The 144,179-nt window shown below is 47.0% G+C and overlaps 1 protein-coding gene across 1 annotated transcript; it reads left to right on the top strand.

Annotated features, from left to right (window-relative positions):
• Positions 1-57,481: 57,481 nt before the first annotated feature.
• TBC1D21 (TBC1 domain family member 21) lies at positions 57,482-134,641 on the top strand. Its single transcript, XM_077828830.1, has 11 exons — positions 57,482-57,520; positions 106,728-106,835; positions 109,906-110,009; positions 112,794-112,888; positions 119,723-119,833; positions 121,231-121,331; positions 122,465-122,561; positions 123,614-123,711; positions 126,853-126,969; positions 134,421-134,510; positions 134,597-134,641. The coding sequence occupies exons 1-11, from the start codon at positions 57,482-57,484 to the stop codon at positions 134,639-134,641; spliced, it is 1,005 nt and encodes a 334-aa protein (XP_077684956.1).
• Positions 134,642-144,179: the final 9,538 nt, after the last annotated feature.

Raw genomic sequence — 144,179 nt, 5'->3', positions numbered from 1 at the left:
TAAAACTTATTGAATGCCAGCCTTCTGTTGCTTGAGCAATCTTCTGGGGCGGAGTGGTTGGGTGGCCGGAGGCCCCACCCCCAGCGCATTCTTGGGCATCTGGGTGAGGAGGCTATGGAACTTGGGGAGGAGGATGGTTGGTTACACAGGGCCTGTAGCGGCGGTCTGTGCTCCTGCTGCCTTTCCTGCAGCTCAGCCGTAAGTTGGAGAATATTAGTTTGATCCTCTAGCAGCCTCAGCATTGAATCCTGCCTCCTCTCATCACGCTGCCACCACTTTTAGCTTCAACCCTCTCTTCAACCCGCCACTTACTCTCTTCAGCCCGCCACCTCTCCTCCCTGTCATTTTGTGCTTTCCTGCACTCTGACATTGTCTGCCTCCATGCATTCGTCTGTGCTCTGTCAATGTGGGAGGACAGCATGAGGTCAGAGAACTTTTCATTGCAAGTGCGTTTTTTTCGCTTTCTAATCTTCGCTAGCCTCTGGGAAGGAGAAGATCCTGTGATCCTTGAAACACATGCAGCTGGTGGAGAAAAAAAAAAGACACATTTTATAGAACAATGGGTACATTCTTTCAGGTAAACCTTGCTGTTAACATTACATACATAGCACATGTGCTTTTGTTACAAAGTCACATTTTGCCTCCCCCCACCACATGGCTAGCCCCTCCCCCCCTCCCCCTTGGCTAACAGCAGGGAACACAAACAGCCCAGCAGGAACGGGCACCTCTGAATGTCTCCTTAAGAAAAGCACCCTATTTCAACCAGGTGACCATGAATGATATCACTCTCCTGAGGATAACACAGAGAGCTAAAGAACAGATGTTGTTTGAATGCCAGCAAACATACACTGCAATGCTTTGTTCTACAATGATTCCCGACTACGTGCTAGTGGCCTGGAGTGGTAAAATGTCCTACCATGGCGGACAGAATAAGGCTGCCCTCCCCAGAAACCTTTTGCAAAGGCTTTGGGAGTACATCCAGGATTTCCACTCCATCTCCAGACACGTTAACAGAATTTTCCAGTAGCTGTACTGACTGTGAATGCCAGGGCAAATTAATCATTAAACATGCTTGCTTTTAAACCATGTATACTATTTAAAAAGATACACTCATCAGAGGTTCTTCTCCTCCTGGCGCGTCCAGGAGGCAGCCTTGGGTGGGTTCGGGGGGTACTAGCTCCAGGTCCAGGGTGAGAAACAGTTCCTGGCTGTTGGGAAAACCGGTTTCTCCGCTTGCTTGCTGTGAGCTATCTACAACCTCATCATCATCATCAATTTCCTCGTCCCCAAAACCTGCTTTCGTGTTGCCTCCATCTCCATTGAAGGAGTCAAACAACACGGTTGGGGTAGTGGTGGCTGAACTAAAATGGCATGCAGCTCTTCATAGAAGCGCATGTGTGGGGCTCTGACTCAGAGCAGCCATTTGCCTCTCTGGTTTTCTGGCAGGCTTGCCTCAGCTCCTTAAGTTTCAAGCGGCACTGCTTCAGATCCCTGTTATGGCCTCTGTCCTTCATGCCCTGGGAGATTTTGACAAATGTTTTGGCATTTCGAAAACTGGAATGGAGTTCTGATAGCACGGATACCTCTCCCCATACAGCGATCAGATCCCATACCTCCCATTCAGACCATGCTGGAGCACTTTTGCGATTCATAGATACTAAGGTCAGAAGGGACCATTATGATCATCTAGTCTGACCTCCTGTACAACTCAGACCACAGAATGTCACCCACCCACTCCTGCAAAAAACCTCTCACCTATGTCTGAGCTACTGAAGTCCTCAAATCGTGGTTTAAAGACTTCAAGGAGCAGAGAATCCTCCAGCAAGTGACCCGTGCCCCATGCTACAGAGGAAGGTGAAAAACCTCCGGGCCTCTTCCAATCTGTCCTGGAGGAAAATTCCTTCCCGACCCCAAATATGGCGATCAGCTAAACCCTGATCATATGGGCAAGATTCAGCAGCCAGATACCCAGGAAAGAATTTTCTGTAGTAACTCAGATCCCACCCCATTAACATCCCATCACAGGCCATTGGGCCTATTTACCGTGAAGATTTAAAGATCAATTAATTGCCAAAATCATATTATCCCATCATACCATCTCCTCCATAAACTTATTGAATTTAATCTTAAAGCCAGATAGGTCTTTTGCCCCCACTGCTTCACTTGGAAGGCTATTCCAGAACTTCACTCCTTTGATGGTTAGAAACCTTCATCTAATTTCATGTCTAAACTTCCTGATGGCCAGTTTATATCATAGAATCATAGAAGCATAGAATATCAGGGTTGGAAGGGACCCCTGAAGGTCATCTAGTCCAACCCCCTGCTCGAAGCAGGACCAATTCCCAGTTAAATCATCCCAGCCAGGGCTTTGTCAAGCCTGACCTTATAAACTTCCAAGGAAGGAGATTCCACCACCTCCCTAGGCAACGCATTCCAGTGTTTCACCACCCTCTTAGTGAAAAAGTTTTTCCTAATATCCAATCTAAACCTCCCCCACTGCAACTTGAGACCATTACTCCTCGTTCTGTCATCTGCTACCATTGAGAACAGTCTAGAGCCATCCTCTTTGGAACCCCCTTTCAGGTAGTTGAAAGCAGCTATCAAATCCCCCCTCATTCTTCTCTTCTGCAGGCTAAACAATCCCAGCTCCCTCAGCCTCTCCTCATAAGTCATGTGTTCTAGACCCCTAATCATTTTTGTTGCCCTTCGCTGGACTCTTTCCAATTTATCCACATCCTTCTTGTAGTGTGGGGCCCAAAACTGGACATAGTACTCCAGATGAGGCCTCACCAATGTCGAATAGAGGGGGACGATCACGTCCCTCGATCTGCTCGCTATGCCCCTACTTATACATCCCAAAATGCCATTGGCCTTCTTGGCAACAAGGGCACACTGCTGACTCATATCCAGCTTCTCGTCCACTGTCACCCCTAGGTCCTTTTCCGCAGAACTGCTGCCTAGCCATTCGGTCCCTAGTCTGTAGCGGTGCATTGGATTCTTCCGTCCTAAGTGCAGGACCCTGCACTTATCCTTATTGAACCTCATCAGATTTCTTTTGGCCCAATCCTCCAATTTGTCTAGGTCCTTCTGTATCCTATCCCTCCCCTCCAGCGTATCTACCACTCCTCCCAGTTTAGTATCGTCCGCAAATTTGCTGAGAGTGCAATCCACACCATCCTCCAGATCATTTATGAAGATATTGAACAAAACCGGCCCCAGGACCGACCCCTGGGGCACTCCACTTGACACCGGCTGCCAACTAGACATGGAGCCATTGATCACTACCCATTGAACCCGACAATCTAGCCAGCTTTCTACCCACCTTATAGTGCATTCATCCAGCCCATACTTCCTTAACTTGCTGACAAGAATACTGTGGGAGACCGTGTCAAAAGCTTTGCTAAAGTCAAGAAACAATACATCCACTGCTTTCCCTTCATCCACAGAACCAGTAATCTCATGATAAAAGGCGATTAGATTAGTCAGGCATGACCTTCCCTTGGTGAATCCATATCCATTTGTTCTTGTGTCCACATTGGTACTGAGCTTAAATAATTCCTCTCCCTCTCTGGTATTTATCCCTCTGATAGAGAGCAATCATATCTCCCCTCAACTTTCTTTTAGTTAGGCTAAACAGGCCAAGCTCCTTGAGTCTCCTTTCATAAGACAGGTTTTCCATTCCTGGGATCATCATAGTAGCCCTTCTCTGTACCTGTTCCAGTTTGAATTCATCCTTCTTAAACATGGAAGACCAGAACTGCACATAGTATTCCAGATGAGGTCTCACAGTGCCTTGTATAACGGTACTAACACCTCCTTATCTCTACTGGAAATACCTCGCCTGATGCATCCCAAGACCGCATTAGCTTTTTTCATGGCCATAGTACATTGGCGGCTCATAGTTATCCTGTGGTCAACCAATGCTACGAGGTCCTTCTCTTCCTCAGTTACTTCTAATTGATGCGTCCCCATCTTCTGACTAAAATTCTTGTTATTAATCCCTAAATGCATGACCTTACACTTCTCACTATTACATTTCATCCTATTACTATTACTCCAGTTTACAAGGTCATCCAGATCCTCCTCTATGATATCCCAGTCCTTCCCTAAATTGGCAATACCTCCCAGCTTTGTATCATTCGCAAACTTTATTAGCACATTCCTGCTTTTTGTGCTGAGGTCAGTAATAGAAAGATTAAATAAAATTGGTCCCAAAACCAATCCCTGAGGAACTCCACTGGTAACCTCCCTCCAGCCTGACAGTTCACCTTTCAGCATGACCCGCTGTAATCTCCCCTTTAACCAGTTCCTTATCCATCTTTCAATTTTCATATTGATCCCTATCTTTCCCAATTTAACTAATAATTCCCCATGTGGCACCATATCAAACACCTAACTGAAATCTAGGTAAATTAGATCCACTGCATTTCCTTTGTCTAAAAAATCTGTTACTTTCTCAAAGAAGGAGATCAGCTTGGTTTGGCATGATCTACCTTTTGTAAAACCATGTTGTATTTTGTCCCATTTACCATTGACCTCAATATCCTTAACTACTTTCTCCTTCAAAATTTTTTCCAAGACCTTGCGTACTACAGGTGTCAAACTAACAGGCCTGTAGTTACCCGGATCACTTTTTTTTCCTTTCTTAAAAATAGGAACTATGTTAGCAATTCTCCAATCATACGGTACAACCCCTGAGTTTACAGATTCATTAAAAATTCTTGCTAATGAGCTTGCAATTTCATGTGCCAATTCCTTTAATAGTCTTGGATGAAGATTATCTGGGGCCCCCGATTTAGTCCCATTAAGCTGTTCGAGTTTCGCTTCTACCTCATATATGGTAATATCTACCTCCATATCCTCATTCCCATTTGTCATGCTACTATTATCCCTAAGATCCTCTTTAGCCTCATTACACACTGAGGCAAAGTATTTGTTTAGATATTGGGCCATGCCTAGATTATCCTTAACCTCCACTCAATCCTCAGTGTTTAGTGATCCCACTTCTTTCTTTGTTTTCTTCTTATTTATATGGCTATAGAACCTTTTACTATTGGTTTTAATTCCCTTTGCAAGGTCCAACTCTACTTGACTTTTAGCCTCTCTCACTTTATCCCTACATGTTCTAACCTCAATAAGGTAGCTTTCCTTGCTGATCCCTCCCATCTTCCACTCCCTGTACGCTTTCTGCTTTTTCTTAATCACCTCTCTGAGATGCTTGCTCATCCAGCTTGATCTACAACTCCTGCCTATGAATTTTTCCCCCTTTCTTGGGTTGCAAGCTTCCTATAGCTTCTGCAGCTTTGATTTAAAGTAATCCCAGGCCTCCTCTGCCTTTAGATCCGTAAGTTCTTCAGTCCAATCCACTTCCCTAACTAATTTCCTTAATTTTTGAAAGTCAGCCCTTTTGAAATCAAAAACCCTAGTTGCAGATTTATTTTTGTTAATCCTTCCGTTCAGTTTGAACTGAATTAGCTCATGATCACTTGAACCAAGATTGTCCTCTACAACCGTTTCTTCTATGAGGTCCTCACTACTTACCAAAACCAAATCTAAAATGGCATCCCCTTTAGTCAGTTCAGCAACTACTTGATGAAGGAATCCATCAACTATCACATCTAGGAAAATCTGAGCCCTATTATTACTACTAGCACTCGTCCTCCAGTCTATATCTGGGAAGTTAAAGTCTCCCATGATCACACAGTTTCCATTAGTATTTACTTCATTAAAAACATTAAAGAGGGCTCTGTCCATATCCAAATTAGATCCCGGTGGTCTATAGCACACCCCAAGCACTATCCCAGGGGAGGCTCTCGTAGTTTTCTTCCCCAGTGTAATTTTGCCCAGACAGTCTCTGTCTTATCCATTCTATCGCTTCTTATTTCTTTACTGTCTACCTCATCATTGATATACGATGCTACTCCACCACCTTTATTTTTATTTCTGTCTTTCCTAAACAGCACATACCCTTCAATACCTGTACTCCCGTCATGACTACTATTCCACCATATTTCTGTTATTCTTACAATATCTGGTTTCACTTCCTGCACCAGTAGCTCTAGTTCCTCCATTTTGTTACCTAGGCTCCTCGCATTGGTGTACAAACATCTTAATTTTTGCTGTTTGGCCTCACTCACATTCTGTACCCTATTAGGCACGGTCATTCTACAGCCAGTATAACCTATTAGACTGGTATCCACACTGCCCTTTCTCCTTATGTCCATTCTCCTACCCACAGCTGTACCCTTTCTTACTTCGTTTTCTTCCCTCTCAATGCTAAAATCCAGCTTGGAGATTACCTGGACATCTCCCAACCATCTCCCCCAGATTCCTAGTTTAAAGCTCTCTTAATCAGTTGTGCCAGCCTCCATCGCAGAAGTCTATTTCCTTCCCTACTCAGATGAAGTCCATCCCTAGAGAACTGTCCTCTGTCCATGAATGCCTCCCAGTGGCCATACATCCCAAAGCCCTCCTTATAGCACCACTGCCTAAGCCATCTGTTTATAGTCATAATCTTGTCACACCTTTGTTGCCTTTCTCTAGGAACAGGCAGAACCCCACTAAAGATCACCTGAGCCTCAATTTCCTTAAGCGTCTTCCCCAGCCTAGCATAGTGTCCCTTAATACTTTCCAGCGAGAATCTAGCTGTATCATTTGTTCCCACATGATGGATAATTAGGGGATTCTTCCCTGCTCCCTTTAGGATCCTTTTCATCATTTCAAGGGGCATTGCTGGCACATGATGGCATATATCACATTGGTGGATGTGCAGGTGAACGAGCAATGCCCCTCTGCCATGTATATTGGTCAAACTGGACAGTCTCTACGTAAAAGAATAAATGGACACAAATCAGATGTCAAGAATTATAACATTCATAAACCAGTCGGAGAACACTTCAATCTCTCTGGTCACACAATCACAGACATGAAGGTCGCTATCTTAAAACAAAAAAACTTCAAATCCAGACTCCAGCGAGAAACTGCTGAATTGGAATTCATTTGCAAATTGGATACTATTAATTTAGGCTTAAATAGAGACTGGCAGTGGCTAAGTCATTATGCAAGGTAGCCTATTTCCTCTTGTTTTTTCCTACCCCCCCCCCAGATGTTCTGGTTTAACTTGGATTTAAACTTGGAGAGTGGTCAGTTTGGATGAGCTATTACCAGCAGGAGAGTGAGTTTGTGTGTGTATGGGGGTGGGTTTTTGGAGGGCGGTGAGGGAGTGAGAGAACCTGGATTTGTGCAGGAAATGGCCCAACTTGATTATCATGCACATTGTGTAAAGAGTTGTCACTTTGGATGGGCTATCACCAGCAGGAGAGTGAATTTGTGTGGGGGGGTGGAGGGTGAGAAAACCTGGATTTGTGCTGGAAATGGCCTAACCTGATGATCACTTTAGATAAGCTATTACCAGCAGGACAGTGGGGTGGGAGGAGGTATTGTTTCATATTCTCTGTGTATATATAAAGTCTGCTGCAGTTTCCACGGTATGCATCCGATGAAGTGAGCTGTAGCTCATGAAAGCTCATGCTCAAATAAATTGGTTAGTCTCTAAGGTGCCACAAGTACTCCTTTTCTCTTTCCTCACCCAGTCTCCCCTCAGAATTCCTCAGTCTTGCTTCCATCTGCAAGTCTGAGATTTTCAGATACCTCATGTCTTTGCTCCATCATCTGCTTGAACCCCTTTCTAAACTCAACCAGATTTTCCACCTGCATCTCCAGACCTTGGATCTTTTCCTCCATCAGCTCTATCAGATGGCATTTCAGGTAGACAAAACTCTTACCAGGTACCCCCTCCAGGATCATGTACATACCGCAGCTTCCACATCCAGTCATCTTCATTGTGTCTTCCACTACATGAGTCACTCCCACTGCTGCCCCTGTATCTGTCATAGCCTTCCCACCTAAATCCTGTTAATCTGGGAAACCCAAACCACACCAAACCACCACCACCCACAGCAAAAACAAACCCCAAACAAGTACCACAAGACAAACTTCCCTTACGAACGCCCACTGAAACTCCTCTGTTTACAGCTCTGTTTGCTAGCTCCTGTGCCGCTACAGCTGTCTGTGCCCCTGCCTGACTGGCTGGCTACCTTTATAGGACCCCTAGTCAGAGAAGCCCCGCCCCCTAATCAGGGCTCAGCTTCTCTCCCAGCACAAAGCCCCTACAAGCCTCTACACATACAAATAATACAAATACAAAACCAAATACAAATACCTTCTCCTCCAAGAGAACTCCCACTGAAACTCCCCTGTAAACAGGGGATTCTGGGACTCCATCATGGTCACCTCTGCTGATGAGCGCTGCACTCACCTGCAGCTTGTCACGCTGGTCAAACAGGAAATGAAATTCAAAAGTTCGGGGGCCTTTTCCTGTCTACCTGGCCAGTGCATCTGAGTTGAGAGTGCTCTCCAGAGCGATCACAATGGAGCACTCTGGGATAGCTCCTGGAGGCCAATACCATCTAATTGCATCCACAGTACCCCAAATTTGACCCAGCAAGGCCGATTTCAGCACTGATCCCCTTGTCGGGGGTGGAGTAAAGAAATCGATTTTAAAATCCCTTTAAGTAGAAAAAAGAGCTTCATCGTGTGGACAGGTGCAGGGTTAAATCGATTTAACTCTGCTAAATTCGACCAACTCCTAGTGTAGACCAGAGCTTAGAAAGATCACCGCTGTAACATTGTGAATAATCACCAGGTGGTGCTACTGCAGATGAAAATTTAGTTCTATTTATCTGAATGCATGGGAGTTAGATCTTGGAAAAATGCTTATTGCCAGTTCCAGGCACTTTGAGTAGATTAACTCTGCTTTACACTTCCTCTCTTTCTCTGTCTCTCTGATTTTTTTTTAAGGTGTAGACGTTGCCTCAGGCCTATAATTGCACAAACAAGCAAGAAAAAAAAAATCAAAACCCCAATATATTATATCCTCTGTATTCTGGGCCTCTGGGAACAATGGAAGTACAGGCTGTTTTCACTCAAGGAATCCAACCCAGGTTTTGCATCAGACCCAGGTCATAGTGCTGGGAGATGTGTGGTGAGGTTTAATCAGTTCAAGACAGGCCACTGTCTAACCTGAATGAATTTCTATTTTATCTTAATCGATTCTTCATGTTAGTCTTAAACTCCTGATGATCTGGGACATGGCAATGAATGACTTGTTCTTCTGATTCCCAGAGAATGCTGTCTTGAGTGCACAGGGAATAACTCATGGCAGGCTTGGAAGAGAGAATGGCTAGAATTTGTGATGGGGTAGATAAGAATCCATATGAGGCCTCACAAGACCCCTGTGACCCCTTAGAACATGGCTTCCCTGTCACTTCAAGTTGAAGCCTAAATAGCTTTGAGCCATAATGGCATATGTGTTGGAACTTCAGTTAGCCAATCAGATTGCTTCATCAGTCCTGCCTGTTCATTAGAATTTATTTTGATTGGCTTCTGCAGCCAACCCATATCACACCAGCCCTGCCATGATCTGCTGCAGCAGAAGAAGAAAGATAAAGCCTTGTGTTCTTTTAGTTGTCAAGAAAATGGGTTAGAAGAGCAGTAAAAATGGGGGTACTGGAACTGGCCAGCTAAAATTAATGCCTCTCAACTATGTGTCAAGCCATCAGGTCTCCTAGGCACTGACAAAATGCCCTGAGTTTGGCTCATTACTGCTTAAAACAGTAAAAAAAAATTACAGATCAAAGGGGGATTCTATCTGCACCTGATTTTTATTTTGAGTACTGATGAAAGTTGTTGGATGGACAGTCCTGGGGAGCACATCCACTGACCAGAGATGGATCATAACATGCTCCCTCCGTACACTACCCCACCAGCCCACCTCAGCATCCTCCTGAAGTGGTCACCTCCTTGGGGAGAGGACAACTCAGCCTCCATGGCCCTATTGGCCACTGGCCTCCCGGCTGAGACATTCAACCGTAATGCTAGTTATGTGTTTATGATGGCTAATGGCACTGAAAAGAGGTCCTGCTGCAGCTCCTACTCTAAGTACCTTCACTGTTGTTTGGAGAACAACACAATCAAACTGGAACCACGTGCCAAACCCAGCAAGACAGCTCCCCTAAACAACTTGGGGAGTAAAATATTCCTCACCCAAATTCCCTAGCCCTCAGAACCACCATCACCAGGCTCCACCCTCTTCTGCTGCCTTGCAGCTTGCCCTGATGATCAACAGGCTCAGGCTAGATCAACCCAAATGCGGACTGTTTTTCCACAGCTGAGGGCACCTTATGGAGAATGTTCTCCCACCAGGCTCTTCTCTGTTAAATCAACCATCTCTCCTGGTCACAGCTGTGACAGCATCACATGGGGAGAGAGATGAATCTCAGGTAGGTAGTGTGACATTTTACTCCATATGTTTATGGAAATATGCTTATGAGTATAAATATTATGTAACTGGAATACGCTTTATGCAAAAGGTCTCCTGTAAGCTGTCATTACAAAGCTTATAATGTACTGAGTGTGTTCATCCTATTTGCATACATATATCATTCTTGTATCTGAAGCTAGAAATATGAAGTATTACTCTGAAGTACTATTGTAACTAATCAAAATGTGGGCCATTAATGGTGGCTTGGAATCTTGATGTCTCCCATTAACTAGGAAAATTGGTTGTAAATGGCTCTGTTTACTTGTAAGCCTTCCTGTATACATGTGTGTGCCAGCCAGTGGGTAATGAAGTCTCACAGGACATGTGAACATGTCACATGATTCTGGAATCCGTCTTAAACCTGGTGCTTTTCCATTTAGAAGGAAGGCTGGGAATGCAGAAAGAAACAAAAGATTCCTGCCTTGTGCCAAAGATATAAAAGGGGGTGGAACAGAACAAAGGGCACTGCCAGTCATGAGAAATCCCCTAGTTACCACCTGAGCTGGAACTAACAAGAACTGTACCAGGGGAAAGGATTGGGCCCAGACTAGGAGGGAGTCTAGTCTGTGAAAGAAGTTTATTGGAACATCTCCAAGGGTAAGATTTACTTGTATTCATTTTCTTAAGGTATTAGGCTTAGACTTGCGTGTTTTTTTTATTTTGCTTGGTAACATTTCTTTGTTATGTCTGTTATTATTTGAAACCACTTAAATCCTACTTTCTATACTTAATAAAATCACTTTTGTTTATTAGTAAACCCAGAGTAAGTGATTAATACCTGGGGGAGCAAACAGCTGTGCATATCTCTCTATCAGTGTTATAGAGGGTGGACAATTCATGCGCTTACCCTGCATAAGCTTTATACAGAATAAAACGGATTTATTTGGGGTTTGGATCCCATTGGAAGCTGGGTGTCTGGGTGCTGGAGATAGGTGACTTGCTAAAAAGTTTTTGGTTAAATTCTGCAGCTTTGGGGGCATGGACCAGACCTTGGTCTGTGTTGCAGCAGACTAGCATGTCTGGCTCAACAAGGAAGGGTTCTGGAGTCCCAAGCTGGCAGTGAAAAATGGGCTCAGAGGTCATTCCAGCATGTCAGGTGACAGCCTCAAAGGGGGGTCTCTGTGACCGAACCCGTCACAGGTACGTCCTAGGTTATTTAGGACGGTGTAGTCTGAGTCAACAGTGTGCCCTTGTTGCCAAGAAGGCCAATGGCATTTTGGGATATAAGTAGGGGCATTGCCAGCAGATCGAGGGACGTGATCGTTCCCCTCTATTTGACATTGGTGAGGGCTCATCTGGAGTACTGTGTCCAGTTTGGGGCCCCACACTACAAGAAGGATGTGGAGAAATTGGAGAGAGTCCAGCGAAGGGTAACAAAAATGATTAGGGGACTGGAACACATGAGTTATGAGGAGAGGCTGAGGGAAATAGGATTGTTTAGTCTACGGAAGAGAAAATGAGGGGGGATTTGATAGCTGCTTTTAACTAACTGAAAGGTGGATCCAAAGAGGATGGATCTAGACTATTCTCAGTGATAGCAGATGACAGGACAAGGAGTAATGGTCTCAAGTTGCAGTGGGGGAGGTTTAGGTTGGATATTAGGAAAAACTTTTTCACTAGGAGGGTGGTGAAACACTGGAATGGGTTACCTAGGGAGGTGGTGGAATCCCCTTCCTTAGAAGTTTTTAAGGTCAGGCTTGACAAAGCCCTGGCTGGGATGATTTAGTTGGGATTGGTCCTGCTCTGGGCAGGGGGTTGGACTAGATGGCCTCCAGAGGTCCCTTCCAACTCTGTTATTCTATGATTCTATGATTCTATGAAACCCAGGACTTTAAATTCCATCTAGGAAACCAACTGTGCAGCTCATGGAGATCCAGCATCACATGCTCCTAGTAGAACACACACTGACCACGTGGACTGCCACCTTCCCCATCAGCTCAGGTCTCCAAGTTAATCTGAGGTGTGGCCCCATGCCTGGTGGTGGTTTGGATGACACTAACACCTGCCTGTCAAGCACTGCACTGGGATCTGCAATTCTTTTCACACATACCACTGCAGAGCCAGCAGATGATAATGCTGCCATCCTAGGCAACATTCAGATGCAGGCCCAAAGTGTTAAAAGGCCTAGCAACATACTGCCAATCCCCCCAAGCTTCCTGCTCCTCAAACTAGGACCTGAAATAGGGATTTGAGGAGTGGAAAATGAGCCTCAATGTCTTTGTTGTCGATGAAACTGTGGAAGGGTCACATGACTGTGCTGAGGCACTGAAAGTTGGAGGAATGATGGTCTTATGGTTAAGGCACTGGAGTGGGACTCAGGAGATTTGCATTCAATTCAGGCCAGTGCTATAGGTTCCCTGGGTAAATCTCTGGATCTTTCTAGGCCTGACTTCCCCTTCTTTAAAATGGAGAAGATGATACCTCCTTTGTCTGTCTCATCTGTTTGGATTGTAAGCTCTTTGTAGGGGGACTGGATTCTGTTCTCTTTGCACAGCACCTAGCACAAAGGGGCTGTCATCTTGGTTGCAGTCTGCAGGCTCGACTGCAATAGAAATCATAATAACAGAGACCAGCTAAAGTACCTGGTGCAGTGCTATGCATGATATTGCTGCAGCCGTCAGTTGTTGCAGTGAAAGACGGTCCCATAAAGATAAGCTACTAGGTAAAGCCATGCATGAGCTACTAGGTAAAGCCATGCGTTGCTCATAGTTTTTTAAAAATACAAAACTCTTCCAAACCCTAAAAGCAATTTAATTTGGGGTGTTGGACAAGAGGCTGGGGTTGGTCCAAAGGGATGAAACATCCCCTGCTTTTTATCCAAAGGATCTGGTCAGAGAGAGTGGAGTACAATGAGGAAATTAATGGGCTTGCTTCAGAACGACCTATGAGAGAGATGGGGGAGGGCTAAAGAGCTTCTTCTGCACATGGAAAGGGAGAGGAGAGGATGCACAGGCCTCGGACAATTTTGGAAGCAAGATTATTATTTGTTTTGAGCTAATCTCCAGGAACCCTGGGCATGGCCCCAGAGCCCATTGTGCCCAGTGCTAGGAGCTGAGTGAATAACTGTTTTTTTTGGCTCATGGCCAAACCACAAAAAAACAAACAAACAAAAAAAACAACTATTTGTTTCAAACTGGAAGTGAATGTTTTTGGTTTTTCTGACTGAAACTAACCAACAAACAACCCCCCACTGACATTTCCAAATGAGGTGGTTCAACTTTTTCAAACGTTTTCCTAATTTTTTATTCTGCTAAAACTATTTGCCAAATTTACTAATAGTTTCAGTTGCCCCCGAACCGTTTTCCAGCAAATTTACTGGCTGTACCCCTTAAGAGATCATTGCAGCCAGGGTTTGCTAGAAGTGTTACCAGGTCTGTATGTGTAGCTCTCACATAACCCTTTCCCTGGGTTATTGCCTTTGCTACGGACCTTGCTCACCAGGAAGCTAGAGCTGGATAAGTTTAACTTGCGCAGGTGAAAAGGTTTAATAGTGAGGGCAGCTGACCATTGGACTAGCTCACTGAGGGGCAGGGAGGATTCTCCGTCACTTGCAGTCTTCACATCGGATAGGATGGCTTTTTGAAAAGTATGCTAGAGCAGCTACCATCAAGTATGAGCTGGATGCTGGACTCACTGCAGGAGATTCTCTGGCCTTTGTTATGCAGATTAGATTATTACAATAATCCCTTCTGGCCTTAAGTCTTAGGAATCAGACATCCTCTTTCTCTTGTATGCCAGCCCAGTGATCTCACTCGGATCTGGCTCACGGAGTATCAAGATCATGCCTGGCCTATGAATAGTTCCCATGTGTGTAGACACTAATGTCTTTACCCCAAACTTTAACCTCTCCCAGCATGCCACAGGTCCTGTCTGTTCACTTCCCCAGCACCCAAATTCTGCTCTGGAGTCATTCGGGTAGGGTGTGTCTTGGACTGTACAATGGCACAAGGAAGTGAGAACTCCCTTACACCCTGGCATGGGCTCTCCCAATCTTTGGTCCATATTCTTCCCTGGGGGCTCTGCCCTCAGTGCATTGGCCAGTGCAGCTGAGCCGGCATGGGAGGTATCATACTTAGCGACTGGGATAGGCCAACTGCAAGTTACTATCCTGCCACTTTCCAATAAGGAGGCAGTGGGGAGGGGATTGTGTCTCCCAGGGGTTTTCACCAAGAGATGCCCCATAGGCTTCTCCTGGGGTGGTGCAGTGCATGCACCACCCTTCACTCAGAGTAGTGCCTCAAGGTGCGATCTCACCTCCTCTATGGTGTATCTAAAATGAGATTATTGTCTCTGAATTTGTTCCCCAACATGAAATCCATGCTCTGGCTTCTGCTGGGCATGAGCCAGGCTCACCGTACAGGCCGTCAGTCACAGGTGGACAGATGAGTAATTCCAGGGGACGCTTGGCTAGTGTTCGCCAAGGGATACAATTTGGCATGGTGTACTCTTGGAGAAGAAGCAACATTTTATATTCAGTGCTGCTAGGCAAGGATGATAGCTTACCCCTTCTTATCTTGGAAGCTAGATCTTATCTATCTGTAATAGGGTGAGGCGCTGGAGGGCTGATTATTAAAGAGGCACACCTGGGTTGCATCAGGGGATTTCTTATAAAAAGCAGCAGGAAGCTAGAGGCTGTGATTGACAGAAGCCAGGGTAGAAGAGCTCCAGCCAGAGGGGACTGGGACAGGCAGCTCTGGGTGGAGCAGCCTGGGAGAAAAAAAGGAAGGAAGGAAGGAAGGAGAGAGTGAGCTCCATGTATGGCAGAAGACCCAGGTTAGGGACTAGATTTGGGGGGACTCTGTGGATTATTTGAACCTCTTCCATTTGTAAAGCAGCCCCGGCTGGGGGTGCTGTTAGCCACAAGGATAGTGCGTGTAATTCTTAAGGGGCCTACTGAGGCAGAGTGCCTGCAAAATGACCCTTGGCCACAAGGGGGTGCTCAGTGAGCACCCGCCCTGCCACACTATTTATCTCTCGGTCAGGCAATGCGCTGAATGATCCCCAGTGGGTCTGAGTCCCTTATAGAGATTACATGATGGAGCATATTTGATCCCTGGGTGCAGATCTCTTCCCCTGCAGCTCACTGTTACCAGGTTGTCTAAGCGGGTGAGTGGTGTGTCACAATCTGTTTGCTGAAGACTTTTCTCTGTAGCAATGTGTGAGGCAGTGCCCAGAGATTCTCCCAGGCACACACTCATTGAGCATGTGCAGACACCCACACACTGTCAGCTGTGCACAGGCTACGTGTGCACACACACAGAGGCTCTCCCGGGCACACACTCATCGCCAGGGGGCGAGAGTTAGCACATGGCAAACCCTCCAGTCACATTGGGGGAGCCCCCTGGAATGGTCCTGCACACACTGTCCAGCAAACATCTTGGCCTGGGTTCCCAACCTGAGCAAGGGATGGGTAGAGCAGCTCCAAATAGCCTGGATGTGGAGCGGGGAGGCTCCAGCCCTGCTGCTTCAGCTGGTGTTCTGGAAGGCCTGGTACAGTGGGAGAGGCCTGAGAGCCCTGCCAGGAGGGGTGAGTAGGTATGGTCTAGTCTGGCTCACTCTCTTCTCGCCTCCCATGCTGGGCTGCAGCACCAGAGACTAGTATCAAAGCAGATCTGTTATCGTGTCATCTGTTATCGTGTCATCCCCATTAGTGCTTTCAGCTGTGCCAGCACTCAGCCTGGCTTGGCATATGCTGGCTGCCGCAGGCAGAGGCAGTGCATCATGGGCACGTCCTGACTTCTAACAGCGCACGTGCCACACTCACACCAGAGCTCACACACAGAGGTTCTCCCAGGTGCACACTCATTGGGCACACACACGCACACACACTGCCGACTGCATGCAGTCTAAACACACAGAGACAGACTCTTCCAGGCACACACTCATCACACGAACACACACAATGCCGGCTGCACACAGGGTACATGTGCACACACACAGAGGTTCTCCCAGGTGCACACTCATTGGGCACACACACGCACACACACTGCCGACTGCATGCAGTCTAAACACACAGAGACAGACTCTTCCAGGCACACACTCATCACACGAACACACACAATGCCGGCTGCACACAGGGTACATGTGCACACACACAGAGGTTCTCCCAGGCAGGCATACACTCATTGGGCATGCACGCACACATATGCACACACTGCCGGCTTCACCCAGGCTGCACACTCACAGGGCTCTCCCAGGTACACATTCATCCTACACACACACACAGCCGGCTGCACACAGGTTACGTGTGCACACACACAGAGGTTCTCCCAGGCACACACGCATTGGGCATGCATGCATGCACACATTGCCGGCTGTGCGCAGGCTACATGTGCAGATACACAGGGGCTCTCGCAGGCACACACTTATTGTGCACACACACACCCCCACACACAGACACTGCCCGCTGCACACAGGCTACGTGTGCACACACACAGAGGCTCTCCCAGGCACAGACTCATTGGGCAAGCACGCACACACTGCCAGCGGTGCACAGGTTACGTGTGCACAAACACAGAGGTTCTCCCAGGCACACATGCATCGCACATATTCTGCCTCCCATCCAGTCCCATAGAAACACACCCACACAAGTTACATGCTTAATCTTCACCTACTTTTCTCAGGAGATGAAAATTCCAGCTTTCTTAGCTTCTGCCTGCTCTCCTCACATCCAGTGTGCAATTTACCAGCTCAGTGTGACACCAGCTAGAGCTACTGAGAAGGACACAGCTCCCCAAGTTTGTTCTGAACTCTCAGACTCTCCTATACTCCCCTTCCCCCCGCCACCTTTCTGAACTGCCCAAAGGCACCTGGGACTGACAACATCAGCAGCTGACTGAGGTCAGGAATTCCCTGATGCTTGTCACTCACTTCTGTCCTGCTGGCTGTCTCAGTTAGAGTTCTGTGGCATGTGTTAGATCTCTACTGAAAATCCAAGCTTCGGTGTGAGGGGCATATATTTAGACTAGATCACCTGCGGGTAAAAAATGTTCAAACCAGATTTCATTTTTCATTGTGGCTTATACAACATGAAACATGAATATAAAACTTCTTTCCTCACTTGCAAACAGTCTTTTCCTTCAATGACTGTGGTCTAGTGGCTAAAGTAGGGAGATGGGCTGCTGGGTTCTGTTATCACTCTGTGACCTTGGGCATAGGAACATATGGATTGCTCAACTGGATTAGCCACAAAGTCAATCTAGTCTAGGATCCTGTCTCTCATAGGGACCAGTGCCGGATTCTTCAGAGGAAGGTGTAGGAACAGATGTGGAATAATCAGCAGTAGCAGATGTGGAATAATCAGCTCCACTCAGTAGGTCTTATCCTGCTCTCTAATAGTAAGAGATGGGCTTAAGCCCTGAAGCGTGAGGTTTAATATCCCTTCCAACATTTATGTTGTCATTAATTATGGTAATGATGGCTATCAAGAATAGCCAGATAAATACCCAACCCCAGTTTGAGTCATAGAATCATAGACTATTAGGGTTGGAAGAGACCTCAGGAGGTTATCTAGTCCAATCCCCTGCTCAAAGCAGGACCAACACCCACACAATCATCCCAGCCAGGGCTTTGTCAAGCCAGGCCTTAAAAACCTCTAAGGATGGAGATTCCACCACCTCCCAAGGTAACTCATTCCAGTGCTTCACCACCCTCCTAGTGAAATAGTATTTCCTAATATCCAACCTAGACCTCCCACACTGCAACTTGAGACCATTGCTTCTTGTTCTGTCATCTGCCACCACTGAGAACAGCTGAGCTCCATCCTCTTTGGAATCCCCCTTCAGGTAATTGAAGGCTGCTATGAAATTCCCCCCTGCCCCCCACTCTTCTCTTCTGCAGACTAAATAAGCCCAGTTCTCTCAGCTTCTCCTTGTAAGTCATTTGCCCCAGCCTCATGATCATTTTCGTTGCCCTTCGCTGGACTCTCTCCAATTTGTCCACATCCCATCTGTAGTGGGGAGACCAAAAGTGGGTGCAATACTCCAGGTGTGGCCTCACCAGTGCTGAATAGAGGGGAATAATCACTGCACTCAATCTGCTGGCAATGCTCCTACTAATACAGTCCAATATGCCATTGGCCTTCTTGGCAACAAAGGCACACTGTTGACTCATATCCAGCTTCTCGTCCACCGTAATCCCCAGGTCCTTTTCTGCAGAACTGCTGCTTGGCCATTCGGTCCCTAGTCTGTAGCGGTGCATGGGATTCTTCCTTCCTAAGTGCAGAACTCTGCACTTGTCCTTGTTGAACCTCATCAGATTTCTTTTGGCTCAGTCCTCCAATTAGTCTAGGTCACTCTGGACCCTATCCCTACCCTCCATTGTATCTACCTCTCCCTCCAGTTTAGTGTCATCTGTGAACTTGCTGAGGGTGCAATTAATCCCATCATCCAGATCATTAATAAAGATGTGGAACAAAACTGGCCCCAGGACTGACCCCTGGGGCACTCTGCTTGATACCAGCTGCCAACTAGATCTTATTAAGCTCTTGGTCTTAACAACTTCCAGTGGCAGTGAGTTCCACAATCTGGTTACACTTTGTATGAAAAAGTATTTCCTTGTATCATGGGAACAGTTCACTTAGCCTCTGCAGACCTGAGGCAGTGTGGTCTAGTAGATGGAACATGGGCCTATGAGTCAGGAGACCTGAGTTCTATTCCCAGGTCTGCCCCAAGCCTGTTGGCTGGTCTTGGGCAAGTCACATTCCTGCTCCATGCCTCAGTTTCCTCATCTGTTAAGTGGGGATAGTGAGACTGACCTGCTCTGTAAAGCACTTTGAGATCTACTGATGAAAACTGCTATGTAATAAACACATGATTAATTGTGTGCTCCTCCTAAACTCTAGGCATATGCTTAAATCCATCTCCAGACTTGACTTCTGTGGCACATACGTACAAAGGTGCTTTGCTGACTTGGGGAAATCAGGTAATGTGCAGTATGGTACAATGACGAACAAATAAAGAGTAGTGAACAATTGCTATTGCCAAAATCCTGTGCTCCTTGGAACAGCTAGCTCTTTAGGAGTGTTCCTCAATGCAATATTTCTCAAACCTTTCCTCAAGGCACTGTTACTGAAATCAGGTCATCTGCAGTCGAGAGCAGCCATAATCTCAAAGGTATTTTGGGCTCTCATGTCCAAGTGCAGCATCAGTCGCACATCCATATGCCCTCTCCTTCTTAAGAGCCTGTGGAATGCCATTAAGGGAGCATTGCAGTTCACCTTCAAACACTGCAATAAGTAGGGTATGTTTTCAAAGTAATGGTTAGCAGGAGTTGATTTACTGCTTGCCTGGGAACTCAGAACCTGAATGAGCCCTGCATCGCAGCACAGAGCTTTTGTGCCTATAGGTCAGGCTATGACAGAGGGGCTATCTCAGAAGAGCAACTGATTCTCACAGCTTGCTGTAATAACCCTCAACATGGGTCATTGCTTGAACATGGGACCTTTAGTACACAGGCATTTACTAACGTAAACTAATGGAATAACTCTGTTAGTTAGCAGTAGTAGTAAGGCTGTTATCTTCTATGTGGCCCTGCCGCTAGAGTAGGATGCAACACTTCCTTTACAAACATGCTTGTATTGGGGTGCCTGCCCCAGACTGTGCTCTAAGGGGTTAACAGAGCCCTTGAGAGGCTGCAGAGGAAGCAGCCAATCAGAGATTGGCCATGAGGAGCAGTCAATCAGGGCCGGGCATGCCCCTACAGAGCAGCTTCAGTCATTCCCTGGAGTGTGAGGAAGGAGGAGGACTGGCTGCCTTGCAGGCTGAAGACAGCAAGCACTTCAGACAGAGCAGTACTGCAGGCAGAGACCCAGGGAGCTAACGGCAGCTCCTGGCAAACTGCAGGGATCTGCAGGCTAGAGCAAAGAGGGTTCTGGGGAACACGGAGAAGTGACCCAGGGAAAGGTACTCAAAGAGGTTGGAGGGGATGCAGTGCGTGGCTGCCATCTACAGTATCTCTGGGCCAGGATCCAGAGCAGGCCGGTTCCACGTTCCCTCCCCCCCCCCCCGCCTTGCCATTGAGGAAGTGGCCAGACAATTGGCTACAGAAGCCACTGAGGGAAGTGGCTGGACAGTGGACTGTGATACTGTCCCTTGAAGTGGGGAGCACAGAGTGCAGCACAGACAGAGGGCTGTGTCACGAAGAGGACGCCGGGGTCCTGGGAGAGACCTGGGTGCAGAAGTGATGGTGGCGAGACACCACCAGAAGAGGGCACACTGGCTAGCAGAGCTGATCCTCATGACATCCAGCAGGGGATGCCGCAGTGGTGAGTCGCACCCTGTCACAATGCTATACTTATATGATAGATATAGTACTGTCATCACCATACATACACCTCCTGCCGTATCATCACCATACGTACACCTTTTTCCCTCCCTATCTATCTGGATAGCTATGAGGGGCAGACACAACACACACTTCACAAATATGTTGCACTTGTATCTCATGCACCCATTTAGAGCTGTGCAGAGTGAGTTTAAAATGTTCCTAGAATCTTCCCTCACTTGCACAAGCAATGGCCTTTCGCACCCATTTTGCCCACAGGTGTAAATGATCACCCGGACTGGCCTGGAGGAGGAGGCCCATGAATGCCAGCTACCCAAGCCATGTGCACAACTGGCTGTTTTCCCTTTGTTTCATTCAAGTGTGCACTGGAGTCAGCTGCATACACAGCACTCACAGGATGCAAACTAATGTAAGTTGTGTTCACAGCTGCTCATACTTCATTTGCCACTAAAGGTCATTACCAGCTATAGGTAAAGGCTATTACCAGCAGGAGAGTGAGTTTGTGGGGGGGGGGGAGAGGGGAGGGTGAGAAAACCTGGATTTGTGCTGGAAATGGCCCAACTTGATGATCACTTTAGATAAGCTATTACCAGCAGGAGAGTGGGGTGGGAGGAGGTATTGTTTCATGGTCTCTGTGTATATAATGTCTTCTGCAGTTTCCACAGTATGCATCCGATGAAGTGAGCTGTAGCTCACGAAAGCTCATGCTCAAATAAATTGGTTAGTCTCTAAGGTGCCACAAGTACTCCTTTTCTTTTTGCGAATACAGACTAACACGGCTGTTACTCTGAAACCTGTTTATAAAGGTCATTAATATTCCTTCCGAAAGTGGGGCATCAAACCCACAGCCTGCTACTGAAAGTGATCCATGTCTCTGCACTTTAACAGAGTGCAGAGACATTAAATGTTGCTTTTATTCCAACAAGCTTGTCTTACACTAAAATTCTTAAATGCATAAGACACTAATTTTGCATGTGTGATGGGAAGATATTGCCATTCTAGAGCCTAAACACATATACATGCTATGGATCCTTCTAGTCACACTTCAGCTCTGGCTATCGATTTCAACTGCCTCCAAGTTCAAGGGAGTTCGGTTCTGGTTCCAATCCATTTTATAGAGATGGGCCCTCACAGTGACATCTGGAACTCAGAAGCATGAGTTAGATCAACGATGATGTTCTGTCTTCCATCCACTGTGCCAGAACCACAGGTACGCTCTGGATACAACTTACCTGTGGGCTGGAAGCTCACATTACTGCAATAGAGACTCTCACTGGGACCCTTATGGAGATCAGGCAGCCACTGCTACACCTGCTGAGCCAAGACGAAATCTTCCGCCAGCCCTGCCAGTTTGAGCTGAGCTTGTCCCTGGTGGGCATTGCCCATGATGTGGTGACAACAGGACAGCTCCACTGACAGAACAGGTGGACGAAACACAGACAACATTGTTTTTCTGTAGGTCCTACCAGATGCCCTTTCACTCTGGGTTGGAGCCCTGTCAGCTCTCCCAGTTCGGAAGCAGGCTTGCCTCATTTGAAACATTGTCCTCTGGCATCAAGCTCCACCTCGGAATCAAGGTGGTGCAGCGCTGTACCACCCCAGAGGCAGCCCCCTCATCGTCACCTACCTTAGCTCCCCCTGTCCCCAGGAACAAAGCCAGCATCCACCAATACTGCAGAGATCGAAAAGCCTCTGAACATTGAAAGAGATGTCAGTCCCAATCCAGCTGAGCATCTGTCCCCATCCATTCTCCAAGGGAGCGATAAACACGATGGATGGAATGAATCACGGAGAAAATAGAGGGATAAATCATGGTGACAAACAGGGTTTTTGTATTCATTTAGAGTATCTACCTTATACAAAGCAATGCCTTTTTTTGAGGGGGAAGACCAGAAATAAAATTGTAATCACTGATGCGCCTCATCCTTGGCATTATCAGTGTTTAGCATTTATGCTGCAGTATGGCCACACACACACAACACCATGTGGTTCCTTGCCCAAGTATTGTGGAAGATGCAAAAATCCATCCCCTCTGACCTTGCACAGCCTATACAAGAGCCATGATCACCATAACTGCACCCTGGGCATGCCCTGAAAGTGGCTGGATGGCAGGCAAAGCCGTGGCCCTGCGCTCTTCCACAACAGCCTGTGGATTGGCCCGGTGCTTCAGAGAGGGAGTACGCTGCAGCATCCCAGGTGATAGCATGCACACACCATCTGCCCTCCCTGGAGATTGGAGGGCAGTGGGGGCGGAGGGTGGGGGGGAGAGATTATGGCTCCTGATATACAATCATCCTTCTCAGACCTCCCCGTGGGCTGTGCGTGAATGCCACAATCCAAATTTTTAGTGTGCTTATTATGTACGGGTGGGTGGGTGTGGCTGCATGCACAGGTGTGTAATAGCTATACACAAGTGTATGACTAGATCAGATGAGAGATGATTGGAAAATGGATTATTTTCCCCACTGAATAGTTCAATTTTTCAGGAAAAATTCCAAAACGGAAATATTTCGGAGCAAAACTGAAGTCATTTGAGGCTGAAATGTTGCCACAGTGCCTCATGGGAGTTGTAGTTCATGTAACTCATCCTTGCTTCCTTCTCTGTTGACTGGGCTCCCTGCTCAGATTACATGTCCCATGATGCAGCACCATCTTCTATATTGGTGAAGGAAGGCAGTGCATCATGGCAGTCCCTGGCCATGGTGCCTCATGGGATCTGCCATGTGGGTCTCTCATGCTCCTGTTCTCCTGTATGGAGTGTGTTCCCTAGCTGGAGAACAGGAGCATTAGAGACCCAAGTGGCAGCTCCCAGGAGGCACCATGGAGCATTTCTGAGTAGAAATGTTTTGATTTTGGGGTGGTCAGTTTTTCGACAAAAAACCTGAAATTTTCTGAGGAAAGCAAATGCTTTCGAGAAAGTTGAGGAAAAACATTCAATGAGCCCTAGTAGAGATATATGTGTTACATATAGATATCAATCAGCATAAAAAACAGGACATCAATCCCACTGAATCCTTAATTCTCTCTCTCCTTCCTTGCCAGGAGTGTGGTAATGAAGATGGGTTGGTCTTGCCCTTCTCACCCTACATCCTTTATCTCCGGACATGTCTAAGTTATAGATACTGAACATATCGTTGGTAGCATTGTTATTGGAAAAGAGGTGAACAACTTTCTATTATTCCTGGGGCCCATCTGTCAAAGAAGGAACAAAACATGTTTGGAAACCAAAGACTAAAATGCAAGATCAGGATTTATTTAGAAAATAAAACCCATAATTCATTCTGTTTTTTCCTCCCCTCCTATGGTCTGTTTATCTAATGCGTTGATATCTATTCATCTATCTGTCTTCTGTTTATATGTCTGTCTGTATTAGCTCTTTATGTATTGGGCTAATACAAAAAGGAAAAGACAGACATATAAACAGAAGACAGATAGATGAATAGATATCAGTGCATTAGATAAACAGACCATAGGAGGGGAGGAAAAAACAGAATGAATTATGAGTTTTATTTCCTTAATAAATCCTGATCTTACATTTCAGTCTTTGGTTTGCACAGACGTGATTTATTTTCTTTTTCTTTCACCTTGCCCTCTGTCCCCTGAATATACTCTTTTATATAATGCACCATTAGCCAGTGGAACTCACTGTCACAGGATGAGATGGGGGGGAAGAGTATAGGGACTTTAAAAGGATTTATAGAGATGTTTAAATATATTACTTACACACAAGTCAAGCTCTCAAAAGTTAGGAAGTGCCAGTATTAAGGTTGCTTGCTTAACCTTAATTTGGCCCCCCTTGTGTGTATGTATTATGATATGGTCTTTAATTACACAATCACATGGGTTTTTTTTCCCATGGGACTCCTGCCTCATTCAGTGTGAGTAGCGTATCGTCTTGGAGAAATGTTGCATTTCTGTTAGTTTTGTGCTATTGTTTCTCTAGGGGAGCTGTGGCAAACATCAAACCAGTTTTCTCTCTGCTTGAATCTCTCTAAAGAGAGCCAATTAGAATCATAGAATCATAGAATATCAGGGTTGGAAGGGACCTCAGGAGGTCATCTAGTCCAACCCCCTGCTCAAAGCAGGACCAATCCCCAATTTTTGGCCCAGATCCCTAAATGGCCCCCTCAAGGATTGAACTCACAACCCTGGGTTTAGCAGGCCAATGCTCAAACCACTGAGCTATCCCTCCCCCCAATTCTTGAGGCAGAGTTGCTTCTTGGGAACTGGTATTTAGTGTCAGAAAAAGGTTTGCTGTTTGTGACCCCCTCAGTTCCAGGTCTGGTGAATGTAGTGTAAATAAAACGAATGGGACTAAAAAAATACCAAGCTTCCATGTCACTTATTTCTCCTCCCACTAAAGCTGGCCTGCAAGGCTGTGACATTTGTTACCTCTTGGTAGAGGGGTGATGTTAGAAAACAGTAAACGAAAACTAAAAACCAATGAAAAACAACAAACATTTTTGCTGAAAAATGCAAAATGTTGAGAAAATCAAAATGTTTTTGCAAACCTTTCTGTTTTTGACAAATGGTCCCATGCAAATCTGTTTGGCTTCCAGTGTTGCCCCTCTCAGCCTCAGCAAGTGAGTTCTGCTACCGCTAAGCTGCGTGCCAGCTCCCTGACATACCAGCCTGTCTGCCTTGCCAGCAAACTCTTCTGGATTCTGCCAGTCCAGACCTTGCCTTGCAGTGAACCCCAACTCCTGAGTTCCCCAGAGATATCTCCAATGCAGGGTCCAGCCCTCTCCTGGAACACTCCCAGACGTTATTCAGTTTGTCGTGCCTTTAAAGAGCCAATACACTGCAGCCCGTTAGTGTAAGTAGGGCTAATGCACTCTTCCCTTCCATCAGTGCACTGAATTGGTTAATAAAAATAAAACCTAGGATTCAGTGATATCAAGTGGAAGGAATAAAATAGAAAGGGTTACAAGAAAATAAAAGTACATATGTGCTTCTAAGACTATAACCTGATTTAGCAAATTAGAAGTTGTTGTTTCAATGGTTAATTAGACTCATTGTTAAACATTTGTGCCATGCATCTAGTCTGAATTTGTGTATTTTCTAATTCCAGACATTGGATCTTGTTGCTCCTTTGCTAGGCTGAGGAGCCCACTATTATGAAATTTCTAGTCCCCAAGTAAATATGTAGGCCCTTAGTCACCTATCTCCCATCAAAATCAAATCCTAAGCCATAGGTGACTTTTGAGGATTTGGGCTGTATAGACTGTGATTAAGTCACCCCTTAACCATCTCTTTGTTAACTTAAATAGACTGAGCTCCTTGTCACTGTCACTATCACTATAAGGCAGGTTTTCTAATCATTTAATCATTGTTGACAGGTTTCAGAGTAGCAGCCGTGTTCGTCTGTATCCACAAAAAGAAAAGGAGTACTTGTGGCACCTTAGAGACTAACAAATTTATTTAAGCATAAGCTTTCATGAGCTACAGCTCACTTCATCTGATGCATTCAGTGGAAAATACAGCGGGAGATTTATATACATAGAGAACATGAAACAATGGGTGTTACCATACACACTGTAACCAGAGTGATCACTTAAGGTGAGCTATTACCAGCAGGAGAGCGGGGGGGCAGGGGGGAAACCTTTTGTGTGATAATCAAGGTGGGCCATTTCCAGCAGTTGACAAGAACGACTGAGGAACAGTGGGGGGTGGGATAGACATGGGGAAATAGTTTTACTTTGTGTAATGACCCATCCACTCCCAGTCTCTATTCAAGCCTAAGTTAATTGTATCCAGTTTGCAAATTAATTCCAATTCAGCAGTCTCTCATTGGAGTCTGTTTTCGAAGTTTTTGTGTTAAAGTATTGCCACTTTTAGGTCTGTAATCAAGTTACCAGAGAGATTGAAGTGTTCTCCAACTGGTTTTTGAATGTTATAATTCTTGATGTCTGATTTGTGTCCATTTATTCTTTTACGTAGAGACTGTCCAGTTTGACCAATGTACATGGCAGAGGGGCATTGCTGGCACATGATGGCATATATCACATTGGTAGATGTGCAGGTGAACGAGGCTCTGATGGTGTGGCTAATGTGAATAGGCCCTATGATGGTGTCCCCTGAATAGATATGTGGACACAGTTGGCAACGGGCTTTGTTGCAAGGATAGGTTCCTGGGTTAGTGGTTCTGTTGTGTGGTGTGTGGTTGCTGGTGAGTATTCACTTCAGGTTGGGGGGTGTCTGTAAGCAAGGACTGGCCTGTCTCCCAAGATTTGTGAGAGTGAAGGGTCGTCCTTCAGGATAGGTTGTAGATCCTTGATGATGCGTTGGAGAGGTTTTAGTTAGGGGCTGAAGGTGATGGCTAGTGGCGTTCTGTTATTTTCTTTGTTGGGCCTGTCCTGTAGTAGGTGACTTCTGGGTACTCTGCTGGCTCTGTCAATCTGTTTTTTCACTTCAGCAGGTGGGTATTGTAGTTGTAAGAATGCTTAATAGAAATCTTGTAGGTGTCTGTCTCTGTCTGAGGGGTTGGAGCAAATGCGATTGTATCGTAGAGCTTGGCTGTAGACAATGGATCGTGTGGTGTGGTCTGGATGAAAGCTGGAGGCATGTAGGTAGGAATAGCGGTCAGTAGGTTTCCGGTATAGGGTGGTGTTTATGTGACCATTGCTTATGAGCATTGTAGTGTCCAGGAAGTGGATCTCTTGTGTGGACTGGTCCAGGCTGAGGTTGATGGTGGGATGGAAATTGTTGAAATCATGGTGGAATTCCTCAAGGACTTCTTTTCCATGGGTCCAGATGATGAAGATGTCATCAATGTAGCGCAAGTAGAGTAGGGGCATTAACGAGAGCTGAGGAAGCGTTGTTCTAAGTCAGCCATAAAAATGTTGGCATACTGTGGGGCCATGCGGATACCCATAGCAGTGCCACTGATTTGAAGGTATACATTGTCCCCAAATGTAAAATAGTTATGGGTGAGGACAAAGTCACAAAGTTCAGCCACCAGGTTTGCTGTGACATTATCGGGGATACTGTTCCTGACGGCTTGTAGTCCATCTTTGTGTAAAATGTTGGTGTAGAGGGCTTCTACATCCATAGTGGCCAGGATGGTGTTTTCAGGAAGATCACCTATGGATTGTAGTTTCTTCAGGAAGTCAGTGGTGTCTCGAAGATAGCTGGGAGTGCTGGTAGCGTAGGGCCTGAGGAGGGAGTTTACATAGCCAGACAATGCCTGAGATGATGCGGTGTCCAGGATTTCCAGGTTTATGGATCTTGGGTAGCAGAATACCCCAGGTCTGGGTTCCAGGGGTGTGTCTGTGCGGATTCGTTCTTGTGCTTTTTCAGGGAGTTTCTTGAGCAAATGCTGTAGTTTCTTTTGGTAACCCGCAGTGCGTTCAGAGGGTAATGGCTTGTAGAAAGTGGTGTTGGAGAGCTGCCTACCAGCCTCTTGTTCATATTCCGACCTATTCATGATGACGACAGCACCTCCTTTGTCAGCCTTTTTGATTATGATGTCAGAGTTTTTTCTGAGGCTTTGGATGGCATTGTGTTCTGCACGGCTGAGGTTATGGGGCAAGTGATGCTGCTTTTCCACAATTTCAGCCCGTGCACGTTGGCGGAAGCACTCTATGTAGACGTCCAGTCTGTTGTTTCGACCTTCAGGAGCAGTCCACCCAGAATTCTTCTTTTTGTAGCCTTGATAGGAAGGTCTCTGTGGGTTAGTATGTTGTTCAGAGGTGTGTTGGAAATATTCCTTGAGTCGGAGGCATCGAAAATAGGATTCTAGGTCACCACAGAACTGTATCATGTTCGTGGGGGCGGAGGGGCAGAAGGAGAGACCCCGAGATAGGACAGATTCTTCTTCTGGGCTAAGAGTATAGTTGGATAGATTAACAATATTGCTGGGTGGGTTAAGGGAACCACTGATGTGGCCCCTTGTGGCATGTAGTAGTTTAGATAGTTTAGTGTCCTTTTTCTTTTGTAGAGAAGCAAAGTGTGTGTTGTAAATGGCTTGTCTAGTTTTTGTAAACTCCAGCCACCAGGAAGTTTGTGTGGAAGGTAGTTTTTTTTATGAGAGTATCCAGTTCTGAGAGCTCATTCTTAATCTTTCCCTGTTTTCTGTAGAGGATGTTGACCAGGTGGTTCTGCAGTTTCTTTGAGAGCGTGTGGCACAAGCTATCAGCATAGTCTGTGTGATCTGTAGATTGTAATGGATTTTTTACGTTCAGTCCTTTTGGTATGATGTCCATCTGTTTGCATTTGGAAAGGAAGATGATGTCTGTCTGTATCTATATTAGTTTTTTCATGAAGTTGATAGATTTCCACTCCATACGGCTAAATTCAGTGCCTTGCATAATGACAGGTTTCAGAGTAGCAGCCGTGTTAGTCTGTATTCTCAAAAAGAAAAAGAGTACTTGTGGCACCTTAGAGACTAACAAATTTATTTGAGCATAAGCTTTCGTGAGCTACAGCTCACTTCATCAGATGCATTCAGTGGAAAATACAGCGGGGAGATATATATACGTAGAGAACATGAAACAATGGGTGTTACCATACACACTGTAACCAGAGTGATCACTTAAGGTAAGCTATTACCAGCAGAGAGCCGGCGGGGGGGGGGGTGCGGGGGCGGGGGGAACCTTTTGTAGTTTTTTTACCTCAGTGGCTGCCTGAGGTAAGTGCCGCCCCCTTCAATGGGCAGGTTCTGAATGGCTCTGCGGGTTCTCTGCAGAGAAGGACCTAGGGGTGACAGTGGATGAGAAGCTGGATATGAGTCAACAGTGTGCCCTTGTTTCCAAGAAGGCCAATGGCATTTTGGGGTGTATAAGTAGGGGCATTGCCAGCAGATCGAGGGACGTGATCGTTCCCCTCTATTCGACATTGGTGAGGCCTCATCTGGAGTACTGTGTCCAGTTTTGGGCCCCACACTACAAGAAGGATGTGGAAAAATTGGAGAGAGTCCAGCGGAGGGCAACAAAAATGATTAGGGTTCTGGAACACATGTCGTATGAGGAGAAGCTACGGGAACTGGGACTGTTTAGTCTACGGAAGAGAAGAATGAGGGGGGATTTGATAGCTGCTTTTAACTACCTGAAAGGGGGTTCCAAAGAGGATGGATCTAGACTATTCTCAGTGATAGCAGATGACAGGACAAGGAGTAATGGTCTCAAGTTGCAGTGGGGGAGGTTTAGGTTGGATATTAGGAAAAACTTTTTCACTAGGAGGGTGGTGATACACTGGAATGCGTTAGCTAGGGAGGTGGTGGAATCCCCTTCCTTAGAAGTTTTTAAGGTCAGGCTTGACAAAGCCCTGGCTGGGATGATTTAGTTGGGGATTGGTGTTAGGATATAGATATTCAGGCCTGTCTGTAAAGGCCTATACTCTAAGAATTTAGGTGTATTCTTATCACTTGGCTAGTGATAGAGGTATAAAAGAAAGAATCAAAACCACTGTCTGCCAGTGTAAGGGCCTTCTCTTACTGTGACAGTTTGTGGCCCTGTGCTTAGGCTCAGGCCTTTGGCTAAGCAGCGGAGGCAGCCATAAGCTGGGAAGCGAACGGTCACATCCTCACATTCCAAACTAGTCACATTGAAATAAGGTGCTATTGGGCTGTTAGGCACTATCAGGACAGGATTGTATTCCTATCACCTCCAGAGAAAGGGAAGTGCCTAGAAAATGTAAAAGGAAACTTAGTTTGATAGCATCCTGTCTGACAAGAACTCACTTATCAATAGCTGGGATGTGAAATCCTCACTTCTGTATTGTCTTGTCATTATAGTTCCCACTTTGCTGTTGTTTGTCTGTATAATCTCTGTCTGGTTCTGTGATTGTTCCTGTCTGCTGTATAATTAATTTTGCTGGGTGTAAACTAATTAAGGTGGTGGGATATAATTGGTTACATAATCATGTTACAATATGTTAGGATTGGTTAGTTAAATTTCAGGAAAATGATTGGTTAAGGTATAGCTAAGCAGAACTCAAGTTTTACTATATAATCTGTAGTCAATGAGGAAGTGACTGGATGTGGGTGGGGGTGGGCATGTGGGTGTGTGAGATGGGAACAGGGAATGGGGATAAGAAAATTGGAATCATGTTTTGCTAAAGGGGGAGATGGGAACAGGGAATGGGGGTAAGAAAATTGGAATCATGTTTTGCTAAAGGGGGAAATGGGAACAGGGAATGGGAGTAAGGAAGTTGGAATCATGTTTAGCTAAGGGTAGGAATGGGAACAGGGACACAGGTGTAAGGCTCTGTGGTGTCAGAGCTGGGAAGGAGGATACTAAGGAAGGAAACTGGAATCATGCTTGCTGGAAGTTCACCCCAATAAACATCGAATTGTTTGCACCTTTGGACTTCGGGTATTGTTGCTCTCTGTTCATGCGAGAAGGACCAGGGAAGTAAGTGGGTGAAGGAATAAACCCTCTAACAATTGGTCCTGCTCTGGGCAGGGGGTTGGACTAGGTGACCTCCAGAGGTCCCTTCCAACCCTGATATTCTATGATTCTATGAAATGAGGGAGAGATTGGAGCACTGCCACCAGTGAAAATAAATCCCCAGAGCAAAGCAGCTCACCCCTAAATTATTTTTAAATAGCCACTTGCATCTCATTTATGCACAACATTTGGACTGAATTAGCGTGTGCAACAGCTAGGCAATAAAGAGGGAAGGTGGCGGCTGCTGCTGTGGTGTAGTATCATGGCAGTGGCACCAAAGGTCATGAGGATTTAGGCTACGTAGGTTCAAGTTTCGCTCTGCCACACACTCTCTGTGTGACCTTGAGCCCATCACCATCTCTCTGTGCCTCAGGGTATGTCTACACTGCAATGTAAGCCCAAGATTGGTGGGATTTGAGTCAGCTGACCCATGTTAGGGAATGCTGGACTTGCGTGTGTATGTTGCATTTTAACCCTAGGTTAAGACTTTCCCAACTTCTGCTCGAATCTAGGTGTCCACGCTGAAGTGTGCAGACCTGAGTCAAAGGAACCATATCCCAGACTCCCTAGCTCCCTCCCAACACCTCAAAAATGTGTCCACTCGAGCCCTAGGACCATGGTACACTGTGGGAAAACTTTACCACTCACCCTGCACAGTACCAGGAAGCAGCTCACTTTGCAAAAGGCTTGATAGGTTCGCTCTCCACTGCAAACCCAAGCAGCTCTCTGATTGTTGGGAAAGGGAGGACTAAGGAAGTTGTCCCATAGAATTGTGGGATACTTCCAGCTGACACCCTGGAACCCAAGCCAAATGCGGCTGCAACTACACTGTAAAGCAAATGAGCCCAAAGCCTGCCTGAGCAGTGAGCTCGGGCCCTCCATCCCTGCAGGGTCCTGGGGCCTTGTGTCCAAGCCCTGGGTTAGCGCAATTGCAGCATAGACACAAGGTGGGAAGGGGATAGGCTTGAGTCAGGGCTCAAGAATGGGTTTACACTGCAAGGTGGACATCCCCTCAGTTCCCCAGCTGGGGGATAATACATCCAGTGTCTTAAGAACAGAACCTTCCTCTCAAATTATCCTGGGGACCATCAGCTGCACAGGAAACGAGGAACTACAACCTGAATGAATTATCCTTCTCAGAACACAGTCCATAAATATCTCGTACCAAGACATAACCTTACCTCTCTCCCTAAACATACATAATTCACTCTCTTCTTTTCTAACCTTTCTCCATCTTTCTTTCCCTTCCTCTGCTCATGTTTCTTCTCTCCCTTGCTTTCTACTCTTCTGCATTAGAAATTTTGGTACCCATGTGGCTACACTGATACAATGGCCCAGTTTAGATGGACGTTAATGGTGTGATACGCCCTGCTTTCAGCCTTCATGTACCCATCTCAGTTCTGTCTAGACGTCAGAATCACATTGACTGAGCTTAACCTGAGTTACTAAGCTTGAAGCATGCCAGCATGAAGTAGAGAATCCATACTCGCTCACAGGTTTGGCCAATATGCCCCACACGCCGTATTAGCTGCAATGACTTCTGGGCACACCTCCCATAGTTCCTGGCATTGCTCCAAACTACAGCACAATGTGTAGGATTCCACGCAGCCTTTTGGGAAAACTTTCCAGCCTTAAAGAGATTATAGCAGGAGGGGTAAAATGGTCATCCGCAAATGAGCAATAAGGGAGACGATTGGGTACACCTCACCTAAGGTCAATTACCTTTTGTCTGTGGACATAGCATTCTTTCTGCTTCCAGTAGGGTGAGAGATTATGTTTGTTTGTTTGAAGATACAATCCTGATGTAAGCAGAGTCAGGATGAGCTCCACCCTGACATCTGGTGGTGAGGTGTGGCACGTTGTGGAAAAGAACTTCAGGGGCCAATCTCATTTGCATAGGCACACCCACCCCGCCTAGAATGAGGCCATAACTGCCCAAATTGTCACTTTGGCTGCTGTGGGATCCCCAGTGTCTCTGTTATTGGGGCAGGAAGAATAAATTGTTATTACCCTGATTATGGGAACTGTGCTTGGAACTGTACTTGGCCTTTTGTTATGATGGAGGGACTCACCATCAACTAAGTAGCACTCGCTAGGCAAGGGACATGGGTTCCAAAACTCTGTGAATTGAGAGAGGCTTGAGGCAGGTATTAGTATCTGGTGGTGTGGGCCCCTTTGTGAGAGCCTGAAACACCAGTTGCACCTCTGTCTCTCTCCACTGTGGAATGTCAGAGCTAATTTTGGGTCTATTGAGAGTCTTGCTACAGGTACTGTGCTGCATTCACTTTGGCCTTATGGTGCACCAGCACTACGGCTCCCACTACTATGAGCTGAAATCACTGAGCACTGTGTCAAGTAGCGGGGAGCTGGAAGATCTAGAGTGCAGTGGTTTGTGGATCGGCTGGTGGAGCGGAGCCGTTTGTGAGATGGTGAGGCGAGCTGTGCAGAGCGGAGCTGTTTGTCAGATGGCGAGCTGTACAGAGCGGAGCCCTGTGGGGCAGTCAGCTTCAGGACACGTAAGGTGCCCCTTACCTCTTTCCCCCACACACAGGCACATTTTAGCCAGACTGGGGAGTAACACTCTGCAGATGAAATTTTGAACTCTGGGCTGGACTTTTTGGACTTTGGGTGATTTGTGGATTGCTGGACTCAAGAGACGTTAAGGTTCTGGGAAAGAACCCGAGGGAAAGGATGTGGCCCAATTTGCTGGGGTGGGTCTTTGCTCATGGTTTGGTTAATGAACACTAGTTGTGGTGTTTCCCCAATTTAATGCTGATGTCGTTTACCTCATGTTATTAAAGATTCTCTGCTACTCCGAGACTCTGTGCTTGCGAGAGGGGAAGTATTGCCTCTTTGAGGTGCCCAGGGAGTGTGTAAGATTTTCCCCAGGTCACTGGATGGGGGCTTGAGCCACTTTTGCATTTGCTTTGATGAGAGGGAACCCCTGTGTACTGAACCCGGCCCTCGCTGCTATCAACTTAGCCTGGCAGAAGGGTTACAGCTTGGTTGCCTTGCCCTATTTGGGGTATAAGCAACAGCTGTGCTGCATTTGCTGACACAGTTGTTGCACTCTCCATCTCTAATTCATTTCTTTCTCCAGCACTCTGGGATACCATGAGTATGAAAGATGCAACAACAAAGTTCTGTTCTATTCCAAATCCCTTTTGCTTCTCCAGCAGAATATACCTCCTAAAAACCAACCAGGATTTTCATTGGCAGGTGATTCTGCCTCTTGAAAATGCCTGTATCTTCTCTGTATTGAAGTATTCCAGAGGCCCTCCTACTGCTTCTGTGATAGTCTGCATTTTATTACTTTATTTTTTCATTTTTTTTTTAATACAAGAGACAGGCACGTTCAGAACCAAAAAAAATCAGCAGCTGGCAGAAAATGGAGAGAGAAACTGTGGGGGAGGGGAAGAAATGAAGGAAACAATAAAGGAAAAGAAGAGGTTGCATTATTCAAGAAGGAGAGATTCAGACAGGATCTGCAGAACAGCCACATCAGATCAGCACAGAGAGTGACCAGCATGGAAAATAACATCACAGGAGAATAATCAGAGATGGTTAGTAATTCCCCTGGCTCATGTGGAGTCAGTTGAACACCTGTCCGTAGTGATTGATGCTACACAATAAGCAAGCTGGCTATTTTGCCATAATAATATTTTGCATCTTTCACCCAAAGAGCTCAAAGAACTTTACCAACATCAGGGGATTTATTTTTCCATCTCCACGGTGATGCAACTAAAACCCTGTTTTATAGATTGGAAAATTGGGGCACAGAGCAGTTAATAGACTTGCCCAAGGTCAAAAACTGACACTGTGACAAGGCCCGGAACAGAATCAAAGTCTTTGGGCTCGCATGTTTGTGCTTTAGCCCCACAAGAACATCCTTACTTCGTATCTTTAGTAACACCCCCAAGCACTAGCTATGCTAGTAAAACATCATGTGAGTTCTTGAGCTCCTGCAGATTGAGGTTAATATTAATTGCAGATACTGAGTAGAAACAGAGAAGCAATGGAGAAAAATGTAGGTGAGATGATATTATTTGTATTCCAGAGGCCTCAGCTGAGATCAGGGCCAGTTGTGTTAGGTGCTGCACAAGCACACAGTGAGAGTCAGCCCCTGCCCCAGTGATCTTACAGGCTAAATATGCAAGACAGATAATGGAAGGGAGGAGAAACCAAGACAGAGGTAAGTGAAATGTCCAGCTGCCATTCACACAGCCAGTTAGTGGGAAAGCCAAGCTAGAACCTGGCCTCCAGAGCCTTAGACCCGTAGTTCTGCATACTGGGCCCTACTGGATAATTTAGGAGACACCTTCCTGGTGACTCATGTAACTGAAATGGTTATAGAGCGACTTCCTTCTAACAGTCAGATGATCCTAAACTGTCACCTGACTTGGGTGGCAAAACCCCCAAGATAAAAGTGGAAGGTCAGGTTCCATCCGCAGTAGCCTGCTCCAGATAAAGTACTGGCTGGAAAATTGGGCTTGAACACTGGGATTAATACTGTAACAAGTGCAATTCATGGCTGCTCCCAGGAATTGCACTATGGCAACCAGAAACTTCACAGCAACAGAACTTCAGTCCTTCTTCTCCAAACAACACAGGCTCACTTGAGCTAGAGGAGAAGCTCTAGCAGCTGCTAGTAGAATTAAGCCTTGGATATGTTGCTGAGCTGTTCTGATAATACCCACTGAAAGGCAGAGGTACATGTGCACACGCATACGACAGTCCAGGTCAATACTAACATGAATAAGGTAGGGCAGGGAGTGCAATGGTGACTCTCATTTTGATGGCCATCTTGATTTCACTGGACCATCTTGCACCCTGGAGCAGGAGATGGGCTCGCTATCGCCTAGCCTGATGTGGCTAGAGAATTGGAGGGTTCCAGAAAATGAGGCAGAAATGGGTTCAGCACTGTAGGGAAACAATCAGAGTCTTGAAATGGGGGTACAACTTCTACATGTGGAAATCAAAATGGAAGGAAATATGAGAAACAGTTATTATCAAATTACTATATCACAATTAATAATACATCAATAATTATTAATAGGCTGGCAGGAGAACTTGTGATGCTCTCAATGTAACTAGAATATAGCAATCCCTTTGGATGTAGAGCTGTCAGTGTTCCTGGAGAGACTAAGTTCCCCCTATGGAGAGGATTATACTGTTCTTATTAAGATAGAGTGCCTCCTGCAGGAGGTTTCCATAAGTCCCGGGGGCCTCGGAAACACTAGCGTCGAGGTCCCATGGGCCAGAGAGTTGTAGCTGTGGGTTTTCTCTGATCAAGTGTGAGCTGAAGGCTGATGGGCATATTCAGCGAACTCCTTCTCAGGGAGTCCACAATCCCAGCAATGCCACAATTATGGAAGGACACAAAGCAGGAGCCAGAAGAGGTTGGGGAATTTGAAACTCAGTTTCTCCATGAGTCATGCTCCAGATCAGATGTTTTTAGGCTGGAGGTGACCACTTGTCTGACTGTGTCTCAACATGGATGGTAGGGATCAGTGCTTGTACAATGGGGGTCCAGCCTTATCTTCCCAGCTGAAACACAGGCATTGGCATGAAGACATTGGGATAGAAGTGCTGCTTGGGGTGCAATGACATCTCTCTACCCAGGTAAAACTCTCCCTGACTTCAATGGGAGCAGTCCAGCCAAGTCCTGTCTGTGACCTTCCCTCTGTCCTGTTGGAGTATGTGTAGAAACTACACATTAGTTCCATAACCCACCTCCAGCAATGACCAGCAGTACCTCATGTCTCAGGGAAAGGCAAAGAACAGACCATATTGTGCTTATCTAAGCATGCCAGGGGCTGGGTGGAGAATGCCTAAAGGGGGAAGATTTCCTTCCTGACCTGCTTAGGCAGGCCATCAGCGTACACCCCAAAGCATGAGAATTGAAATACTTCTTTATCACCCTGCTGCTTAAATTGGTCTTTAATTGTCTTAGAAGTAAGAAATCAGCCACCTGTTAAATGCCACAGATAAGGTTCAGTCATAATAAAGCTGCACAGCAGAATTAGGGCCTTCCATTGTGCTGTCTCCTGGGCAGATCCCAGCCCAGGTAATTACTCTACTTTACTCTGCCTGTCTTGGTGTTTCCCCAGGAGTTTCAATCAAAGAAATTGTTCTTCACTTCCCCTCCTAACATCACTATTGTCTAGGTGACACAGAGGGGAGAATAGGTGCTATTCAATCCGTGCCCTCCCACCCCCAAAGACTTAAAACCAGGCGCTTTCCACTTGTCATCTGGTCATAGGTTGAAGAGTCACCAGGGATGACTCAGAGATTCAGAGGAAGAGAACAAGGCCCGTTTTATATCCAGCCAGTATCTGTTCTTCTGAACGGGTCAGAGTGTCTCTGTTGTTACTGTGGCCCTGGCAGGCAATCATTAATGGCTGTGTAAAAGTTCAGACTCACGCCTGCAGTACCTCCTGCTGGTAGTCATCACGAATTATCTCGTCCAGCCACCGGAGCACCTTCTGCAGGCCAGTGATCCGCCTTACCGTCGGCCCCCCCGTGTCCCTCCCAGGACCCGATGCCCCTTTCTCTGGGGTGCTGCCCCCCGGGCAGTATCCCCACACTCTCAGGTTCTGGGTCTCCCCACCCAGGAGAACCCCCACCCAGGAGAACCCCCACCCTCTAACCCCACCTTACCTCAGTCTGGGCTACTGCCAGTCCCCACTTAGCCCCTTATATCGGGGGCAGACTGCAGTGTATATGCCACTCATCGCAGGCAAGGGGGTTTTGGACCTGCTGCCTCCGTCTACTCACGGGCTGCCCCTAAAATCATAGAATATCAGGGTTGGAAGGGACCTCAGGAGGTCATTGAGTCCAACCCCCTGCCCAGAGCAGGACCAATCCCCAACTAAATCATCCCAGCCAGGGCTTTATCAAGCCTGACCTTAAAAACTTCAAAGGAAGGAGATTCCACCACCTCCCTAGGTAACCCATTCCAGTGTTTCACCACCCTCCTAGTGAAAAAGTTTTTCCTAATATCGAACCTAAACCTCCCCCACTGCAATTTGAGACCATTACTCCTTGTTCTGTCATCTGCTACCACTGAGAACAGTCTAGATTCATCCTCTTTGGAACCCCCTTTCAGGTAGTTGAAAGCAACTATCAAATCCCCCCTCATTCTTCTCTTCCGCAGACTAAACAATCCCAGTTCCCTCAGCCTCTCCTCATAAGTCATGTGTTCCAGTCCCCTAATCATTTTTGTTGCCCTCCGCTGGACTCTCTCCAAGTTTTCCACATCCTTCTTGTAGTGTGGGGCCCAAAACTGGACACAGTACTCCAGATGAGGCCTCACCAATGTCAAATAGAGGGGAACGATCACGTCCCTCAGTCTGCTGGCAATGCCCCTACTTATACATCCCAAAATGCCATTGGCCTTCTTGGCAAGAACGGCACACTGTTGACTCATATCCAGCTTCTCGTTCACTGTAACCCCTAGGTCCTTTTCTGCAGAACTGCTGCCTAGCCATTAGGTCCCTAGTCTGTAGTGGTGCATGGGATTCTTCCATTCTAAGTGCAGGAATCTGCACTTGTCCTTGTTGAACCTCATCAGATTCCTTTTGGCCCAATCCTACAATTTGTCTAGGTCCCTCTGTATCCTATCCCTACCCTCCAGCATATCTACCTCTCCTCCCAGTTTAGTGTCATCTGCAAGCTTGCTGAGTGTGCAATCCACACCATCCTCCAGATCATTTATGAAGATATCGAACAAAACCGGCCCCAGGACCGACCCTTGGGGCACTCCACTTGATACCAGCTACCAACTAGACATGGAGCCATTGATCACTACCCGTTGAGCCCAACAATCTAGCCAACTTTCTATCTACCTTATCGTCCATTCATCCAGCCCATACGTCTTTAACTTGCTGACAAGAATACTGTGGGATACTGTGTCAAAAACTTTGCTAAAGTCAAGGAACAACACGTCCACTGCTTTCCCGTCATCCACAGAGCCAGTTATCTCATCATAGAAGGCGATTAGTCAGGCATGACTTGCCCTTGGTGAATCCATGCTGACTGTTCCTGATCACTTTCTTCTCCTCGAAGTGCTTCAGAATTGATTCCTTGAGGACCTGCTCCATGATTTTTCCAGGGACTGAGGTGAGGCTGACTGGCCCATAGTTCTCTGGATCCTCCTTCTTCCCTTTTTTGAAGATAGGCACTACATTAGCCTTTTTCCAGTTATCCGGGACTTCCCCCAATTGCCATGAGTTTTCAAAGATAATGGCCAGTGGCTCTGCAATCACATCCGCCAACTCCTTTAGCACTCTCGGATGCAGTGCATCCGGCACCATGGACTTGTGCTCCTCCAGCTTTTCTAAATAGTCCCCTACACTTTCCAAAAACTTCCTGGATTGTCTGTGCACCGCTGTATTGCTCTCCCAGCAGATATCAGGGTGATTGAAGTCTCCCATGAGAACCAGGGCCTACTATCTAGTAACTTCCTCAGGAGTTGTAGTAACTACTCAGAGAAGCCAGCAAGATGTAAGCCTCAGTGGGCTTTCCCCAGGTGAACTCCCAGGGGAGCTCCCTCTGTGCGCTGCTCAGCTGGTTCACAGCTGACTGGCTTTTTAAAACAGTCAGGCCCACTCAAGGCTCACCTGGAGCAAAGCACTCCCAATTCACACTTTTCAAACAAAAAACCAATCAAGTACACGGTCAAACTGTCCCCACAACAGACACTCAGATACTCCCCAACACAGCCTCCTTAATGCAGCCCTTAGCATACCTCCTCTCAGGCAGATCCCAGGCAAACTCCCTCCGTTAGCCTCTGTGCTGTTGGCTGCTCAGCTGGTTAGCAGCTGACTCTGCAACCAGCACCTGTTCAGCCTGTAGTCAGGCCTGCAGCCTGAGGTTTTTCAGGCCGGAGCTCCCAGCTCCTCTGGCCCTTCCTCAGCCCTACTCCAATCCAGGTGTCCTGTTCAGCACCTTGCAGCCATGCTCTTCTCCCTCTCTAGGCAGAGGAAGACTGACTGGGCTCCTGGCTCAAATCTGGCCACAGCTGTGGCTGCTCCCTTCATCAGCCTGGGCTTTTCCCCACAGCCCCAGCCCTCTCCTAGGATTGCCCTCTGCCTTTCAGGACAAGAGCTGGTGACTATGCCACTCCAGGAGGGAAAGATCAGTCTGCTTGGGCTGCCCTGCTGGCTGGAGCCCTCCCTCTTCCTCTCTGGCTGCTCTGCTGGCTGGAGGTCCTTCTCCCTCCCTTGGGCCGTTGCTGGTTGGAGGGCTCCTTCCCTGGATTGCTGCTGACACTGCTGTTGAGTTGGGGGGGCCTTGCCGGCCTGCCCCTCTCCCCACCTCTGGAGGGAGAAGCCAGGACCCCACTACTGCCACCTGTGAGGGGTCCTTCCTGCCTGGCCACCAGGGTTGCTAGAGCTGCTGCGGCTGCCTCATTTGTCCTGGGGAGCTGCTGGAGCCTGAAGCAGAATAGGACTGAGAGGACCATCGGCTGCTGGGGGAGCATACGGAGACTCTAGAGACCACATTAAGGACTGAGTGATTATCGAACTGTGCTTTTGTGGTGGAGGTCCTGACTGTGTTTGTGGGGATGTAGGGGGTGTGGTGTGGAGCCTACCCTCATCCATCTGTGTGTCCCCCTCCCCCACCATTGCTCCCTCCACCGGCCACATACCATCTGCTCAAGCTCCTGCCTCTAGGACTGTGCTGCTTGCCTGGCCTGCCATGCCCATTTCCACCATTTGGGCCTGCAGCAACAGCCAACCATACAGTGACTTTTTCGCAAGCACACCTTGGTGCACGTGCCCCCCCTTTTTTTGGACTGCCCCCCCTCCGATTACAGCCCTTTGCCCCCCCAGCTTCTTTGCCTAAGCCCCTTGCGAGCCTAGTTTGTTTGCCTGCCCCACCCTTTCCCCTCTGCGGTTTGATTTGCTTGTCCCGCCCCAGCCCTACAGCTAGCCCCTTGGTTCCCCTGCCCCACCCCTAGCTTGGTTGCTCCCATGCGCTTGTGCCCCCCCGTCTTGGTTGATCACTGCACCCCCTTGATGTTATTGTAACCTTCCCTCCCCTAGTGTAGCTAGAGGAGCCAGACTTCCATCTTCTGTTGGTGACTGACTACCACCCCCAAGTCCTTGATAGCCCCCCTATCTGCCCCCCCATTTTGGCACCCTCCTCCCCTGCCTGCAGCCTAGCGGGGAGGAGTGGTTGACCTGACTCCCCTTTCCCCTGCTTTCTCAGGTGTTTTCTCCCTCCCTCACTGCTCGTCATGGTGGGAGACACAGCGGGTGGGATCCCTAGGGCAGACGCCTGTCTCCCCTCCACCGCTTGCCCCTCCCACCCCCGACAGCCCTCCAGCCTCTACTTCAGCCGCTGCCAAACCACCTGCTATCACTCCCGCTGGGGCGCCGGCAGCGGCAGGCAATGGGGTGACCTCCACTGTTGCCACGTCCCTTGCCCCCTCTGATTCTAGAGGACCCACCGCAGCAGGCAGGAAGGGCCGGGGAAAAAAGAAGGGAAAGAGCCCCGCTACAAAGACTAGGCCCTCCATGGCAGGGGCTGCCCGCACTGCCGTGGCTCTGCAACCAGCTGCGACATCCCTCCCCACTGTTCCCTCCACCAGCACTGCGGGTGCCCTCCCTCCGGCCCCCAGAGCATATGCCCAGGTGACGGCAGCCCCCGCCCGCCAACTACTATGTCATCTCTCCCAGCCACCATCGCTGTTACCATCCCTAGCGGCCGGGGCCCCTTCCCCACCTTGACCAGGAAGCATGGCATCTCCTGGTGCCTGCATTGCCCCACGTGGAGACATACTTGTGGGCGTTGGCGAGGGTGATGGGGCCCACGGCCATCGTGGCGGCCTCCAAAATGTATGGCAAGGTCATCTTCTTCCTTGCCGCGGAAGCCGCCGCCCAGGAGGCAGTGGAGAATGGCCTGGCAGTGGGGGAGTGTGTTTGTCTCCCTGGAACCGCTGGAGGACTTGGGTGCCAATGTAGTCCTGAGCTGCTGCCCACCCTCTCTACCCTGGGGAAACCAATCTCCATTATCAGCCCTCTCTCGCTGGGCAGCAAAGACCCCACCCTCCATCACATCCTCTCATTCGGCGGGCAGGTGCAGCTTCAATTGCCGCCAGTGGCGGAGAGGCACTCGAGGGGTCTTTCCTGGTCCCCTACCAGGGGGCCCAATACTGGGTGCATTATTCCATGGGGGTGGCCCAGTGTTACCTCTGCCAGGCGATGGGGCACGTCCGGAGGGACTGCCCCTTGGCCCAGGACCCTCGAGCCCTGGCAGGGCACCGGCCCCGTCATCGCCGGTGCCCAGAGTCGCCCCTCCTCTTTCCCAGCCCCCCACTGCTCCTGCTCAGGCCCTAGGGGTACCTTCCCCAGTACACCGAGATGCGCGGGAGAGCCCCACCTCTGCTGCATGCACTGTGGCGGGGCCCGTAGAGGAGGGTGCAGTGGGGGTATTGCCGGGTGTGGGAGAGGGCCCGCCCCAGGGGGAATCTGCCCCTCCTTGTGCTGCCCCACCATTGCCTTCCCGGGTCCCTGAGTCATCCTCCCTGCCCCCAGACCCTACCCCTGTTACTCAGCCTGCAGACGATGCCATGGAGGGCTGGACCCTAGGTACAGGGAAAGTGGGGCAAGAGGAAGGCTCGAGCTCTGCTCCTGCCATCCGATGTGGAGGTCCCCCAGAAAACCAGGAAGGGGGGCACCGCTGCCGAGCCTTCCGCCCTGCCCACGGCAGCATTCCATCTAGCGGTGCCGGCTGGGGAAGACATGGCAGCACTAGAGAGGAGTGCAGCCTCTCCATCGGGGTCCCTCCCCACGGAGGCCTCCAATAGAGCCCCTCCTGCGCCCTTAACATCTGAAACCCCTGTGAGCCCCGAAGCGAGTGTCACACTGGCGGGGAGGGCCCCAGGGTGGTGGGAGGCGATCTCCCCTCCATCTATGAGTGATCGAGGCCCGGGGTCTGACACCCTGGTCACCCAGGGGGAGGATGACCCTCTGCCAGCGGGCCTCACCCTGGCGCCCACTTCTCCGTGCCCCCTCCCCATAACCACTGCTTCTGCTCCTGCCTCCGAGGGTCCCCTGGACTCTTCGACCTGCCCAGTCGCAGGTGACACTCCGCTGACGGCCGCCGAACCTGCTGAGGCGACGGCCAGTGCCTCACGGCTGAGATCCAAGTTACCAGGGGTATCTCCCGTTGGCGTGGGGCAACCAACTTCCTTCCTGGGCGGGGGCCCCACTGAAAATTTCTCACCTCGTGATACTGTGGCTGTCACACCTGTCATTGAGCCTGAGACCGGCATCACTGGGGACCCCCTCCCTGTCCCTCAGACCCCTGAGCCAGACCGAGGGGAGCCACCTCCCGGTGGCCCAGTTACTGGGGCCCAGTATCCTGCCTCTGCCCCTCTCCCTGACCCTACTCTTGACCCCTGACCTGTCCACCTCCCATGATGCCATTGCCACCCCTGGGGCCATCTCCTTCCCTTTCCTGGAGGATGACCCTCAGGGAGTGGCCTTTGTGTTTCCCTGTCCCGACCCGCTAGGGGCTGCTGTCTTCCCTCTGCCGCCCCCCATTGAGCCAGGGTCTGAGGAGGGCCATGTGGCGCTGGCCCGTCGGGCGCCACGTCGAGGGTCCGCCCCTTGCCTGCCCGTCTTGGTCGGCCACGGGGCTGTGCCGGGGCCCCATCGGAGGATGACTGGGGGACAGTGACCCCGCCCCCCCATCAGCTGCAAGAGGAGCTGCAGGAGTTTCTAGAAGACATCCATGGCTCCCGCAATAAGATGCAGCTCGCTCTCCAGCAATGGGGGGATTTTCATCAAATCCTCCAGGCCGTGAGGGCCCTCATTGGGGAGGGTAAGAGGACTGGGAAGCAGGGCACGATGGCTTACCATCAGGCCTGTGGCTTCTGTGATTCCTTGCTCACCTTCAGGGTAGGTCACAGTTTGCTGCGAGGCCCACTGGAGGCCGTGAGTGTCCCTGCCGGTGAGGATCACCCACAGCCTTCCTCATGGCATCTATCACCTTTGCAACATTGAACACCCGGGGCCGTAGGATCAGTCTCTGCAGGTGCTCTCCTTCCTTCGGGAGGGGGGGTACTCTGTGGTTTTTCTGCAGGAGACCCATATGGATCTGGCCACTGAAGACAGCTGGCAGCTGGACTCGGGGAACAGGGTCTACTTTAGCCATCTCACAGTTCATATGGCTGGAGTGGCAACCCTGTTCTCCCCGATCTACGGCCCGAGGTGCTGGGGGTCGCCGAGGTTGTGCCGGGTCGCCTGCTGCACCTCCGAGTCCACGTGGAGGGGCTTGTAGTCAACCTCATTATCGTCTATGCCCCGACATCGGGCCCAGAGCAGCTGCGTTTTCATCAGCAGGCGTCCGCCTTCCTTGGCTCCTTGGATCCTCGTGAGTGCCTGGTCCTGGACAGGGACTTTAATGCCACCCTCAAGAAGCGGGACCACTCGGGGACCAAGCAGAGCTTGGCTGCCGCGGATGTCCTCCGGGAGATTGTTGAACATCACTCCCTGGTGGACGTGTGGCGTGACCGCCACCCGGACAATGTCTCGACGTTTACCTATGTCCGGGTGGAGGCCCATCGGTCGTGCCTCTCCCGGTTGGACTGCATCTATTTGTCATGCTTCCATCTTTCGCGGGCCCACTCCTCCACCATTCGGCCGGCCCCTTTTTCAGATCACCACTCCTCCACCATGACGGCCTCTCTCCATGCGGAAAGGCTGGGGCCGGCCTATTGGCATTTTAACAACAGCTTGCTGGAGGATGTGGGCTTCGTGGCATCCTTCCGGGAGTTCTGGCTGGCCTGGCTAGGGCAGTGGTGTGCCTTTTCCTTGGCGCAGCAGTGGTGGGACATGGGGAAGGTGCGCGCCCAGTTCTTCTGCCGTGACTACACCCGGGGCGCAAGCCGATGGAGGGATGCGGCAATAGAGCAGATGGAATGGGAGGTCTTAGAGCTAGAGAGGCATCTGGGCACTAGCCCAGAGGATCCATCCCTTTGCGGAGCGTGCTGGGAGAAGCGGGAGGAGCTCCGGGCCCTCAACGACCATCGGGCCTGTGGTGCTTTTGTTCGATCCTGCATCCGCCTCCTTCAGGAGATGGATCGCAGCTCCCGCTTCTTCTACGCCCTGGAGAAAAAGCGGGGGGGGCAAGAAGCACATCACCTGCCTTCTAGCGGAGGACGGCACCCCCCCTTCACGGATCCAGAGGAGATGTGCGAGAGGGCCAGGACCTTCTACGCACACCTTTTCTCCCCGGATCCGACCCATCCTACCGCTTGCAGAGTGCTCTGGGGTGGAGTCCTGACGGTCAGCGCAGGCAACCGGGACCTGCTAAAGCTGCCTCTCCCTCTGGCCGAGTTCTTGGAAGCCCTCCACTGCAAGCCCACCAACAAATCTCTGGGCATGGATGGGCTGACCGTGGAGTTCTACCGCATGTTCTGGGATGGTGACTAGGTCTGGGCCGAGTTATTACAAAGCAGGGTCCTCCCTCTTTTGTGCAGGCGAGCCATGCTCGCCTTATTCCAAAGAAGGGGGACCTCCGTGACTTAATGAATTGGCATCCCGTCTCGCTCCTCAGCATGGACTACAAAATTGTAGTGAAGGCCATCTTGCTGTGGCTGGGGTTGAAGCTGGAGGATGTGATCCACCCAGACCATCCCGAGCCGTACCACCTTTGATAACCTGTATCTGGTCTGGGATCTCTTGGAGCTTGGGTGTAGGGATGGTCTGTCGTTCGCCCTCCTCTCCCTGGATCAGGAGAAGGTGTTTGACAGGGTGGACCACGGGTATCTCCTGGGCATTCTGCGAGCTTTAGACTTCAGATCCCAGTTTGTGGGTTTTCTCCAGGTGCTGTACGCTTCCGCAGAGTGTCTGGTCAGGCTCAACTGGACCCTGACCGAGCCAGTCAGCTTCGGGTGGGGAGTAGGGCAGGGGTGCTCCCTCTCAGGCCAGCTGTACACTCTGGCAACTGAGACCTTCCTCTGTCTCCTCTGCCAGAGGTTGACGGGGTTGGTGCCTTGAGAGCCGGAGCTGTGGCTGGTCCTGTCGGCGTACACTGACGATGTGCTCCTCGTGGTCCAGGACCTGGGTGACTTGGCATGGGTGGAGGCTTGCCAGACCTTGTACTCGGCGGCCTCCTCCGCCTGGGTCAAATGGGTCAAGAGCTCTGGCCTGGTGGTCAGGGACAAGTGGCAGGTGAGCTCCCTCCCATCCGCGCTTCAGGCCATCTGGTGGAGTGCAGGTCCACTGCTCTATCTCGGCGTTTACCTTTCTGCCACGCATCCATCTCCGCCGGAGGACTGGCACGGTTTACAGGGCAGAGTGACGGAGCAGCTCCGAAAATGGACAGGACTACTCACGTGCCTCTCCCTTCGAGGGAGGGCACTGGTACTCAATCAACTAGTCCTGTACATGCTCTGGTACTGGCTCAACACCCTGGTCCCGGCCCTGGGCTTCCTGGCCGACCTCCAGATGACCATTCTGCAGTTTTTTTGGCCAGGACTGCACTGGGTCTCTGCAGGGGTTCTCCATCTGCCCCGGAGGAGCCAGGGCAAGGTCTGAAGTGCCTACGCACCCAGTCCATGTCTTCCCACCTCCAGGCACTGCAGAGGCTCCTTTATGGTGCAGGTAGTCTGGCGTGGAGAGTACTAGCGCACGCCTTCCTGTGCCGCTTCCAAGGGCTCTGATATGACTGGCAGCTCCTTTATCACGATCCTAGAGGTCTTCTGCGAGACCTCTCTGGACTGCCAGTCTTCTATCAGGACCTCCTCCGGACCTGGAAACTGTTCTCGGTGAGTTATTGATTCCCAGAGACTTTTTTTGGATTGTCACACTACCTAATTAGTCATGTGCTCATCGCACTCTTAAGATTGAGCTGAGTTTTTCACTTAAAGCAGTGATTCAACTGTTTGGTTTATAATAGTAACAAGGGGCAAGAGCTTCAGCTAGTGTGATCGGCATAGCTCCATCAACGCCAGTGCAGCCATGAGAATTTAAGCCAGCTGAGGCTCTGGCCCAGGATGTTATATCTATATATATAAAATCCACATATATACAAGGATCACTCCACTTCCAACTGAAATGCAGCCAGTTCTGGGGCAGAACAAAGAAGCAGCTGTTTAATAGCACAAAGGAACACTACACCAAAAGGTTAGGGCAAGAAAAATGTGGTACCTAGTGAAGAGACCACCAAAGAATTTAGGTCGGGAGAATGTAATTATCCAGACTGGAACAAACTGAAGTTGGACACTTGTTTTATGACGGTCTTAGGCAAGCAGACCTAATATAAAAAGAAAAGGAGTACTTGTGGCACCTTAGAGACTAACCAATTTATTTGAGCATGAGCTTTCGTGAGCTACAGCTCTGCATCTGATGAAGTGAGCTGTAGCTCACGAAAGCTCATGCTCAAATAAATTGGTTAGTCTCTAAGGTGCCACAAGTACTCCTTTTCTTTTTGCGAATACAGACTAACATGGCTGTTACTCTGAGACCTAATATAGTACAGCTCACAGAAGAACTCTAAAATAACCCTGTCTGATTTTTCTTTCACCTCATGCAGCCTTGTTTCTTTGGTCTGCTCTTTGCTCACTCCCAAGTTGTGCATCCCCATTTATATATTTGTTCTTTTGGCTCCTTCCTTGCAACCAGGCTTAATAGAAGAAAATATAGCTCATCATTTTGATGTAATAGGAGCTATTTGGAAGCTTCTATTTTTCTTCCTTCTCTGCGTGTATCAATAATGTTGATTCAGAAGAAAATTATAAACACAGTAAGTAACATTTTTTAACAGAGGAAGAAAAACAGCAGCACATTTTGCTGTAGGACAAGGATACCTGAATTTCCAGTGCAATGGTTCTTCACGCACCCCCACACACTCCGACCCCACTTTCATCTAGCTGGAATCTCCCTCTCATTTAGTGCAGAAGTGATGGATTCAAAGCAAGAATTCTCTGGCTTGTGTTGTGCAGGAGATCAGACTACATGACCATATTGATCCCTTACAGTCTTAAAACCTATGGATGCACATTGAATCTATAGATGTTATCAATAAGAGCAGGGTAGGGTGGTTGCGACCCTATAATACCTGTCCTACTTAGTGCATTTCTACTTGAACTAGAGGATAAGAGCCAAGCACTCAGCTATGATAATACTAATAGTACCTAGCTTTTCTCTTGTGTTTTTCACCAGTAGATCTCAAAGGGTTTTCCAAAGAAGGTCAATATCATTGTTACCATTCTTTTTACAGCTAGTGTGTGATTGGGTGCTCACCCACATAAGCCCTGAGTGAGAGAGGCTGGGGGCAAGTATTGATACTTGGTGGTACGGGCCTCTTGGTGAGGGCCTTACATGCTAATTGCACTTCCTCCTCTCTCCACTGTGGAATATCAGAGCTAATTTTGATTCCATTAGGAGTCTAGTTACAGGCTGCTGAGCTCACTTTGGGCTAATGGTGCACCAGCACTGAGGCTCCCCTACTACAAACTGAATTCACCTAAGAGCTGAAATCACTGAGCGTTGTGTTAAGTAGTGGGGGAGCCTGAAGATATATCGTGGAGAAGTTTGCAAGGAGTGCTGGAGTGCCTTGTGGACAGGCTGGTGGAGCAGTTCAGAGGACAGCGGGAGCCGCTTGTGGGACGCGGAGCGGAGCAGTTCATGGGATGGCGGGAGCTGCTTGTGGGCCGCGGAGCAGAGCCGAGCCGAGCGAAGCAGTTAGTGGGGCGGCTGGCAGAACGGGGTGGGGCGGAGCGAAGCGAAGGCCTATGGAGCTGTGGGGCGGACAGCTTCAGATCATGTAAGGTGCCCTTTACCTCTGCCCCCCTCCCCCCCCCACCCACATCTCCACCCAGGTTGGGAGGTAAAGCTCTGCAGATAAACTTTCGAACTCTGGAGCTGCCCTGACCAGGGACAGAGACTTTTGGGCCACTGGACTTTTGGGACTTTGGGTGATTTGGGGTTGCTGGACTCAAGAACCAAAGGGAAAGGGCATGCCCCAATTTTTGTTGGGGGGAGGGATAGCTCAGTGGTTTGAGCATTGGCCTGCTAAACCCAGGGTTGTGAGTTCAATCTTTGAGGGGGCCATTTAGGGATCTGGGGCAAAAATTTGGGGATTGGTCCTGCTTTGAGCAGGGGGTTGGATTAGATGACCTCCTGAGGTTCCCTCCAATCCTGATAGTCTATGATTCTATGAATCAGGGAGCCAATTAACTGTATATGTTGCACCTTGAGGGGAGCCAAGGCTTGATCAGGCTTACGGGCAGAGGAAGCCCAGCTGGGAGGAGCTGGGCTAGGATTATAAAGCCAGGCAGTAAGAGCAGCAGGAAGTGCAAGGAAGGCCCTGCAGTCACTCTCTAGGGAGATAGGATGCTAGGTAGGAATAAAGAGAGGATCCAATGTCTAATGAGCCCTGGGGTCCTGCCCAGTCTAGGGAGTCTTACAAGAGGCCTACAGGGGTGGAGTAGCCATGGTGAATGGAGGAAGCTCTGGTGGCAAACTTAGAGATAAGGGAGGAGATAGAGGCTGAGTAGGAAGAAACTGTTGTTGTGGAAAAATTAACCACGTGTTGTGTTTGGATCAGAACAAACCTGAGGTCCCTTTATTCAAGCATGCAAATACAGGGAGAGTCAGCCAGAGCAGCTCTGCCGTAAGAAGAAATACAGGAGCTTATCTTGCTGAAAACCACAATTTGTCAAACCCACTTTCTTCAACAGCATTTTCCTTATTTGGCATATAATGCAAGCTTCAACAGTAGCTCTGCCTTATTTGGAGTTTAGCAAAAACAAGCTTTTTCTGTTATTGACAGGTGTTTTCCATGCAATTAATGTTTTTTTCCAACTTCTAGCGTTTCTTAAGCTGTGCTGTTTGCAATTGCTTTTCAATGGAATTTTCCACACTCTTTCTTCTTAAGCTTCATATACACAGTTAGCTTGACCAAAGTTTTAGGCCTACTTGATCCACTGAATTTTTCCTCCACATTCCCCCCTTTTGGTGCCTTTTTTGGCTCCACTAATTAGGCCTAAACTTTTATAGCCATTAGCTTGTTAATTTTTTTTTCCTTTTTTTCTGTCCTTTTGCCCAAACTGTGCTACACGTTTCATTTACAGTTATTAGTGCCACCTGCTTCCTTGTGCCGAGATTGGCAGGTCTAGGGCTGGCTAGGCAATGATAAATACATTTCTTACAGCAACAATAACATAACCCTATTCTAGACAGCAGTAAAAGCAATAACATTTCCATGGTAATAATATGATGTGGTTGGGACTGGTGTATAGCTTTAGTTACAAAACACAATACATTAGTCTGGGTACACAAAGTAGACCTTTTATAGGCAGTATAAAAGGCATTCTTTTTGGCTTTTGGAGCATGTAAATCTGAACTACAGAAACAAAATTTTTTTTAACCTTTGGTAGGATTGAAAGCAAATTTTGGAATTGGTCAGGTACTAAAGCAGTCCAGTTAAAGGGTATCTGGAACCTAAGGGCTAATTGTAGAGTTTTATTCGCAGGCCAATAAATGATATGATTGCCTGCAGCTGTGGTGAGATTAAAATGTATGTCATTTAAGGTAGTGGTCTTAACATGCACACAGCTGCTATTAGCTTGGAAAAGTAGATGTCCTGTCATGGGAGTCCCATGTCCCATACCCTTTCAACAAATGTTGTCATGAACAGTGACAATCTTTCCTGGTTTTAGTTTATGTACACACTGAAGTTGAGGGGGTTCTAATGGTCAGAATGTCCATTGGCTTCCAATGCCTACCCGAATGTCGGGCGTTACTCCAGGAGCACTGACTATGAATCGGTTGGGCATACCAGGTAGTTTTAGTTTTCAAATGTCTTGGTGAATTATCCAATCCCACATGCATTCTTCCCATGGACCCGGCAGGATTCGGTAGGTGGGAGCCCATACTCCTCCGACCGACTCATATGCTTGGAAGGAGCACTGTGAATGTCTGCATCTCCATTTAGAAAATCTCCAAGCCTGTCTCCACGGCCACAGATTAGATGGAAGTCCTGAGGTATTTGTAAGGGCAGTAGGCCACACCTGATGTTCATGATCCCTCTGAATGGCCGTGAGCTGGTCATTCAGAAATCCTGAACCTCTGAACAAGCCTGATCCCACTGCAATGACTTTTCAGTATTGGTGATACCTAGTACCATCTTTGTTAACAGCTTTTGGGTCATTGAACTAAGGGCGGAGATAACGTATAATTCACCAACACTAGCCTGAACCTGTGCTAGTTGTGCTCCAGTAATAAGGCCTGTGGCTTTTTTTAACTGTTTCAATTTTTCCTTATGTTGCTGACCTTTATAAATATTTCAGATTGCAGCTACGCTATTTGCCCCATCCCACAGGTGTCCAGCCAAGTCCCTTTTCTTTCTAGCGGAAACCCAGGTCCGTTGCTGTGCCAACCGAATTGCAGCTCCTTTTGAACAATTAGGATATATAGAGGTAATCTGAAAACTAGATAAGGGTAGTGTAAATTTTACAGTCCGTAGTGTAGCATTAATTACAGTTTATTGAAACTTTAGCCCATCTTTTTTTTTAATGAAGTATTATACCACATTTGATGACTGAACACCCTTATATACTCTTGAGAGGCCTCAACATTAATATTATTGGACGGGGTGTACTGCAATATGGTGCAGTTTAAATTATTAGTTATTGGAACATTTTTAGTACAGGTAATTTTTTTAGCAGCAGAACAAACTTTTTGGGTATTTGTTTGATAGTTCACCAGTTGGGTGACCAAATAACAATAAGGGCCTTTTTTTATCTATCATGCTACAAACTTTGGGAATCGCCATCATATCTGTTCCGCTATGGACCCCATTAATTTTAATTTCTGACTTTTGGGGCTCAGTTGCAGTGATATCATATATTTTTATTTTTACCAACCCATCTGTTTTTTTATAAAATTATTTGCTTATATGAACTATTTGAACTTTAAAAAAAATTTTTAACAAAATTTTAGTAAATCACTAAGATGTGAAGGCCTGGGCCATTGGATTTCATTAGAATATACAGTATTATTTGTATTTGGGTAAATTTTAGGGGTGGTGACCAAGGTGGAGGGAATGGTGGGAGTAATGTCTGTGGCAGCAAGGTGTTTTGATATTCATTTTCCTGAAGCCAATTAGGGAGGGCAGTGCATTTTGATGGTAGGCACAGAGCCCAGCCCCTGGAAAAAAAACAAAAACCTACTCCACATTTCCAAGCGTGGTCCCCACAATTCCCTCCCTGCCAATTAACAATACTTTTGTCTTTTCCACCAGGACCCATTCTTAATGTCTTTTGTAGTCAGGAAATTCCTGGACTTTGGTGGTTTCAGCAGAGCGAGTGTTCCTTCTTCTTTCTTGGAACAGCCGTGGTTTAGCATTATGCAGGGGAGAGGTTACTAGCACATCACCCTGTAATGATTTGTTTTTTTCTAGCAAAGTCCAAATGCACATTAGTTCTGTCAGTGGATAAGGGAGAGGTTACCAGTTTTTCACCTTGTCCTTTACTCCTGCTGTCCAGAAGGAGCAACAATGCCAGAAGGAAAGATAGACCAATCATCAGTCGGAGAGCCATTACAGTGAGAAACATGGGCAGGTAGTCAATTCTTGGCACTTCACAGCAGTGTTGCTAATTAACAGGACTTGATAAGGGTCTTTCAGCATGGGGCCAGGGTTGTTCCTCGCTGATGGACCTCTATGTAGATCCAATCTCCTGGTTTCAGCGAGTGGCAGGGCTGCTGTATATAAAAAGACCTAACACATTTTGTTAGTGCCTGACAATAATTATGCATTGTCATCCATTAAATGACTGTCCATCTGAGCCAGGGTCAGTGGGGGCGCAGCCAGTAGTCGCATCAGGTGCCCTGTTAGAATTTCATGAGGGCCACTCCCAATCTGTCGATTGGGAGTGGCCCTCATATTCATTAATGCTCATGGGAGGGCATTTGGCCACTGTACATTTGTTTTAGCACAGATCTTGGCCAGTTTATTTTTCAAAATCCCATTTTGACGTTTTACTGTCCTGGCGGACTGTGGGTGGTGGAGATTGTGTTGGATCTGTAAAGCTGCACATAACTTTTTATAATTTGTCCAATAAAATTGGGTCCACTATCATTGTTGCTACTCACAGGTATGCTAAATTGTGGTACAAAATTCTTAAAGAAAGTTTTACAACAGCTTTGGCATCTGCCTTTTTACAGGGAAAGGCCTCAACCCAGTTGGAAAATACATCAACTAAAACTAACACACTTATAATTACAACATTTAGACATTTAAATAAAATCAATTTGAATATTTACAAAAGGTCCCCAGGAAGGGGGATGTGCTGCCTGCCTAACGTTGACAGCTTTACCAACACTATGTTGCTGGCAGATTACACGCTGTTGGCAGTATTGCTTAAGATATTTTTTATTTTATTTTTTTTATTTTTTACAAATACCCTTGCTGATTGAAGGCAATACTGAGGAATTACTCCCCATATTTTCCTGTATTTGTTTTATAGGCAGGTTAGGTTTCAATGGCTTCTATTTTTATTATTTAGGTGATTTGCATTAACACAGACATTCTTAACTTTAAAAAAAGAAAAGGAGTACTTGTGGCACCTTAGAGACTAACCAATTCTTAACTTTGAATCCAAAAGCAAGCCATCAGCCGCTTAGAGGCTTTGTCTTAAAAGGACACAATTAACTTCTAACTTTTAACTTTTGCTTTTAAACACACATTGATTTGAAAAGGAAAACACAACCCAGTTTTGGCTTTTCTTTGGCAAAGTGACAGTTGATTACACAGAGCCACCTTAAGACTTAGTGTTCGGCACTGACTACAGCTTTTATTTGCTATTTGTTACCAAAACCGATTTAAAATCTTTTTTCATTTTCCTGGCTTTGACTGCCCTGCTGCAGCCACAACTTTGGTCTTTATTTAAAAACATTTTAAATCTTGTAAAGTATTAAGTCACCTTAAAGGATTAAATGCTAAATACCAAAATTAAACGACACTAGTTTATTTTGTTTGGCAAAAGTATTTTTTTGATTTTACAATTTTAAAACAACACTAATTTATTTTAAACTTATAAAACAAAGATTGTACACACCAGGAGTGTTTTTTAGCTAATTTGCCTAACTTGTTCATAGTTAAATGATTTTACTTAAATAACCTTTTGCCTGGATTATTTACAGAAATTCTTACAGAGAAATGTCCTTTCTCCAAAGGAATGACTGCAAAGAAACCAAGAATTTTCTTTTTATAACACTTTCTTTTAACATTTGTACAAAGTTTCACTGCTTAATTTCCTCCAGTAACTACAGAGTTAACCTTACTTTTTTTCTTTTAACTTTTTCAGACTGCTGTTGCCTGCTTGTCTGGGCCCAATCCTTTTTTTGTTGTTGTTGCATTATTTCTTTCCATGGGCACAGGCATTGTTTCACTACCAATTTAGCAAGGAGGGTGGGCTTTTTTGACTAACCCCCCTTTTATTTATTTATACACACCTATTTACATACACACACATTTATTCCTTATATTTAGATGCATTTTACTTAACAAAAACCTTAATCCTCTGTGTCCAGACTTAATACAACCTTTCCCTTATTTGAGGCGGTAACAACCCCTCAGCACTGGTGCTTTGCAGGAAAGGATGGTGGCGGGGCTAGGGACAACAGGAAAGGTAGGGAGAACAGTAGCATGAACAGCATGGTAAAATGGGTGAGTTACACTCACTGACCATACGAAAAATGACTCCTTGCTGAATGCAGGAGGTAAGAACAGGTTGGATTTTCCTTGGCCTGTTTTGATAGAGGGTACTGCTGCACCTCAGGAAGGGGTCTTGCTGGGTTTAGGTGAATTGTAATGGGTTGGGCAGACCCAATGCACCCAACCTGGTTGGCATGATCGGCTCACAAGGCTTACAAGGAGGGAGAGACCTTAGCCAGCAGTTCCTGATGCAGTGAGGAAGGGCAGGGGTTGGTCTTCCCCTGTAAACTGCCAGGACCTCATTGTGAGCGGGATCAGGCACGTCCAGATACACACTATTTGGGGTACAGCAGATTATACAATTTAATTTACACAGCAAGTCTTTTCCCAAAAGGTTAGCAGGTGAAAAAGGGCTTAGGAGGAAAGCATGACAGTCGAACAAAGGACCGATGGAAACGGACAGAGGTGAAGAGACGGGGTGGGGAATAAGAGTGTTGCCCACCACTACTGCTTTTGGATCGACCAGGGAGGTAGGGACATTTACTGTATCCAATGGCCCATTTGCTTGTAATAGTAACATGCGCCATCACTGGGTCCCTAGGAGAGGTGGATGGTGGGGACCTTGGTTTGGCCTTCCCCTTCTTCACCTGCAGTGGGCAGCTATTACGGGGTTCCTGTATGTTCTGGAACTGGAAGGTCATTAACATAGTTTTAATGTGGCGGTGAGAGTATTTGGGTTTTATTTAAATTCTTATTTTTACTTTGTTTACAGGTGTTAATTTTTGCTCCAGACAGCTTTCTTTGGGCAGACTGTGAGAATTTTATTTAACAGCTTCTTTCTGATTTTATTTAACTTTCTCTGGTTATGGCCTGGATTTTGCTTGGGCCACTGAGCTTCTTCACAAAGGCAACTCAGTGTTTCCCTAGGCATGACCCCTCATAGAAGCTGGTTTAAATCTGCCCATGTAGGGTTATAATAGTTTATAACCATTTGAATTTAACAGGGTCCTCTCTTATTTTTGGAAAATTTTTAGGTAAATTATACAATTTTGTAGGAGACCAAGGTGCATGTGCATACACAAAGGTCTCATGACCTGAAGCACCAATGCCCAGGAATTGGTGCAAGGGGAACGTTTTCTCAGTATGGGGAGTCACTGTCTGAGGGGTGAATGTAAGGGGCTTCTGTTGCTTCATATTTCTCGCCGGCTTAGTTGGATTTAAATTCTTTGCCAATTTTCTTTTTATCTCTTTTAATTGTGTTGAAAGTTTCTCCTGGGAGTCCTTGAGACTCCTTATATGAGATTCACAGAGCCATTTTTTTTCTTCTGTTTCTTCATGCCAATAGAAATATGCCTCACACTGTCATTGACCAGAAGCGCACTTCTGAGGTGCACAATCTTGTCAAGGTCAAAACTTTCCCTCTAAGGGAAACCATAACTTTAAATTATCCCTATCCCTGGTATACCAATTCCAATTTTCCAGAAACTTGCAAGAGAACTAGTGTGTGCCTTTTGGCAGGACGGTGATCCTTTTCGACTCACCGGCCCCCATTTTAGCTGGTGAGTGCAGGAATCCCTTTTGGACCCCCGGCTCCTAGAATCCCTACGGATCTTTCACTCATCCCACTCACACAGGGAAGGTTTGTTTAGGGCCTCCACAACTGTCTTACAGCCCCCCTTTAGCAAAGAGTGTTGGCTGACACCACGTACACTGTCGCTTTGGGTGAGGTGATCAGACCAGTCAGTGGCTTTTCAAACCGCCTTCAGGCGGGAACCAGAGACAGGGGAGGAAAGAGGGTATGGAAACAGACCGTCCAAGGACGGAAGGGATGGGATCACACACTCCTAGACCCAGACAGGCCCCTCACTGGTCATGAGCTTCACAGGGCACTCTGGGTGTCTTCCTGTGACTCTCACTCACACAGGTCTACCGGCCTTCACTTTCACACTGGCACACAGAACCAGGTCTATCCACGACCTGCCCAGCCACCCTTAGTAGCTCTTCCCTGGGAACCCAAACCTGGATGGGACTCTGACCCATCCCAAAGGTGTCAGGCATGTCCGGCAGCAGAAGTCTGAATAGAGCATGCAACTCACCCAAACCCAGAGCCTCTGGGTGGTCCTCCACCAGAAACCCAATATAGAGATTTCAAAAGGTCTTTCACCTTTTCAGATGGGCCAAGGGTCTCGTGGGGAACAGCTCGCAGTCCTCCAGCTCTCAGGGGTCACTGAGTCACGGCACCAAGATTGTCGTGGAAAAATTAACCACACATTGTGTTTGGATCAGAACAAACCTGAGGTCCCTTTATTCAAGCATGCAAATACAGGGAGAGTCAGCTGGAGCTGCTCTGCCATAAAAAGAAATACAGGAGCTTATCTTGCTGAAAACCAGAGTTTGTCAAACCCACTTTCTTCAACAGCATTTTCCTTATTTGACATATAGTGCAAGCTTCAACAGTAGCTCTGCCTTATTTGGAGTTTAGCAAAAACAAGCTTTTCCTGTTATTGACAAGTGTTTTCCTTGCAGTTAATGGTTTTTTCTAACTTCTAGAGGTTATGGTTACATTTCTTAAGCTGTGCTGTTTGCAATTGTTCTTCAATGAATTTTCCACACTCTTCTTATGCTTCATATACACAGTTAGCTTGACCAAAGTTTTAGGCCTACTTGGGTCCACTGAATTTTTCCTCCACGCTGTCCCTGCCCCAAAGAGCTTATAGTCTAGATAAACTGTGGGAGGGGAAACTGAGTCATGGAGAGGAAAGGTGACTTGCTGAAGATCACACAGCAGGTAAGTGGCAGAACTGGGACTGTAACCCAGGGGGCCTGACTCTCAGTTCTGTTTGGATCCACATTAAAACTGCAGTCATTGATATTTTGCAGAACTCTACATTCTCAATGAAAAATACTTTAAAAAACCCCACCACAACAATAATGCTATTCTGTTCTATAACAGTTTGCCTGAGGATCTCAAAGCACTTTACAAACATTAGCCAATTAAGCCTCACAATAAAGCTCTGTGAGGTGAAAAAGGGATTAGAAGGAATAGTGTCACCCAACACTGAAATGGAGCTACTTCTGAGGTGGAGCAATGCAGCTGTTTAGCAGAACACATAACATATAACAGTTTGGGGGTTTTTTAGGGGGTGGTTCGGAGAGGAGGTGAAGAATACTGCAACCAACTGAAGCCTCAGGTGAGAACGCTGGGAGACAGAATGTCATTAATTGCACCAGCTGGGGGTTAGCCATGATACTTGGGCTATCCAACTTTTGCAAAAAGCGTCATGGGCTTTTTTAATAACTGCAAATGGCAAGGAGCTTGCTTGGTATGAAAGACCAATGCCACACGATAGGCATGTATTTCAGAGATGGCTGTTGCATTTCTTTGTTGGGTAAGTGACTTGGCTCTAAACTATTATCCTCCCTGCCTAATCCCTACCCTCGTTTTTTTTTTCTGATGGGGCATCAGGCCAGGGTTGCAAAGGTCCCATTCATTCCAGCTTCTATGCTGTAAATCAAGTCAAGTTAATTTTGCGCTCCCTTCATCTCAGGCTGCTTTAATGTAAATTAAATATCATGCTGATCCACCCAAATGGTTAATGTGCAACATAGAAATCAAGAATTTGGGCTAATGGTTGTAGAAATACAGCCTCCCTATTTGTGCAATTTCATAACAGTTTATCCCTGCCATTTGTACCAGTTCTATGGTATTCAGAGTGTGAGAGTCAGTCTGGGTTTAGCTACTGGAGCATAGTGGGCTAAATGGATTCCTGTAGCAAACCCATTAATACCAGTGATAGTGAATTTGGCCTTACTGAGTTTCTCATACACGACTTCCTTGTCATTTAATTCTTGTTCCACATTAAATCATACCTGTGGAACAGAGTCTGTGGCTCAGATGGCTCAGTGTGCTGAATATGTTCTCTTCAATGTATAGAAACTGCTGAATTCAGCCCTCAATTAAAGGGACATCGCAGGATGCTTTGCTTGCACAGCAGCTGCTATTTTTGTCCCACAATTATCTCTCTGCTCCCCTCCTCCCTGCAACCTTCCCCCTAGAGCTCAGATAATAGCGAGTTAGCAATAACGCAGTCTGGAAATGAAGAATTAAGAAGGCAGTGACCCTCCTCCCCCATCGCCACCTTCTCATAGTATCTTCTTTCAATGAGATGGGAGTAGGCTGACTTTTTTACAATGTCCCTGGAGCCTCCTTGCTCCACAGAACGTTGGGAAAGGAGAGAGAGAAGAATTTATCTCCCATCATGGTCCTGCAGGAAGGACTGAAGGAGACAAAGTTCTCAGTTTGAATCCAGTCCTTCTCTGATATAGAATCATTCTGGAACATTCAAGAGAATTAATCAAGAGAATCATGTCTCATCTGTGGAAGAATTTCCACCTGAACTACTGGGATGGGAGCTGAGTGCAACATTTCTCATGGTTGCTGGGAAGGTGTATTGGTCTTAAACAAATTCTTTCCCTCCTTCCCCATCGGTATATTTTTACCTTTTGTTTCCTCCCTATTTTGGTCAGCTCTGCCCCTTTTCTTCATTAATCCATATTCCATGGAGCCTCAGGATTGCAGACAGGAAAAAAACAAAACAAAACAGAGCTGCTCAGACATATGCAATGTGGATTTTTGCCCACAAATTTAGAACTGGGCAGGAAACAATTTTCCCATCCCAACAGAATTTTTGAGATTTTAACATTTTTTTCCCATCCTGATTTGGGACAAAGTGAAACACTTGAAAATTTGTCTCAAAAAAAAAATTGGGTCAATTGAAAATCTTGTTTTGATCATTTTAAAGTATTACATTTTGATTTTGGCTAATATTTGTACTGTTTTTTAACTAACATAAATATCAAATACATATCAAATAACATAAATATAAAAATGAAAACAGGTTTTGAACTGAAAAATGAAACAGTTTAAAAAATATTTCTTATTTTTCTAAATTTTTTTTTTAAACAGGCAGTTCAGTGAAACCAACACCAATTTCAGTTTTGATGAATTAGCATTTTTCCAACAAAAAAGAGGTTAGTTATAAAGTTCCCCACAACACAATCCCTTATGCTTCAGCATCCCAGCCCTGAAAATAACCCCAGGCCTAAATCCATTGCAGCTAAAAAGAAAACATTCCTGAGCATTTGTCCTGTCTAGGTGTAAGCAGAGTCAAGATGAGCTCTACCCTGACATCTGGTGGTGAGTTGTGGCAAGTTGTGGAAAAGAACTTCAGGGACTGATCTCATTTGCATAGGTAGACCCACCCCACCTAGCATGAGCTCATAGCTGCCCAAATGGTCACTTTGGCTGCTGTGGGATCCTCAGTGTCTCTGTTATTGGGGCAGGAAGAATAAGTTGTTGTTATCCTGATTATGTGAATCAAGCACAGTGGAACTGTTCTTGGCCTTTTGTTATGATGGAGGGACTCACCATTAACTAAGTAGCACTTGCTAGGCAAGGAACATGGGTTCCAAAACTCAGTGAATTGAGAGAGGATGGGAACAGGTATTAATATCTGGTGGTATGGGCCCCTCTGGTGAGGGTCTTACATGCCAATTGCTCCTCTCCCTTGTAAGATAGCAGAGCTAATTTTGATTCTAGTAGGAGTCTAGTTACTGCCTGCTGAGCTGAAGTCACTTTGGGGCAATGGTGTGCCAGCACTGAGGATCTCCTATTACAAGCTGAAATCACAAGAGAGCTAAAATCACTGAGTGATGTGTTAAGGGGGGGGCTGAAGATATATTGTGGAGCAGTTCATGGGATGAGTGGGGTGGCTGGCAGAGTGGAGTGGCGCAGGATGGGTGGAGGAGCTCATGGGGAGGATGGCAGAGCAGAGCGATTCGTAGGACAGAGTGGAGCGGAGCCCCATGGAGAGGTGGGGCAATTGGCTTTAGATCATGTAAGGTGCCCTTTAACCCTCCCATTTCCACCCAGATTGGGAGGTAAAACTCTGCAGATAAACTTTCGAACTCTGGGGGTGCACTGACCAGGGACAGAGACTTTTGGGTTGTTGGACTTTTGGGACTTTACGTGACTTTTGGGTTGCTAGATTCAAGAACCAAAGGGAAAGAACACGGCCCAATTTGCTTGGGATGGGTTTTGCTCATGGGTTGTGTTATGAATCCTGTTGGTGGTGTTTCCTCAACATAATGCCACATTGTTTCTCTCTGTGTTTCTCATTGTTTCTCTCAGAAAGGCTTTTGCTACACTCAGACTCTGTGCTTGCGAGAGGGGAAGTATTGCCTCTTAGAGGTGCCCAGAGGGGGTGATATATATTTGTCCCAGGTCACTGGGTGGGGGATCAAGCTGGTTTTGCATTGTGTTATTAGAATGGAACCCTTAGATACTGAACCCTGCCCTTGTTGCTGCCAACTCTGACGGGCAGAAGGGATAAGGTCATATCATAGGCGCCGACTCCAGCCCTGGAGCACGCATGAGGGAAAAATGGTAGGTGTGGAGCACCCACCGGCAGCCCCCCATCAGCTCCCCCTCACCCCCACAGTGCCTCCCACCCTCTGGCAGTCCCTGCAGATCAGCACCTCCCCGTCCCTCCCAGCGCCTCTCACAAAACAGCTGTTTCCTGGCATATAGGAGGCTGGGAGGGACTGGGGAGGAGCAAGGATGTGGTGTGCTTGGGGGAGAGGGTGGAGCGGGGACAGGAAGAGGCAGGGTGGGGCCTTTGGGGAAGGGGTGGAGTGGCAGCAGGGCCTGGGGAGGAGCAGGGGGGTCAAGCACCACCCAGCACTTTGAAAAGTCAGCAACTGTGGGTTATATCCCTTTTTGATCCCTCTTGCAGTGTTTTAGAAGCCACCAAAGACTAATCAGAGCAGTCAGTGAGTATATGGAGCTAGGCCTTACATAGAATCATAGAAGATTATGGTTGGACGAGACCTCAGGAGGTCATCTAGTCCAACCCCCTGCTCACAGCAGGACAAACACCAACTAAATCATCCCAGCCAGGGCTTTGTCAAGCCAGGCCTTAAAAACCTCTAAGGCTTGAGATCCCACTGCCTCCCTAGGTAACTCATTCCAGTGCTTCATCACCCTTCATGCTTATTGGGACCCCATTATACCTGTGTTTGCATAAGAGCACAGGACATACCAGCACTGTAATGCTTAGTGAATTTCTTTCATTTTTAACTGCATGAGCTCTCAGATAAGAATGAGTCAGCTTAGCCGCATGGAAGCTAGGTTACACAGGGCATGGTACACCCACCCTTCATGGTGGGATCTGATTCTAGCCTGAGGAGACATCTGTATGTTAGCAGCTGTGATCTAGCTAACACACTAAAAATATGGTGTAGTGGTGGTAGCACAAAGACGCCGCCCTTAGTACATGCCCATCCGAGACACTAGGCATGTACTCAGCAGCCAGCCCTCTTGCATTGCTGTGGCTAATCGCTGTTTTAGCAATCAGAGCCAGCACAGCTAGGTCGCCTTCGGCTGGGCATCAACCCCAGCTAGAAGTCTAGATGTAGCTTCAGTTATTAGCACAGTTCCACACATCTTCAGCAACTCATTCACACACTCACTCCAATGCTAATAGTAACTCAAATTTCATTTTTACCCACTTTAATTCCTCTAAGACAACAGTCTGAACTTTGTCCTAGAACTGGACACTTTGGGATAGATGTTCAAGGGCTCAGCATCCACAAATGAGCCAAGATGTTCAGCCTCCATTTAGGTACCTAGGTAAGAGGCAGGTTTTCAAAAGGGCTCAGCTAAGCACATGCTAAGAACTCTGGAAAATCCAGGCAATTATTTAGCTATTTTTTGAAGGTCAATTCATTAGTCAGTTCTAGTTTGATCCAACGAGAGAACTGAACCAGCTGACTCTCTGGGAGAGAGAGAGAACCTGCGTGAGGGGAAACTGAGGCAGAAAGTGCCTGAGTGGCATACATATCCAGCAGGGGGTGATGCAGGGCAGGCACATTCTCTGACAGAAACATTTGATGGGAGCACACTGACTTTGATTAATTTCCCTGTATAAAAATGTTGGAATGAAGCATTTCATAGATAAGACCAGAAGTTCAGTTAGTCTGATCTCCTGGGTAAGACGGGCCATAGGACTTCCCTGAGTTACTTCCCGTTTGAACTACAGCAGATCTTTTTAGACAAACATCCAGTCCTGATTTAAAAATTGTCAGTGCTTGAGAATCCACTACTGCCCTTGGTCAGTTGTTTCAATAGTTAATTACCCTCATGGTTTAAAATGTACACCTTATATCTCGTCTGAATTTTATAGCTTCAACTTTCTGTCTTTGGATCTCACTATACCTTTCTTTGCTAGATTGAAGAGCCCTCTTATATCAAATTGCTGTTCAATAAAGTTGAATAGAATGTTTACATTTTTTTGTTTCAAAATTACGTTTGGTTTCTGTAACGATGCAGACTCTGGTGGGACACAACTGAGAGTATCAATTCAGGACAAATTGCTTAGACCAGGGCAGTCACAGCCCAAAGCTAGGTGTGTCCTTTGTTATTAAGGCACACCAAACCAGCCAAACAGAGAGGACTTCAGTTTTACCCCACTGGCTAACCAGAAGTCATACAAGCAATTCCCTCAGACATTCCAGTTTCTCAGTATCACCACCAGGGCCACTCCTTATGGGGATGAATGGTTATGAAAAACAATACCCCAGTAATACCCCAGTAAAAGAAAAAACGTTCTTCTGATCCCAAAGGACCAAGCCCTAGACCCAGGTCAATATACAAGTCAGATCTTACCCACAAATCACACCGTTGCCAATCCTTTAGAATCTAAAATCTAAAGATTTATTCATAAAAAGAAAGAAATATAGATGAGAGTTAGAATGGGTGAAAGTAATCCATTACATAAAGCAATGGCAAAGTCCTTTGTTCATTCTTGTAGCAGTGATGGAATAAACTGCAGGCTCAAGTCTCTGGAGTACACCCACAACTTGGATGGGTCATTCAGTCCTTTATTCAGAGCTTCAGTTTGTAGCAAAGTTCCTCCTGGCGTAAGAAGCAGGATTGAAGACAAAAAGGAGGAGATGCAGCTCCCTTTTATAGTCTCTTGCCATGCAGTCTGTGTTTCCTTTGTTCAAAAAACAAGCTACCCAGCACATTGCATGGAAAAATCTTAGAGTTCTGTCCACAGGCATGTCCCTGCATGCCTTGCTGAGTCACAAGGTGTATCTGCCTTCTCTCAGTGGGTCAACTGTATAGCTGATGGTCCTTAATGGCCCATCAAGCAGGCTAGGCAGTGCTGACACAAACTTTCTAGGGTGTCACCCAGAAGCATAGCACAAATTTGAAATACAAACAGTATACAGCCAATACTTATATCTTTAAATACAAAACTGATCCATGCTTACAGATAGCATAATTATAACCAGGAAATCATAACCTTTTCATGAACAACTTACGTGACCTCCTTTTACAAGATTTGGTGCCACTAGAGGCCTTTCGTTGCAACAATGATTTATATGGTCACAGTTCATATTAATAACAGTTTCAAAATTATTTTTATTTATAACTATAATTATAAAATAAAGGCTGCATCTGAATGAAATATTTTGACTTTTATAAAAGCAGGACATTTTGATTGTCCCATTTTTTAAAACATTTCTGCTTTGTGGGAAAATTGTATTGGTTTTGTTCTGATTTGGAACAAAATCAAATTTTGAAATGTTGTAATTTCCTGCAGCTCTATTTCATCTTCTCTTCAAAGACATTTGGAAATCTGAGAATTTCTTCCTGCATGCTGTCTGTGACTTATAGATGTTGTGTTAAATTCAGTGGAATAAATGAGTCCAGAGTCAGAGGTTTAAGATAACCCTGTGCTAGTCCAAGATTAAACAGTGAACAGAGTATGAGGTTTAGAGAGCTCAGCCTGCTTATTTTCATGGCAATAAACACCATTAAAATATAGCCTTTCATTAAAGAAACCAGAAAAGGAATGAAAAACAGTTAAAGTATGTAAATGTACAGTGTTAAGTACTGCTTTCATTTTAACAAAAGAATGGCCATACTGGGTCAGACCAGTCATCAAGCTTCTAGTAGTTAAAGGTTTAGAGATACTCCGAGCCTGGGGTTGCATCCCTGACCATCATGATTAATAGTCATTGATGGACCTATTCTGCAGAAACTTATCTAATTCTTTCCTGAAACATTGCATAATTTTGGCCTTCACAACATCCCCTGGCAACAAATTACACAGCTTGACTGTGTGTTGTGTGAAGAAGTACTTCTTTATGTTTGTGTTACACCTGCTGCCTATTAATTTCATTGGGTGACTCTTGTTTCTTGTGTTATGTGAAGGGGTAGGTAACAATCACTTTCTCCACACCATTCATGATTTTATAGACCTCTACCATATCTCCCTACAGTCATCTTTTCCAAGCTGAACAGTTGTCAATCTTTTGAATTTTTCCTCATATGGAAGCTGTTCCATACCCTTAATCATTTTGGTTGCCCTTCTCTGTACCTTTTCCAGTTCTAATAGATCTTTTTTGAGATGGGGTGATCAGAACTGCAAGCACTATTCAAGTTGTGGGCATACCATGGCTTTATATAGTGGCATTATGATGTTTCCTGTTTTAGCTATCCCTTTCCTAATGGTTCCTAACATTCCATTAGCTTTTTTTGACTGCTGCTGTACATTGAATGGATGTTTTCAGAGAACTATCTACAATGACTCCAAACACAACAAGGAGTGCTTGTGGTACCTTAGAGACTAACACATTTATTTGGGCATAAGCTTTCGTGGGCTAGAACCCACTTCATCAGGTGCATTGAGTGGAAAATACAGGAGCAGATATAAATACATGAAAAGATGGGAGTTGCCTTACCAAGTGTGAGCTCAGTCTAACGAGACAATTCAATTAACTGTAGGCTACCAAGGGAAGAAAAATAACTTTTGTAGTGGTAATGAGCCCATTTCAAACAGTTGACAAGAAGGAGGAGTGGTAGTTACGCTAGAGAGTAGGATTGGATACAGAGAGACCTAGACAAATTAGAGGATTGGGCAAAAAGAAACCTGATGAGGTTCAACAAGGACAAGTGCAGAGTCCATGAAGAATCCCATGCACCGCTACAGACTAGGGACAGAATGGCTCAGCAGCAGTCCTGCAGAAAAGGACCTAGGGATTACAGTGGACAAGAAGCTGGATATGAGTCAACAGTGTGCCCTTGTTGCCAAAAAGGCTAACAGCATTTTGGACTGTATCAGTAGGAGCAATGCCAGCAGATCGACGGACATGATCATTCCCCTCTATTCAGCATTGGTGAGGCCTCATCTGGAGTATTGTGTCCAGTTTTGGGCCCCACACTACAAGAAGGATGTGGAAAAATTGGAAAGAGTCCAGCAGAGGGCAACAAAAATGATTAGGAGATGGAGCACATGACTTATGAGGAGAGGCTGAGGGAACTGGGATTATTTAGTCTGCAGAAGAGAAGATGAGGGGGGATTTGATAGCTGCTTTCAACTACCTGAAAGGGAGTTCCAAAGAGGATGGATCTAGACTGTTCTCAGTGGTAGCAGATGACAGAACAAGGAGTAATGGTCTCAAGTTGCAGTGGGGGAGGTTTAGGTTGGATATTAGGAAACACTATTTCACTAGGAGGGTGGTGAAGCACTGGAATGCGTTGCCAAGGAAGGTGGTGGAATCTCCTTCCTTAGAAGTGTTTAAGGTCAGGCTTGATAAAGCCCAGGCTGGGATGATATAACTGGGGTTGGTCCTGCCTTGAGCAGCGGGTTGGACTAGATGACCTCCTGAGGTCCCTTCCAACCCTGATATTCTATGATTCTAAGTTGTGAGTAACAGTAGGGGGAAATTAGTAGGAGGCAAATTAGGTTTAGGTTTTTTATTGACCCACCTGCTTCCAGTCTTTATTCAAGCCTAATGTGATAGTGTCCAGTTTGCAAATTAATTCCAGTTCTGCAGTATCACGTTGGAGTCTGTTTTTGAAGTTTTTTTGTTGAAGAATTGCCACTTTTAGGTCTGCTATTGAGTGACCAGGGAGATTGAAGTGTTCTCCTATTGGTTTTTGAATATTATAATTCCTGATGTCAGATTTGTGTCCATTTAATCTTTTGCATACAGCCTGTCTGGTTTGGCCAATAGACATGGCACGGGGGCATTGCTGGCAGATGAAGGAAGATATCACATTGGTAGATGTGCAGGTGAAGGAGCCCCAAATGGTATGGCTGATGTGGTTAGATCCTATGATGGTATCCCTTGAATAGATATGTGATCTTGAATAGATATGTGATCCGGGTAACTACAGGCCTGTTAGTTTGACATCAGTTGCATGCAAGGAAAAAAATTTGGAAAAAAATTTGAAGGAGAAAGAAGTTAAGGACATTGGGGGTCAATGGTAATTGGTACAAAATACAACATGGTTTTACAAAAGGTAGATCATGCCAAACCAAGCTGATCTCCTTCTTTGAAAAGGGAACAGATTTTTTAGACAAAGGAAACGCAGTGGATCTAGTTTACCTCGATTTCAGTAAGGCATTTGATACAGTTCCACATGGGGAATTATTAGTTAAATTGGAAAAGATGGGGATCAATATGAAAATTGAAAGGTGGATAATGACCTGTTTAAAGGGGAGACTACAACGGGTCATACTGAAAGGTGAACTGTCAGGCTGGAGGGAGGTTACTGGTGGAGTTCTTCAGAGATCAATTTTGGGACCAATCTTATTTAATCTTTTTATTACTGACCTTAGCACAAAAAGTGGGAGTATGCTAATAAAGTTTGTGGATGACACAAAGCTGGGAGGTATTGCCAATTTAGGGAAGGACCGGGATATCATAGAGGAGGATCTGGATGACCTTGTAAACTGGAGTAATAGTAATAGGATGAAATGTAATAGTGAGAAGTGTAAGGTCATGCATTTAGGGATTAATAACAAGAATTTTAGTCAGAAGATGGGGACGCATCAATTAGAAGTAACTGAGGAAGAGAAGGACCTCGTAGTATTGGTTGACCACAGGATGACTAGGAGCCGCCAATGTGATATGGCCATGAAAAAAGCTAATGTAGTCTTGGGATGCATCAGGCGAGGTATTTCCAGTAGAGATAAGAAGGTGTTAGTACCGTTATATAAGGCAGTGGTGAGACCTCATCTGGAAGATTGTCTGCAGTCTTGATTTCCCATGTTTAAGAAGGATGAAAAAAACTGGAACAGGTACAGCGAAGGGCTACTAGGATGATCCGAGGAATGGAAAAACCTGTCCTATGAAAGGAGACTCAAGGAGCTTAGCTTGTTTAGAAGAATACCAGAGAGGGAGAGGAATTATTTAAGTTCAGTACCAATGTGGACACAAGAACAAATGCATAGAAACTGGCCATCAGGAAGTTTAGACTGGAAATTAGACAAAGGTTTCTAACCATCAGAGGAGTGAAGTTCTGGAACAGCCTTTCAAGGGGAGCAGTGGGGGAAAAGACATATCTGGCTTCAAGACTAATCTTGGTAAGTTTATGGCAGGGATGGTATGATGGGAAAGTCTAATTTTTGGCAATTAATTGACCTTTGACTATTAGCAGTAAATATGCCCAATGGCTTGTGATGGGATGTTAGAATGGGTGGGATCTGAGTTACTGTAGAGAATTCTTTCCTGGGTGTCTGGCTGGTGAGTCTTGCCCACATGCTCAGGGTTTAGCTGATCACCATATTTGGGGTCGGGAAAGAATTTTCCTCTAGGGCAGATTGGCAGAGGCCCTGGGGGTTTTTCGCCTTCATCTGCAGCGTGGGGCACGAGTCACTTGCTGGAGGATTCTCTGCACCTTGAGGACTTTAAACCATGATTTGAGGACTACAGTAGCTCAGACATAGGTTAGGGGTTTATTACTGGAGTAGGTGGGTGAGATTCTGTGGCTTTTGTTGTGCAGGAGGTCATAATAGATGATCATAATGGCCCCTTCTGATCTTAAACTCTATGACTCTCTGACAGAGTTGGCACCAGGGTTTGTTTCAGGGTTTAGTTCCTGGGTTTGTGTTTTGGTTTTTGGTGTGTAGTTGCTGGTGAGTATTTGCTTTAGGTTGGGGGCTGTCTGTAAGCAAGGACTGGCCTGTCTCCTGCCTATGGGAGTGAGGGATCATCCTTCAGGATAGGTTGTAGCTCCTTGATGATGCATTGGAGAGGTTTTAGTTGGGGGCTGTAGGTGACGGCTAGTTGCATTCTTTTACTTTCTTTGTAGGGCCTGTCTTGTAGTAAGTGACTTCTGGGTACCTTTCTGGCTCTGTCAGTCCGTTTCTTCACTTCACCAGGTGGGTATTGTAGTTTTAAGAATGCTTTATAGAGTTCCTGTAGGTGTTTGTCTCTGTCTGAGGGATCGGAGCAAATGCGGTTGTATCTTAGAGCTTGGCTGTAGAAGCGTGTGATGTGGTCTGGATAAAAGCTGGAGGCATGTAAGTAAGTATAGCGGTGTCATAAATAAAAAGAGAAGAGTAACAATTTTATGTATGCAGTAACATAAAATCCCTCTTGTGTAGCTGTACTGAATCTTTACCTGTAAGGGGTTAAGAAGCTCAAGTAACCTGGTTGGCACCTGACAAAAAGGAGCAATAATGAAAGATGATACTTTCAAATCTGGGGGGAAGTGGGAAGAGGTTTTGTTTGTGCTCTTTTTGTTTGTTCCCTCTCTGGACAGAGAGAGAGAGAGCGAGCCCAAGCAGGTAAACCATCTTCTGAAAATATACCTGAAATGACACCTCTAAAATTGCAGAAATTTTAAGTAAAGGCAAGGAAATATGTTTTCATAGAATTATAGAATATTAGGGTTGGAAGGGACATCAGGAGGTCATCTAGTCCAACCCCCTACTCAAAGCAGGACCAATCCCCAATTAAATCATCCCAGCCAGGGCTTTGTCAAGCCTGACCTTAAAAACCGCTGAGGAAGGAGATTCCAACACCTCCCTAGGTAACGCATTCCAGTGTTTCACCACCCTCCTAGTGAAAAAGTTTTTCCTAATATCCAACATAAACCTCCCCCACTGCAACTTGTTAGTTTATCTTTTGTTTTAGCTTGTGAATTTTCCCGATGCTAAGAGGGAGTTTTATTTCTGTTTGTAACTTTGAAGTTGAGCCTAGAGGGGAACTCTCTGTGTTTTAAATCTTTTTATTTACCCTGTAAAGTTACCTTGCATCCTCATTTTGAAGGTGTGATTCTTTTACTTTTTTAAAAAATAAAATTCTTCTTTTAAGAACCTGATTGATTTTTCAGTATCCTAAAAACCCAGGGGTTTGGTCTGTGCTCACTTTGTAGCCAAATGGTTAGTATATCATGCTCAAGCCTCTCCAGGAAAGGAGATGAAGGGTCTTGGGGGAATATTTGGTGGAAACAGGGACTCCAACTGGTCCTTTTTCCTGGATTTTTGTCTAAATCACTTGGTTTTGTTAGCAGTACCGTCCAAGGACAAGAAAAGGATTTATGCCTTGGGGAACTTTTAACCTAAGCTGGTAGAAATAAGCTTAGGGGGTCCTTCATGCGGGTCCCCACATCTGTACCCCAGAGTTCAGAGTGGGGAGGGAACCCTGGCAAGCAGTCAGTAGGTTTCCAGAATAAGGGGGTGGTTATGTGACCATCGCTTATTAGCACTGTAGTGTCTAGGAAGTGGACCTGTTTTGTGGAACCAGACAATCTCTACACAAAAAATAAATGGACACAAATCTGACATCAGGAATTATAACATTCAAAAACCAGTAGAACACTTCAATCTCCCTGGTCACTCAATAACAGACCTATAAGTGGAAATTCTTCAACAAAAAAAACTTCAAAAACAGATTCCAACTTGAAACTGCAGAAGTGGAATTAATTTGCAAAATGGACACCATCACATTAGGCTTGAATAAAGTCTGGGAGTGGTTGGGTCATTACAAAAGCTAAACCTAATTTTCCCCATACTAATTTCCCCCTACTGTTACTCACACCTTTTTGTCAACTGTTTGAAATGGGCCACTCTCATTACCACTACAACAGTTTTTTCCCCTCCCTTGGTATCCTACTGTTAATTGAATTGTCTCATTAGACTGACCTCATACTTGGTAAGGCAACTCCCATCTTTTCATGTATTTATACCTGCTCCTGTATTTTCCACTCCATGCATCTGATGAAGTGGATTCTAGCCCATGAAAGCTTATGTCCAAATAAATTGGTTACTCTCTAAGGTGCCACAAGGACTTCTCGTTGTTTTTGCTGATACAACCGCTCTGAAACCTGTAACAATGACTCCAAGATCTTTCTTGAGTGGAACCAGTTAATTTAGTCCCCACATTTTGTCTGTAGTGTTAGGATTATTTTTTCCAATGTACTTTACTTTGCATTTATCAACACTGAATGTCATCTGCCATTTTGTTGCCCAGTCACCCAGTTTTGTGAGATTCATTTGTAACTCTTCACAGACAACTTTGGACTTAACTGTCTTGACAATTTTGTATCGTCAGCAAACATTGCCACTTCACTATTTAACCCACTTGTCCATATCGTTCTTGAATAAGCTGAACAGCACTAGTCCCAGAGCATATTCTTGGGAGACCCCACTGTTTACCATTTCCATTGTAGAAACTGTCAATTTATTCCTACCCTTTGTTTCCTCTCTTTTAACCAGTTACTGATCCATGAGAGGACCTTCCCTCTTATCCCATGACTGCTTACTTTGCTTAAGAGCATTTGGTGAAGGACCTTTCAAGGCTTTCTGAAACTCCAAGCACACTATGTCAACTAGATCACTTGTTTACATGCTCACTGACACCCTCAAAAAATTCTAATAGATTGGTGAGGCATGACTTTCCTTTACAGAAGCCACGTTGACTCTTCCCAGGTAAATCAATTTAATCTATCTGTCTGATAATTCAATTATTTACTTTAGTTTCAAGCAATTTGCCAGGTAATGAAGTTTGTCTTACTGGCCTGTAATTGCCAGGATTGCCTCTGGAGCCTTTTATTAAAAATAGGTGTTACATTAGCTACTCCCTGGTACAGAGGCTGATTTAAGTGATAGGTTACATACCACAGTTAATAGTTCTCCAATTTCATATTTGAGTTCCTTCAGAACTTTTGAGTGAATACCAGCTGGTCCTGATGACTTATTACTGTTTAATTTAACAATTTGTTCCAAAACTTCCTCTCACTGCAATCTGGGACAGTTTCTCAGATTGAGCACCTAAAAAGAATGGCTCAGGTGTGGGAATCTCCCTCACAACCTCTGTAGTGAAGTAAAATAATCGATTTAGCTTCAGGTTTTGCAGGCGCAGGTAATGACCCCCCCCACTCTCCTTTCAAAGCCATGATAAAAACCAGGGGTGCGGGTTCCCAACCCCTGCAGCCACACTCCTTGCTTATGGCTAAAAATATAACCTTCTTTGTCAAATATTTTTGCATACTGGTTAAGTTTTCCTTTATATCCTTTCTCAGTTTGCTAAACTTGCTGTTGCTGCTTATACTTTAAGACACCTTGATAGAGTTAACCTCTCTTGGCTCAGATCTCTGTACCTTCCTAAAAAGAAAAGGAGTACTTGTGGCACCTTAAAGACTTACACATTTATTTGAGAATAAGGTTTCGTGAGCTACAGCTCACTTCATCGGATGCATGCAGTAAAAAATACAACGGGGAGATTTTATATATACAGAGAACATGAAACACGGGTTACCATACACACTGTAACAAGAGTGATCAGATAAGGTGAGCTATTACCAGCGGGGGAACCTTTTGTAGTGATAATCAAGGTGGGCCATTTCCAGCAGTTCACAAGAACGTGTGAGGAACAGTGTGTGTGTGGTGGGTGGGGAATAAACATGGGGAAATAGTTTTACTTTGTGTAATGACACATCCACTCCCAGTCTTTATTCAATATTAAGTTAATTGTGTTAATTGGAATTAATTTGCAAACTGCCAACAAGGAAGGGGTATGAATTTGAGTTAGACACCTGGCTCCTAGGCAGTAGGCTGAGACCCCCCCGCCAAGTTCATTTCACACTAATCCATCATCATTGTTAATGGGGCTGGATTTAACTCTCTGCTGAGTGCGCTCCTTTGCCAGCCTCCCACATCCCAATGCAATACAGGGAGAGATTTCATTTCCTTCACATACCCTTCCCCTGAGCATTTTGTCCATAGAACTCGTAAAGCACATTATACTCCTGTGTGAGAGGGGAAGCTGAGCCACATAGCGAGGTGGAGTGACTCACTCAGGTGCCCACAGTGAGTCTGTATCTGAGCCACAAACAGAACCCATCTCTTTTGATCTCCAGTGCTGCCAGCTAGACCAGCGAGCTAAGTAGCAAACACAACAGAGCAGCAGGTGACTAGTGGGCACCGAACGAGAGACTGCGAGGTAGGGCTTAAGATGGGGAGATTGAAAAGGTAGGGTATGGGCCTGATAAGAGTGTGAGGTTCCATAATGCTCTATGGAAATATGCTTATGAATGTAACATATCTCTGCAAAGATTATGATCTACTGAATATATTCATCTTATTTCTATGCATGTATTATTTTTGTATTCAAAGTTATGAATATTGGCTGTGTAGTTGTTTGATTTTAAGTAGCCTTAGTAAGGCATTTGGTCAGCTTCTTTAGAAAGGAATTTGCAAGTTCCCAATCAAGAAACACTTAACGGACAATGGATCTTGGAAGACTCCAATCCACATAAGAAGTCTACCTGAGGACATTCAAGGTAGCATGTGAACAATGCCTGCTACCTGTAAGTTCTGAATCATATGTGGACATGTGACTTGCCCATGTGACTCTAAAAGTCCATTTTGTAGCTGGATTCTACACAGGAGGAGGGAGGGGTGTCCGCCCACAAGACAAGGTCCCCTCCATTTTGTCTTCAGCTGGCTCAAGAGATAGCCTCTCCACCCCCAAAGGATACCTGGAAAGAAACTAGAACAAAGGACAGTAACCACGAGGGTGTGAGTGATTGCTGGACCAAGACTAGAAGAAGACTAGTCTATAAAAGAAGCTTACTGGAACATCTCTGAGGATGAGATTTCATCTGTAATCACTTTCTTACTGTATTAGGTTTAGACTCATGTGTTTCATTTTATTTTATTTGATACTTTACTTTGTTCTGTCTGTTATTACTTGGAACCACTTAAATCCTACTTTTTGTATTTAATAAAATCACTTTTTACTTATTAATCAACCCAGAGTATGTATTAATACCTGGGGGGGCGGGGTGCCAAACAGCTGTGCATATCTCTCTATCAGTATTATAGAGTGCGAACAATTTATGAATTTATCCTTTATAAAGGTTTAGGTTGGACATTAGGGAGAAAACTTCCTGTCAGGGTAGTTAAGCAATGGAACTAATTGCCTAGGAAAGTCATGGGATCTCTGTCATTGCAGGTTTTTAAGAAAAACCATCATCTGTCAGAGATGGGCTAGGTAATACTTAGTCCTGCCCTGAGTGAAGGGGACTGGATTAGAAGACCTCTCGAGGTCCCATCCAGTTCTACACTTCTGTGGTTGTGGTACAGAACACTGCAGTGCATCTCCTCAGCATGGGATACTGTGAACCCATCACACCTGTCCTCTGTTCCCCAAACTGGCTTTCTATATAATATGGAGTCAAAGTGAAAGTGTAGGTCCTTATTTTCATGGCACTTAATGGCCTGCACTCAGGATATCTCCCGGGATGGAGACTGGTTGACAATACCAGTCCTCTGGCACAATGGAACTTTCTACCATCCGGGCAAAGCTTGTCTATACAGGAGCCAGAGCTTTCTTGGGGGCTGGTATGAGACTGTGGAAAAAATGCCCCACCCCAAGAACTAAGGACCAACCCAAACCTTCCCCCCACCCTTCCACTGCAAGTGCCAGGCACACTTCTCCTTCTCTAATATAGACATAGAGTGGCATGGCCATATATAAAACCTACCAAAACATGGCATTCCACTACAGACACTTCTCCCCTGGGGGAGAAGACTGGAGTGAGAGAACAAACCACACGTGACAGATATGCATCATGTTGCTTAATGCTTTCTTATCTGAGGGTGACCTGAGGGTAGCCAAGACCCTGTATGGAACTGCATTGATTGATGCTGTGCTCGGACCAAGGAGCGCCACTGAGCAAGTCCCATGCACAGAACGTGTCCACAACCAGTGAGACTCTCAACCTAGTTCTGTCAAATGGGACCTTGTTAGTGACATAGTCCACATCTGCTGCTTCCACTTGCTCCTGAATAGGAGCCAAGAGGGTTGCAATACAAAGAGTCCAACTATGTTCACTCCTCACACAGCCAAAGCACCAGGCAATTCCAGACTCTCTCTTTGCTGAGACAAAATAGTCACTTTGGTCCTTGGGTCTGAGTGTATCCAGTGGAAATGAAATATGATCAAACTCCTCAACTTCAGGAGGGGGAGCTGTCTGAAAGTCATTTGAGGAAGCAGAAACAAAGGAATAGTATTTTAATAAGCATCATACCAATTAATTGGCAATATTTTCCTCCGAGCACCAGTCATTCCAGAAACTTGAGGCACTTTACCAGCATGAATGAGCACAACCTCCTGGTGTTTAGTTATATGATGTCATCCCCTTATTTTACAGATAGATACAGCCCTCAGTTAGTTACCTTACCCATGATCATTCAGGAAATGAGTAGCATTGCTGGGAACAGAACCCAGGAGTCCTGGTGCCCAGATAACAGCTCTCCCTAGCCAGTCAGGGAAGTCTCTGCTCACATCTGTTGAAACTTACTGGAAGGCTTCTTCTGTTTCAAATCATCTAGCAGCAGGCCATTGCCTATTAGTCTCACTCACACACACACACACACACACACACACACACACACACACACACACACACAAAACTATACCAACCGATACCTTTGGCTTACTAGCTGCCTCCCCACCATGTTAGCCTCTCAATACCATGAATGATTTCCCATCCTTCAGCATGTGGGGCCCAGCAGATCTGCTAGCACAGAGTGTGAGTAATTTCACCAGCGAAGGGGCAGTAAATGAATGTACACATTTGCTCTGGCTTATCAGTGTTATCCAATTTCCTGTCCTAGGTATTTCTGAATGGCAGCCAATTGCATTGATTAAACATTCATCTGCTGGGGCTTCGTGAATGCCCTTGACACTGATGCACAGGAACTCCCTGGAAGCACTGGTCTCAACAGCCCTCCATGGTATAGTGAAGACCCTGTGGCCTCAAGGGTGACTCTAGGAATGGAGTTGATGCCACAAGGCATCATTGCACACAGAATATGAGAAGGGATCAGCTTTTGCTTACCATTTACTGGAGTTGGTAATAGAGGTAAATGGCTCTGGGTCTCATTAGTAAGCCTGGGAAGCCACCAGTGCCTTATGGTTAAACTGGGTTGTTTAGGCACATTTTACATACAGTGAAATAGCTGTAGGGCTGGAGTCAGGACTACTGGGTTTTATTCCCAGAGCTGAAAGTGACTTATTAATACTATTATTTGTGGTACAGTAGTGGCCAGAGTCTGAACTCATATTGGAACCACATTGTGCTAGGCGCTGTACGTACAGATGGTGTGAGACTGTCCCTGGCCCAAAGAGCTCCCAGTCTACCTTGGAAAAGGGTATGGGAGGGGAGCAGAACTGAAGCTATAGCAGGTCATGGCGGAGCTTGCTCCCAGCTGTATCCACTGGGCCACACTGCCTCTCTGACTAGCTCCTTGTGTGACCTTGGGCAAGTCAGTTACCCCTCCTGAGCCTCAGTTTATTGCACCTGTAACATTATTACCACCAGAAACAAGGGATCCTCTCCGCACTGGGGAGAAGAGGAAGAGGCCATAGCTGCAGCGTGGCCCAGAAAGACAGGAGCACTCTTCAGCAGTGGCTAAGCTGCTATTAGCCAGCTGAGTTTAACGTCTGATGGTACAATAATATACTAAATCCAATCACCATTGCAGGGTCTTCCTATCTTGGGGCCCTAGTCCTTGCCCTATTTCCCTGTGGTGAGTTTTACTGTGTCTAGATCTGCTGATGAGCCTGCAACTGCACACACATATAAAGGCAGTCTAGTCCAGCTGCCAAGTGCAGCCCGGAAGCCTAGAGGCCACATGAACCAAACCCTTCACAAATGGCCACTTAGTTGCATCCTCTACATTTCTTCCCAACTTCAAGGTGCCCAACTTCAGAGGTCTAGGGCCAGATATTCAGGGGCACTGAGGCCTCACAAATTCTGCTGGACTCAACAGGAGTTGAAAATCCTCAGCAGCTCTGAAAATCAGGACCTAGATATCTCATGTTGGACCCCAAATCACAAGCCATTTGAGAAAATGTTGGCCAGCCTCTTTGTAATAGGGTAGCCTGTTCCTATAAGGGCTGGCATCCAAAGCTGGCCAGCCCTGTACCATTAGCCCTGGCTGCCACATCTAGTGGAACCAGCTGAGTCTGGAGGAGTTGATTTTCCTATAAAGAGTTGCAGGAAGCTGTGGGGGGGATGGTTAGGGAGACAGATTGCAGAATTGGTTGAGCAGATTCCAGCAGGGAACCCTGAGATCTCAAGCAAAGACTCCAGGCAGGAAGGCCTGGGAGACCCCCAGCAGAAGGCTGGGAGCAGGGATTCGATGAGGATCTGAGAACCTTTTGTTTGGAATATTTTGTTACTTTGATACATCCAGCCCCGGGGAGCAGTGCTGCTGAACTTGAGAAGAGTTGAACTTGAGATGTTTTTGATTGAGAAAAGTGTGGATATTGAGGCAGAGCTGCTATACAGTCTCTTAAGGCCATGAGGGGGCGCTTGGCCCATCTCCACCCTGGTATTGACATTCCCATTGGCGATTGGTGTGAGAAAAGCTCGGCTCCTGAGGCTGACTCCTCAAACAGGCCCTGTTTCAGCACAGCATTTAAGCAAATCTTAACTTTAAGCATTGGCATAACCCTGCTCATACGTAGTGAAGGATTAACGTGTATTTGTGACCCCTTGGCCTTTAAGATTCCCTATTGCCCCACCCCTCATGTAGTTCATTTATAGCAGTGCAAAGCAGGTATTGGTAGTATTTCATGCCCACTTGGCACTGAGGTAAATGACTGCACAGGTGCAGTGTGCTAGTGAATTGTGCCCATTAACTTCAAAGGAACATAAACAGGTGCTTAGAATTGAGCCTGTTCTTAAGCCCCGTGCTGCGGAGGGATGAGATTCCTTGCACACCTAAAGGTAAGCATGTGTTTAAGTACTTTGCTGGATCAAGGCCAAAAATTAAAACTCCAAGATACTCTAGCCCGTGTGCAATACAATTTGAAATTGCAAAGAGGTTCTATGGAAGCAGTTTGAATGTTCTCTGAGTGCTTTTGTGTGTCCCTGCTCCGAGGACAGGGAGGGCACTGTTACAGGAGTCCCTTACTTTGTAGCCAGCTGGAACAGAGACTGATCATAGAATATCAGGGTTGGAAGGGACCTCAGGAGGTCATCTAGTCCAACCCCCTACTCAAAGCAGGACCAATCCCCAAACAAATCATCCCAGCCAGGGCTTTGTCAAGCCTGATCTTAAAAACTTCAAAGGAAGGCGATTCCACCACCTTCCTAGCTAACGCATTCCAGTGTTTCATCACCCTCCTAGTGAAAATGTTTTTCCTAATATCCAAACTAAACCTCCCACACTGCAATTTGAGACCATTACTCCTTGTTCTGTCATCAGCTACCACTGAGAACAGTCTAGATCCATCCTCTTGGGAACCCTCTTTCAGGTAGCTGAAAGCAGCTATCCAATCCCCCCTCATTCTTCTCTTCCGCAGACTAAACAATCCCAGTTCCCTCAGCCTCTCCTCATAAATCATGTGTTCCAGCCTCCTAATCATTTTTGTTGCCCTCCGCTGGACATTTTCCAATTTTTCCACTTCCTTCTTGTAGTGTGGGGCCCAAAACTGGACACAGTACTCCGGATGAGGCCTCACCAATGTCGAAGAGAGGGGAATGATCATGTCCCTGGATCTGCTGGCAATGCTCCTACTTATACATCCCAAAACGCCATTGGCCTTCTTGGCAACAAGGGCACACTGTTGACTCATATCCAGCTTCTCGTCCACTGTAACCCCGAGGTCCTTTTCTGCAGAACTGCTGCCAAGCCATTCAGTACCTAGTCTGTAGCGGTGCATGGGATTCTTCCATCCTAAGTGCAGGACTCTGCACTTGTCCTTGTTGAACCTCATCAGATTTCTTTTGGCCCAATCCTCTAATTTGTCTAGGGCCCTCTGTATCCTATCCCTACCCTCCAGCATATCTACCACTCCTCCCAGTTTAGTGTCATCTGCAAACTTGCTGAGGGTGCAGTCCACACCATCCTCCAGATCATTAATGAGCCGCGGTGTGTTGGGTTTCCTTTGAGGATCAAATGATCCCTCTGAACTGTGGGGAAGGTTTCAATGAGGCTTTCCACATGGCTTTCAGATGTCAGTTTCACACCCCTACCTGCACTGAAGAAGTTCTGCCCCATGCAGTGGAGGTGGCAGCCAGGCGTGTGAGACCTTGCAAATTGCAAGGGAAGAGGGAAGGAGCTCTGCAACAATTGGCTGCAGAGCCACTACAGTGAGCCAGCAGTAGAGACCAATATGCTTCCTATGGGAGCTGTGAGACATACATTCACACAGCAGACAAGGGCAAGGGGGAGGAGGCAGTGAATTTCAGACAGCTGTGCTCATATGGTCTATGCAGACAAAGTTAATTAATGGATGAGTGCTTTGCCTGAGTTCAAATCTGGCTGTCATACTGACCAGCATCCTACCGCCCCACATTTCAACATCATTTGTAGTTCCTTGGAAGAAACGCGGTCCTGGAATAGTGGGGAGGCTGCATGGCCGATGAAGGCGCATTGCCAGATCTGTGTGTGGGGAGCTCAGCACTTAAATAGCAGGGAGCTCTGGGGCTGGATTCAGTTGCATTGCCAGAGCTTTGGGATCTGAGCAGAGTTGGGATCTGAGCAGTGGAGTAGCAAGGGGCATCGGGGCTGGACTGAGGTGCATCAGCAGAACTGTGCCGTGGCAGGTTGCCCGGTACCTGGTTGTGTCGTTGGCTTTCCCTTTCCTTTACCTTAGAATGTATTTCGCTCTAAGTGCCCAATTGCCCCACTATGAGAACACTCCTGGGGCACCTTGTGGAGTTGTTTTCACTTTCTTCCATCACGGCTGATGTTTGCTCTCATGCTTCCCCCCACCCCCAACAGGGCCCAAATCCCTACACAAGAACACCCTGAGATCTTGGACAGGATTCAAAGGGTCATCGTGTGCCTCTGGGCCTCCATGGTTACTCTCTAGGTCCCTGGCTAACATGGGCCTTGGGGTGGATTTCACCTGCTGACCTAGACATAAAGGCCTCAGTGCCCTATTGCCAAGCTCCTGAGCCACGCAGTGCCAATGTCCCTGCCCCACTTAGCAAAGTAAATGGGTGTAACACCACATCTGGCACATAGCAGTCAAGGCACAGAACACCTCTTCCTTGCTGGCTGATGACGATGCTGGAGGGACGTCTCTGAGAAGGAGAATGAAATCCATGTTTAAAGCCGTCAGACATTATCTTCTGCCTCTCAGACCTGTCAGACAGGGGTCTCCCATGCCAGCCCAGTGAGCCAGCTGGGATGGCTGGAGGTCTCTGGCACATACCTGCAAAGGCAAATCAATGAGGAATTTCAGGGGAGGGGGTAGGTGGAGACACTCCATAATTACTGGCCACAGAACTTTTTCAATATGGAAGTAATTGCCATTTTCACTCAGATTTCTCCAACGAGGGGGAAAAACCTAGGAAATGAAATGGAAAAGAACTTTGTTAATGCAACAATCAGTGGCAAACGTCTTATACAAATGATGGCAAGTGTTTGTTTGAATCCTTGAACTCATTTGCTTCAACTCTGTTTGTCATGCAAACATTCCAGGTATATGTGTGGACAAACTTGGAGAAAAGCAAATTTTGAGCTTGAGCTTCTAGATTGCCAGCTGCAAAATTTCCCCTCAAATATGCCATTGAAAATCCATGCTGTAGTTAGCCATTAGTTGAATATTAGAGATCAGGAGGAGATGTAACCATGGTTGGAGGAAATTATCCCATATCTGCTACTGTAGGGTTCTGACCTCTTCCTCTGAAGCAACAGAGAGAGGTGACTGGGCTAGATGGACCATACATCTGACACAAAAAGAAAAGGAGTACTTGTGGCACCTTAGAGACTACCCAATTTATTTGAGCATGAGCTTTCGTGAGCTACAGCTCACTTCATCGGATGCATACCGTGGAAACTGCAGCAGACTTTATATATACACAGAGAATATGAAACAATACCTCCTCCCACCCCACTGTCCTGCTGGTAATAGCTTATCTAAAGTGATCATCAGGTTAGGCCATTTCCAGCACAAATCCAGGTTTTCTCACCCTCCACCCCCCCCACACAAATTCACTCTCCTGCTGGTGATAGCCCATCCAAAGTGACAACTCTTTACACAATGTGCATGATAATCAAGTTGGGCCATTTCCTGCACAAATCCAGGTTCTCTCACTCCCTCACCCCCCTCCAAAAACCCACCCCCATACACACACAAACTCACTCTCCTGCTGGTAATAGCTCATCCAAACTGACCACTCTCCAAGTTTAAATCCAAGTTAAACCAGAACATCTGGGGGGGGGGGGGTAGGAAAAAACAAGAGGAAATAGGCTACCTTGCATAATGACTTAGCCACTCCCAGTCTCTATTTAAGCCTAAATTAATAGTATCCAATTTGCAAATGAATTCCAATTCAGCAGTTTCTCGCTGGAGTCTGCTGCAATTTCCACGGTATGCATCCGATGAAGTGAGCTGTAGCTCACGAAAGCTCATGCTCAAATAAATTGGTTAGTCTCTAAGGTGCCACAAGTACTCCTTTTCTTTTTGCGAATACAGACTAACACGGCTGTTACTCTGAAACCTGACATCTGACACAGTGTGACAATCTTGTGTTCCTTTCAGTTTCTTCTTCAGTGAGCATTGGAAGCAGTAGTGGGGAAGTTGTCTGAATTATTTCCATTAAGCAGATTCCCCTCCCCTCTCCATGGAATGGTGAATAAATGGCCAGGCTGAGTCACGAGAGCCCCGGTCACGCTTCCTTTTCATCATGGTCTATTATAAGCCCCACATGCTCATGCGGGTGCTAAGCAATCTGCTGTTTCCCTGATTTGAAAATTCACTTTCTAGGAAATTGGATTTGTAGCGCTCAGCAGTATTAATCTTTCTTGCTGCTGCTTGTATCCATTTATCTTGCACAAATAGACTTAATCTGCATGTGGTTCACTCAGCGGCTGACCTCGATGGGTTTTGTTATTGAAAGAACCAGAGCTCTGTAGAGCTTTTAAAAAAAATCTAAAATTGCTTTGCTGTGACTCAGGTATAAGCATGTGCTCTATTAGCTAGGGGCCAACAGGCTTCCTGAGAGTAGTCTGCAATCCAGACATCTCCAGACACTCTCTGGGCTTAAAGGATTCCTGATTTTGCCTGAAGAATTTCACTAGATTAATAGGTTTCAGAGTAGCAGCCGTGTTAGTCTGTATTCGCAAAAAGAAAAGGAGGACTTGTGGCACCTTAGAGCCTAACCAATTTATTTGAGCTTAAGCTTTCGTGAGCTACAGCTCACTTCATCGGATACATTCAGCGGAAAATACAATGGGGAGATTTAAATACATAGAGAACATAAAACAATGCATGTTACCGTACACAGTGTAACCAGAGTGATCACTTAAGGTGAGCTATTACCAGCAGGAGAGCGGGCGGGGGGAACCGTTTGTAGTGATAATCAAGGTGGGCCATTTCCAGCAGTTGACAAGAATGACTGAGGAACAGGGGAGGGTGGGGAGGAGGGACAAACATGGGGAAACAGCTCCACCCCGTGCAATGACCCATGCACTCCCAGTCTCCACCCAAGCTTGAGTGAGTGACCAGAGTGAGTTAGTCTGCTACAGGGAGCCCTAGGGAGAAGACTGACTTCCTAGGGGGCACCTGACGGGCTGCTAGGACTTACAGCCCCCACCAACGCACTGATGAAGGAGCAGCCAAGCTGTGGACTGTCAAGCCACTGTGAGGAGTGGCTGGATTCTTGTTGGAGGAGTCCCCTGGAAGGGGGGGGGAACTGGATGGTGATATGTCCGGAGGGCTGCCATGAAGCAAACGCCGAGAGAAAGGAGCTATTATGGGTCTGCAGGCGGAGGCGAGGACGGGAGCCACCACCACCTGAGGGCATACCCACTGGGACTGAGCTAATTCCCAAAACACCCAGCAGGAGATGAGTGAGTGACCCCCATGACACGTGGTGGAGAATGCGGGCACATGGTCACCCCCAATTTGAGGGGAGGATTGAGCACTGAGAGAGGATTGCCCAGGAATAACATTTTGAGAGACTCAGAGACTATGGAACTGGAATACGAGGAAGCCTTCTTTGCAAAGGGCTTGTGTATCCTCCTGGTATAGGCACAAGAGAAGCAGCCCCCACAGAAAGAGGGACTGTAGGCACTGCTTAGGCAGCTATTCAAAGACAGTATGAGGCCCAAGAGTACCTGCAGACTTATATAGCCAAGGTAGCCAAGCAGCATCTGTGTAAACTCCAGCTGCTACAGAAGGAGATCCAGAGAAGTTGCAGGTATAGAGAGGGAAGGGAGGATGCCAAGGCCAGAAGCATGGAAGTGGAGAAGGTTCCTTGTTATACCTGTCGGCAACTGAGACCCGGGAGGAGTGAATGCCCTTATTGAGCGGAAAAGGGGAAGCCCAGGAGAGCCCCACCTGTGAAGAGAACAGGGTGGGGATGGGCGTGTTGCCCCTGTGGGCAACAGGGGCACTTGACGAAACAGGGCCTGGACAAGAGCCACAGAGACAGGCCTAGCCCAGAAGATCTTGATGAAGAGATCGGCAGGGTAAGACCCAGAGCTAGGCGGAATCAGAAGAGGCGCCCAGAAAGTGGACCACCAAAAGAAACATTGCCCTCTTAACGAGAAATGGGCTAAGAAAGGGATGTCCAGGAACCAGGAGAAGTCGGGGACGGACCAAGGAGATGGGCCAATGAGGACTGTGGCAGAGAGTGATCTCCCACACCAGTATGGGGTGGTCGGGAGAAGATAAATGAAGAGTCTGTGATGGAGAGGACCCAAGAGGAGACGGGGCGAACCCAGGGGCACAAGACACTGCTGCAGAGTCCACGACTAAGGAAGAAAAGGGACTGGGGGACCTCCAGGGGCAGGTGCAAGAGGTGCAGAGGAGACTAGCAGCTGCAGAAGAAGAAGCCCTGCAAGCATAAGAGGGGAGCTTCGAGTTCCAGAGAACCCAGGTCCAATACGCCAAAGAAGAGAGGGAGAATATCCGCTACCTCTTAAAAGTAGTAGAGGAAGAGAGGGATGAACTTTGGGCCCAGCTTCAGGAGATGCAAAGCCAGAGACAACAGAAACCCAGAGGGCTGTAGACTTGAGGGAGAGGCCCTGCCCTAGCCCTGAGAGGGTTAAAACCAGCCTAGGGAGGCTGACCGGCAGACAGCTACAGGCTGGACGGGAAACAGCCAATTAGGGCAGCAACTGGACTAGCCAAACTGAGCCCAGCCAGCCCACTCCTTGCAGCAGCTTGGCAGTCCACAGCTGGGCCATTCCTTCAGTGTATGTATAGTGAGAGACACAAAGGTCTAGCTAAGGTGACAGATAGATAGATGATCAGGGGTATGTGTGATGAGAGATAGATGGAGAGATGTATGTATAGTGCTAGATCATAGAATCATAGAATATCAGGGTTGGAAGGGACCTCAGGAGGTAATCTAGTCCAACCCCCTGCTCAAAGCAGGACCAATCCCCAATTACATCATCCCAGCCAGGGCTTTGTCAAGCCTGACCTTAAAAACCTCTAAGGAAGGAGATTCAACCACCTCCCTGGTAACGCATTCCAGTGTGGGGCCCAAAACTGGACACAGTACTCCAGATGAGGCCTCACCAATGTCGAATAGAGGGGAACGATCACGTCCCTCGATCTGCTGGCTATGCCCCTACTTATACATCCCAAATGCCATTGGCCTTCTTGGCAACAAGGGCACACTGTATGACCAGCAGTTCCTTTATCTCCATCCAAGAGGTCTTCTCTGAGACCTCGCTGGGCTACCGGTCTTCTACCAGGACCTCTTCTGGACCTAGAAACTGGTTTTGGCCACCAGGCCCGTGGCGACCACCGAGGGGGCAGATCTCCTCGCGGAACCTCTGCCACACAACCCCCAGCTCCCTGTGCCGGTGGCAGAGTCCCCCTCGGTGCACCAGAGGTTGGTGCTGGCAGAAGTCACCAGAGTCTGAGACCTCCTGGACCATGACCGGGGAGACTGGCTGGATCCCCTGACACTCTCTCAACGCATGGGGCACTCCAGACCTTGTGCTCCCCAGCACGTACTTCAGGAGGCGAGGGCTGCTTTACCACCCACTACTCGGATCTTCCTCAACCGGGTCCTGTGAGAGGGCACACCACACCCACCCTGCATCTCAGGCCCTCTGGACCTTTTCATTGGGCCCGTGCCCCATGGCCCTGCCAGGCCATTCCACCCCTTTACCGCAAGCCGGCTGCATGACTTGCAGCCAGTTTGGTTCCAGACCGTGCTAAGAAAACATCTGTACATGCTCGTGCTCCACGCTCTTCATGTCCTCACCTTTGTGTTCTGCCCCAGCACGAAGTGGCAGGACCTCTTGCCACCTCTGGAGGGTGAGGAATCCCGGTGGGCCAGCCTATATACTACCCTGGTCCTGAGGCCCGCCAGGGACATCAGCTGGTGGCTCCTTCAGAGAGCTGTGAGCACAAGCATGTACTTGACGCGGTTCACTCCCTTCCCAGACACCTGCCCGTTTTGCAGCATGAGGGAGGCCCTGGCGCACGTTTATCTGGAGGGCACCAGGTTGCAGCCCCTATTCCAGCTCCTCTTGGACATCATGTTATGTGTTTGGTTGCACTTTTCCCCTCACCTGTTCCTCTACGCACTCCCCATCCATGACCCCACAAAGTCGCTGGACCTCCTTGTCAACCTCCTCCTAGCCCTGGCCAAAATGGCCATCTACAAAACCAGGGAGAGGAGGTTGGCCAACGGGGTTTCCTGCAACTGCAGGGCCTATTTCCACTCCTCAATCCGTTCACGCATCCGGGCAGAGTTCCTCTGGGCGGCATCCGCTGGCTCCCTTGACACCTTCGAGGAGCAGTGGGCACTGTCTGAGGTTCTCTGCTTGGTGTCCCCGTCTGGTTCCCTTCGTTTAGCCCTGTGACCTCACTCCCGTTCCTGTTATCTCCTGAGTTGTCCCACACAATTATTTGGTATCCTGGACCTGTGGATCCTCCCCTTAGGCGGGGGCAGGTCCTTTTAGCAGTCGGCTTCTTCCTGCCCACTTCCTGGGTCCCAAAAGGACTACTCTACTGTACCCAACTGGCATGGCTCTATCATAGCAGATATATAGGTTAGTGTCCATATAGTGATGATAGATAGATAGATACCCACTTTAAATACTGGGCCTGTGGTTGCTACTGTCCTGCAAAAATAATGAAGTGACTTGCCCAAGATCTGTGGCAGAGTCAGGCCCTGGACCCAGATCTCCTAAATCCCACTGAGTGCCCTACCCAGGAGATTCTCCTGACTCCCCACTGTGGCCATCACTGCAATACTTATGTGCCAGACCGTGGAGGATCTGGTGCTCTCTCATTACATTCCTCCCCAACTCCCTCCAACCATACTCCTGCTGCTCCCGTGTTCTACCCCAAACATGCCTGCTCTTCTTTGCAGCATCATGCTTTGCTGGGCTTTGCAATTGGCAGTGCTACCCTACAACATGCAAACCATCACCTCTCCAGGCCTGAGATCTGCATGTACTTTACCTGTATTCAAAATGATCCTTTCTGAAGGTGCTTAGTCCTACCATGGAGCAAGGAGCTGGGGAACGGACAGAGTGGAGGAGCAAAAGAAAAGCGAGCTGTAATGAGGCTGGTTCGGCGGGACCCAACTGAGAGTGCCAATTCAGGACAAATTGCTTCAAGCAGGGTAGTTACAGTCCAAGGCTGGGGTTTCTATGCACACCAAGGCAAATCAAACCAGGCAAGCAGAGCAGACTTTGGTCTCACCTCACTGGCTAACCACAAGTCACACAAGCAATTCCCTTAGACACTCCAGTTTCCCAGTATCTCCACCAGGGCCACTCCTTATGGGGATGAATGGTTATGAAAACCAATACCCCAGTAAAAGAAAAAAGGTTCTCCCAATCCCAAAGGACCAAGCCCCAGACCCAGGTCAATATACAAATCAGATCATACCCACAAATCATGCTGTTGCCAATCCTTTAGACTCGAAAATCTAAAGGTTTATTCATAAAAAGAAAAAGATATAGATGCGAGCTAGAATTGGTTAAATGGAATCAATTACACACAGTAATGGCAAAGTTCTTGGTTCAGGCTTGCAGCAGTGATGGAAGAAACTGCAGGTTCAAATCACATCTCTGGAGTACGTCCACAGCTGGGATGGGTCTTTCAGTCGTTTGTTCAAAGCTTCAGTGTAGCAAAGTTCCTCCAGAGGTAAGAAGCAGGATTGAAGACAAGATGGAGGAGCTGCAGCAGCTTTTTATATTCTCTTGCTATGTGGTATTTCTTTCTTTGTCCCAAGGACAAGCTGTCCATCACATGGTCTGGAAAAACCTCAGAGTTCTGTCCATAGGCAAGAATACTCTGGGAGATTGTGTCAAAAGCTTTGCTAAAGTCAAGTCCACCGCTTTCCCCTCATCCACAGAGCCAGTTATCTCATCATAGAAGGCAATTAGATTAGTCAGGCATGACTTACCCTTGGTGAATCCATGCTGACTGTTCCTGATCAAATCCAAGCAGATTTTGGCCCAAGTTTACACACAGGATTCTTTTTACTAATTACCAACCTTATAAACTCAGCTTGGGCCCTGAGAGGTAGGTGGTGTGTGTATTCCTTCTTATGCATCATCTTTGGAAACCTACTCCAAATGAGAGATAACTAAGGGATGTCTATGTGAATCTGATTTTGGGTCAGGATCACAGGCGATGACAAGAGGAGAAAAGACCCTAGCTTGTACTTCAGCTCCCAGATTGGCTTTCCAATGATGGCATCTTGTAAACTGAGCTAATGCTGAGATGGAGTCCTTAGGCCAAAACCTGCCTGGGTTTATGTAGTGACCACCATCCTGCTCATGACCAGTGACTGAAGTTAAAACACCTCATGCTATAGGACTAGCCCCCCCCACCCTCCAGCTAAGAGCTGCACCAGCTCTCATCCTCTGTGGGTTGGGCAGCGAGAAGGGACATGTCACCTTCACTGAAAATTGGTGTAATGGGGTAGTCTGCCCTTAAGGGTAGTGGACAGGTCTGGTCTTAGGGAAAATAGCACGCTGGGTAAATTTTTATTTTGGAGCCCCATATCCCTGTGGGCTCTCCCCCCGCCCCATTGTTCATGACTCCCTCCACCCCAAGTTCCCCTCCCACATTGCCCCTGACCCCCACAGGCTCCAAGGTTGGCCAGGGGTGACTCTATGGGCGGGGAGTGGGGTAGGAGCAGGAGCTGTGGCAGCTGCAGATGGCAGTGGAGCAGGGCTGAAGGAGCACCCCCACTTCGGAGGAGTTACCTGGCTGGGGTCAGGCTGTAATTACTTGACAGTAGGCACTGAGACTCAAAACGTTAGTTCTTTTATAAACCATTCCAACACAAATTGTCATGGTCATGTGTCCAAATATACAAAGTAAATACCCCTAAATCAAGCTCTAGTAAGTTCTCAGGCAGCGGTTTTCTTACTATCCCGAGATGTACATTTCAATTATTACTGATGGAAGTAGTTTTTGTTGCTTTGTGCGCATGTAGTAAAGTAGATGTTTACTGATAAAAATCGAATTCTTCCAAGCCTATTTATAACCTGGGTGAATATACACAGCATGTAGGTCAGTTTAAAATGTGGTCCATGGATTACGCCTACCATTTCTACAGGTTGCAATCTATCCCCAACCAGCACAAGACTGCCCCTTGCAATATAGAACCGGTGTTTTCCCTTGTCTGCTTTCAACCAGCCTGACCACTGGGATTGCCATTCCCATTCCCAAACCTGTTCTATGAGGTGTCCCCATGAGATGAAGGGTAGGGGTGAGGGCAAATGTCAAGGCTGGCACTTTGAGTGCAGAAGATGGGGGTCCGCAAAGGACTTTTAAAATTAATACTGGCCACTCCAGGCTTGTATTAAACTTCCAAGGTTACAGCTTTTCTCTGACTTTGGATTGGTAGATGTTGCCACCACCCAAGTACAGAACCCTTTTGAGAGACCAGGAAGGTGCACTTGGGAATTCCTTCCTGTGGGGTACCCTTAAGACCTTTCACCCATCCCGTTCAGAGAAGAGCTGAGAAAGAGTGGGGGGGAAAGGAAATCAGCTGTTGCCACCAGCTAATTAAACATGTGCACTAACCTCTTAAGACACAAAAATCCAATTCCGTTACTAAAAAAGGTAAATTTTATTAATAAAAAAAGAAAGAAAATACATCTGGGAACTTAGGCTTTTGCTAGATTAAAACAAACAAAAAACCTACAAGGATTAAGCATTAAGAATAGCTTTCTTGAAGTCCATCTTAAAGGTTACAAGCAAAATAAAAGCACTTCGGTTAGCACAGAGGAATCCACAAGCCATAATGAAACAAAAGTAATAAACCTAATTGCGTCTTCCTAGACATTTCCTGATCTACTTACATATCTGGGGTTTTAAATGAGTAGTTTCTAGGTATTATACTGTGAGGGAAAATTAACAGGACATAAAACTCAGGTCAAGGTTCTGACTTTGGTCAAGCTTGCCTGCAGGCCGTAAACTGAGATCCTGCTTGCTTATGTGTGTCAAGCGGTAGGAGAAGTCACAGTGGGAAGTCCCAAAAATGGAACAGTGGTTTTCCGTGCATAAGGGGCATGAAGGGGCAGGATTGAAAAGTCTCCAGATAGAACAAATTTGCAATAGTGAAGCTTATGAAATATATAACCGCAACAGTTGTGTTGGAAAGGTCGCTGACCGCAAAAGAACAGATAGTGAGTAACAGGAGGGGGCCTAGATGGGGAGACGCTTGTTTTTGCTTTGGACCAGTATTGATTTTGCAATGTATTCCAAATAAGGTAATTAATACGGAAATATGTGTAATTTGTCTGTGGTTTTAACCTTTATAAGCTGGTTAAAGTTTAAGAAGGGCAAAGCAGCTATGGCTGACTCTCCCTGTATACATATGCTTGAATAAAGGTCGCCTCAGGCGGGTTCTGATTCCAACTTAACACGTGGTCAATTTTCCACCACAATATTGATGACTTTTTTCATACCTGGCCCAAGCTCTTTACAGCATATCTGTTCTGTCCCTTCTCTCTGGGAGAACAACCACAGACAGACAAAAGTGGAGGGTTTGTTTCACTTTTAAAAAGTGGCTCTTTTCTCACTGGCTCTTTTGGCCAGGTGCCCAGTCACTTCCTTTTACCTATGCATAGCAGTGACACTTTTTAACGCTTTACAGGTAGAGCAATTAGAGGACAGTTACTAAGAGGGATTTTTATAGCTACTGCCTGTCTGGGTGTCCATAAAAGGGAGCTACCCCTACACCATTTTCATTTATCACAGCAAAAGAGGGAAGAAATACAAACATGGTGAATTACCTCATATCCTGTCAAGCAGGACAGGGGGTGAAAAAGACACAGGCTGAGGTATTCAAAGATGCCCACTTCACATTAAAATGAATGAGGAGAGTGTCTGCATCACATGGGCTGTTTAAAAAATTTCAGCCACAACCTTTATTTGCAGCAGAACGGGAGGTTGTTCCTACACCTGCATCATATCAATCTGACAATCCAAAGGGCCCAACAGTGGGAGGAGACACTGTGGCTCTCACCAAGGCTGGGTACACTGCTCTGATATGACTGAAAGATAGATTGGAGGAAAATATGAAGGTGAAGTTCAGAACATGCCCATCCATATTCCTTCAAAGCTCCAAGGGAAGAGATGACAGAGCTAAGCATTTGTTTCCTTGATCTGGTGAATTTTAAAAAGACAGACAAAAGACAAAACCAGCACCGTCGCTTTCAGGTATGTGTAGGTATGAAAGGAAATGGAAAACTAGCCATTTTACCACTTGCTCTCGCACTGAAGAATGCTTTGGAAGCTGCTTTTTCTCTTGTCTTGCTGCCTCTATTCCCTTGGGCATGTGTAAAACTAGTTTTGTAAGCCCTTGTTTACACTACAAAGTTTTGTCAATAGAAGACAACTTTTGTCAACAGAACAGTGGATGCATACACACTGAGCTGTGACTTTTGGTGGCAAAAATGCCCTGTTTTGGCGATAAAATAAAACCACCCCAAGAGAGACAAAAAGCTTTTTGCACAAAATTTTTGTCGACAAAGTGCAAGTGATTTTATCGCTTTAATTGGCCTCCAGGAGGTATCCCACAATGCCCATCCTGACCCTTCTGGTCAGCAACCAGGTAAACTTGACATTAGCAAAGCTTCTGACACTGTCTCCCACAGTATTCTTGCCAGCAAGTTAAAAAAGAATGGATTGGATGAATGGACTATAAGGTGGATAGAAAGCTGGCTAGATTGTCAAGAACAATGGGTGGTGATCAACGGCTCCATGTCTAGTTGGCAGCCGGTATCAAGCGGAGTGCCCCAGTGGGCGGTCCTGGTGCTGGTTTTGTTCAACATCTTTATTAATTATCTGGATGATGGGATTAATTGCACCCTCAGCAAGTTCGCAGATGACACTAAGCTGGAGGGAGAGGTAGTTATGATGGAGGATAGGGATAGGGCCAGAGGGACTTAGACAAATTGGAGAATCGGGCCCAAAGAAATCTGATGAGGTTCAACAAGGACAAGTGCAGAGTCCTGCACTTAGGAAGGGAGAATCCCATGCACCGCTACAGGCTGGGGACCGACTGGCTGAGCAGCAGTTCTGCAGAAAAAGACCTGGGGATTACAGTGGACGAGAAGCCAGATATGAGTCAGCAGTGTGCCCTTGTTGCCAAGAAGTCCAATGGCATATTGGGCTGTATTAGTAAGAGCATTGCCAGCAGATTGAGTGCAGTGTTATTTCCCTCTATTCGCCACCGGTGAGGCCAAACCTGGAGTACAGCATCCAGTTTTGGGCCCCCCACTACAGATTGGACAAATTGGAGAAAGTCCAGCAGAGGGCAATGAAAATTATTAGGGGGCGGGGCACATGACTTATGAGGCTGAGGGAAGGCTGAGGGAACTGGGGATTTGATAGCAACCTTCAATTACCTGAAGGGGGGACTTCCAAAGAGGATGGAGCTGGTAAGGAAAAGTTAGCACATGTGATTCCATTTTGGTTTGGGGCCCACCATTGTCAACGCAAGCATATCATGCAACAGGAGGAGTGTTCCTTCGATACTGCATTCCTGTGAAAATCCTCCTCCTTCTCTCCAGCCTGCCTTGACTCCCGGGATCTGTTTTTTGTCAGTCCCTAATTCCCTATCTCCTGGCCTTTGATGTGAGGCCACCCATCCTGATAATAAAAGTAATTGATGCATGGCTTTAGGACCATGCTGTGTAATTAACTTACTAGTATAGCACGAGGAATGCACCAAGCAGGGATAGGTGGTAGATAAGAAAAGGGTTTGTTTATTGGTTTGTTTATTGGCTAGGTTTCCGATGCATGAGGGCAACATGCTTTGCTAAAAAGTATATAACCTTTGTATAATCTGTATTCGGGGTCCCCTCCTGGCTAGCGGGGGGGCACCACGCTCAAGCGTAATAAACTTGGTGTTTTTTGGGAACTCTGCAGTTGTGGACTTTGTTTATGTGCCTCAGCCTAGATTCGAACTGTGCGTGACCTATCAGGTATAATTCATAGCATTTGTGTGCGTGTCCTACCAGGTGTAATTCGTAACAGAGCTGGCTGTTCTCAGGTAGGCTGTTCTCAGTGTTAGCAGACGATAGAACAAGGAGTAATGGTCTCAAGTTGCAGTGGGGGAGGTTTAGGTTGGATATTTCACAAGGAAGGTGGTGAAGCCCTGGAATGGGTTACCTAGGGAGGTGGTGGAATCTCCATTCCAGCTACCTTCGAGACACCACTGATTTCCTGAGGAAACTACAATCCATCGGTGATCTTCCTCATAACACCATCCTGGCCACTATGGATGTAGAAGCCCTCTACACCAACATTCCACACAAAGATGGACTACAAGCCGTCAAGAACACTATCCCTGATAATGTCACGGCTAACCTGGTGGCTGAACTTTGTGACTTTCTCCTTACCCATAACTATTTTACATTTGGGGACAATGTATACCTTCAGATCAGCGGCACTGCTATGGGTACCCGCATGGCCCCACAGTATGCCAACATTTTTATGGCTGATTTAGAACAACGCTTCCTCAGCTCTCATCCCCTAACGCCCCTACTCTACTTGCGCTATATTGATGACATCTTCATCATCTGGACACATGGAAAAGAAGCCCTTGAGGAATTCCACCATGATTTCAACAATTTCCATCCCACCATCAACCTCAGCCTGGTCCAGTCCACACAAGAGATCCACTTCCTGGACACTACAGTGCTAATAAACGATGGTCACATAAACACCACCCCATACCGGAAACCCACTGACTGCTATTCCTACCTACATGCCTCCAGACCACACCACACCATCCATTGTCTACAGCCAAGCTCTGCGATACAACCGCATTTGCTCCAACCCCTCAGACAGAGACAAACACCTACAAGATCTCTATCAAGCATGCTTACAACTACAATACCCACCTGCGGAAGTGAAGAAACAGATTGATAGAGCCAGAAGAGTTCCCAGAAGTCACCTACTACAGGACAGGCCTAACAAAGAAAATAACAGAACGCCACTAGCCGTCACCTTCAGCCCCCAACTAAAACCCCTCCAACGCATTATTAAAGATCTACAACCTATCGTGAAGGATGACCCAACACTCTCACAAATCTTGGGAGACAGGCCAGTCCTTGCCTACAGACAGCTCCCCAATCTGAAGCAAATACTCACAAGCAACCACATACCACACAACAGAACCACTAACCCAGGAACTTATCCTTGCAACAAAGCCCATTGCCAACTGTGCCCACATATCTATTCACGGGACACCATCACAGGACCTAATAACATCAGCCACACTGTCAGAGGCTCGTTCACCTGCATATCCACCAATGTGATATATGCCATCATGTGCCACCAATGCCCCTCTGCCATGTACATTGGTCAAACTGAACAGTCGCAACGTAAAAGAATAAATGGACACAAATCAGATGTCAAGAATTATAACATTCATAAACCAGTCGGAGAACACTTCAATCTCTCTGGTCACGCAATTACAGACATGAAAGTTGCGATTTTACAACAAAAACACTTCAAAACCAGACTCCAGCGAGAGACTGTTGAATTGGAATTCATTTGCAAATTGGATACAATTAACTTAGGCTTGAATAGAGACTGGGAGTGACTAAGTCATTATGCAAGGTAAGCTATTTCCCCTTTTTTTTTCCTACCCCCCCCCCAGACATTCTTGTTAAACCCTGGATTTGTGCTGGAAATGACCCACCTTGATTATCATACACATTGTAAGGAGAGTGATCACTTTAGATAAGCTCTTACCAACAGGAGAGTGGGTTTGTGGGGGGGGGGGGCGAGGGGGGAGAAAACCTGGATTTGTGCTGGAAATGGCCCAACTTGATTATCATACACATTGTAAGGAGAATGATCACTTTAGATAAGCTATTACCAGCAGGAGAGTGGGGTGGGGGGAGAGAAAACCTTTTGTAGTGGTAAACACCCATTTTTTCATGCTTTGTGTGTATAAAAAGATCTTCTACACTTTCCACAGTATGCATCCAATGAAGTGAGCTGTAGCTCACGAAAGCTTATGCTCAAATAAATTGGTTAGTCTCTAAGGTGCCACAGAAATCCTTTTCTTTTTGCGAAAACAGACTAACATGGCTGTTACTCTGAAAAAAGAAAAGAAGTACTTCTGGCACCTTAGAGACTAACAAATTTATTTGAGTATAAGCTTTTGTGAGCTACAGCTCACTTCATCGGATGCATCCGATGAAGTGAGCTGTAGCTCACGAAAGTTTATGCTCAAATAAATTTGTTAGTCTCTAAGGTGCCACAAGCACTCCTTTTCTTTTTGTTAACGAGGTTGTTCTCTCTTGGGACTGAGAGAGGCCAGACAGAAATCCATCGTCTCCAACCCATCCGAATCCAAGTCTCCCATATTGCAACCAGTATAGGTAAACCAGGCAAGGCGGATTAGTTTATCTTTTGTTTTATATGAATTTTCCCTGTGTTAAGAGGGAGGTTTATTGCTGTTTTCTGTAACTTTAAGGTTTTGCCCAGAGGGCAATCCTCTGTGTTTTGAATCTGAATACCCTGTAAAGTATTTTCCATCCTGATTTTACAGAGATGATTTTTACTTTTCTTTTTTTTAATAAAATCCTTCTTTTAAGAACCTGACTGATTTTTCCATTGTTCCAAGATCCAGGGATTTGGGTCTTTGATGATTTTGTAACCAATTGGTTAGGATATTATTCTCAAGCCTCCCCAGTAAAGGGGGTGTGTAGGACTTGGGTGGATATTTTGGGGAAAGACGTCTCCAAGTGGTCTCTTTCCCTGTTCTTTGTTTAAAACGCTTGGTGGCAGCAGCATACTGTTCAAGGACAAAGCAAAGTTTGTACCTTGGGGAAGTTTTTAACCTAAGCTGGTAAGAATAAGCTTAGGGAGTCTTTCATGTGGGTCCCCACATCTGTACCCTGGAGTTCAGAGTGGGGAAGGAACCCTGACACTAGTGCTAATCCCTGTGTGGATGCTTTGATTTTGGTTTGAGTTTGGTTTCCTTCATTTTGTTTAAGTCAGTTGGAAGCAGTATTAAATTCACCTCAAATAAGGCTCTCTTAATCCAAAATCAGAGTATTTAAACATGAGTTTGGACAGGTTTAACTATATCAGTTTAAAAACCAATTTAAGTTCAACCAGTGTAGGTTTTTTTCATGTGGACAAGGCCTAAACCACTGATTCGCAGTAGAGTAGTTTGAATAAGCAGTGTTTTGGTTTGCTGGCCAAAATAGAGGCAGGGGAGTTTGGGGTTGACTGAAACAACAATTTTGTGAAATTTTGGCAAACCAAAAGAGTTGGAAAAAATTGACTTGGGGTCAAATGAAACATTTTATTTTCAAGGGTTTTTTTTAACCTTAAACATTTAAAAATGAAATCAAATTAGAAATGAGAAGTCGCTTCAAACTGGAAAATTACAGTGTTTTGCTTTGAAAACATCAAAATGAAACTTAAAAAAAAAAATTGCCTGGAAGGGGGAGGTTTCCAGCCAAACTAATGTGGATAATTTGACAGAAATTTACAAAATATTTTGGTCAGCCAAAACCTTCATTTTTAGGTGGAAAGCAATTATATCCAAAAAAATTTCACACAACTCTAGTTCTCAGCCATTTTCACACCTTGACCCTTTTCCATACTAAGACCCCCGGGCTCCTCCTCCATTTCTTTCATTGGTAATAAGTGATGTATAAGGCAGGCAGAGTTGTAGGAGAGATAAGATCGCCAGTGGCGGAGGTTGACTGAACATCCAGACTTCCTTAAGGACCTAGCTATAGATGGATCCTGGTGGTGCTAGATCTGCAAGGAGGCTACGTCTTTTGGGATTTGCCAGGATGATGATTTAACTGAGTTGTATCCCTGCTTTAAATGCAAAACTCAACACAACCTGCAACTGACCCTTCTATGACAAATGGCGCTTGTTTCAGTTCTCAGGGACTGTCTCAGACAATTTCTTCCATTGTGGAGACATAAGTTTACATCTCCCACGCTTTACTTTAAGGGTCAGATCATCAGCGAGTAGATTGGTCTAGCTCCATTGTAGTCAATATGAAGCTCAGTTGTCTGCTAGAACTAGCTCCACTCAAGTCAAGAGAGTTATATTAGCAGAAAGTTTGGCCCGTCACTTTGTGGTGTGTGTGCAGCCCAGCAATGCCCAGAAGTCATAGTTTTGGGAGCCATCTCCCCAGCTTCACTTTTCTTTGTGAAATAGCTGGGAAAGTGCATCATTTTTTTCATTAAAAATTCATTTTGGAGCTGCTCTGTTTCACAACATATAATTAACTGAGTTCTCCTTCTCCATTAGTCATCCCCAGAGTTTGCAGGGATCTTGCTCATCTCTTTTCCTCTTCATTTCACTCTCTCTCAACCCTTTTGTAACTCACTCTGGCATCTCTGGAGATACAGGGGGCCAGAGCAGCAGCTGGTGCAACTCAGCTCCAATCTGCATAAGTCAGTAGAGCTGTGCTGATTTACACCAGCTGAGGATCTGGCTCAGATATTTCATCTGACAGCTGAAAGGGGAGGAAAGAAATAGCTTCCCTTTCTCTCCTACTATTCTCCTGCCCCCAAGATGCACATTTCTCAGTTCTCCCCTGGAGGATGGCCTCTAGGGGTGAGAAGGGTCAGCTGGACTCATGCCCCATACAGTTCTCTGCTCCTCTGCTTAGACTCGCTACAAGGGAGACAATTATTGATCCATCCATAGGCTATGTCTACTCTCCTCACTAGTGCTGGTAGCATGTAGGCAAGGGGTAGCTTACGGTGGACACTCACATGTTTCCACAATACCAGACATTCCAGTACTTCAGGGAATGCTGTGTCACACCTCTGCTGGTGTGACTCCGCTGCGTGACCTCACATGCACTGTGCCTGCACGGGGGGGGGGGGGGGGGGGGAGCCATCTGTAAGAGTGCACTGTTCCACCCCCGTAGGTGTGATCTCACATGAACAGTACTTTTGAGGTCATGCTGGAAGGGGGAGGAGTGGCACGCTATTAAAAATGGTGTCCCGCATCCAATATCAGACAAAACCAAGTCCAGTTTTGTCCCAGAGCCAGACAGGGGACAAACCACCCCAAAAGAGGATTGTCTGGGTCAAACCAGACGAGTGGTATCCCTAGGGTAGCTACACGCCACAGTGAAAAGCAGGCTGTGTCCATGGTGTGGTATGTAGCAACACATGTCAGTGAAAGGCTCTGGCCAGGGGGAGGTAGTAGGGACAGGCTCTGGCAGTGGGGAGCTGGCAGAGCCTTTCTCTGCTACCGGAGTCTTTCCCTGTGTCAGACTCTAGCAGTGGGGCAGTAGCGAGACACTACACTGCTAAACATAAGAATGGCCATACTGGGTCAGACCAAAGGTCCATCCAGCCCAGTGTCCTGTCTACCGACAGTGGCCAATGCCAGGTGTCCCAGAGGGAGTGAACCTAACAGGTAATGATTTAGTGATCTCTCTTCTGCCATCCATCTCCACCCTCTGACAAATAGAGGCTAGGGACACCATTCCTTACCCATCCTGGCTAATAGCCATTAATGGACTTAACCTCCATAAATTTATCCAGTTCTCTTTTAAACCCTGTTATACTCCTAGCCTTCACAACCTCCTCAGGCAAGGAATTCCACAGGCTGACCATGCACTGTGTGAAGAAGAACGTCCTTTTATTTGTTTTAAACCTGCTACCCATTCATTTCATTTGATGGCCCCTAGTTCTTATATTATGGGAACAAGAAAATAACTTTTCCTTATTCACTTTCTCCATACCACTCATGATTTTATATACCTCTATCATATCCCCACTTAGTCTCTCTTTTCCAAGCCGAAAAGTCCTAGCCTCTTTAATCTCTCCTCATATGGGACCCGTTCCAAACCCCTAATCATTTTAGTTGCCCTTTTCTGAACCTTTTCTAATGCCAGTATATCTTTTTTGAGATCAGGGGACCACATCTGTATGCAGTATTCAAGATGTGGGCGTACCATGGATTTACATAAGAGCAATAAGATATTCTCTGTCTTATTCTCTATCCCTTTTGTAATGATTCCTAACATCCCGTTTGCTTTTTTGACTGCTGTTGCACACTGCGGTGGACATCTTCAGAGAACTATCCAGGATGACTCCAAGATCTTTCTCCTGACTACTGCACTGGGCAGCACAATATGGGGAGGAGGTAACCATCCCACTGTGGAGAAAGAAGTGATTCGGGACTATTTAGAAAAGCTGGACGAGCACAAGTCCATGTGGCCGGATGCGCTGCATCCAAGAGTGCTAAAGGAGTTGGCGGATGTGATTGCAGAGCCATTGGCCATTATCTTTGAAAACTCATGATGATTCAGGGAAGTCCCGGACGACTGGAAAAAGGTTAATGTAGTGCCCACCTTTAAAAAAGGGAAGAAGGAGGATCCTGGGAATTACAGGCCAGGCAGCCTCACCTCAGTCCCTGGAAAAATCATGGAGCAGGTCCTCAAGGAATCAATTCTGAAGCACTTAGAGGAGAGGAAAGTGATCAGGAACAGTCAGCATGGATTCACCAAGGGCAAGTCATGCCTGACTAATCTAATTGCCTTCTATGAGGAGATAACTGGCTCTGTGGATGAGGGAAAAGCAGTGGACGTGTTGTTCCTTGACTTTAGCAAAGCTTTTGACACAGTCTCCCACAGTATTCTTGCCAGCAAGTTAAAGAAGTATGGGCTGATGAATGGACTATAAAGTGGATAGAAAGTTGGCTAGATTGTCGGGCTCAATGGGTAGTGATCAATGGCTCCATGTCTAGTTGGTAGCCAGTATCAAGTGGAGTGCCCCAAGAGTCGGTCTTCGGGCCGGTTTTGTTCAATAACTTCATAAATGATCTGGAGGATGGTGTGGATTGCACCCTCAGCAAGTTTGCGGATGACACTAAACTGGGAGGAGAGGTAGATATGCTGGAGGGTAGTGATAGGATACAGAGGGACTTAGACAAATTAGAGGATTGGGCCAAAAGAAATCTGATGAGGTTCACAAGGACAAGTGTAGAGTCCTGCACTTAGGATGGAAGAATCCCATGCACCGCTACAGACTAGGGACTGAATGGCTTGGCAGCAATTCTGCAGAAGAGGACCTAGGGGTTACAGTGGATGAGAAGTTGGATATGAGTCAACAGTGTGCTGTTGTTGCCAAGAAGGCCAATGGCATTTTGGGATGTATAAGTAGGGGCATTGCCACCAGATTGAGGGACGCGATCATTCCCCTCTATTCGACATTAGTGAGGCCTCATCTTGAGTACTGTGTCCAGTTTTGGGCCCCACGCTACAAGAAGGATATGGAAAAATTGGAAAGAGTCCAGAGGAGGGCAAGAAAAATGATTAGGGGACTGGAACACATGACTTCTGAGGAGAGGCTGAGGGAACTGGGATTGTTTAGTCTGTGGAAGAGAAGAATGAGGGGGGATTTGATAGCTTCTTTCAACTACCTGAAAGGGGGTTCCCAAGAGGATGGATCTAGACTGTTCTCAGTGGTAGCTGATGACAGAACAAGGAGTAATGGTCTCAAGTTGCAGTGGGGGAGGTTTAGGTTGGATATTAGGAAAAACTTTTTCACTAGGAGGGTGGTGAAACACTGGAATGCGTTACCTTGGGAGGAGGTGGAATCTCCTTCCTTAGAGGTTTTTAAGGTCAGGCTTGACAAAGCCCTGGCTGGGATGATTTAATTGAGGATTGGTACTGCTTTGAGCAGGGGGTTGGACTAGATGACCTCCTGAGGTCCCTTCCAACCCTGATATTCTATGATTCTATGATTAGTTGTAGCTAAATTAGCCCCCATCATATTGTATGTATAGTTGGGGTTATTTTTTCCAATGTGCATTACTTTACATTTATCCACCTTAAATTTCATTTGCAATTTTGTTGCCCAATCACTTAGTTTTGTGAGATCTTTTTGAAGTTCTTCACAGTCTGCTTTGGTCTTAACTATCTTGAGCAGTTTAGTATTATCTGCAAACTTTGTCATCTCTCTGTTTACCCCTTTCTGCAGATCATTTATGAATAGGTTGAATAGGATTGGTCCTAGGACTGACCCTTGGGGAAAATCACTAGTTACCCCTCTCCATTCTGAAAATTTATCATTTATTCCTACCCTTTGTTCTCTGTCTTTTAACCAGTTCTCAGTCCATGAAAGGATCTTCCCTCTTATCCCATGACAACTTAATTTACGTAAGAGCCTTTGGTGAGGAACCTTGTCAAAGGCTTTCTGGAAATCTAAGTACTCTGTGTCCACGATCCCCCTTGTCCACATGTTTGTTGACCCCCTCAAAGAACTCTAATAGATTAGTAAGACATGATCTCCCTTTACAGAAACCATGTTGACTTTTGCACAACAATTTATGTTCTTCTATGTGTCTGACAATTTTATTCTTTATTATTGTTTCAAATAATTCGCCCGGTACTGACGTTAGACTTACTGTAATTGCCAGGATCACCTCTGGAGCCCTTCTTAAATATTGGCGTTACATTAGCTATCTTCCAGTCATTGGGTACAGTAGCTGATTTAAAGGACAGGTTACAAACCATAGTTAATAGTTCTGCAATTTCAAATTTGAGTTCTTTCAGAACTCTTGGGTGAATGCCATCTGGTCCCGGTGACTTGTTACTGTTAATTTTCTCAGTTTATTCCAAAACCTACTTTAGTGTCACTTCAATCTGTGACAATTCCTCAGATTTGTCAACTACAAAAGATGGCTCAGGTTTGGGAATCTCCCTAACATCCTCAGCCGTGAAGACTGAAGCAAAGAATTAATTTTTAATTAATTAGTTACTCTGCAATGACTATCGTCTTTAAGTGCTCCTTTTGTATCTCAATTGTCCAGGGGCCCCACTGGTTGTTTAGCAGAACAGCTAGCAGAACTGCCCCCCATCCCAAAAGTTTCCCCAGTTCCTAATAAATCTAAACACCTTCTCTCTACACCATCGTCTCATCCATGCAGTGAGACTCTGAAGCTCTGCCTGCCGACCTGGCCCTGAGCATAGAACTGGTAGCATTTCTGAGAATGCCACCACAGAGGTCCTAGATTTCAGTCTCTTTCCTAGCAGCCTAAAATGGGCCTCCAGGACGTCTCTCCTACCCTTCCCTATGTCATTGGTACCTACATGTACCACGACTACCGGCTCCTCCCCAGCACTACACATAAGTCTATCTAGATGCCTCGAGAGATCCGCAACCTTCGCACCAGAAAGCCAAGTCCACCATACAGTTCTCCCAGTCATCACAAACCCAGCTATCTATGTTTCTAATGATTGAATCTCTCATTACTAACACCTGCCTTTTCCTAATGACTAGAGTTCCCTCCCCTGGAGAGGTAACCTCAGTGCGAGAGGATACCCCAACATCATCTGGAAGAAGGATCCCAACTATCAGAAGGTTTCCCTCTGTTCCCGTTGACTGCTCTCCTTCTCTGGGCCTTTAATCCTCCTTAATAGTGCAGTGGTGGGATAAATCTACAGTGCCCCGGAAAGCCTCATCAACATACCTCTCTGCCTCCCTTAGCTCCTCCAGTTCCGCCACCCTGGCCTCCAAAGCCTGTACACGGTCTCTGAGGACCAGGAGCTCCTTGCACCGAATGCACACATATGCCACCCTCCCACAGGGCAGGTAATCATACATGCTACACTGAGTGCAATAAACAGGACAGCCCCCACTCTGCTGCTGGGCTTCTGCCTGCATTTTCTCCTACAGTTACCTAGGTTAATGACAGGGTTTTTGTTTAAATCAAGAAGTTTTGATTATAGTTTAGTGTAAAGATTTTAAAGAATGGCAAGTGTACCTTGCCCCCTTCCAAACTCCCTCTTGAAACTCCCTGTTAGCGGCCCCTGTTCACAAAGCTCCCTGGTCACTAAAAATAGTATGTAGACAGGGAAACATGGCGTGGGAAATTAGAGATCCATGCAGGATACATATTCCCAGGCTTCAGGAGTGTCTTTACTCTGCTTGCCTAAGTCATGACTCACCATCTACATGGCTATTGATACCCATGCTAGGTATTACTAGCCGGGTCGGTACTCTACATGCCACCGAAAGAAGCGTGCAGTGTAGACATACCTTAGATTCAAAGGCCAGAAGGAACTATTATGATCCTCTAATCTGACCCACAGGTGACACAGGCCAGAGAGCTTCAGCCAGTGACTCCTGCCTCACCTCATTTTTCTGTGCCTCCATTTTCCCATCTGTCAAAGGAGGGTAATGATACGTACCACCCTCATAAAATATTCACGGGAAAAGGCCTACCTCCTGTAACAACTATGATCCTGCCCAGATGATTCGCAGTCGAGCTTTGCCCTTTAAAATATCCCCAGCAGGTCTGTTAATACCCCAATGATAGGGCAGTGTGCACCTTTGAGATCAGCTTCAGGCTTCCTGCAGGCTCAGGAAAACATCACTGCAAGGGTTTCTGTTCCTTTCACCTTTGGTAAGTTAGTTTTGTAACCGTAAGTGTGGAGAGACTCAATTTTTTTCTTTCTAAATTTAAGGTTGATTCAGGTTTATTTTTTTAACTGAGAGCCTGGAACCCAACTGTGCAGTAAATTCAAGAAGAACAATTCTGCTGCAGTTCACACAGCCTCATAATCACATTATAGATGGAATATGGCCCAAGACTGACCCGATCCATTGGAAACAGGTCATCAGCAACCCAATAGAGGGTGATAAAGTTAGTCACCACTAAATCCTTGGCTGGGGTAAGATTTGAGCCAGTGTCTAGAGATGAGCTCTGTGATACATGAAGGGAGGGGGTAGCTCCATTTTATGGACACCCACCCAGCCAGTTAGCTATAAAATCCCTGTTAGTAGCTGTTCTCTACTTGCTTTACCTGTAAAGAGTTAACAAGCCCACAGGTAAAAGGAAGGGAGTGGGCACCTGACCAAAAGAGCCAATGAGAGGGTTAGAACTTTTTAAAATTGGGAAAAAACTTCCCTTTATCTGTGTGTTGTAGTTCTTGAGGAAAGAGGGGAACAGGGAACAGTTATGCTGTGAGCCAGGTATGAAAAACCATTAGATCATACCTAAAGATTGCTTATCTGAAACCCCAGAAATGTAAGTAAATTAGGAAATGTCTAGGAAGATGTGATAATGGTTATTTCTGTTTATTTCTTATTGGCTTGTGGACTCTTCTGTGCTAACCCCAAATGCTTTTTGTTTTGCTTGTAACCTTTAAGCTGGACCTCAAGAAGGTTATTCTCGATGTTTTAATTTTGTAAGTGGGTTTTTTACATCTAGCAAAAGCCTAAGTTCCAGATGTATTTCCTTTCTCTTTGTTTTTAATAAAATTTATTTTTTTAAGAACATAAGAATGGCCCTACTAGGTCAAATCAAAGGTCCATCTAGCCCAGTATTCTGTCTTCCGACAGTGGCCAGTGCCAGGTGCCCCAGAGGGAATGAACAGAACAGGTAATCATCAAGTGATCCATCCCCTGTCACTCATTCCCAGCTTCTGGCAAACAGAGACTAGGAACACCATTCCTGCCCATCCTGGCTAATAGCCGTTGATGGACCTAAGAACCTAAGAACAGTATTAGATTTTTGTTGTCCTAAGAGGTTTGTGCATATGTTGTTTAATTAGCTGGTGGCAACAGCTGATTTCCTTTGTTCTTCTTTCTTAGCTCTTCCACAGAGATGGGGTGAAAGGGCTTGAGGGTACCCCACAGGAAGGAATACCCAAGTGCACCTTTCTAGTTTCAAAGGGGTTTTCTGCACTTGGGTGGTGGCAGCATCTACCCATCCAAGGTCAGAGAGAAGCTGTAACCTTGGGAGTTTAATACAAGCCTGGAGTGGCCAGTATTAATTTTTAAAATCCTTGTGGGCCCCCACCTTCTGCACTTGAAGTGCCAGAGTGGGGAATCAGCTTTGACAAGCTGTTATAGAATGTCCTTTGTAGGGATCCATACTCACAAACCCTTTGTGATGAGTGACCTCATATTCCTATGACATCATGGTAACTATCAGCAACCAGCTCAGTCTGTTTCTGTTCCTGAGACAGGAAGCACCACCTCTACAGGACTCTTGGAGTGGGCAGAGACAGGACAACCTTTTTTAAAAAACCACACACTTAAAAAAAACGTGCTACGAAACCCCCAACTTGTTTGGTTTGGTTTCATATGCCCATCTGTCTTGCAGGGCTCTGGTGGGAATTGCCAAGGGCAGGTGGAAAGGGCTATGGAAACCATCTCCCCACATGTGAGCGTCTCACTAATCAAATCTCTCTCATCCCTGCTGGTAAGTGAATTCTTCCCTATTCAAGTGGACTTCCATCCCAGACCATAAATCCACAGCCCAGGAAGATCAATGGAAAGATTCCCTTTGACCTCAGTGGCAGTTGGAGCAAGCCCCAGAAAACCAGCCACGGTGCCTGTGATGGTATTGACCTGAACTGGGACCGTATAGAACATTGTTGCAACCAAGGCCCTGTGGTGGCACCAAATCTTGTATAAAGGGGGTCAAATAAGGTGTCCAAGACAAGGTTGTGGTTTGCCGGTTATGATTATGCTATCTGTATGCATGTATCATTTTTGTATTTAAAGATATAAGTATTGGCTCTATCCTGTCTGTATTTCAAACTTGTGCTGTGCTTCTGGGGGACACCCCAGACAAGTGGGTGTCAGCTCTGCCTAGCCTGCTTGGTGGCCCATTAAGGACCATCAGCTATACAACTGACCCATGGAGAGAAGGCAGATACACCTTGTGACTCAGCAAAGTATGCAGGGACTTGCCCATGTGACTCCAAACTCCATTTTGCTGTAATTTTGCATAGTAAGCACAAAGAGGGTTCTTACACCTGGAAAAGACTGTGAAAGGCTGATGCCTCATCTCCATCCTGTCTTCAATCCTGCTTCATACCTCTGGACAAACTTTGCTACACTGAAGCTTTGAACCAAGGACTGAACGATCCATCCCAGCTGTGGATGTACTCCAGAGACTTGATTTGAACCTGCAGTTTATTCCATCACTGCTAGAAGCCTGAACCAAGAACTTTGCCATTGCTGTATGTAATTGATTCCACTTAACCAGTTCTAGCTCTCATCTATATCTTCTTCCTTTTATGAATAAACCTTGAGATTTTTGATTCTAAAGGATTGGCAACAGCCTGATTTGTAGGTAAGATCTGATTTGTATATTGACTTGGGTCTAGGGCTTGGTCCTTTGGGATCGAGAGAACCTTTTTTCTTTTACTGGGGTATTGGTTTTCATAACCATTCATGCCCATAACGATTGGCACTGGTGGAGATACTGGGAAACTGAAGCGTCTAAGGGAATTGCTTGTGTGACTTGTGGTTAGCCAGTGAGGTGAGACCAAAGTCTGCTCTGTTTGACTGGTTTGGTTTGCCTTAGAGGTGGAAAAACCCCTGCCTTGGGCTGTAACTGCCCTGCTTGAAGCAATTTGTCCTGAACTGGCACTCTCAGTTAGCTCCCTCCAGAACCAGCATCGTTACAGTGCCTCTAATAAAGGTAGTTTAACAAAGACATATAAAGGCAAGGGGCTTCCTCCAGAGCAATGTTTGTCTCACCCTAAGACAAACAACTGCTTGCTTTGCTCTCGACTTCCTGTATCATCAAGACGTTTGGACTCTCTATGCGTCAGTTTCCTGTCTTGAAAATAGAGATCACAAAGCTATTATAAGGGGGACCATGGAAGAATTGAGATAGAGAATATTAGTGATGAAAATACATTCTATATGGAACCCCTTACCTCTTGATCTCAAAACATGAGTTTAAGGCTAACACACTGGGGATTGAACCAGGGACCTCCAGAACTAAAAGCATAAACGGCTACAGCTGGAACTAAGGCTATGTAGCTGGGGGCTGTAACAGACTCTCATCCTGAAGGCAGTCAGAAGACTTTATAAATTCTTGATGAGACAAGCTTTACAGTCACTTTACCTGCTACTAAAGTGCAGCCACATCTGGGGTGAAACATAGCAGCTGTTTAACAGCACAGAGCAACAGTACGCCAGGACATGAAGGATAATAACTTTCTAGCTGAAGTACACAGGGAATGAGGTAAGCACAGTGAAATTGCCTAAGGGGGAATTTGACCAGGATGCTGGGCACCAATTCTGGAATTTTCCTTGAGTTTTTAACATCCACAGCAGGAGGGACCTGGAGTCGATATCTCCCTGGCTTTCAGAGATTTTTAACGCCAAATGAGACCCGTGTGCTCACCTAATTCTTGATTTGAGTTAATTCTGAGCTCTCTTTCTGTCTCCAGGGGATGAAGAAGGTGCCTATCGACAAGGTCGAGTGGGAAGGGTATTTTGATGAGAGCGGCCACCTGGTGAAATCTCGGGATTTTATTTCATCCAACATCCTGGACAGGGTGAGCAGGGTCTGCTCTGAAATGCGACAGTCAGCAGGGAGGACTATGCACGGTGGGCCTTGTGTGCCCCAGGGTCTCCGGCTGCAGCAAAGAAACACTCAGGCTGGGCACAAAGGTGGGGTCAAAACTCCTGTATCCTCCCACAGTCTGGAGGCCATACTGGTGCCAGGCTGGACCCTTCCACCAGTGTAAGAGAGCAGTCGGCTGCCAATGCAATGCCCCTTCCACTTACCTTTCCCCCAGGCCACAGCCTCTGTAGCTGGTGCAGGAAGGATCATGTAGGAGCAGCTACACTAGCTGTTTGCCAGCCATGCTTCTCCCTAGGCAAGGAGCATCCTCCAGGGGGAAGCATGAACCTTCTCCTTCACAAGGAAGGATCTGGTGTTATTTCAGCAATGCCAAACTCCATAAAGGGACTAAGGCTCATTTCAGGACAGCTTATCCACCTGAAGGGTTGGTGACCTCCACTGGCCATCAGACCTTAGAGGTACCACATGCTGAGGTTGCTATGACGATTTGGAAGCCAAGCATTTTTTAAAAGAAATACATTGATTCTTTCAAGTTTGTGCATCACTGGACAAAAAAATCACTGTGAAAAATATTAATTTCCCAGTAAAGCACAGGAATTCCTGGCCCACTCCAATACAGCCATTATGCTTACTTGGCTTTCGCATTTTGGAGTTTGTTTACAAATGACTCACTTTTGCCCAGTGAGAAAGAGCGTATTTTATTACAAAATAACCTGGTTTTTTTTAAACCTCTAAAAATAGCTTTTAATTTTCATGAAAGCAGTCATGGAAATCTGAGCTGACTCCAGACAACCTGGCACCTTTTCAGAGAACTGTAACAATGTCCTAGTTCCCTTTTGGCTTTGCCAGTAATGAGAAATCTTATTGCTCAGCCTTAAATGCAGGTAGTTAGCTCTTGTGCTGGCTCCTGCAGACACTATCCTCCCTTGCACGACTCCACTGACCTCAGTTAACTTGCACAAAATCTGATGTCTGCATATTTTGTATTTTGTTCTCCTTGTGCCTGTGCGCAAGATCTCACATTGGGACTCAAAAATCGCCATTGCAGTGCTCTGAGCTTCTGGCTATGCTGTGCCCAGAGAAGGTTATGGCTAAAGTCTGTCAATTAATCACAGTTAACTCACGCAATTAACTCAAAAAACTTAATTGTGATTAAAAAAAATTAATCACAATTAATTCCACTGTTAAAAAAATAGAATACCAATTGAAATGTATTAAATATTTTGGATGTTTTTCTACATTTTCAAATATATTGATTTCTATTACAACACAGAATACAAAGTGTACACTCCTCACTTTATATTATTATTTTTATTACAAATATTTGTACTGTAAAAATGATAAACAAAAGAAATATTATTTTTAAATTCACCTCACACAAGTACTGTAGTGCGATTTCTTTATCATGAAAGTGTAACTTACAAATGTAGATTTTTTTTGTTACATAACTGCACTCAAAAACAAAACAATATAAAACTTCAGAGCCTAGTCCTACTCAGTCCTACTTCTTTTTCAGCGAGTCACTAAGACAAACAAGTTTGCTTACATTTACGCGAGATACTGCTGCCTGCTTCTTATTTACAATGTCACCTGAAAGTGAAAACAGGTGTTCACCTGGCATTTTTGAAGCCAGTGTTGCAAGGTATTTACATGCCAGATATGCTAAATATTCATATGCACCTTCATGCCACCATTCCAGAGACATGATTCCATGCTAATGATGCTCATTAAAAAAATAATGCTTTACTTAAATTTGTGACTTAACTCCTTGGGGAATAATTGTGTGTCTCCTATTCTGTTTTATCTGCATTCTGCCATATATTTCATGTAAAAGTAGTCTCGGATGATGACCCAGCATACATTCGTTTTAAGAACACTTTCACAGCAGATTTGCCAAAATGCAAAGAAGGTACCAATGTGAGATTTCTAAAAATAACTACAACACTCAACCCAAGGTTTAAGAATCTGAAGTGCTGTCCAAAATCTGAGAGGGATGAGGGGCGGAGCATGCTTTCAGAAGAGTTAAAAGAGCAACACTCCGATGCAGAAACTACAGAACCCGAATCACCAAAAATGAAAATCAACCTTCAGCTGGTGGCATCTGACTCAGATGATGAAAATTAACATGCATCAATCCACTTTGCTTTGGATCATTATCAAGCAGAACCTGTCATCAGCATGGACGCATGTCCTCTGGAATGGTGGTTAAAGCATGAAGGGATATATGAATCTTTAGTGCATCTGGCAAATATCTTGCGATGCCAGCTACAACAGTGCCATGTGAATGCCTGTTCTCACTTTCAGGTGACATTGTAAACAAAAAGCAGGCAGCATTATCTCCTGCAAATTGTAACAAAACTTGTTTGTCTGAGTGATTGGCTAAAGTAGGACTGAGTGTACGCGGAGGCTGTAAAGTTTTACATTGTTTTATTTTTGAATGCAGTTATTTTTTGTACATAATTCTACATTTTTAAGTTCAACTTTCAAGATAAAGAGATTGCACTACAGTACTTGTATTAAGTGAATTGTATTTCTTTTATTTTTACAGTGTAAATATTTGTAACAAAAATAAATATAAAGTGAGCACTGTACACTTTGCATTATGTGTTGTAACTGAAATCAATATATTTAAAAATGTAGAAAAACATCCAAAAGTATTTAAATAAATGGTATTCTATTATTGTTTAACAGTGCAATTAATTGTGCAATTAATCACGATTAACTTTTTTTAATTGCTTGACAGCCCTAGTTATGGCTAGAGCCATTTGGAAAATGCCAGTTATTTGTCATGGGAAATTTTAAAAAGGATTTGTTTTGAAATTTCCTGTGAAAATGTTTCAGTTTTGTTGATGAAAGAACTGAGAGTAAAAACCAAGAAACTTTTGAGTTTTACACCACCATTTTCAGTAAGAATGATCAGTGACAACTTACCCAAGATTTTTGCTTGTATACCAAAGCTGTTTACCCCATCTCCCCTCCCCCCCTTAACTGCCCTTTGTGCCAATAAAAGCCCCCTGTATTCACCTTGCCATCCCTTTCAGGGTCTGGATCCAGCAGTGAGATCAGAGGCATGGAAGTTTCTCACTGGCTACTACTCCTGGAGGAGTTCACATGACGAGAGGCTGACCGTTGACAGCATGAGGAGGTATGGATCTGTCTGTTTGCAGTGTCCTTCTATATCGGGCTCCACAAGGACGCAGATGCAGCTGGTAGTTTCACAGGCATCCCTGAAGATTTGATGATGATGATGCAGATTATGGTAGAATCTGTGAACCCTAAACAAAGATCAAGGCCCCACTATGCTGGGAGCTCTGCAGACAGGAAGCAAAGAAGAGAGCTCACAGTCCACATGTCAGACAGGGCACCACAGGGAGAGAAGACAGACACTCCAGGGTGAATGGGTTAGGAGAAAGATATCATATAGTTGAGCAGAAACCCATCTGTCCCAGCTTGCCACTTGCCAACCCAGTGTATCCCGATGAAGGCTAAGCATCATGGTGGGTTCCATGGAGGGATTTAACAGGGTAAGGTGGTGGCTTTGCAGATATTGATGGGCCACAGTTACGTCTGCGTTGAATGCGGTAGAACAGATTTAATTAAAACAGGCTCTTAATCTGGTGACTGCATTCTCTCTGTGCATGGGCCCCCTGGAGATGAAACTCAGGACCCTTATTGTCCACAGGTACCAGCCCCAAGGGTGTGATCCCACAGCAACTGTGCTGAGCTTCTCTTTTGGTTTCTTCCCTTCCAGCCTCAGGTCTGCCCTCTATTCGGCACTGGTAAGGCCTCATCTGGAGTACTGTGTCCAGTTTTGGGCCCCACACTACAAGAAGGATGTGGAAAAACTGGAAAGAGTCCAGCGGAGGACAACAAAAATGATTAGGGGGCTGGAGCACATGACTTATGAGGAGAAGCTGAGGGAACTGGGATTATTTAGTCTGTAGAAGAGAAGAATGAGGAAGGATTTGATAGCTGCTTTCAACTACCTGAAAGAGGATTCCAAAGAGGATGAATCTAGACTGTTCTCAGTGGTAGCAGATGATAGAACAAGGAGTAATGGTCTCAAGTTGCAGTGGGGGGAAGTTTAGGTTGGATATTAGGAAAAACTTTTTCACTAGGAGGGTGGTGAAGCACTGGAATGAGTTACCTAGGGTGATGGTGGAATCTCCTTCCTTAGAGGTATTTAAGGTCAGGCTTGACAAAGCCCTGGCTGGGATGATTTAGTTGGGGATTAGGTCCTGCTTTGAGCAGGGGGTTGGACTCGATGACCTCCTGAGATGCCTTCCAATCTTGATATTCTATATTCTAAGAAGGTGGGGAGGGGCTAGAGGCTTGGCTTCCTATGGTAACCCAGCTTCAGGTCTAACACCCCTGAATGCTGCAGTTACCTTCAGAATTTCTATTTTGCAACATTTTCTTGAGCCTTCCCTTTTCCCTGTCAAACTGTAACTGCTACATGGAGAACCCTGGCCTTCCACCCAGGTTGTTAGGGTGCACGCCAGAGCACCTAGGAACTTCACAGTGACGGCTGACAGAGAGTCCAGCAGCCACTTTATCATTAGTGTAATAGTAAATATTAATATAGTGCTATCACCCCTTTCTGCTGGGTGCTGTATGAATGTAGATAAGAGACTATTCCTGACCTGCAGTCTACAATCTAAAAGACTGACTTTCAGCACACTATGCTGCTAGATACCAGCTGAGCATAAGGCCCCAGATCTTCCTGCTCCTAAAGCACAGCCTTTTATCTCTTGAGCTAATGGAGAATCTCTATCAGTTGTTAGCAGTATAGGGCTTAGGATGTGTAAACTGTGCACTCTGTCCCCCTCTTGTGGTGTCTAGGTCAGCTGGTGATTGATGAGTCTGCCACAGTAGTGTCTAGAAGAGACAGCTCTTTTAGCTCAGGATGTAGAGCTCATATATTAAGATCCACAGGTCCCATGTTCAATCAATACATTTTGGGATGTATACGTAGGGCATTGCCAGCAGATCGAGGGATGTGATCGTTCCCCTCTATTCGACATCGGTGAGGCCTCATCTAGAGTACTGTGTCCAGTTTTGGGCCCCACACCACAAGAAGGATGTGGAAAAATTGGAAAATGTCCAGTGGAGGGCAACAAAAATTATTAGGGGACTAGAACACATGACTTCTGAGGAGAAGCTGAGGGAACTGGGATTGTTTAGTCTGCAGAAGAGAAGATGAGGGGGGATTTGATAGCTGCTTTCAACTGCCTGAAAGGGGGTTCCAAAGAGGATGGATCTAGACTGTTCTCAGTGGTAGCTGATGACAGAACAAGGAGTAATGGTCTCAAGTTGCAGTGGGGGAGGTTTAGGTTGGATATTAGAAAAACTTTTTCACTAGGAGGGTGGTGAAACACTGGAATGCATTACCTAGGGAGGTGGTGGAATCTCCTTCCTTAGATATTTTTAAGGTCAGGCTTGACAAAGCCCTGGCTGGGATGATTTAATTGGGGATTGGTCCTGCTTTGAGCAGGGGGTTGGACTAGATGACCTCCTGAGGTCCCTTCCAACACTGATATTCTATGATTCTATGATATTCTATGAATCTCCACTGCCAATGACCTACACAATGCTGTCAGCATTACCAATATGAAGTTGGACATTACCAATATGAGGTTTGCAGAGGGTAGAGGTGCACACGCACATGCCAGTTTGTTGCAATATTAGCTAGACAACCAAAATTAAAATCTTGGTAAAATTGCTCATTTTTGGCAACCTAGTTGCAAAACTGGTGACAATTTCTAAATAAAACAGATCAACTGCTCTTTCCTACCCCTCTGATTTCCTCCATTTACTGTGAATCTTCATTTACAAGGTTCTGATAGTGCAAAACTCTTAACAAAGCCCTTATGAGTTATGCTCCATTCTTGCAGCGTGTTCTCAATAGCTACCTCCCGCATTCTTTCAGGAAAAGTTACGAGGCCTTGTGCAACATGTATGACAAGATCCAGCCGTTACTAGAGACAGAGCACAGGGACTTCATGCAGGTCTGCAGCTTCATCAGTAAGTTGTCACAGGGTTGAGCCGGGTGTTTCTAGGGGTAAAGAAGCAGGGGAGGCAGCAGATAGATGAGTCAATGTGATTTGCCAGGTCGCTAGCCCCTTGACACATGGATCTCCCTAAGCTCCAGTGATCTTCACTGGAGATTCTGACTCAAAAGTACTGTGATGTGTTTGCCTTTCAGAAGCTTAAGGACACCTGTAGTTTGATTTCATTCTTCTACCTGAGCACAAGCCTTACTCAGGAGAGGTCAGCTTAGCTTGGAGCGTGATCATTTTCCATCTTGTCAGTTAAGCAGTATTGGACATAACTTTATCTGGAGGCAGACCTCCAGGTGCAGCCAGGAATATTATTGTTATGATGCAAAGAAAAGGAGTACTTGTGGCACCTTAGAGACTAACAAATTTATTTGAGCATAAGCTTTGGTGAGCTACAGCTCACTTCATCGGATGCATTCAGTTGAAAATACAGTGGGGAGATTTATATACATAGAGAACATGAGACAATGGGTGTTACCATACACATTGTAACCAGAGTGATCACTTAAGGTGAGCTATTACCAGCAGGAGAGCGGGGGGAACCTTTTGTAGTGATAATCAAGGTGGGCCATTTCCAGCAGGTGACAAGAACGTCTGAGGAACGGGGAGGGGGGGGAGGGGATAAATATGGGGAAATAGTTTTACTTTGTGTAATGACCCATCCACTCCCAGTCTCTATTCAAGCCTAAGTTAATTGTATCCAGTTTGCAAATTAATTCCAATTCAGCAGTCTTTCGTTGGAGTCCGTTTTCGAAGTGTTTTTGTTGAAGTACTGCCACTTTTAGGTCTGTAATGGAGTGACCAGAGAGATTGAAGTGTTCTCCAACTGGTTTTTGAATGTTATAATTAACTCCCCTTACAGTTAGAAAGGTTTTCCTAATATCTAATATCTAACCTAAATCTTCCTTGCTGTAGATTAAGCCCACTGCTTCTTGTCCTACCTTCAGTGGACACGGAGAACAATTGATCCCCATCCTCTTTACAACAGCCCTTAACATCTTTACACACTGTTATTAGGTCCTCCTCAGCCTTCTTTTCTCAAGACTAAACATGACCAAGGTTTTTTTTTACCTTTCCTCAGAGGTCAGGTTTTCAAAACCTTTTATCATTTTTGTTGCTCTCCTATGGACTCTGGCCAGTTTATTCCCATCTTTCCTAAAGTGTGGTGAGCTGAGGCTTCACCAGTGCTGAGCAGATCGGGACAGTTACCTCCCGTGTCTTATATACAACGCTCCTGTTATTACACCCCAGAATGATATGAGCCTTTTTCGCAAGTGCATCACACTATTGAATCACATTCAATTTGTGATCCACTATAACCCCCAGACCCTCTTCAGCAGTATTACCACCTAGACAATTATTCCCCATTGTATAGTTATGCATTTGATTTTTCCTTCCTAAGAGAAGTAGTTTGCACTTGTCTTTATTGAATTTCACCTTGTTGATTTCAGACCAATAATCTAATTTGTCAAGGTAGTTTTGAATTCTAATCCTTCCTCCATGGTGCTTACAACCTCTCCCAGCTTTGCACCATTTGCAGATTTTGTAAGCATATTTTCCACTCCATTATCCAAGTCATTAATGAACATATTGAATAGTACCAAACCCAGGACTATGGGATTCCACTAGATATGCCCTCCCAATTCAACAGCAAACCATTGATAACTGTCATGCAGCCAGCAGAATATGTTTTTATCACCTTGACTCCAACCGAGTATAAAAGAAATCACATTTTGCCTCTATGTAAACAGATATGCACTTAAATAGTAGATACCAACAATTGTTTCCTCCAAGTTCAGTCGTGGTTCCAGCGCAGCTCCCTTGTTCAGCTTGGCTTAGAGAATGTTGTGTTTCCCAACATTCCAAGGTCCTACTTTGCCACTCCCCCTGGGCTGCTTGCACCCAGTCAGAAAGACCCACAGCCAGTAATTCTGGATGCAAAACACTGATTTAAAATAACACACATTACCTGCCATTTGGTGAGTTATTAGCAGCTGTAGAAGTATAGATTAGCAGCAGCTGGTGCTGTCACATCCAGGCACTTGACCAGTGTACTCTTCCCTCAGAAGTACATTTTGACATTTGGATTTCATCTAGCAAAGAGTTTGCATGTTTGAGCAGAATTTCTCTTCTCTTTATTTCTTGGCGACTGTTCTTGCTACTAAGGGGTTATAAGCCCACAGAAGTACACGCAGTACTGCAGACTACTGAAATCCAACATTCACTTTCAAGATGGAGCACTGCCAGCACATTGGGACTGATTGTGGACCTAGAATACCCTGCTGCCAATCAGCAGCTTTGAGCTTCTGAGTTCAGAGCCCTTTCATACTGCTCACCTCACCACAGTTGTTTTACCGCAGCACCCATTCTGTAAGCATTTCTAATACACCCATCTCTGGGGTCTCTGCACAGGCCAGTCACATACAGTAAGAGCATTGCAGGGGCCAGATACTGCACTGTATTGATTTTCCACTCAGTGCAGTATGGAGGGGGAGCTAGTTATGGCTCCCTTATTCTCTGCCCAGTCCTGGCACAGGATAAAGCACTCCAGGCTAGCATCAGTCTTCCAAGGACTGTCTGCCAGCTGAGGATAGCCAGAGTACAATGTGATCTGGATACATCCCCTTCCCTCCTCTTTCCTCCCCTCCCTGAGCATACTCCTGTCTGCCTTTGCTATGCCCCCTGAATCAGAGCCAGAAGGAGAGGGTGGAGCAGAAGCAAGCTGTGCCAGCTGTATGCCCACTGAAGACTCCCTTCAGCCAGGAAAATCCTCGGCAGTGGAGTTTGGGCCAGATCCCACACGCAGAGCAGTGCAAAGGGAACAGAGACCTGTCCTACTATGTCCAGTCATACTATCACATGCATTTCCTTGGATAGTTCTGCAGCTAGCAAGCAAGTAGGAAATAGAATTATAGAATCACAGTATCATAGAATAGAATCATAGAATACCAGGGTTGGGAGGGACCTCAGGAGGTCATCTAGTCCAACCCCCTGCTCAAAGTGGGACCAATTCCCAACTAAATCATCCCAGCCAGGGTTTTGTCAAGCCTGACCTTAAAAACTTCTAAGGAAGGAGATTCCACCACCTCCCTAGGTAACTCATTCCAGTGTTTCACCACCCTCCTAGGGAAAAAGTTTCTCCTAATATCCAACCTAAACCTCCCCCACTGCAACTTGAGACCATTACTCCTCATTCTATCATCTGCTACCACTGAGAACAGTCTAGATCCATCCACTTGCGAACCCCCTTTCAGGTAGTTGAAAGCAGCTATCAAATCGCTCCTCATTCTTCTCTTCGGCAGACTAAACAATCCCATTTCCCATAGCCTCTCTTCAGAAGTCATGTGTTCCAGTCCCCTAATCATTTTTGTTGCCCTCCGCTGGACTCTTTCCAATTTTTCCACATCCTTCTTCTGGTGTGGGGCCCAAAACTGGACACGGTACTCCGGATGAGGCCTCACCAATGTCGAATAGAGGGGAATGATCACGTCCCTCGATCTGCTGGCAGTGCCCCTACTTATACATCCCAAAATGCCATTGGCCTTCTTGGCAACAACGGCACACTGTTGACTCATATCCAGCTTCTCGTCCACTGTAACCCTGAGGTCCTTTTCTGCAGAACTGCTGCCTAGCCATTCGGTCCCTAGTCCGTAGCGGTACATGGGATTCTTCCGTCCTAAGTGCAGGACTATGCACTTGTCCTTCTTGAATCTCATCAGATTTCTTTTGGCCAAATCCTCTAATTTGTCTAGGTCCCTCTGTGACCTATCCCTACCCTCCAGCTTATCTACCTCTCCTCCCAGTTCAGTGTCATCTGCAAACTTGCTGAGGGTGCAATCCTGTAGCTCCCAGGATCCTCCTTCTTCCCTTTTTAAAAGATGGGCACTACATTAGCCTTTTTCCAGTTGTCCGGGACCTCCCCCGATCGCCATGAGTTTTCAAAGATAATGGCCAATGGCTCTGCAATCACATCCGCCAACTCCTTTAGCACTCTCAGATGCAGCAGATCTGGCCCCATGGACTTGTGCTCGTCCAGCTTTTCTAAATAGTACGGAACCACTTCTTTCTCCACAGAGGGCTGGTCACCTCCTCCCCATGCTGTGCTGCCCAGTGCTAGTCTGGGAGCTGATCTTCTTCATGAAGACAGAGGCAAAAAAAGTATTGAGAAAAAAAGCTTTTTCCACATCCTCTGTCACTAGGTTGCCTCCCTCATTCAGTAAGGGGCCCACCTTTCCTTGACCTTCTTCTTGTTGCTAACATACCTGAAGAAACCCTTCTTGTTACTCTTAACATCTCTAGCTAGCTGCAACTCCAGGTGTGATTTGGCCTTCCTGATTTCACTCCTGCATGCCCGAGCAATATTTTTATACTCTTCCCTCGTCATTTGTCCAATCTTCCACTTCTTGTAAGCTTCTTTTTTGTGTTTAAGAGCAGCAAGGATTTCACTGTGAAGCCAAGCTGGTCACCTGCCATATTTACTATTCTTTCTACACTTTGGGATGGTTTGTCCCTCTAACCTCAATAAGGATTCTTTAAAATACAGCCAGCTCTCCTGGACTCCTTTCCCCCTCATATTATTCTCCCAGGGGATCCTGCCCATCCGTTCCCTGAGATTGTCAAAGTCTGCTTTTCTGAAGTCCAGGGTCCGTATTCTGCTGCTCTCCTTTCTTCCTTGTGTCAGGATCCTGAACTCGACCATCTCATGGTCACTGCCTCCCAGGTTCCTATCCACTTTTGCTTCCCCTACTAATTCTTCCCGGTTTGTGAGCAGCAGGTGAAGAAGAGCTCTGCCCCTAGTTGGTTCCTCCAGCACTTGCACCAGGAAATTGTCCCCTACACTTTCCAAAAACTTCCTGGATTGTCTGTGCACCGCTGTATTCCTCTCCCAGCAGATATCAGGGTGATTGAAGTCTCCCATGAGAACCAGGGCCTGCGATCTAGTAACTTCTGTTAGTTGCTGGAAGAAAGCCTCGTCCACCTCATCCCCCTGGTCCGTTAGTCGATAGCAGACTCCCACCACGACATCACCTGTGTTGCTCATGCTTCTGAACTTAATCCAGAGACTTTCAGGTTTTTCTGCAGTTTCATACTGGAGCTCTGAGCAGTCATACTGCTCTCTTACATACAATGCAACTCCCCCACCTTTTCTGCCCTGCCCGTCCTTCCAGAACAGTTTATATCCATCCATGACAGTACTCCAGTCATGTGAGTTATCCCACCAAGTCTCTGATATTCCAATCACATCATAATTCCTTGACTGTGCCAGGACTTCCAGTTCTCCCTGCTTGTTTCCCAGGCTTCTTACATTTGTGTATAGGCACTTGAGATAACTTGCTGTTTGTCCTGCTTTCTTAGTATGAGGCAGGAGCCCTCCCCTCTCACGCTTTCCTGCTCGTGCTTCCTCCCGGTATCCCACGTCCCCACTTACCTCAGGGCTTTGGTCTCCTTCCCCCGGTGAACCTAGTTTAAAGCCCTCCTCACTAGGTTAGCCAACTTGCTTGCAAACATGCTCTTCCCTCTCTTCGTTAGGTGGAGCCCGTCTCTGCCTAGCCCTCCTCCTTCTTGGAACACCATCCAGGAAGGGGTAGTGATCCGAGGGCTTGATGAGTCTCGGCAGTCTCTCCCTCACATTGTGAATCCTAGCTCCTGGCAAGCAGCAGACTTCTCGGTTTTCCCGGTTGGGGTGGCAGATAGATGACTCAGTCCTCCTGAGGAGAGAGTCCCCGACCACCACCACCCGCCTCCTTCTCTTGGGAGCTGTGGTCGTGGAACCCCCATCCTTAGGACAGTGCATCTCATGCCTTCAAATCGGCGGAGTCTCCTTCTGTTCCCTTTCCTCAGATGTATCATCTTGTCCACTCTCTGCATTAGTACCTGTGGAAAGAATATGAAAACAGTTGCTTACCTGTATCTGCGTTGCTGGTACATGGACGCTCCCCTTTCTTCTTCCGGAGGTCACATGCTGCAAAATTTCTTCACCGTCCTCCTGTCCGCGCAGTGCAGCCTGCTCTGAATCTTCAGAACGTTGTGCCCGTAGAAGCATATCCTGATGTCTGTCCAGGAAATCTTCAGTTTCACTTATGCAACGCAGGGTCGATACTTGTTTCTCCAGACCTTGAACCTTCTCTTCCAATATGGAGACCAGCTTGCACTTTGTTCCGACAAAGTCGCTTCTGTCCTGTCGAAGAAAGACAAACATGGCACATTCAGTGCAGGTCACAACAGCCGAACACTCCCCATCCATATTACCTTCCTTCTACGAGCTTCCTCAGGAGTTGTAGTAAGTAGTCAGAGAAGCCGGCAAGGTGTAAGCCTCAGTGGGCTCTCCCCAGGCAAACTCCCTCTGTTAGCCTCTCTGCTGTTCGCTGCTCAGCTGGTTCGCAGCTGACTGGCTTTTTATAACAGTTAGGCCCACTCAAGGCTCACCTGGAACAAAGCACTCACAATTCACACCTTTCAAACAACCAATCGAGCCCGCGGTCAAACTGTCAAACTGTCCCCACAACAGACACTCAGATACTCACCAACACAGCCTCTCTAATGCAACCCTTAGCGTACCTCCTCTCAGACAGATCCCAGGCAAACTCCCTCTGTTAGCCTCTCTGCTGTTCACCGCTCAGCTGGTTTGCAGCTGACTGGCTTTTTATAACAGTCAGGCCCACTCAAGGCTCTGGAACAAAGCACTCCCAATTCACACTTTTAGGAGTCTCAGGAGGGCTGCATGATCTGAGCCAGCGATGTAGTCTTCTCCAGGCACCCTGCTCCCATAAGGGAAAAAAGTCTCTTTCTTCCACAACAGATTCTGACCTGCAGAGACTGTACCTCCGAGACGCACAAGGCTACGCCATAGTGGACAAGAAACGGCTGGAGAAGATCCTTCTGCTAAGTTACGTATGCAACACGGAGGCTGGTGAGTGCTGGGGCAGCAGAACACCTGGGCATCAGCAAAGGATCCTTATGATGTCACTGAGGCTTACAGTGACCATATGTCCCATTTGAGCTGGGACAGTCCCTTTTTTAAGCCCTGTCCCGGCTGTCCCAACTTTTTATCCAAAAGGTGGGCATTTGTCCTGTTTGCTCTTGCTGACTTGATCAGTTGGCAAAAGCAAATCAGTCAAATGCCCTCTTTTGTCACAAAAGTGGGGTGCAGTGCTGAGGGGGCAAGCGGAGATATCAGCCCCCCGCAGAGGAGAGGTAGGGCTTGTGGGAGGAAGCAGTGTAGAATTCCAGCATGCGAGGCCCCCTCTGTAGGGTTCCAGCTACTGGCACTAGCATGGGGCGGGGCCCTCTGGTGAGCAGCTGCCGGTGTCCCGTTTTCTCTTTGGGAAATATGGTCAGCCTACTGAGGCTCATTTCTGAAAGAGGGACATGCTGGTGCTTTCCACTGAGTGAGATGGCAGGATAGGTGAGGGGTGTGCAGAATGGCAGGGGGGAAACCACGTGTAGAAGAATAGGAGGTGGCAATTGGGCCAGGGAAATCATGGGAAGTGGGGTGACTAGGGGGCTGGGTGGTAGTGAAAGGGATGTCTGTATCACTTTCAGGTTTCCTGTTCAAGCATAGCCAAAATCCCTCCTCCCAGACTCTCCCAAACCAACTGGTGACATGCCAGCCATGCCACAGAATGCACTCCCGGAACATGCTCAGACACAACAGTGATGGGCACATTACAAGGACCTGGTAAAACAGAACACAGTTTAACCCTCCCCCCACCCCACTTGTGCGGTCCCTGTCCCTCAGTGACCAACTAAGCTCCCATAAGCTGTCTCAAAAGCACCTTTTCTTATTCTGTGCAAGGGCAAATTTCTCAGGGTGTTAGGGAACTGTGCATTGTGCACTCATGCAGGCTGTCTCACAAAGAGGCTAAGGCTCACATGAGTCACTGGAACTGAACTCTCCTGTCCCCACTCCCAGCAGAGCTGCGACCCAGGGGTGGAGTAGGGGAGGGGCTAGCAATGGCACTGCCCAAACTATGGATAAATAAAGGACTTTGATCTCCACTACTGCCCATGTGACAGGGCAGTGAGCCCTTGAGTTAGACCCTGTGACCTGTACCCCATGCCTGTGTTTCATTCCCTTCTGATCTGTTCATTTCCGGAATTTATTGCCCCTCCTTCACTTAAGAGCATGGGGCCTTTCATTGTCTTGGTGAGCTCCATCCACAAATCCCCATTATCAAGTGGGAGGAGAGCTTCCATGAGCATGTTAACCTAATCCCCAGGGACATGCTGTTTCATAGCATGTTTCTGGACTGCTGCAGTAGTCTGTTTGTACATCTGAGTGTGTCTGTGTGTTCTCTCTCCTGGCAGAGTACCAGCAGGGGTTCCACGAGATGCTCCTGCTATTCCAATTGCTGGTGGAGAAGGAACATGAGGTCTACTGGCTGTTTCAATTCTTCCTCCAGAAAACAGTAGGTCAGAGGGTTTGTAGGGCCCCGGCTTTGTGCCCTCACTGGGCCATCCAGTTGACCAGCCTGCAGCAATGCTCCCTGGAAGCAATCTGCCTGACCTGACCACCCACACCCAGCTGTGGCAGACACCCCAGAGAGAAGAGGGCCAGCCTGACCCCCTCCTGGTTTGCAAGCCCGCCCATACTTCACCAGTGATAAGTCACCCAACTCAACTTTTCCTCCCAGCCACCCTGCTCCACCCCCTGTATGACAAATGGTGTGACTTGACCCATGTCCCGCCTGCCAAGCCACAGTGAGGAGGGAGATGGAGCCAGCCTTACAGGACATGCCCAGGCTGCTGGTGGAAGCTGGATAGTTGGGGAGGTGGTTACATCACCAGAAGACCTGGAACAGCAATTTGGCAAAACACTCCCCATCAGTCAGAATGAGGGGTGGGAGGGGAGTCAACTGTTTCCTAGCTCCTAATAACCCAACAGATCAAACTCACTAGAACTGAAGCCAAGAGGCTCCTGGGTTTTGTAGTTTGGCACATTGTTGGATAAAGCCACCCCAGGAAAACTGCAAACTGCAGTAAGACGTCCTCACCTTGACTTCTCACCATGCTTCCCAGGGCATTGCACCCCTCCAAGTTGGCAAACCAGAGGCAGTGCCCCCTAGCTGTCTCAGAAAGACAGACCATCTTGGACACCACACAGGCCTGGTGTCTATGAGCACCATGCAAGCAGAGGTTATATCTAATGTATGTTTAACTCTAGACATATTAGTACATGGTTACAGAAACAGAGAAACATAAGCAACAGTGTGCACTGAGTTTGTGTCTAATGGCTGGTCCACCAGAGGGTAACAGCCTACTGCTGCTACCAGCTACTGGGAATGTACCTTTTGCTTAAGCATAGCGATCTATAATACAATTCAGAAGGTCCCAGGTTGAAACCCAGTTGGTGACTCATGCAGGGGCTTGTTTCATATAGATCTTGGTAGTGTAAACCCTGGCCAGATTCATTCCTGGGGTAAGGCCAATGGAGTTACGGGAAGGATGAATTTGGCTTCATGGATTTAACAGGAGGCTATAGCCAAGCTGGGCCATCTGGTCTCTTCCTGTCCTCCAAGCCTTCCTGAATTGTCTCTTCCAGGAGCACAGCTGTGTTGTGAACATTGGGGTCAGGAAAAATCTGATAATGCTGAAAGCAGTGATATCATTTATGGATCCCGTCTTTGCAAAGCACTTGGGTAAGTCCTGCTACTCTCCCTCCCCACCCAGAGAACAACAAAGCAAATGCTACTGGAGCTCAGGTAATTTCCAGGCGTTGGAAGCAAAACAAAGGAACCATTTACACAGTGACAGGTTTTGCCTAGGTCTGCCACATCTTGTGTGCATGGAGGCTGAGGCCCTGAGCAGGGGTCCCACATCCTGGGTTCCCTGGCATTGGAGCAGGACGGTGAATCTCAACCCTCCCCATCTACTTTTCCTGTCTTTCTCTATCACTATCTTGTGATGGGTAGGGGGAGTGGTCCTCTGGTATTCCATAGAATCACCAAGCTGTGGGGATGGAAGGGACCATGCAAAGTCGTCAAGTCGAGCCCCCTGTGCTGTGGCAGGACCAAGTAAACCAAGACCATCCCTGACAGGAGTTTCTCTTTTAAGGCTCCTTTCCTGCACTGAGCTGTACTTTCCTTAGACTAGAAAGGCCAGACCTGGCTTCCTTAGGGATCTATTGATGTCACCGTGGTGGAAAATCCAAGCTCTTCCTTCCCCTCTAGGTCCTACACTGTACCTCCATGGCACTCCCTGGGACATTACATGGGTTTAACTAGGAGGCTTGAGAATGACTAGGGTTGCCAACACATCCCAGTTTCCCTGGGAGAGTTCCAATATTGACTCACATTCTACAAGTCACAGGGATGGGCCATCAGAGTCTCAGTATCTTTTGAGGCCTGTGCAACATCCTCTTGTTATGACATAGCATGGAGTTGCCATGATAATGCCTTGACGTTGCATGGCAATGTAACAGCATCCCATTCTGTGACAATGTCGCTATGTGCTGACGCTGCATTGCCTGATGATGAGAGCTGGCAACATGGTGATGCAATGTCCAGGTGTTGCAACAGGATGTGTGCTCTGGAGAACCAACTTTTAAAGGTGGCAACCTAACATGTATTGCAGCAAATAAAGCAACTGAGAAGAGAGCCCCAATGTGACACTCTCTGATTTACACCTGCACAGGCTGGATGGTAAGGTGTGTCTCGGTCCCTAACCTGAGCTTGCTTTTCTCATCCTCTAGAAGGGAAGGGCAGAGTTGTGCAGTCACTGTTCCCCTGGTTTTGCCTCTTCTTCCAGCGAGTCTTCAAATCCTTTGATGACGTCTGGAGACTGTGGGAGGTGAGAGCTTTCTGACATTCTGTGGCTTTCCTGGCACCTGAAGGCATGATGGATACCCGACATTTGTAACTTTCCTTTCCCCCTACAGAGGGCAAAGAGTCTCAGCCAGAGAGGCTGCCTAAGTGACTTGCCAGAGTGGGTGTGACTCCAGGGCAATGAACTAATCATCTCTTGCAGCATTTCTGTGATTGAGGACCAATGACTTGGCCCACTCCAGAGTGGGACTGGAAACTGAGGCTGGTCACAAATGTTCCCTCTAAATTGTTTTTGATGGATTTTTTTTTTTGACAGAAAAAAATCTTCATGAGAAGTGGCTGCTTTCCTTGGGAAATTTTGAATTTTTTTGTTATTTTTGAAAAACCAATATCCTGAAAGCTGAAATATTTCATAGATTCCAAGGCCAGAATGTACCATTGCGATCCAGTCTGATCTCCAGCCAGAGAACTTCCCCAAAACAATTCCTAGAGCAGTTTGATTTGGTAATACTGTCCTAGTGTCTCATTAGAGTTGTAGTTCTATTGCCTCTTGTACCCATTCTTCTCTAGGAACCTCTATGGGTCTACATCTCTCATAATGCACCATAGCCAGGGATTTCCATTATGCACTACTTTTCCTCTTCAAGAGGGGAGACTGTGATGCATCATGGGAAGTCTACCTAGGAAGCCTGGCCTATAGAAAACTGTGGACTTGACTTTGGAGTCCTGGGTTCTATTTTAGGCTTTTTCACTAGCCTGCTGGGTGACCTTGGGCAAGTCACAGCCCCTTCCTGTGCCTCAGTTTCCCCATCTGTAAAATGGGAGTAGGATATTGCCCTCATTTGTAAAGCACTATGAGACATGCTGATGAAAAGCACTTAGATAAAATCTAGGAATGTTTATGGTGATTTTTGAGACTGGGAGAATGAGGCAGCTGGCTTCCATAAGGCATCGGCAGCAGCACTTCCAAATAGAAATATTTTGTGTTTTGGCTGAAAAGTTTCAGTTTTGCGAACATTTTCTGTAAATGAAACCCCATTTCCTGCCCAGTTGTGTTGAAAACTCCAGGTGGTGGAAGGCTAGAGGGCTGAGCTATGCAAAATTCTCATAAGAAGAGGTTTTGTTATAAACCTGACACATGGGCTGAGAAATGTGTGACTCTTCAGGTGAGCTTAGGATGGGCTTTGATGGGACCTGAGTTGACTTATTTTCATAGCTCCAGGAGGCGCCATTGTGATCATCTGGTTTGATCTCCTGAATCACACTGGCTAGAAAACCTTGCCCAGTGAGTCCAGCATCAGTGTGGAATGATCCTAGTCTGCTTTTGCTCCCACAGCTGCAAGAGGCAGTTTCTTCTGGTATTTCCAGCCGGACTGGGAGATGGAAATAATGGAAACCTCACTAGACAGCATAGCATCTTGGGAGGTCCCTGACTCAATTTTGCAGGCCAGAGAGGTAGAGCCCTGCAAGGATACAAAATGTGGATCTGCATCCACCAGGATCAACCCGCGATCAGACCCGCAATCTGCTAGCTGACTTTTACCTGTATCTGCCCCACACCTGCAGCAGCAAGCTGTCTCACAAGGGCTAGTGATGAGGGGGAGGGGCAGAGACTGGGTGGGGCGGGGTCTTGCAGGGAAGAGGCAGCACCATGGTGGTGACTGGGGATAAGGGGTAATGAGGGGGTGTGGTGTTGAGGAGAAGGGTAGGGTTGCCTGACATCTGGTTTTCAACTGGAACATCCGTTCGAAAAGGGACCCTGGTGGCTCTGGTCAGCACTGCTAACCAGGCCGCTAAAAGTCAGACTGGCGGCACAGCAGGCCTAAGGCAGGCTCCCTGCCTCCCCGGCTCCACACTGCTCCCGGAAGCAACTGGCATGTCCTTGTGGCCCCTAGGCACAGGTGCGATCAGAGAAGCTCTGCGCGCTGCCCCAGGGAACTGCGGCCAATGGGAGCTGCAGGGTCGGCGCATGCAGGTGCGGACAGTACACACCATGTGTGTGTTCAAGTTCCAAGGTAAAGGGAGGATTGCTGCAGCAACAGGATTCTTGCCCCACCAAACCAAACCGCTCACTTAGTGTTCTCATTTCCCAGCCCTCTTCCCAGTGGTTTTCATATCTCAATTGGCATTTGCACAGAGCTCCCTCTCCATGCTCGCCCTTCCTGCTGAGGTCTCAGGGATGTGCCATGGCAGGAGAAACTCTATCTGAAGTGGGGAGGAGAGTGTCTGAACACCCTGCGCAGACAATGCTGGAAGTGAGATTATTTGGCCAAGTGAGTCTCCAAAAAAATATCAAAAGCCACTTTGCCCTTGAAAACCTAGAATCAGTTCACCCAGCAGCAAATGCAGCTCAGACCAAGTGGATGAGTTCATTGCAAGATGAACGACCAATATTGGTATATGGTTAATTTGCACTTGCTTAATATATTGGAGTCTGTATGGACCCAGCAAGTCAAGGGGCTCTGTGCTGTTGGAGGTGCCATGTTTTGTCTGAGAAGTCAAGGGTCTCGGCACTTGTTTTTGATAAAGAGCCCCTACTACTTATTTTGCGAGAGGAGTAGCATTAGCTGCAGTGTTGTCAGCCAAGATCAGGGCCCTATTGTGCTAGGCGCTGTACATATAGCAGGAGACAGGATCTACGCCCTAAGAGTGTATCCTCTAAATTGATCCCTGCTTTACACTCAAGTGGGAAGCTGATGGTCAAAGAGGATAAGGGAATCTGTGGCAGAGGTGGGAATTGAAGTCAGCTCTTCTCAGTCCCATTCATGTTCCTAAACCATAAGCCCAACCTTCCAAATAGATACAGTCCCCCTCCCTAAAATTACTCCTGTAATTTCATGTGCAGCAACTGTTTCTCCATTTCCCCTATTTATTTGTGTAGTGTTGCTGCATGCTCTGAAATAGCTGCCTTGTTCCACCACACAAGTGGCTGCATTTCAATGGCAGATGACTCAGTGATCTCAAAGATATAGTCTACGAAATATAGTCTATAGTCTATAGATATAGTCTATAGTCTTTGGGATCCTCCAGCATAAAAGGTGCTATAGACTGCTAGTATGTTTTGTTCCTGAGACAAAAGGTTCAGATTCTGCTGGGTTTGGGTGGAGCATGGGAATCACCTCTGACGTTTTTCACTGATTCTGGCCCATGGTCTGTTTCTTCCAAGGTATTCCTGATGGGGATACCCTGCAGAAATTTCCAAGTGATCGTGGCCTACACTATGCTGCAGAGTGTCAGAGACCAAATCCTCCGGGAAAATATGGGTGGAGATGACATTTTAATGGTGAGCCAGCCAGCAGGGAGCCTGGTGTGTAACACAGTCCCCCCTCCCACAGGAAATCAGTAGATAAGGAGGGGAATGGGATGCACTGCATCATCCCTCTAGGAGAGGGATTCAATTCAAGCCCTTCTCAATAGCAATAGAGGGTTGTTGCCATCAGGCTGCTGTTGGTGCCCTGACTGAGATGAGTTGGTGGGTCTCAGGCCAGATCCTAGTGGACAGCTAGCTACATCACCAGACACACATTTCTGCTTGATATGGATCAGCCCCCTTGTTGGCAGAGAGGCCAAGCAATGAATGTGATTAAAAGGACACGCTTACCCGCTGAGGTGGTCCTCCTCACTCAAGGATGGGACATATTGGCAGGGAACACTGAGGGAAGCATGCACTTCCACAGCATGAGCTCTGCCTGTCCTGGGTGCCATTCTTCAAGGTAGTCAAGTGGCACTTTTCACAGGCACTCAGTTGCCTTTAACAAATGTGAGTTCAGTGTTTTTAATGGACATGAGCCCAAATATGAACACAGGATTCTAAACCCCCTGAACTTTGGGGATGTTCAGACCAGGAGCCAGATCTAAAGTCTGCAGCTTGGTCCTATCCTGATATGCAGAACTTGAAGGAAGCTTGGCATCAGATCTGATTCCTGGCCTGACCTTTGTGAAGAGGTCCCATTTCAATTTTTCAAGCTGTAATCTCTGAGAATGAATGGGGAAGGACAAAGAGGGGGAATTTTCAAATAAAAAAATGGAATTAAGAATCTAGATCCCTGGTTCCTTCCTAATACAGCAGATTAGTTCTTCAATAGGATTTATGAGGAAAGATTTATTATAGGCAGAGCTAGTAGTGCTGCCTGGAGTTAAGGTTATCCAACACTTTCTTTTATATGGCCATGTTTACACTTGCTCATACCTTTGCCAAACTGTTATTCTGGCTGAAATTTCCCACGCTTGGTGTCAGCCTCAGGCTGATTATTTTTGGAAAGTTTCAGCAAAAGCAATTCAGACATTTCTGAGAACAAGATTAGGGAAAGATACATTGTTTTGCCCATGTTAAAAATTCTCACAACCATTTTGTTGAAGCTCTCCCCACCCCTCCTCTTGTGATTTGGGACTAGAACTTGAAATCTTACTAAAAGAGGCAGTGGTCCTGTAGAAAAGATAGTAGGTGATCATGTAATTGAAGACTGTATCATAATGCATACACACAAGGGAGGCCCAATTCAGGGTGCTCAGAAACCTTAATTCTGGCCCATCCTAATGTTAATACTTGACTTTGCAGTCTTAGTATTCTTTTAACGGAGGTTTGCATGTGTAATATAGGATATGTTCCATGAAGGAAATGTGGGGGAGGGACAGGAGTGATGGCTGTGTTCAGTATTTAAAGATCTGAAATACCAATAAAGGAAAAGGATTGTTTGGATGATCAAAAGAGAAATAAATAGGAGTGAAATGAAATCAGATGAAAATCAGATGAAAGCCAGCAAAGGAAAATGTCAGAGTGACTCTCCTGACAGTCAGATCTGTGAGGCTGTGGAGTAGCCTCCTTTGGGAAATGGTAGGTCTTCCAGCACTAGAGCCATTTGAAACTGGGATGCATAGTAGAGTGGTGGTGGACTTTCCTCTAGGGTATAATCTTGTGCCAGCAAGAGCATGGACAAGATGTTACCTAACAGCTCTTTCCTGCCTCTCATGTCTAAGATTCCCTGATATGACCTTTTCATGATTGCCACTTCTCTTGACCCCCCCTCTAGTTTTGCAATTGGCACCCCTAAAATTTGCAGATGGTCTAAAAGATGAGGTGGTTCAGTTCAGCGCCCATGAACATGGATGGTTGTCTAAACCTCCTCCAGACTGACCTGAACTCCCTGGCTCTCCAAGCATCTTCACTGACCAGCATGTCCTGTTGAATGTGCATTTCTTTTTATTAATATTACAGTAGGATCACTAGAGATTGCGGTCCTGTTGTGCTAGGCACAATAAAAGATACTCCCTGCCCAACAATCTAAACAGGCAAGGGCTAGGAGGGGAAACAGAGGGACAGGGACTTGCCCAAGGTCACCCCACAGTCAATGGCAAACCTGGTATAGAGGCTCAGGTTATTCATACAACAATGCTGCGTTTTCTAAACTGAAACGTTTGCAGTAAAGGGCCAGTTTCTACTGGACACTCGGCGGGAAGGTTTCTAAGGTCCAGGATGGGATTTCTGGTCAAAACCACGGGGAGCAAGTGACCCACCTCAGACCAGTCATAGAATCATAGAATATCAGGGTTGGAAGGGACCTCAGGAGGTCATCTAGTTCAACCCCCTGCTCAAAGCAGGACCAATCCCCAACTAAATCATCCCAGCCAGGACTTTGTCAAGCCTGACCTTAAACACTTCTAAGGAAGGAGACTCCACCACCTCCCTAGGTAACGCATTCCAGTGATTCACCACCCTCCAAGTGAAAAAGTTTTTCCTAATATCCAACCTAAACTTCCCCCACTGCAACTTGAGACCATTACTCCTCATTCTGTCATCTGCTACCACTGAGAACAGTCTAGATCCATCCTCTTGGGAACCCCCTTTCAGGTAGTTGAAAGCAGCTATCAAATCCCCCCTCATTCTTCTCTTCCGCAGACTAAACAATCCCAGTTCCCTCAGCCTCTCCTCAGAAGTCATGTGTTCCAGTCCCCTAATCATTTTTGTTGCCCTCCGCTGGACATTTTCCAATTTTTCCACATCCTTCTTGTGGTGTGGGGCCCAAAACTAGACACAGTACTCCAGATGAGGCCTCACCAATATCGAATAGAGGGGAATGATCACGTCCTGGATCTGCTAGCAATGCCCCTACCTATACATCCCAAGATACCATTGGCCTTCTTGGCGACAACAGCACACTGTTGACTCATATCCAGCTTCTCGTCCACTGTAACCCCGAGGTCCTTTTCTGCAGAACTGCTGCCTAGCCATTCAGTCCCTAGTCTGTAGCAGTGCATGGGATTCTTCCGTCCTAAGTGCAGGACTCTGCACTTGTCCTTGTTGAACCTCATCAGATTTCCTTTGGCCCAATCCCCTAATTTGTGTAGGTCCCTCTATAACCTATCCCTACCCTCCAGCGTATCTACCTCTCCTCCCAGTTTAGTGTCATCCGCAAACTTGCTGAGGGTGCAATCCACACCATCCTCCAGATCATTAATGAAGATATTGAACAAAACCAGCCCAGGACTGACCCTTGGGGCATTCCACTTGATACCGGCTGCCAACTAGACATGGAGCCATTGATCACTACCTATTGAGCCCGACAATCTAGCCAGCTTTCTATCCACCTTATAGTCCATTCATCCAGCCCATACTTCTTTAATCTGCTGGCAAGAATACTGTGGGAGACCTTGTCAAAAGCTTTGCTAAAGTCAAGGAGCAACATGTCCACTGCTTTCCCCTCATCCACAGAGCCAGTTATCTCATCATAGAAGGCAATTAGATTAGTCAGGCATGACTTGCCCTTGGTGAATTCATGCTGACTGTTCCTGATCACTTTCCTCTCCTCTAAGCGCTTCAGAATTGATTCCTTGAGGACCTGCTCCATAAATTTTCCAGGGACTGAGGTGAGGCTGACTGTCCTGTAGTTCCCAGGATCCTCCTCCTTCCCTTTTTAAAGATGGGCACTACATTAGCCTTTTTCCAGTCGTCCGGGACCTCCCCCGTTCGCCATGAGTTTTCAAAGATAATGGCCAATGGCTCTGCAATCACATCCGCCAACTCCTTTAGCACTCTTGGATGCAGCGCATCCGGCCCCATGGACTTGTGCTCGTCCAGCTTTTCTAAATAGTCCCAAACCACTTCTTTCTCCACAGAGGTGTGGTCACCTCCTCCCCATGCTGTGCTGCCCAGTGCAGTAGCCTGGGAGCTGACCTTGTTCATTAAGACAGAGGCAAAAAAAGCATTGAGTACATTAGCTTTTTCCACATCCTCTGTCACTAGGTTGCCTCCCTCATTCAGTAAGGGGCCCACACTTTCCTTGACTTTCTTCTTGTTGCTAACATATCTGAAGAAACCCTTCTTGTTACTCTTAACATCTCTTGCTAGCTGCAACTCCAGGTGTGATTTGGCCTTCCTGATTTCACTCCTGCGTGCCCGAGCAATATTTTTATACTCTTCCCTCGTCATTTGTCCAATCTTCCACTTCTTGTAAGCTTCTTTTTTGTATTTAAGAGCAGCAAGGATTTCACTGTGAAGCCAAGCTGGTCACCTGCCATATTTACTATTCTTTCTACAGTTCAGGATGGTTTGTCCCTCTAACCTCAATAAGGATTCTTTAAAATACAGCCAGCTCTCCTGGACTCCTTTCCCCCTCATGTTATTCTCCCAGGGGATCCTGCCCATCTGTTCCCTGAGGTTGTCAAAGTCTGCTTTTCTAAAGTCCAGGGTCCGTATTCTGCTGTACTCCTTTCTTCCCTGTGTAAGGATCCTGAACTCGACCATCTCATGGTCATTGCCTCCCAGGTTCCCATCCACTTTTGCTTCCCCTACAAATTCTTCTCGATTATGAGCAGCAGGTGAAGAAGAGCTCTGCCCCTAGTTGGTTCCTCCAGCACTAGCACCAGGAAATTGTTCCCTATACTTTCCAAAAACTTCCTAGATTGTCTGTGCACTGCTGTATTGCTCTCCCAGCAGATATCAGGGTGATTGAAGTCTCCCATGAGAACCAGGGCCTGCGATCTAGTAACTTCTGTTAGTTGCTGGAAGAAAGCCTCATCCACCTCATCCCCCTGGTCCGTTAGTCGATAGCAGACTCCCACCACGACATCACCCGTGTTGCTCATGCTTCTGAACTTAATCCAGAGACTTTCAGGTTTTTCTGCAGTTTCATACTGGAGCTCTGAGCAGTCATACTGCTCTCTTACATACAATGCAACTCCCCCACCTTTTCTGCCCTGCCCGTCCTTCCAGAACAGTTTATATCCATCCATGACAGTACTCCAGTCATGTGAGTTATCCCACCAAGTCTCTGTTCTTCCAATCACATCATAATTCCTTGACTGTGCCAGGACTTCCAGTTCTCCCTGCTTGTTTCCCAGGCTTCTTGCATTTGTGTATAGGCACTTGAGATAACTTGCTGTTTGTCCTGCTTTCTTAGTATGAGGCAGGAGCCCTCCCCTCTCACGCTCTCCTGCTCGTGCTTCCTCCCGGTATTCCACGTCCCCACTTACCCGAGGGCTTTGGTCTCCTTCCCCTGGTGAACCTAGTTTACAGCCCTCCTCACTAGGTTGGCCAGCCTGCTTGCAAAGATGCTCTTCCCTCTCTTTGTTAGGTGGAGCCCGTCTCTGCCTAGCACTCCTCCTTCTTGGAACACCATCCCATGGTCAAAGAATCCAAAGCCTTCTCTCCGACTCCAACTGCGTAGCCATTCGTTGACTTCCACGATTCGACGGTCTCTACCCAGACCTTTTCCTTCCACGGGGAGGATGGATGAGAACATCACTTGCACCTCAAACTCCTTTATCCTTCTTCCCAGAGCCATGTAGTCTGCAGTGATCCACTCAAGGTCATTCTTGGCAGTATCATTGGTGCCCATGTGGAGAAGCAGGAAGGGGTAGCGATCTGAGGGCTTGATGAGTCTTGGCAGTCTCTCCCTCATATCGTGAATCCTAGCTCCTGGCAAGCAGCAGACTTCTCGATTTTTCCAGTCAGGGCGGCAGATAGATGACTCAGTCCCCCTGAGGAGAGAGACCCCAACCATCACCACTCGCCTCCTTCTCTTGGGAGCGGTGGTCGTGGAATCCCCATCCCTAGGACAGTTCGTCTCATGTCTTCCAGTCAATAGCCTAGTGATCAAACCACTCACTTGGGACACTTAGGGTCACATTCCTGCTCCGAATCCAGCAAAGCAGGGATTGAAACCGCAGGCTGTCACATCCCAGGGGAATAGCCCCTGAGCTATTCTGGGGTGGGGCTCTGTCTCTTTGGTTCATCCTGATGCGGGATGAGATTTTTTTTTTTTTATTTCAAAATTTTTCACAGAACAGGAAAACTTTTTCCTACTCAGCTCTACTCCTTAGGCCTTAGACAGGCCTTAACCTCATGGGACCAGGTGACCTCTCCCCATTGTAGAATGTGCCAAAGATCTGCAGGGCAGAGTGGAGAGGAGACTGCTGCCTTTGGGCTGTATATCGTACCAGAGCAGAATCTCTCATGAGATTCCCAACCCCTGTCAGGGATGATCTAGGTTTACCTGGTCCTGTCTTAGTGCAGGGAGTTGGACTAGATGTCCCCTCAAGGTCTTTTCCAGCCCTGCATTGCTATGATTGTAATCCCTGGTGGGAAGTAGAAGGAGGGGATGAAATTATGAATAGGAAACGTGAGAATAAAAAAGTGAAGCAAATGTCAAAAATGCATAGTGTTCAGGCTTGGATGAAGATACAGGTAGCTCCTGGTAGCTGGGTCACCCAGTCCTAGCTGCCACATTAGATACCCCCTGCCCTGGTTAAAACATTCAGCAGACACACCATGGCAGCAGAGCCAGGTTTGGAGCAGTGGCGGGGTTGGGGGTTGATGGTGCCAGCCAGGGGTGAAAGTAACTGATGCCACTTACCGGTTCGGGGCGGGCTGGCTCTGGCCCCTGGAAGGGGCGGGGCCTTGGGTGGAAGGGGCGGGACTGGAGGGTCAGCATCCCCCAGCCAGTCCTTCCAGTCCGGCTGGCCCGTGCCGCCCAGGGCTCCCGTGTTGATTTAAAGGGCCCGGGGCTCTGTACGCTGCTGCTGCCCTAGTGGCAGTGGCGTCCGGAGCCCCAAGCCCTTTTAAATCACTGGCCCCAGGGCAGCTGCTCCCTTTGCACCCCCCGTCCGTTGGCGGCCGGGGGGGCCAAAAGGGGCAGGAACGTTAAAGCGCTACAGGGTCCTTTGCCGTGCCCTGCTGATAGGGGGGCACAGCAACATTAAAGCGCCGCAGCGGCAAAGGAGCATCCTTAAAGCACTGCTGCGGTAGCGCTTTAATGTCCCTGCCGCTTTTGCCTCCGCATCGGTGGCCCTGCTGGGACGGACCCCACCGGCAGGGCCACTGGCAGGGGGAAGGGGCAGCGACGTTAAAGCGCTGCAGCAGCAGCACTTTAAGGACGGTCCTTTGCTGCGCCAGCGCTTTAACGTCGCTGCCCCTTCCCCCTCCCCCCCGCGTTGGTGGCCCTGCCGGTCCGGACCCCACCAGCAGGGCACTGACAGGGGGGGCAAAAGGGGCAGGGACATTAAAGCGCTGCCACGGCAACGCTTTACTGTGGGCTGGGTACGGGCCGGTGCGGTTCTTACCGGTACGCAGTACCGGCCCCTACCGGCTCCCTTTCACCCCTGGTGCCAGCTTCAGTGATACCTATTGGCTTGAAAAGGCACTGCACATACAGCTAACGGCCACCAGGGGAGCAGCCTCCTGCCCCCTATTTGCTCTACCCTGGTTGGTGGTGTCTCTGCTCTCCTTTCCCCCTGTAGGTTTGTGGGAACATCATAGACCTGGATGCAGATGAGCTGATCTCCAAAGCCTGCTCCACATACAAACTGCTCATGGAACACAAGGAAAAGGTAATGGACAGAGGCTTGTGCTGGCGGGATGGGAGCACTGGGAGAATCATCTCGTCAGTGTCTCACCCAGACCCTTTTCTCCACAGGTTCCAGATGAGCTGAAGGAGTTCTTCCTTCAGGGAGACTCATAGAGACAGAAGAGTTAGCAATAAATGTGTGTATGACCCAGAGTGGGCATCAGAGTTTGGCCCTGGCTGCTGCGCCACCCTGGCAATATAAACAGACTCCACCCTCGCCCCCCGGAGATCTATCAGTTCGGGGGTGGGGCAGGACTGACATAGGTAACCGCCGCTGGAGGGGAAAGGGCTGCAGCTGGAGTTCACTGGCATCTGGAGGGAAGCCCCCAACAGGAGCTGCTCTGCTGTACACCCACAGGGCCACCAGTCCTAGACCAGCTCCGAATCCTGGAGGTGCGAGAGTGGCATAAAGCCACCATAGTAATCCCTGGGGCTCCTGGGGCCATGCCCACTCCTTGGTGTGTTCGCCCATGTGGCATCAGGCAGAATTGAGCCTGCAGTTCACCCTGTCTCTCAGGCCATGAGCCAAAGCCCCCTGGCATGAAGAGGACTTCCATAGGCTGCAGCAGGCTATGGGTGGCTCTGTGCTGTGCGAATGCCCCAGCTGAGCAGACAGCTCGTGGCACTAGAAGATGACCGATTCTACTATCCCCAGGTGCTGTTAGTAACCCAGGCAAACCAGGTGGTGGGCACCTCCATTAGAGCCCTGCCACTTGCCCTGAACCCGATGGGACCTGACTATGAGTCAGCTCCGGTCAGGGGGAGCAGAGATATCCCAGGGCAGAAGGCAGTGCTGACTCAGGTTCAGGGGGAAGGATCAGGGTCAGGTAGGGTGGACTTGGGTCCAGTTTGGGTCTGGATCAGGCCTATAAATTAAGCCCAAGAAGCCCTCTAACTTCTACTGGGTAAACAGGCAACTTGTAACCTTGCAAGGGTCCCTTCAAAGACCAGGGCCTTCCAGCCCCCCCCAGTCCCATTTCTTCCACCTGTTTGGGCAGCTTTCCTTCACCCCGAGGCACCACTGGGATCCTGTGCTGTTTGCACTGGGTTCCCAGCAGGACACAGCAGCTTTTCTGGGTGTGCAGCTTTCTCCCGACTGGGCACATAATCCTAGCCAAACTCCCTGCTATAGTGCCTGGGAAGGGAGGGGGCTGGTAACTCCCCCTACACAGATCTGTCAATGCACTCTCATGCAGACCACTGGTGCCCCTGGATCATAGACTCATAGAAGATTAGGTTTGGAAGAAACCTCAGGAGGTCATCTAGTCCAACCTCCCAAACCTCAAAGCAGGACCAACCCCAACTAAATCATCCCAGCTATCTTAGCCATCCTCTTTGGAACCCCCCTTCAGGTAGTGGAAGGGTGCTATCAAATCCCCCCCTCACTTTTCTCTTCTGCAGACTAAATAAGCCCAGTTCCCTCAGCCTCTCCTCGTAAGTCATGTGCCCCAGCCCTCTAATCATTTTCGTTGCCTTCCGCTGGACTTACTCCAATTTTTCAGATAGTCTGGTCTTGGGCAGCAGCACCCACCCCTGCTCCCCGTTCTTCCAGGATTGGGCCCCCACAGCTCTGCCAGTGCACCTGAGTCCTGCCCAGTGGCTTGCTCCTTGTACTGTGGTTCTGAGCCTCTGCTGAACTACAGCAGTGCTCCTGGTAGGCCCTGGGACCAAGCACTGGATACACCAATCCTGCCTCCTGCCAAACTAGTCCACATGCAGGCTTTGTCCTGCCTCAGTTTCCCCTCCCCCAGCTCCGCTACTATTTCTCAGTCACAGCCTGCCCTCCAACACCCGCTGGTAGGGCTGTCCCCAGAGCCCATGGTAGGCAATGGAGAGACTCTGGTTGACTTCAGTGGGCTCTGGATCAGGTCATTAGTCCAGTGCCAGGACTCTCAGACCATTCCATCAGTTCTGATCGTACTTGTTGGGGCCCATTTTGACTACAGTGAATCCTAGTCCCCCGGGGCAGCCCTAGTATGCCAGGTGGAGGGGGGGAACCTAGGTACATAAAGCCACGGTGCTGCCTAACACCCGCTCACATTTGGTTGGGAATCTTAACGCACGTCAAAGTTGGTTCTGATCTGCCCATGTCACTTTAATATCCAGCCTGCTGCAGACATTTTATTGAGAGTCACCCATGTCCATTTAAGGGGTTGACGGGAAGCCAAGAGCACCCTGCAGAGCTTCCACTTTCCGCAGCCATTCCAACCCCACTGCTCTGCTCTCTTTGCCTTGCTGCTTTGCATGCCGTGGGGAGAGCAGATGGCAGGTTCTCAGGTGCCTCCCTGTACCAACAAAATAAACAAAGCCTGGGAAGGAGCACTGTAACTGCAATGGAGCAGGGCTGCCCACTGATCTGCAGTGTGTTCTAAGTGATATGCCAGGCACCTGCGCCCTGCAGGAGACGCTCCTCAGAAGGGACAGGGATGGACAGGAGATGCTTTTGGAGTGACTCAGGATGTTGGAAAGCCACTAGAGCCCCAGCCAGGTGGCACAGCAGATCGATCCTGTGAAATGGGCTTGGTCGCTTTCCCCTGGCATCCATCCCACAAAGTGCTTGGTGGCTTAATGGGAGGCCTGGGGGTACTGAAGTCAGTAGGGGGTTTCCTCTTCCAGAGGGCTAACCCTATTGGTTGGGATCCAATTCCCTCTCCTTCTGGAAAACTGGTCTGGAACCAGGCAGGCATGAAACCTGTAGGGGTTCTGCAGAACAGAGGCAGTGCACTCTGATAGGCCTATGTGTCCCCAGGCTTGCAGCAGGCGCTCACACCTCCTTGAAGCCTTCCACCACCTCTCCTTCCCCTTCACCTCAGCTTAGACCTTGTGTAAGGCTGGGTCATCACATACAGGGATTGAACCCACAAGCTGTTCATTGAAAGAGTATGAGCCTCCACCCGCTGAGCAAAAAAGCCAGCTATGGTAGAGCAGGGGCAGACTCATAAAATTATATGCATTGTCTGGCCACTAGAGTGGGACAACGTGCCACAATGCATTCGCCTGGGGCACATTTGCATCAACCCTCATGTGAGATACATACTCTGCCTCGCCTCTTTCACTCCCTGACTAAACAGATTGTCCCTGGCTTAGGCTCTGCTTCCTTTATGCTTCACGTCTTCTCTTCCCACACTCTCCCATCCCTCTGAGCTCTGGCTGGCTAGGTTGTTCCCAGCTATGCATTGGGCATTGCATGGGCAATGCGTGCCCTGAAGTGCCGATGAGCGAAATGGGCAAAGGGAAGATCATTACCCCATAGGGAACTGAGGCATATTGACTTCTCCAGGATCCCAGAGAATGACCTGAGCCCAGCTTAACCACATCATCACTTGTGGCTACCACAAGACCAGCCTTTACCTCTTAATAAAACACTGATGGAAACAAAACCACCAACCACTAACATGGGAGGGGTAATCCCCTAGCCACCATCCCCTGGCTGTCTTCTATGCCTTTCTCTTCATACTGCTCCTCTCTCCATCTCCAGCCAGACATCATGTGCCAGTGAACGCCACCCGTCTGGCATATTGTTGCTGCTAACTATCTTTTCATGCTTCTCAGCTTCAAGGGGCATGTATCAACATCAAAGCAACTTTTGAGTTGACAGGTCAGCATTTTGGCTTGCACTGGAAGGTGTTCCAAATGTTCTGCTGAATCTGGTGTGCAATCATCACACCGGTACTGGTGTGAGAGTGCATGTTGGTTCATGGCTTTTGCCATGTTTCTTAGGTGTGCAGCAGGGATGCATTCTCATCCTGGAACTATTCTGTTGAGTTATCGACTGGATATTAGCACATGCCACTCCACACACTGGAATCAAGGTTGGTCAAGCAATGTTCACCAACCATCGACAATGCTGCCCTGCTTGTGGAAAAGTCAGAGAATTTCATCCCTGCCCTCCGAAGTCTCCAAGATGTCACCTGGGCTCTGGGGTTGAACATTCCTGGCAGAACACCAAGATCCAGAATCTTAGAGTTGGGCACCAGAACCCCCAGTGCAGGTTGGTGGCGAGTACCATGGAGAATGTTGATGAATTCATCTGCCTAGGCTGCAAGGAGAATTCAAACATTCACAGCAAACTGAACATTCTTTGATGGGTAGGTCTCGCCACCTCCTGCATGATGTCCATGTCTCACCTATGGACATAAAAATGTCTTTCTTTGAGACCAAGTTGAGGATCTATCAAACGTATGTATTGCCTGTATTGCTACATGGATCAGAAGCCCAGACACTTTCACAGGCAGACTTGGAGCCACTAGAGTCATTCCAGGTGTGCGGTTAGTGCCAAATCCTGAGAATAAAGTGGTATGACTTTGTGCTCAATGTCACAATCTCAAAAAGATCTGGCCTTCCTACCATTGCTCACTGTATTCATAAGCAGTGTTGTGTGCTCTTTGGCCATGTTGTGATGATGGACAAAAACAGCCCAGCACACTGTGCTCTCAAATTCTCCACTGACACACAAAGGGATGCATGTCTTGGCCTACCTGGTTCCATCCACGGGGCCACCACAAAGATTTGTGGATTAATAGGAGTGAACAAAATCTGGGAACTTCCCTACATGATGCCTGGTGCGACACCATCAACCGTGGTACCTGTGGCTGCCACAACAGTCCTTAGTCCTCCAAGTCTAGTTGGCAGCTGGTATCAATTGGCGTGCCCCAAGGGTCGGTCCTGGGGCCAGTTCTGTTCAATATCTTCATTTATGATCTGGAGGATGGTGTGTACTGCACCCTGAGCAAGTTTGCAGATGACACTAAATTGGGAGGAGTGGTAGGTACACTGGAGGGTAGGGATAGGATACAGAGGGATCTAGACAAATTAGAGGATTGGGCCAAAAGAAATCTGATGAGGTTCAACAAGGACAAATGCAGAGTCCAGCACTTAGGACTGAAGAATCCCATGCACCGCTACAGACTAGGGACCAAGTGGCTTGGCAGCAGTTCTGCAGAAAAGGACCTAGGGGTAACAGTGGACAAGAAGCTGGATAAGAGTCAACAGTGTGCCCTTCTTGTCAAGAAGGTTAATGGCATTTTGGGATGTATAAGTAGGGGCATTGCTAGCAGATCCAGGGACGTGATCATTCCCCTCTATTCAATATTGGTGAGGCCTCATCAGGAGTACTGTGTCCAGTTTTGGGCCCCACACTACAAGAAGGATGTGGAAAAATTGGAAAGAGTCCAGCAGAGGGGAAAAAAAATGATTAGGGGACTGGAGCACATGACTTATGAGGAGAGGCTGAGGGAACTGGGATTGTTTAGTCTGCGGAAGAGAAGAATGAGGGGGGATTTGATAGCTGCTTTCAACTACCTGAAGGGGGATTCCCAAGATGATGGATCTATACTGTTCTCAGTGGTAGCAGATGACAGAATGAGGAGTAATGGTCTCAAGTTGCAGTGGGGGAGGTTTAGCTTGGATGTTAGGAAAAACTTTTTCACTTGGAGGGTGGTGAAGCACTGGAATGCGTTACCTAGGGAGGTGGTGGAATCTCCTTCCTTAGAGGTTTACAAGGTCAGGCTTGACAAAGTCCTGGCTGGGATGATTTAGTTGGGGATTGGTCCTGCTTTGGGCAGGGGGTTGGACTAGATGACCTCCTGAGGTCCCTTCCAACCCTGATATTCTATGATTCTATGATTAGTAGGCTGTGATTATTAAAGACAAATGTTGCAGGAGTGCAGGCTTCTATTATTGTGAAGGAAAGCGAGATACTTTGTTTAAAAACAGAGAGACGCACTTCAATTGTGCCCCAAGTTTGGGGGCTTTTGTCATTCCCCATGAAGACAGGCCAGCTGTAAAACAAAGTGAGATTTTAAGATGAAGAAAGAGATGCCAGCCTGTGTTGGAAATGCTCAGGTTGGCAGGTGGAGCAGAAAATCTGCCGACATCATATTCAGAGCACCTAATATGTTCTGGAGGTGTCCAGTGAATATTAACACAGAGTTGCATTTTATCACTCCAGACATTTTTGCTGACACTGGGCTATTTATTTTGCAACAGATGCTCCCTGGGTGGGGATTTGGGAAGCTGAGCTAATTCAGCCTGAAACACTTCATTTGGGAGATAAGAAGAGCCAGTGAAAAGAGAAAAAGTTGGAAGGACCTCAGACAGGAGAAGCTTTCTGTGATAGGGTGTCTGCCCCACAGTGGCCTGTAAGGGATTAATGGAGCCCTAGGAAGGCTGTGCAGAAAGCAGCTAATAGGAGAGGGGCTGTGAGGAGCAGCCAATCAGGGCCCAGCAGGCCCATAGAAGAAGAGCTGCAGGGCAGAGCAGGTTCAGTTGCTCCCTGGAGCTCAAGGAGGGAATACTGGTTGCCTTGGAGGTGGAAGAAAGCCAGCACTCTGGACAGAGCAGTGCTACTTGGAGGGAGCTAGGGAGCGGCTGGAAGTTGCAGGCTGAGACCTTGAGGCAAAGGCAAAGGCAAAGAAGATGCTGCGGCTGTGAGGAAGTGACCCAGGGAAATAGACTGAGAGGTTTGAGGGCGACACAGCTGCCATCTACAGGGTCCCTGGGCTGGGACCTGGAGTAGTGGGTGGGCCCGGGTCCCCACACACACACTTGCCACTGAGGAAGTGGCTGGACTGTGGGACTGTCCCCCAGAAGTGCGGAGCACAGAGTGTGACACACCCGGAGGGGTGTGTCCTGAAGAGGACGCCCTGGTCTTTGGAGTGACACGAGTCCAGGAGCAGACGTGATGGCAGGTGAGACACCACTGAGAGTCAGCGTAACAACTTGTGGAGCTGATCCACAAGATGACCAGCAGGAGGCACTAGTGTGGTGAGTCCCACCCCATCACATGTGGTGGAGAATGCAGGTACACAGTCATAGAATATCAGGGTTGGAAGGGACCTCAGGAGGTCATCTAGTCCAACCCCCTGCTCAAAGTAGGACCAATCCCCAACCAAATCATCCCAGCCAGGGCTTTGTCAAGCCTGACCTTAAAAACTTCTAAGGAAGGAGATTCCACCTCCTCCCTAGGTAACGCATTCCAGTGTTTCACCACCCTCCCAGTGAAAAAGTTTCTCCTAATATCCAACCTAAACCTTCCCCACTGCAACTTGAGACCATTACTCCTTGTTCTGTCATCTGCTACCACTGAGAACAGTCTAGATCCATCCTCTTTGGAACCCCCTTTCAGGTAGTTGAAAGTAGCTATCAAATCCCCCCTCATTCTTCTCTTCTCAAGAGAGAAAGCCCTTGCTGGGATGGGGGACAGAAGCCTTTCACAAAGAGCGGGAAAGAGCAAGAACCCAAGAGAGTCCCACCTGTGAGGCAAACAGGGAGGGAACAGGCGTGCTGGGCCTGTGGGTGACAGGGGCACCTGTGGCGGGAGCGCCCTGACCTGAGTTGTAAAGTTAAGGCTAGCCCTGGGAAAGGGGCTGAGCAAGGCAAAGACCATGGGAGGCCCATAGCCAAATGGAAGTGAAGGGTTTCCTGTCAGTGCCATGAGGAGGGCCGTATCAGAAGACATTACCTCCTTAGGAGAATGAAGGATAGAAAAGGGCTGCCCAGAAACCAGACTAGGTCAGGGACTGCCCCAAGGTATGTGGTAGTGATGACAAGGCATGGAGCGATTTCCCGCACTCAGACTGAACATACAAAAGGGATTGCTCCAAGTAGAGCTGAGCTGCAGCTCTAAGACTGCTCCTGCTTGCACCAGGGGCTGAACTGGACTCAGAGGGGCTAGGAGTGGGAAGGCATACTGCCCTGAGTAGCTGAGGCCGTTCGGGTCAGACCAAAGGAATGTGTCCATTGATGTCAGCAGAGTTACTCTAGAATGACCTGGGTGCTGACAAGATCAGAATCTGGCCCCTCGTCCAATGAGATTGCATGGGCAAGTCCTAGAGAACTGAATGGAAGGGCTCACCTGTCTCCAGACTTTGGGAACCAGCCTACGGAATGCAGGAGAGAAGCCTGTGCTGCTATAGAGTGCTACAGAACCAGGACCAGGTAATCAAGTAACCTCTCTAGGTGTAGAGAGTTGTTTCTATAAGTTGATTTCTTCCTTATTAAATTCTACTGGACATTGTAGTAAGGCAGAGCAGCCTCCCACTGAGCCAAAGGGACCACTCTGTGAACCCTGGTGAGTGAAGCCAGGTCAGACTTGCCCCTCCCACTGGAAGTCAGAGGGATGAACAGGAAGTATAAAGGGTGGGTTCTGGTGCTCATAGAATATCAGGGTTGGAAGGGACCTCAGGAGATCATCTAGTCCAATCCCCTGCTCAAAGCAGGACCAATCCCCAATTTTTGCCCCAGATTCCTAAATGGCCCCCTCAAGGATTGCACTCACAACCCTGGGTTTAGCAGGCCAATGCTCAAACCACTGAGCTATCCCTCCCACACTGAGCTATCCCTCCCCTCAGTTGTGCTGCAGCTGCTGAAGGAGACAGACATCTCCTGACCACTCCCGAGCTGGGAGTCTGCAGCGGATCCCCACTGAGCTGAGGACTGGCCAGAGCTGCTGGAGCCACCTGCTGACCCAGGTACCGAGGAGCCACTGGGACTGCCACTGGCCTTCTACCCAGATGAATGAGAGGACCCCCTACGGATTCAGGTACCCCCTGAGGGGAGGAGAGGAAGTGGCCCAGGGGCAGCCGACTCTAGTCTGGCTCCATTGCTGCCGGAGACCCCGTCAGCATATTGCAGCTGGATACCCCACTGACCCAGTGGTGGAAAACTCTGCCACTGTTAGGGCCCTGGGCTGGGAGGCAGTGGGGTTGGGTGGGCCTGCGTCACCCTACTCCTGCCACTTCACCCCTGGAGTGGCAGTTCCCCCTCTCTAGGCCAAGGAGCCTGCGAATGTCAGTCATCCACCAGAGCTAGGATGCCTGACCCTCTTGCTGCTCGGCCCTGAATACAGGCCTGAGCCATAGACTCTTGGCTGCCCTGCCCTGCCAAAGGACTTGGACTCGCAGCTGTTTGCTCCTTTGCCCGGATTGCAGGCTAGAGACCCTAACCCACTACCCCTCTGCCTGGACTGCTTGCCAGAGCCACAGGCTGGGTTGCCCAGCTAAATCCCTAACTGTACTGACCCAGAGGAGGAGGGACCACCGCTAATCCACTACAGACATGTCTAAACCTATCAATATCTTCCCATTTAGGGCAGAGATGTAGGCCACCGACTTTATCACAGCCTATCCAAGGGCCTGATCCAGTGCCCAGTCAAAGCCTTCCAGAGAGTTCAATTGGTTTCGGATCAGGCTCAAATTGTGACCCAAATATCAGAACATTTCATACTTCGTTCTCTGGGTACAAGCTAAACCAAACACCATCTTTGGTCCACTAATCTATTGAGTATGAGAATGCCAGCTAGCTTCTGTATAAGACTTTACGCAACAGGAAATCCTACCTCATTTATTGTTTCATTACATAGCACACAGTGGATCTACCAAGTGCAAGACAATGGGCTGTGTTCCCCATATTGGGTCTCCTGTTTTTAATCACTCAATTACGAGTACAACAAAGCTGGTGTATCTATCAATGTAGCTCATATCCCATGGAGATCTATTGTATCTGGAAGTTAACATAACTAACAATCAAGTTGTGATGTGAAAATGTCTTGAAGATATTGTAATATTTACTGTATGCCTGAGAGCTTTGAGATATAGTATTTAAAAATGCTATATAAGAGCTAGGTATTATTATCAATGATTCCATCTGGTGG

This window comes from Eretmochelys imbricata, chromosome 10 (assembly GCF_965152235.1).
Source record: "Eretmochelys imbricata isolate rEreImb1 chromosome 10, rEreImb1.hap1, whole genome shotgun sequence".
NCBI classification, from domain to species: Eukaryota; Metazoa; Chordata; order Testudines; family Cheloniidae; genus Eretmochelys; species Eretmochelys imbricata.
This window is presented reverse-complemented; position numbering and strand designations above follow the sequence as displayed.

Bases quoted from the DNA above. Each gene is read 5' to 3' on its own strand.
- TBC1D21 (XM_077828830.1), top strand. From the start codon at position 57,482: ATGGAGAGGAAAGGTGACTTGCTGAAGATCACACAGCAG. The intron at 57,521-106,727 runs GTAAGTGGCAGA...TTCTGTCTCCAG, and splicing joins TGCTGAAGATCACACAGCAG to GGGATGAAGAAGGTGCCTAT. The intron at 110,010-112,793 runs GTATGGATCTGT...GCATTCTTTCAG, and splicing joins ACCGTTGACAGCATGAGGAG to GAAAAGTTACGAGGCCTTGT.